Source organism: Rhinolophus sinicus, linkage group LG03 (genome assembly GCF_036562045.2).
Source record: "Rhinolophus sinicus isolate RSC01 linkage group LG03, ASM3656204v1, whole genome shotgun sequence".
Taxonomy (NCBI): domain Eukaryota; kingdom Metazoa; phylum Chordata; class Mammalia; order Chiroptera; family Rhinolophidae; genus Rhinolophus; species Rhinolophus sinicus.
In genome coordinates, this window is record NC_133753.1 from 98,480,656 (window position 1) to 98,602,551 (window position 121,896).

Genomic DNA, 121,896 nt, shown 5'->3' on the forward strand with positions numbered 1-121,896 from the left:
TTCTGACAGCTCCAGTCCAAGAGTGACAGCAGCCCAAGCACAGAGCACTGGGTCCTCCTCTCCTGCCCCTGCGGCTTCCCTCTGGGCCGGGCTGGGCTGGAGCCCAAATTGGGCAGGGCTCTGGCAGACCTAGACCCCTGCTAGAGATTCTCAGGGCTGAGGCCTGCCTATCAGCAATGGGCGAAGCAGGAGATCCTGGGACAGGATGAGGGACAGAAGCGTGACTGAAGGCCACCCCACAGCAGGTGAGGGCTCTGAGGTCGGGCTCCAATCTCTGGAGCGGGCATATGCCTTCTAACCACCAAGGCCCTCTGGATCAAGAACAACTTTACAGAGAAGGCTCCGTCAAGAACTGAAGATCAGACAAAGGACTCCCTGCACAGCAGACAGGCAAGACGAAGAGGCCCACTACCGACTGAAATCACCTACAGGTGGGAGATTCGCGCGCGCGAGCGGGGGGAGGAGGAAAGTGAGAAGCGCGCGGAGACGCAGCTCCGGGGGCGCAGGACTCAGACCCAGCTCAGTGCGCCGAGCTCGCTGCTTCCCGGAACTACCGCAGCTGCGGGAGATCGGACTGCTAGGGCTCCGCCAGGGCTCCACAGGGCTGAGGGGACAGCATATAACACGGCTGAACCCAACGCTCACGGCAGAGACCTCGGAGAAAAGACTGAGGGAAAAAGGCTGAAAACGGTGGTTTAAGCCCGCACTGCCGAGCAGAGAACGGAGCCTTAGGCACTGAGACTAGCCGCCCCCTCCCTCCCCTCCCAGAGCTCGCCCCGCCCCCACCTGCCCGGTGCTAGAAGCGAAACAGTAGCAGTGTCAGATCAAAACAACAGAAAATTTGCTATATTTGAGAACTGTGGCCCACAAACACAAATCCACAGCCCAACTAGTTCCGGCAAAGGGAAGAGAGCTGTGGAAGCAGGACCGGCTGTGGTGGTGGTCGCTGCCATTGCTCTGGGCCACCTCTCACAGCTCACCCCGCCCCTGGCCCCACCTATCTGGGCGGATCCCTGCAGGAGTAAACAGAACTGCTGAACAAAAGAAAGACCTCTTCCTATCAACTTGTTGCAGAAGTCACTCCTGTAGATGTCTAGGAAGAGAAATAGTAAACCAGTAATCGCCATGAGTAACCAAGGCAACAAGATAGCTCAGAAAGAAAGTGAAAAATCTCCAGAAAAGGCACTTAAAGATACAGAAATATGTGACTTAAATGACAGAGAATTCAAGGCTGCAGTTCTGAAAAACTCAACGAGATACAAGAAAACACAGATAGGCAGTTAAATGAACTCAGAAACTCAATTAAAGAACAGTATGAGCATTTTACGAAAGAGATTGAAATTTTAAAAAAGAACCAAATAGAATTTCTGGAGATTAAGAACTCAATAGAAGAAATTAAGAATGAAATAACCAGCTTAGGTAGTAGAGTTGACCAGATGGAGGAAAGAATCAGTGACATCGAAGATAGAAACCTGGAAATGACACAGATAGAAGAAGAAAGAGACTTGAGACTTAAAAGAAATGAAAGAACTCTACAAGAACTTTCTGACTCCATCAGAAAGAGCAATATAAGAATAATGGGCATACCAGAAGGAGAAGAAAGAGAGAAGACGACAGAGAATATATTCAAACAAATGTCGATGAGAACTTCCCAAATTTGTGGACAGAACTGGACCCTCGAATCCAAGAAGCAAATAGAACACCTAGTTACCTCAATCCCAACAGGCCTTCTCCAAGGCACATTGTACTGAAGCTGTCTAAAATCAACGACAAAGAAAGAATCCTCAAGGCAGCCAGGGAAAAGAAGACGGTAACTTACAAAGGAAAGCCCATTAGATTATCATCAGATTTTTCAGCAGAAACTCTACAAGCCAGGAGGAGTGGAACCAAATATTCAAACTATTGAAAGAGAGAAATCATGAGCCAAGAATAATATATCCAGCAAAGATATCCTTTAGATATGAAGGAGGAATAAAGACCTTTCCAGACATACAGAAGCTGAGGGAATTTTCTAATACACGACCTGCACTACAAGAAATACTAAAGGAGGCTATTCGACCACCATCAACAGGGACAATTTGTGGCAACCAAAACTCAAAAAGGGGAGAATAAAGGCCTGAACCGAATATGGGAATGGAGAAAGTAAGCGTGCTGAAGAAAATGGAATACTCTAAATATCAAACTTACTTTTACATAAACTTAAGGGTAACCACTCAAAAAAATCCAGAACTGAAATATATACTGAAATAAAAGAAGAAACAGAGGAAACATCATAGAATACCACCACACAGAAATAATAGACAACAACAAAAAGGCAAAGAAACAATGGAGACACAGCCTTACCAGAAAACTAAAGATAGAATGACAGGAAATCCTCACATATCAATAATCACCCTAAATGTAAATAGAATGACCTCACCAATAAAAAGGCACAGAGTAGAAGATTGGGTCAAAAACTAAACCCAACCATATGCTGCCTCCAACAGACACATCTCAGCTACAAGGACAAGCATAGACTCAAAGTGAAAGGGTGGAAATTGACACTCCAAGCAAATGGTGCCCAGAGAAAATCAGGTGTAGCCATAATGATATCAGATGAAACAGACTTCAAGGTGAAAAAGATAACAAGAGACAAAGATGGACATTTCATAATGGTGAAGGGACTGTAAAACAAGAAGACATAACAGTCATCAATATTTATGCCCCCATTCAGGGAGCACCGCAATACACCAAGCAACTACTAACAGAACTAAAGGGAGAAATTGACCAAAACACAATTATACTAGGGGACTTAAATACATCATTGACAGCTATGGATAGATCATCCAAACAGAAAATAAATAACGAAATAGTAGCCCTAAATGACACATTAGATGAAATGGACATAATTGACATTTATAGAGCACTTCATCCTAAAACATCAGACTACACATTCTTTTCTAGTGTACATGGAACATTCTCAAGGATAGACCATATATTGGGACATAAAATCAGTCTCAACAAATTTAAAAAGATTGAAATCATACCATGCATATTCTCTGATCACAAGGCTTTGAAATTGATATCAACTGTAAAAAGAAAGCGGGAAAAAACACAAATACATGGAGACTAATGAACATACTTTTAAAGAAGGACTGTGTCAAAGAAGAAATTAGAGGAGAGATCAAAAGATACATAGAAACAAATGACAATGAAAATACATCCTACCAAAATTTTTGGGATGCAGCGAAAGCAGTTTTAAGAGGGAATTTTATCTCATTACAGGCCTATCTCAAGAAACAAGAAAATTCCCAAATAAATAACCTCATGTTACACCTTAAAGAACTAGAAAAAGAAGAACAGGTAAAACCCAAGGTCAGCAGAAGAAAGGAAATAACAAAAATTAGAGCAGAAATAAATGAAATAGAGAACAGAAAGACAATAGAAAAAATTAATGTGACAAAGAGCTGGTTCTTTGAGAAGATTAACAAAATTGACAAACCCTTGGCTAGACTTACTAAGATAAAAAGAGAGAAGACACTGATTAACAAAATCAGAAACGTAAAAGGGAAGTTATCACGGACACCACAGAAATACAAAGGATCATCCAAGAATACTATGAAGGACTATATGCCACCAAATTCAACAACCTAGAAGAAATGGATAAGTTCTTAGAAACATATAGCCTTCCAAGGCTGAACCATGAAGAACTGGAAAATCTAAACAGACCGATCACCAGTAACGAAATTGAATCAGTCATCCAAAACCTTCCCAAAAGCAAAAGTCCGGGACCAGATGGCTTCACTAGTGAATTCTACCAAACCTTCAAAGAGGATCTAATACCAATTCTGCACAAACTCTTCCAAAAAATTGAAGAAGAAACAGTACTCCCTAACTCATTTTATGAGGCCAACATTACCCTGATACCAAAACCTGGTAAAGACAGCACAAAAAAAGAAAACTACAGACCAATATCTCTGATGAATACCGATGCAAAAATCCTAAATAAAATTCTAGCAAATCGAATACAACAATGCATTAAAAAGATTATTCATCACGACCAAGTGGGGTTCATCCCCGGGGCACAAGGATGGTTCAACATACGCAAATCCATCAATGTGATACATCATATAAACAAAATAAAGGACAAAAATCATATGATTATATCAATTGATGCAGAAAAAGCATTTGACAAGATACAACATCCATTTATGATTAAAACACTTAATAAAATAGGTATAGAAGGAAAATACCTTAACATAATAAAAGCCATATATGACAAGCCCTCTGCTAATCTCATAATTAATGGAGAAAGACTGAAGCCCTTTGCTCTACGTTCAGGAACACGACAGGGATGTCCCCTATCACCTCTGCTTTTCAACATCGTGTTGGAAGTCCTTGCCAGAGCAATCAGGCAAGAGAAAGAAATCAAAGGCATCCAAATTGGGAATGAAGAAGTTAAAAAAAAAAAAAAAAAAGAACTGAAGATCAGGATTCAGCCTGTGTCTGGGGTGAGGGCCCAGGGTTTGCCCAGGATTGGGGCTCAGTCTGGGATAGGGATAGGGTTGGTACTGGAATTGGCATTTGAGCTGGGCTAGACCTGGGCTCTCTCACTGCTCTTCTCCTGCACTTGAAACAGCCTCTCAACACTTGAAACAGCCCATCCTAATACCTAAAATAAATCAAGTGGGAATTCTAGCCTAAGATCAACAAGGTTTCAATAAAAGAACATTTCGAAGCTCCATAACCTCCAGGACAGGATGGGGATCCAGCACGGAGAGTTGGCTAATACTCCTCTTCTCATGGACCCGCCCCAACCCCTCAGCCAGGGCCATCCCTGGCATGCCAGCCCGGGCAGTGCCTCCCTCCTCCCCTGACAGTACCACCGTCTAGCTCTTCTATGTTGAGTTCTGCCCCCCTGTGTGACCCCTCCGTAACACAGCTGAGTACAGACAGGAGCCCTCTCTCACTCTGTGATAGCTGAGGGCTTGCTTGACTCTCGAGGACAGGAAGAGGGGGCTGCACTGGAGGTCGTCCTGTGTCCCTAGTCCAGCACCAGAAGAGAGGGTGCGTGGAGACCCAAAGGGTCCTGGAGAGCTGGACAGCAGCGGGCAAGGTGGAACCCCAAGGGGAGGACCGGACAGACCAGTCATCTCAGGGCTGACCAGGCAGAGCTTTGCCTAGACACACCTGTAGTGGGGTCAGTGGGAGCTCAGCTTTGCCTGTGTGCCCAGCAGAGGTAAGGCCTCTCCAGCCACAGAGATGGGTACAAATCTGGGCCTGCCCTTCCTGGCACTCTCCTCTGGCTCCCAAATCCCCTGTGGAGAAGGGGTGGGACCAGCATCTCTTGGCAAATGCCTGCCAGATCCAACCTTTAATCCCTGTTACCTTGCTTCTCAGAAAGGGGTTGCTGTGATGGTCTGAGGGCTCCAACCACTTGGCCAGGACAGAACAGGGGCTCGCAGGAGAGACAGGAGAAGAGTGTGGGAGCCAAGGACCCTCCCGTCCTCTGCCAAGTTCTGAGTCCCCACGGCTCCAGCCTGCCTTACTGACCTCATCCTGGCCCCTCCCCACACTAGCTCCTGCAGGAGCCCCTCCGTTCTCCCCCACCTGCCACTCTTGCCCAGGTGGCCACATGCTGGCTCTGAGGGACAGCAGAGGCAGTATGAGAAAGGAAACAGCACCTTCCAGACTCTCTGCGCTTCCAGGGAGGGTGTTGCCGGCAGACAGAACAGCATTAGCAAAAATGTCCAGGTGAGTCAGCTGAGAGGAGGAGGGAGGGCAGAACCTTCCCCCTCTCCAGCCACATTCCAGAGCCTCCGGCTTCCAGCATCAGGGTACTCAGCCAAGGCTCCCTCAGGGTCTGGGAAGGGTCCCTGCCTACTTCCTCATCACCCAGGTATCCAGGATGTCACCCCACATCTTCCAAGCAGGCTGACAGGGTCAGTATCATTCTGTGAGCCCTTGCCTGGGCCAAGGACAAGTAGATCGATGCCCCTGCTGAGTGAGACTTTCTGTCTCCCTTCTGCACTTTAGCACTGCCTCTCCTCTGCCCACCTTTGCCCTGTCTGTGGCCTCTCTCTCTCTCTCTCCTGGAAATAATGGTGCCCCAAGAAGGAAACCTGGCCCCAGACTCCCCGGTCAGAGGCCCGACATCCAATGCCACTCCTTCCTGAGCCTTCTGCCCAGGCTGGTACCTCTCCTGCTGGAATCTCTGGCTGGATTTCCCCCTTACCAAGTCAGCTGGTGTGTGGAGTTGAAAAATAATTTTAAAAAAGGAAATGATGGCTCTCATATAAGGATGAGCACATGTTAAAGGTTGTGCTTAATTCACTATTAATCAGGGAACCAAGCAGATACTACAACCAGTTCAAAGGAGAAGTCAAAGAAGCATAAATTAAATGGAGTAAAGGAATGTTAAAAAAAATTATAAATGTAAAACTGGGTTTTCCATTGGTAGGTAGTCAACTGACTCTCCAGCAGGCGATTTATTTGCATGATTGTCAACAAGAATTATTTTGCATCGCCATCTGTCATCTACAATGTATAGAGTGGTTAAAAAGTGGTAAATTCTGTTCCACTTCATAGTGATAAAGTTAATTTATATATCAGGACCCACAAAATGGAGGCCATCGCAGTGGCCCAGCCCATGTCACAAATCTAAATCTGCCTAAGTCGCCTACACTTATGGAAAACACCTCTGTCAAGGAATCCTCACAGATACTGACCACAATCCTCCGACTCAGCTGTAGGTAACTTACTTTATCCTAGAAAATAGAACCTGCGAGCCACTCTCCCAGCAATCGTGCCCTATTTCCAGGTTGCCTCTTCTAAGGATGTATAAAACTCAGCCCTGACGAAAATCTCTAGGAAAGAGCTCCCCACTACTTGTGTGGTCTTGTACTCCCCCAATCCACAGATTGTTTTTCCTTAAATAAAAGACATTAAAAAAAAAAAAAAAAAAAAAAAAGGTTACAATGGTAAATGTTATGTTATGTGTATTTTTGCACAATAACAAATAATTTTCCTTCATGGTAACCCTAAAGTATAGATTGTATAAGAACAGCAGAAAAAAATACTCATTTCTTTCCCGTTACTAACCAGCTTTTAAAATACAAGTTGGTTCTCTAGCATTTTCCAAAGGTGATTAACTTATTTTCTTCTAAATAAATAGAATGACAGACAGGCTTGACTCAGCCAACTATCAACTCAGAGCCTCCTAGGTTGTTAGCATATTTGATGCGTGTCATTTCTTTGCAGTTCTTTTTGATGCTTGAAATGTCCTATCTTTGGTCAGCAGCAACAGGCTCTTCAAAGCCAAAGACAGGATTTAAAGAAACTCTCTTCTCCTGTTCCTGAAATCAGACACAGAATCAAATCACAAAGTTGGCAGAATTGCAAAGGAGATTGAATGTAATGGGTCTCTTATCCTCAATGCAGAGCTCCTGAATAGGGTCTCTGTACCCGTATGGGAAATGTGAGTGGGTACACCTGAGAACCTTGAACCTCCAGTTCCCCTGAATGCTGTGGCTAGGACCAGTGAACCACCCACCCTCTGCCTCCTTACTGGAGGCCTACCTCTGCCTGGAGACGATGCACAGAACTTCTCAGAGGCAGACGCCTTACAGAGTGATTACATGTGTCCTCCTTATTGCCACCAGACCAATAACTAGGGTCAGTCCCGCTCTGGGTGAAATGATTTATTCACCAAAAGTTTGCAAGAGCTTTCTGATGTGTACTGGGAGACTCTGTGAGAGGAGGTGTAGGAGAAAATGAGGGTGGTGGACCAAGGGTAGAATAAAAAGTTGTATACATGAGAACGTATGGAGCTGGGAGCCCTCAGCTGTGACTAAGGATTTAATGTCCTGGCAAGGACACCTGCAGCTCTAACACACTGTTGGCACGGCTCCTTGAAGCACAGGCATGGTGGCTGCATAGGTGGAAATTGTGTAGCTGCTTTCCCAAAGCACGCCAAGGTTCAGGGAGGTAAGAGTGTTAGAAGGATTTCATTACGTGCAAGCAGAGAATCCACCATTCGGCTCAGAGAAATGCCCCTAAGTTAACAAGGAGGGCTCCAGTGAGGGGGCACCTGCCTCTCTGTAGGCCAGGCTTGCCAGCAGGTTATGCTGCCATGAAACCACCTTCTCAGTGTCAGTGAGGATGGTGGGATGCCAGCACAGCACAGGCAAGGCGGCTGCCATAATTGAGTCTCTGCTATTCTTTTGTCACATCCTGGCAATTGGAGACCTAACCCCACCCAACTTTTTGGCACGCCCAGGCTGCTTCCGTGCAGACCGCCTGCCTTAGCTCAACTGCAGACTTTCCTAGGGTTGCTCAAAGGTTCACGGAACCCAGTAAAGCAGCATCCGGCTTGAGCATGTCCTGTACCTCTGGCTGAGCAGCCCTAAGTGCAGCAGCACGAGTGGCAGCTGGCCTTGGTTTTAGGCTTGGCCTCTCAAGGTGATTCCAAGCACAGCACAGGTACCAGCCATCTGTGGATTTCTTTGTGGCTCCTGCTGGGTGGGACACAGCCTGTGGCTGAACTTGACCTACGGCGGATCCTCCAAGGTGGTCCTGGGGATGGCGCCCCCATTAGCCAGCTTCAAAATGAGCTGGAGTATTACCCAGCCACCTCAAAGTACGACACACCCAAGGGGCAGATTGGGCAGGCACCAGAGTCCTGCTGAGGCAGCTCCTGCTCTATAGGATCAGCCCCTGCACAAAAACTCTTCCACTGTAGTCAAGGCCAGTCCTCAAAACCAGTGAGGACACAACAAGTCCCTCCCACTGATGTGCAATTATCAACCAAGGCTCAACTACAAGGGGAGGGCACACACAACCCACACAAGGGACACACCTGGAGCACGTGGCTCAGGTGAACAGAAAGAGTGTGCCACTGAACCCCACAGCACACCTACTACATTAGGCCATTCTACTAAGACCGGAAGACATAGTAGCCCTACCTTGTCGCATCCCATGTGACGAGAGTTGTGGGGAGCGAGGAGGGCGGCGCAGGGTTAAGAAAAGACAGTAGCCATGAATAGATTATAAACAGGGCCAAGGGACCCCCAGTCTCAAGGACTGGACACCCCAAATCGGGCCTATGCATTAGTTTTTATTAGTTAGGTGGGGAAGTAAAAGAGATAAAGCTTGTCAATCTCAAGATCTGTGAATCCCACACATCATAATAGGAAACTGATTCAAGCCAATCACCCTTGCCTGCAGGCAGCAGAACCATAAGTCTCAGGATGTATGTACTTCCCCAAGGGGCAAAACCATATGAATAGATGGAGAGCACATCATTGAATCTCTTCCCTTGCAGGTTGTGGGAAGGAATGCAGCCACAGAGGCAGAGGCTCTCCTTAGCCTGAGGAAGGTGGGGGGCTGTGCCCACCTCTATGAACTCCGTGGGTTCTCCTGTTGGTCCCCACTCGACTGCGCCTGGCTTGAGTTGTCCCCCCTGCCCCCCGTGGGGAATCTTACTCATCATTGGCTGACCAACCATCTTTTTGGGGCCAAACAGGGAGACATAAGGTGCAAACACAAAGGTGAAGCAATGTCCCTGAAAGGATCCGTCTCACAGACTCTCCTTTCTTTAGGGTCAGGTACAAGGAGACAGACGAGTAGGCTGCTGTGTGGCCACACTACCTAATACATAGAAACAAACAGGGAGGCTGCCAAAATGAGGCGACAAAGAAACAGGTCCCAAATAAAAGAACAGAACAAAGCTTCAGAAAAAGAACTAAGTGAAATGGAGATAAGCAATCTATCAGACGCAGAGTTCCAAACACTGGTTATAAGTATGCTCAGTGATCTCAGGGAGAACTTAAACAGAGAGATAAGCATAAAAATGGAGATGGAAACCATGAAAAAGTCAGAAATAAAGGATTAAATAATGGAAATGGAGAATATATTACAGGGAATCAACAGTAGATTAGATGAAGCAGAGGATCCAACCAGCGATGTAGAAGATAAGGTAGCAGAAAACACCCAACCAGAACAGCAAAAAGAAAAAAGAATCCAAAAAATTGAGGAGAGTTTAAGGGGCCTCCAGGACAATATCAAGTGTACCAACATTATAGGGGTACCAGAAGGAGAAGAGAAAGCCTATTTGAAGAAATAATGACAGAAAACTTCCATAACCTGGTGAAAGAAATAGACATACAAGCCCAGGAAGAACAGAGTCCAAAACAAGATAAACCGAAAGAGGCCAACACCAAGACACATCATAATTAAAATGCCAAAGGTTAAAGACAAAGAGATAATTTTAAAAGCAGCAAGAGAAAAGCAGTTAGTTACCTACAAGGGAGCCCCCATAAGACTGGCAGCTGATTTCTCAACAGAAACTTTGCAGACAAAAAGGGAGTGGCAGGAAATAGTCCAAGTGATGAAAAGCAATAACATACAACCAAGATTACTCTACCCGGCAAAGCTACCATTTAGAATTGAAGGACAGATAAAGAGCTTCCCAGACAAGAAAAAGCTGAAGGAATTCATCACCACCAAACCAGTATTACAAGACACATAATCTTAGAGGGACTTCTTTAAGATGGGAGGGGGGTTAATGGTGGGTGAAAGGGGAAGGGATTAAGAAGTACAAATTGGGGGGTGGCCAGATGGCTCAGTTGGTTAGAACATGAGCTCTGAACAACAGGGTTGCTGGTATGATTCCCTCATGGGCCAGTGAGCTGTGCCCTCCACAACTAGATTAAAGACAATGAGTTGCCGCTGAGCTACCGGAGGGGCGCCTGATTCCCGCATGGGATGGTGGGCTGTGCCTCCTGCAATTAAAAATTGAAAATAACAACTGGACTTGAAGCTGAGCTATGCCCTCCACAACTAGATTGAAGGACAATGACTTGGAGTTGATGGGCCCTGGAGAAACACACTGTTCCGCAATATTCCCCCAATAAAATAAAATAAAAATAGTACAGATTGGCTGTTATACAGTAGTCATGGGGATGTAGGGTATAGCATAAGGAATATCGTCAATAATATTGTAATAACTAGGTATGGTGCCAGATAGGTACTAGATCTATCAGAGTGAATGGGGTTGGGGGCAGGGTGAAAAAGGTGAAGGTATTAAGAAATACATATTGACAGTTAATACAGTATGGGGAATATAATCAACAATGCTGTAAAGATCATGTAAGGTAACATATGGGCACTGGACTTATCAGGGGGATCACTTCATAGACTGTGTCCAATGCACTGTACACCTGAAGCTGAAGTAGAATAATATTGAATGCCAACTATAACTAAATATATAGGTATATATAATCACAGGATGTGGAGTATAACACTGGGAAGATAGTCGATGGTATTGTAACAGCTACATAAGATGTCAGAGGGGTAGTGGCTTTGGGGGTGGGTTATCACTTTATGAGGGGTTCAAATGTCTAACTATTATGTTGCTTTGTACACCTGAAATTAATGAAAAATAAAATTTAAAAAATGCAACCAATTTCTGAATATTAATTTTGTATCCTGCTACTTAATTCACTTAGCAGTTCTAATACATTTTTGGTGGATTTTTTGGGATTCTCTATATATAGTATCATGTCATCTGCAAATAATGACAATTTTACTTCCTACTTTCCAATTTGGATGCCTTTTATTTCTTTATTTTGTCTGATTGTTATGGCTAGGACTTCCAATACTATGTAGTGAAAGTGGGCAACCTTGTCTTGTTCTTGATCTTAAGGGGAATGCTTTCAGCTTTTCCCCATTGAATACAATGTTAGCTATGAGTTTGTCATGTAAGACCTGTATTATGTTGAGATATGTTTTCTCTATTCCCATTTTGTTGAGAGTTTTTATCATAAATGGATGCTGAATTTTTTCAGATGCTTTTGCTGCATCCATTGATATAACCGTATGATTTTTATTTTTTATTTTATTGATGTATCACAATCATTAATTTGTGGCTATTGAACCAACTTTGCATACCAGGAACGAATCCCACTTGATCATGGTGTATTATCTTTTTAGTGTATTGCTGAATTCAATTTGCTATTTTTTTTGGGGGGGGGGAGATAGTGTGTACTTCCAGGACTTTTTTCCAAGTCAAGTTGTTGTCCTTTCAATCTTAGTTGTGGAGGGTGCCGTTCAGCTTCAAGTTGTTGTCCTTTCAGTCTTAGTTGTGGAGGGCGCAGCTCAGCTCCAGGTCCAGTTGCTGTTGCTAGTTGCAGGGGGCGCTGCCCACCATCCCTTGCGGGACTTGAAGAGTTGAACCGGCAACCTTGTGGTTGAGAGCCCACTGGCCCATGTGGGAATCGAACCAGCAGCCTTCGGAGTTTGGAGCACAGAGCTCCAACCGCCTGAGCCACCGGGCTGGCCCCTCAATTTGCTAATATTTTGTTGAGAATTTTTACATCTATGTTCATTAGGGATATCAGCCTATAATTTTCTTTTTTTTGTAATGTCTTTGTCTGGTTTGGGGATCAGGGAAATGGTGGCCTCGCAAAATCAGCATGGGAGACTTCCCTCCTGGATTTTTTGGAATAGTTTGAGGAGAACAGGTGTTATGTGTCAAAAAGTCTTTATTTTGCCTTCATTTATAAAAGTTTTTTTCTGAATATAGAATTCTAGAAGGATAACTTTTTTTCTTTCAGCACATTAGAGATAACAATCAATTATTTTTTAGTTTACATAGTTGCTAAGGAGAGTGGCCATCTTCATTCCTCTATGAATAATGGGCCTTTATTCTCTACCTTCTTTGAAGAGATATTTTTCTTTATTACTTTTTTTTTTCTACAAATGTTATTGGCGAATATTGGGGAACAGTGTTCCCCAGTGTTCTCCAGGGCCCATCAACTCCAAGTCGTCCTTCAATCTAGTTGTGGAGGGCGCAGCTCAGCTCCAAGTCCAATTGCCGTTTTCAATCTTTAGTTGCAGGGGTCGCAGCCCACCATCCCACGCAGGAATTGAACCAGCAACCCTGTTGTTCAGAGCTTGCGCTCTAACCAACTGAGCCATCCCGCTGCCCCTCTTTATCACTTTTTTAAATGCAATTTTTTATGATACGTCTTGGTGTGGTTTTCTTCTCCTTGGAGTTAACTGAGGATCTTAGTTCTCTGGGATTACAGTTTTCATCAAATTTGGAAATTTTTTGGCCATGATTTCTTCAAATATTTTTGCCTCCTCTCTCTTCTCTCTTTCTGGGATTTCAATTACATGTATGTTAGACAACTTGATATTGTCTCACAAATCACTGATGCTCTCTTCTCTTTTTTTCAGTCTTTTTTTCTCTTTATCTTTCACTTTTGATGGCTTCTATTCAAGTCCATTGCCTTCAAGGTCACGTTTTTTTTTTCCTGTGGTGACTAATCTGTTGTTAATCTCATGCACTGCTGACATTTTTATCTCTAGAGATTCCATATTATATTATATCATCCATTTATCTCTTCTCATCATGTTCAGGTTTTTCCCTACTTTCTTGAACTTCTGGAGCATACTTATAACAATTGTTTTTAAATATCCCTATATGCTAATTACATCATGGGGGATACGTTCTAAGATCCCCGCCCGCCGCACTGGATGCCTGAAACCTGGATAATACTCAATCCTATATATATGATTAATAGGAAACTATTACATATCAATAATAAAGTTTAATTTATAAATCAGGCACAGTAAGAGATTAACAATAACTAATAATAAAATAGAATAATTATACTAAGAATATACTGTAATAAGATATGTCAATGTGGTCTTTCTGTCTTTCTAAATCTTATTATATTGTACTCACCTTTTCACTTAAAGGCAGCACTTTACGCCTTCTCTCTGGCATATCTGAATTGCCAGCATCACTACTCTTGCGCTTTGGAGCTCTTATTAAGTAAATAACGGTGACTTGAACACAAACACTGGGGTACTACGGCAATCAATCCAATAAGCAAGACCAGCTATAAGTGATTAATGGGCGGGGAGCGTACACAATGTGGATACACTAGACAAAGGGATGATTCATGACCACGCATAACTGAAACCACCAAAAGTGAAACTATAGTGAAGGGGGACTATTGTATAGCGAAGGGGGGAGTATTGTATAGCGAAGGGGGGACTATTGTATAGCGAAGGGGGACTATTGTATAGCGAAGGGGGGACTATTGTATAGCGAAGGGGACTATTGTATAGCGAAGGGGGGCGTATTGTATAGCGAAGGGGGGACTATTGTATAGCGAAGGGGGGCGTATTGTATAGCGAAGGGGGGCGTATTGTATAGCGAAGGGGGGACTATTGTATAGCGAAGGGGGACTATTGTATAGCGAAGGGGGGACTATTGTATAGCGAAGGGGGGACTATTGTATAGCGAAGGGGGACTATTGTATAGCGAAGGGGGGACTATTGTATAGCGAAGGGGGGACTATATATCATCTGTCATTCAGGGTCTATTTCCATTGATTGATTTTTCTCCTGGTTATAGGTCCTAGTTTCTTCCTTCTTTATATTCCTGAGTGAATGTAAAGAATGCTGGAGAGACACTGGAGTTCTGAGCCAGCCGGAGTGGAGGGTCCTTGGTGAACATCTCAGACATTCACATGAGAGCCTAGAAGGCTATGCTTTGGGAGTAAGGAGGACTCCCTAGGAAAAAAGGCAAAATGGAAAAAGACATGCACCAAAAACCTAAAATCAATCCTTGATGTGCATGACCAAGTTAATCCATCAGTAATTTAATTGCCTGCCAAAATAAAACTCAACACAATTTAGAGTAAAATAACATAATCCAAATCTCTACAATGTGTGTTCACAATGTTCAACCTATCAAAAAATATTTACTTGGTGGCCGGTTTGCTCAGTGGTTAGAGCACAGTGCTCATAACATCCAGGTCGCCGGTTCGATTCCCACATGGGCCAGTGGGCTGCGTCCTCCACAACTAGAATGAAAACAACAACTTGACTTGGAGCTGAGCTGTGCCCTCCACAACTAGATTGAAAAAAAACAACAACAATGATTTGACTTGGAGCTGATGGATCCTGGAAAAACACACTGTTCCTTAATAGTCCCCAATTATATTGTATATATATATATACATTGTATATATATATTGCATATATATATTGCATATATATATATATATATATATTAGATATTCTAAAATTAAGAAAAAAACCAGTTGATACAAGCACACCCATAAATGGCCTAGATATTAGAATTAGCAGACAAGAACTTAAAAAATGACTACATTAAATACATTAAAAGATTTAGAGAACTAATCTTTTTTTTTTTTTTTTTAGTATAAGCATTCCCAAATAATGCATGGGACATACTTATACTAAAAAAAAAATTATTCCTGTTTATCAGAAACTTAAATTTTACTGGGCATCTTGTATTTTATCTGGAAAGCCTACCCCAATGCCAAGGAGGAAAAAGAGTGCAAAGTCCAAGTCTTCTGCAGGTGGCCTGGCCTAGACCAGGGCCTGGTGGGGACAACTGCTCATTGAACAGATTAGAGATTTGCAGTTCAGTTATTTGCAATGTCAAAATTTTTGCCAGATTTGCATACTATTAAGTATTATTTTTCACTTAATACTTTTATTTAAATCAATTATTTTTCATTTTTATTTAACTTTTAACTTGAAATCATTATAGATTCCGAGATTTCAAAGATAACGCAGAGAGGTTCAATGTGCCTTTCACTCCATATCCTCGAACGGTGACATCTGACGTAAGTACAGTACAATATCAAAACAATGAAAAATGTATAGTTCTGCATCATTATATTACATATGCAGATTCGTATAACCACCTGTAATCAAAATACAGAACTGTTCCATCACCACGAAGAGTTCCTTCTGCTACTCCTTTGTAGTCACACCTGCCTCCTCGCTTCCACGGTGTCTTTCCCCTGGCAACCACTGATGTGCTTTGCGTTTCTATAATTTTGTCATTTCAAGACTGTTACATATAATGGAGTCATATACTATGATCTTTTGAGATTGGCTTTTGTTGTCACACAGCAGCCTAGCCGCTTGTCCCTACCATCCTTTCCTTAGGGAAAGAGGGTTGCGGGTTGTCCCTCTTAGGGGTTGAGTTTTATAGGTCTCCTCTCTTGGTCCCAGTATGCTGGGTCTGCGGTCAAAGACGAGTAAGTTTCCTCAAGGGAGGGACGACTTAAGCCAGACGGGACCCCAGGGACCCCCATGAGTTAGCCTTTGAAACTAGGAGGGATGCCCCTCCTCCAATGTTTCCTGGGAGCTGCTGACTCCTGCTTCAAGTGACCAGCACCCTATTGTGCTAAGGAATGATTAATTGAGTGAAACCATCTCACTCCCCGCTTGGCTCATGGGATGATTGCCATGAGAGACCTGCTCCCCCAGGGATTGTATACACCGCACCTTGTTCACATGGGGACAGCATGCACAGGTTGCTTTGGGACAATATGATTGGATATTGGGAACATGCTAATTGTATTAGTGGTGTAAGAGTTTTACAGACCCTGCCCAGAATCATGTGATGCCTATTGTAAAAAAGCAATAAATACCCACGACGACCCGATTCGGGGCTCCAGTCTCTTGAGGCTGTGAGTCCCTTGGTCCTCTGTGGTTTCTCTGCATTCAGTGTCTCTGGTCTCTTTATTTCTATAATAGAATTTAGCCCTTGCCGCCTCCCTCGCTTTCCCACTGCTTGTGTTGTGCAGGTCGCAACAGGCTTTTTGTTTTCCACCCAGGATAAAACCCTTGAGACCCATCCAAGTTGTTGCATGTATCAGTAGCTTGTTCCTCTTTGTTGCTAAGTAGTATTTTATAGCGTGGTTATAAAAAACTTTGCTTAACCGTTCACCATTTGAAGATCATTTGATTGTTTCCAGGTTGGGGCTATGACAAATAAGTATGCCATGAATAATCATGTACAGGTTTTTGTGGAAAATATAAGTTTTCATTTTTCTTGGACAAATGCCCAGGAGTACAATTAGATCATATAGAAGACATATGTTTAGCTTTTAAAGACTGCCAAACTATTTTCCAGAATGTCTGTACCATTTTATATTCCCATCAGCAATGTATGACAGATCCAGTTTACCTACGTCTTTGCCAGGAGTTGATATTGTCACTTTTTTGGGGTTCAGCTGTCCTAATAAGTATGTACTGATCTCTTACTATGGTCTTTATTTGCATTTCCCTAGTGGTTAGTGATGTGGAATATCTATTCACATGTTTTAAATCAACTCATTGTTAAAAACTAAACAAACATATTTTAAAAGGCTACTTGATTAGTGGATCTCAAAGTGTGGTCCCTGAACCAGAAGCATTAGCATCACCTGGGAACTTGTTAGGAATGCAAATTCTCAGGCTCCACTCCAGACCTACTGAATCAGACACTCTGGGGAGTGGGGCTCAGCAATCCGTGGTTTAACAAACGCTTCAGGGGATTCTGATATACCAAAGGTGGAAAATCAGGATCATGTACTGTAAATAGAAAGGACAGTAACCATAAAAATAAATGTGTCTGCATACCACCTAACACCACCTTGTGTACCACCAGGCTCACACACCACCTTCTGGGCAGGGCCCATTTGCTGCCCAGCTCTGTTCTCACAGATTATGACAAGAGTACCGCTCTGCTTGGGGTTGTGCAATGCACAACCTACACAGCTTTAGGTGGTATTTCTGACTTTGGGAAACTGATCTAGTCCTAGCCACACCCCTGCCTGACCTTAATTTGACTAAGAACAGGGAGGCTCTGAGGAGGGTAGAGACTTGCCCAAGGTCACCCAGCATCATGGGTAGACTCCTCTTCCAGTGCTCTCATCCCTGCTGGGACCCAGGGCAGGCTGCACAGAATTTTTAGTCTGTTCAAAGCCTGCCCCTAGTCACTGCTCAGTGAAAAACTAGGTTTTGATACAGAATATAGACTAGGGTAGCATTTTATGAAATTCGTATTTATGCTGGCCAAAAGGAAAAACTCTGCTCCTCTACATAATGAATACTCTGACATCAAATGTGTGGGTTTTCCCCCCACACCAACCAGCTCTCCAACACCAGCTGACCACACAGGTTAAGGGCTCAGTCTCACACGACAGCTCCCATTTCAATGACAATTGCAAGTAGTGGGCCCACTGGTTACTCACGCATCTGCCTGACTTGGCTAGAAATCAGGGCCTCACGACCCCTCCTCACATTCGACAATTTGCAAGAATGGCTCACAGAACTCAGGGAAACACTTACACTCCCCGGTTTACTATACGGGCGTGATAAAGGACATGATAAAGGATCCAGATGAGCAGCCCGATGAAGAGATACATAGGGAGAGATCTGGGAGGGTCCTGAGAGCAGTAGCTTCTGTCTCTGTACAGGTAGAGTGCATCACCCTCCCAACATGGGGGTGTGTTCAGCAACCTGGAATCTTTGTGGCTCAGGGATTCTATAGAGGCTTCATCACACAGGCATGACCGACTGCTAACTCATGTCCAGCCCCTCTGCGAGCTTCTCATCAAGGCTTGGTATTCCTGGTACCAGCCGCATCCTGAAGCTATCCAAGAGCCCACCAAGAGTTGCCTCATCAGGCCACAAAATGCTCAATCACCCAGGAAATTCTGAGGGATTTAGGAGCTCTCTGTCAGGAACCAAGGGCAGAGACCAAATATATATTTCTTATTATACCATGGTTGTATACACATGGAAAAAGAAAGTACTGTTAGAGCAGTTATTGGAGAGAGAGGGTTACCGATTTGGAGACGGGGTTTGTTAACTTTTTCTGATTTTTATACAACAATCATGTTTTTTTATATAATTAAATGTATTAAATATCATTTAAAAAATTAACATGAAGCCTTTACCTGTGACCCAGACCGGGCCTACCACTGGTAAGGTCAGAAAGCCTTCCAGATAGAACAGGCCCTGCTTCCACCCCAGTTTTGCAGGCTGGGCCCTCTGCCTGGACACCCCCACCTCCCTTCACATTCACACTCAGCACCACCCCACCCTCCAGGCCTGGGCACACACCTGACCAGAGGACATCGTGGTCTGAGAGTCTGTCTGTCTCTAAAAAGAAAGGGGGGCTCCTTGGACTGGGCACTCGATTTCACCTATCACCCCGGGGCCTGGGAGAGAAGCGGACAATGGGTATTTGGTGAGTAAGTGAATGAATGAATGAATGAATGAATGAATGAATGAATGAAGAACTAATCCTGAAAAGACGATTTCATAAGACCTTTCTCCAGCAGGTAGGACCAGCTCCCCTTTAACAACCCCCTGAGCAGGGAACCAAGTGTGAAGAGAGGAGTGGGTATGAAGCCCAGTGTTCTGCAACCTGAGGAGGCAGAGCGGATGGACATGGGGCTTGCGGCAGGTCTGGAGGTGTGAGTGATGCAGTGGGAGCCGCAAGGACATGGCCAGTCTCAGGGAGGGCTCATCCCTGGATTCCCCCTCCGTACCCCTTAGCGTCCCACAGCTCCCTTGCCCCATGCCATGGCTGCACAGTGCAGGAAGGCCCAGCTGACGGTGAAGTTGTACAGGGCCACCTGCTCCAGCCTGAGGCCTGTGCCCCCAGCCCTTCAAACCCCTTCAGGGAGACACTCATCTTTAATGTGGGGCTGCACAAATGTGGCTGCAAACTGCAGGTGAGAGGAAGTAAGGCCCTTGGCTTTAGAAGCCAAAAATTCACATCCTGACCAGAGGCTGGACTGAACTCCCACTTCGATCTGCGGGACGAAATGATGGGTCTTCAGGCCGCAGGGTTTCTGGATTGTGGTTAGGGCCCTTCCGTTATGGGCTCAGTGACTTGGGCTGACCCTGCCTCTCCCTGGGTCTCACCTCCATAGGTGCAGGCAGGGCTGGGCCAGGGCTTTCAAGACTCCCAGCTCTGCATGCTGGCTTTCTCTCAGGCTGGTAGGAGGTAAGACAGATGCGGCCTGGGCTCCCCTGCTTGCCTCCAACTCCTTGTGACGCTCCTTCTCTTCACCTGTGAGGTGGCTGAGGCTGGAGCGAACGGGGTCTCTGACTCCTTCCCCAGGTGGGCCTGGGGAACCTGCTTTACATGCCATGCTCCACTACACCCCACAGGCCACCTGGCATTCTGTGGCTTCTAATCGTTCTTCGTTTTCTTAGATAGACTTTCATCTGCAAATACTAGTGTGATGGACGGAAAAGGGGCCACAGGTTAAACCTGACAAGCTCAGGAAACTGAAAATAGCCACATAGGATGGTGTGAATGTTAAAAATTCCTAACTAAGGTGGGCCAAGGCAGGAAGTCACATCCTTAGCCTGTGGTTTCCTTGACAAAGGTCAATCTTTATCTTAAGTGAGTCTGTCTATTGTCTTTTGCATCAAGGATAACATACCCTTAGAATGGCAGTAATCCCTTTTTCCGGACCAGAACAGGGAACTATAGAATCCCTCATTATTACTCTTGTCACCTGACTACCATCTCTATGTGCTGTAAAAAGTAAACTATTAACTATCCTGTACTCACTGATAAAAGTGAACAGGCATCCTATGATGCTTACCGATAGAGCTGGGAGGACTGTGGGTGGAGCTGGGCCCCTTGTTGGCTCTCTGGTGCTGACTGCCTGTTGGACTTTGCGGTAACTACCTGGGGAGGGACGCGGAGAGATAGAATAACCATCTTGGAACCGGGGTTATTCTTCTTCACGTGGGCACCCGGTTGGAGTCCCCGGTTGGAGGTGTGTGTTCCCGCACTGCAGTGGTGCTTTTTGTTTCTTTTTTATTTTCCCGAATAAACCGCTCTTTTGGTGGATTTTCTGGACAGTTATTTTTGGCAGTCGAGACCACCTATGTAAAATAAGTACCTGTCTCTCCAATTTACTTTTATCCAATCCCAGAGATTTCCCCTCTTTGCTCTCCCACCCCCTTAATCTACCACCAATGGATTTCATGTAACCCTCCTCCTTTGATTCTACATATAAAATAAGCTGCTGAGGATGGAAAAGGGGCTACAGGTTAAACATGACAAGCTCAGGAAACTGAAAATGACCACATAAGATGGCATGAACATAAAAAATAAAAATTCATAACTAAGGTGGGCCATGGCGGGAAGTCACATGTTTGGCCTGAAGCTTCCTTCATAAAGTCAATCTTCACCTTAAGTGGGCCTGTCTATTGTCTTTTTGCACCTAAGACGACATCCTTGGAATGTCAGTAATCATTTTTTCCGGAAGAACAGGGAACTATAGAATCCCTCATTATTACTCTTGTCACCTGACTACCATCTCTATGTGCTGTAAAAAGTAAACTATTAACTATCCTGTACTCACTGATAAAAGTGAACAGGCATCCTATGATGCTTACCGATAGAGCTGGGAGGACTGTGGGTGGAGCTGGGCCCCTTGTTGGCTCTCTGGTGCTGACTGCCTGTTGGACTTTGCGGTAACTACCTGGGGAGGGACGCGGAGAGATAGAATAACCATCTTGGAACCGGGGTTATTCTTCTTCACGTGGGCACCCGGTTGGAGTCCCCGGTTGGAGGTGTGTGTTCCCGCACTGCAGTGGTGCTTTTTGTTTCTTTTTTATTTTCCCGAATAAACCGCTCTTTTGGTGGATTTTCTGGACAGTTATTTTTGGCAGTCGAGACCACCTATGTAAAATAAGTACCTGTCTCTCCAATTTACTTTTATCCAATCCCAGAGATTTCCCCTCTTTGCTCTCCCACCCCCTTAATCTACCACCAATGGATTTCATGTAACCCTCCTCCTTTGATTCTACATATAAAATAAGCTGCTGAGGATGGAAAAGGGGCTACAGGTTAAACATGACAAGCTCAGGAAACTGAAAATGACCACATAAGATGGCATGAACATAAAAAATAAAAATTCATAACTAAGGTGGGCCATGGCGGGAAGTCACATGTTTGGCCTGAAGCTTCCTTCATAAAGTCAATCTTCACCTTAAGTGGGCCTGTCTATTGTCTTTTTGCACCTAAGACGACATCCTTGGAATGTCAGTAATCATTTTTTCCGGACCAGAGCAGGAAAGTACAGAATCCCTCATTACTATTCTTGTCCCTTGATTAACATCTCTGTGAACTATTAGCTATCCTGTACCCACCTGTGTGAAAGAAGTACCTGTCTCTCCAATTTACTTTTATCCAATCCCAGAGACATCCCCGCTTTGCTTTCTGCCACGCTCTTAATCCACCACCAATGGGTTTCCTGTAACCCTCCTCTGATTCTATGTATAAAATAAGCTGCAAAACCACCATTTTGCGGAGCATTTTCTCAATCCGTTGAGATTTTGCTTCCCAGCAATTGTCAGTTTGGCTCAAATAAACTCTTCCAAGCTGTCTCTGAGACTGGATATTTTTTCGTAACATTAGTTTATTCTTTTGCAACATTTATGCTAACGATGCTTATCTGTTTAGAATAGAGCTCTGTTTAGAACTGAGTTTCTCAATAGTAGCACTATTGACATTTTTGGCTGGATAATTAGTTGTTATGGAAACCGTCCTGTGCACTTTGGAGGTTTAGCAGCATCCCTGGCCTCTGCCCTCTAGATCCCAGCAGTTCTCCCAAGCTGTGACAACCAGAGATATTGCCCAATATCCCCTGGGAGGCAGTATCACCCCCAGTTGAGAATTCCTGGCCTAAGAATCTCTAGAACAACGCTGGATCATAGCAATGATAGCACATTACTGCTGTTGACCTTAATGGGAATAACCCTAGTGATAAAACATACTAGTGTCTGTACACTGCTGTCCAGGGCTACTATACTCGTGTAAAAAACAATAAACGGAGCCACTTTAAAATGAAACGAGAGCTGTCATCTCAGAGGAACTGCCTTTCACGTCTTATGCCTCAAAACTTTGGAAAGTTAAAACAAGGGAACCAAAAATTTTCCACCCTGAAGCTGCTTCTTTGGGATATTGATTTTAAGCTGTTTATTAGGAAACAAGGTTCAGAAAGACCCTTTGACCCTCCCCCCTTTCCTGCCCCAGAGACTCAGACAGAAAAGCTGTCGGCAAGGAGCCTGGGCTTAGTCACCTTAAGAATCTTCACCCTCGCACTCGTCAGGAAGACGCCAAGCCTGTTAGCTAGATACCCCTGGGTCCCACTCTTTCTGAGGTGCAGCAAGAATTTTCCTGCCGTGTGTGTTCCCCTCTTCCTCAACTACCTGTAAATCGCCCATTCTCACTTCTGAAATCTAATACCCATCCCCCTCCTTCTCCTTTATCCAAAAATGTCGTGTTTGCCCAGTGTTGCCTCACTGCCTTTTGAATTTTCATGCTTATGTGAATTCCCTGTGCGCATATATTAACACTTTGATTTTCTCCTGTTAATTTGCCTCTGTTAATTTGATCATTAGCCTAGGTAAAAGAACTTAGAAAGTGGGAGGACAAGTAATAATTTTTTTAGCCCCCACAAGGGCAAAGTAGTAACCTTTGGAATGGGCCTAAAGCAACATGGCATCTCAAAGAAGTGTGTGCAGGGATTACAGGAAGCAAATGTGACTGCCAGGCTGATGATTCTGGGGATGGAAATGAAAAACGTTGTTTAGATTAGCATGTCAGCTTCTCTGCACTAATAGAAATTCCATCCTTCTGTTGATGTCATTGTTCCCCTTCTCTTTCTCATAAATACCCCTTGCCTTTGTCTCCTAATCGCAACACTATATGGAATTCTGCCTGAATCAGTGATTCTGGAATAGCTATCCTGTTTTTTTTAATCTCATATAAATGTTGCCTCTCACTTTGGCTTCTTGCAAAAAGTGAAAAACATGACTTTCACACAAAATATGAAGGAATGTGTGTCAAATAATTAATGAGGGAACAACAAGGTGGTAAAGCTGGTTCAAGGAACTTTTTGAGAAAAAGTATTTATATTATGCTTGGCAAGGCATTTGAAATATGTGCTGAGTTACAGACAAAACTCGTTCAAGTTCTATAGAGCAACAGAACAATGATCTTTGGGATTATCTTTTCTACTGAACAGAAATCTGTACGTTAACATTTCCTTCCATTAGTGGTTTTCAAAGTATCGTCCCCAAACTGGAAGCCTAAGCATCACTTGGGGAACACGCTGGAAATGCAAATTTTCAGGTCTCCCCACCGACCTATTTAAGAGATACTGTGGGGGTGGGGCCCAGTGCTCTGTTTTAACAAGCCTACCAATGACTCTGATGCACTATAATGTTTGAGAACCACTGATCTAAGTAGTCAAGTAATCTTTATTTGCAAAACAAATATCAGACAACACTCCAGTATGACACTAAAAGAATAAGCCATCCATCTTTTTGTCTTATTTCCAAATTTAAATCATTGGACTATCAGATGTTAAAGTTTGCTGTTTTGTTTTTCAAATATTCTATCAACTTAAGGAAGTTTTCATCTATTCCTAATTTTTCTTTTTTCTCTTTTTCAATAAAAAATGATTTTCCAATTATATCACCTGTTTTCTTCTTTAACCTACTGATATGATAAAATAGAAGTTGAACCTTTCTTTTTTTTTTTTTAACTTTTATTTATTTAAGTGTCTTTTTCCAGGACCCATCAGCTCCAAGTCAAGTAGTTGTTTCAATCTAGTTGTGGAGGGCGCAGCTCACTGACCCAGGTAGGGACCGAATCGGCAACCTTGTTGTTAAGAGCACTGCGCTCTAACCAACTGAGCTAACCAGCAGTCCCTGAACTATTCTTATATTCTTAAAATAAAATTTTCTTTGACGGTGTAGTATTTTAACACACTGTTGACTTCAGCATGATAATGTTTACGAGTTTTAAAAAGCTCTTTATAAATGAGATCAATTTTAGCATGAATTGGGAAACTTTCCACATCTTTCTGTTTATGGAGTTGAATTGTCATGGGCTTTATCTGTCCTTTGTAACTTTGTAAGGCTCCAACAATAAAACCAGCTGGGCCTGGTGTACGGAGGGGTGGGACATGGCATTGAAGAGAGACCTCAAACTGTTGGATTTCTTGTTTATTAATCCATTCTCTCGTGTACTTGTGTTGTTGCTTTTTTTTTGTTGTTTTTTCCTCTTCAAGTGAATATTGGAAATAGTTTTCCTAGACCACCTATTTCCTCAAGCTCACCAGTAAGCAAACTAAGCAATTTATAACGTATGTTTCTCCCATTAGATTGGGAAAAATTAAGATAAAACATCTAATGTTGGTGAGGCAGTAGTGAAAGAATGCTCCTGAGCATGGCAATCCTTACCATCCTCTTTGCTAGGCAACCAAGGGAGGTCATCAAAACGAAACAAAATACCCAGGCACTTTGAAGACGTTTCCTTTCATGGGTGCCGGTGACATGGGGTGTACAGTTCATGAAAATTCACTAAGGTTTGTACTTACAATATGTACAATTTTCTGTACGTGTATCGTATTTCAATAGCGTTTTAAAAATATGGCTTTTATCAGAGCTCTATACATGGGTTTCGCTTAGCGGTGGAGACCGTGGAAATGACCCGAGTGACCCTCCTAAGGGCATTACTCTTAAGTGCCAGACCCGGCTCCGGGGCTCCTGCTCTCTTAACTAGAACAGATTAAATGGCTTCCGCTCCCTGTTTTCTACTGCTTTGGGTCCCTCGGTTAAACGGGTTGTTGCCGGTCATTTCCGGGGAGGGTTTCTGGGGAGACCGAGAAGGGCCTCTGGCATTTCGCCCCGTGGCAGCTCCGGGAAGCACGACCAGATCCCGCCCCGCGGAGGAGGCCCCGCCCCGCCCGAGGAGGCCACGCCTTAGCGTCACGTGACCGCCGTCTCAGCTGACCCCGAGCGACAGGAAGGAGAAAGTCCCAGGCCGGGCTTTCTGGCGCGATGGTGAGGGCTGAGGAAGGGGATGCGAGGCTGGGGGTGCTGGGCGGGCAGGGCAGGAGCCCCCAGATCTCGTCGCTGCCCCTGCGGCAGGGTGGGGCGCGGGTGCGAGCAGAGGGGACGCCTCCCTGGCCGCTTGGCAAACAGCGTTGGTGCAGTCGCGCGGGCCCAGGGGCTGGGACAGAAAAGGCCCCGCCACCCACCTCGCAGCCGGGTAGGCAGGGCAGGCGGCGGCCTGGGAGTCCGGGAGCTTCCTTGGCAGGAAGGAAGGGCCCCCTGCCCCGCCGGGCAGAAACGGGCTCGTCCGGAGCGGCAGTCCTGTCAGGGCTTGCCTGGCCCCGAGAGGACCCCTCAAAGGTGCCCACTTCCCAACCCTCCTGTGGGACTTGGACAAGAACTTGCTTAGAATTAGGCGTAGTCTCACTTTTCACTGTTAAGAAGCCCCTTCTCTCTGGCTCCCAGAGCCAGAGGAGTAGGTTTTGGGTTGGAAACTCATCCATCCATTCATTCCTTCAACAGCTTTTGAGTACCCACTGTACACCGTGCCCTGTTCCAGCACTGGGACTTCGGCTGCAGGAGGGAAGGGCAAAGTGGGAGGCTTCGTTTGGCATTCCTAGTTAAGACTTGAGGGGAAGGGATCTAAGTGCCTTTGAGCTAGTGTTTTAGGAAGGCTTCCTGAGGGCCGGGGGCAGGGAAGAAAGCTGGCTCTGCAGTGCGGTTTGTGTAGCAGGGGTTGGGAGGGACGGAGGGTGGGGACTATAGCTTCAGATGGAATAGCATGATCAAAGATGTCAGGGGATAGAGAGCATGGCCCCTAGAAATGGATGCATTTCCCCTAGCTGGAAGAATATAGCTGGAGGTTAGTGAAATATGAGCCTGGACGGGTAAGCAAAGACCAAAGCTTGCTTGGTCTTGAGAGCCACGTAAGGGAGTTTGGACTTTGAGACGAGGGCACTGGGAAACATCCTTTTGGCCGACTTGTGGAGGGAACAAGAGAGAGCAGAGAGCCCAGGCTGGGGCAGCAGACTCCCAGAAGATGGTGGTGACCTGAGTTAGGGTGGAGAGAGTGCAGAAAGAATTGGGGAGAGTCAGCAGGGTTCAGGAACTAAATGCATGAAGGAAAAGGAGAGGGAGGTGTCTGGGTTTGGTTCCCAGATGATGGTGGTCGGTGGGGTGGGAAGGGCATCAGTTACTTTGATGCACGTGGAGTGAGGTGTCTGTGGGCCACCAGATGCACCTGGCTAGGTCCAGATTTAAGGCTCTGGAGCTCAGGAGAGAATCTACAATGGCAATGATAAGTTTGGGAGTCATCAGCACAAAGGTGATCGTCAGATCCTAAAAAATATGTAACCTGTCTCAACGGAAATCTGAATTGGGAAGAGACAGCCTAGGACAGAGCCTAGAGAAATGCCAGCATTTTAAGAAATTATACAAGGAACACATTCTTGTGATAAAGAATGTAAATAATGCAGAGGTAGCAGAAGTCAGGGGACCATGAACGTAGGAAAAACTATATATTTTAATTTTCACTAAATTTCAAACTGAAGTGTAGTATTTCTTTTAATTATGAATGCCAGCAACAAACCCCAGGATTATTAGCAGCACCTCTGGCTTTGCCACTAATAGACATCAGATACTGTCATCTCACATCACAGCTGTTGGCATTGCTATGTAGTGTGTGTGTGCTCATCATTTCTAATTACTATGGCTGTTAGACTTGAAACATAGCATATCACCAATTTGTTTTGAAGATTTTGATAACTTAGTTTCCTTTGTAATCCTGTGTATTTTGTGCATGTAAAATCATTGAGAAAGGCCTAGAGACTCCACCAGATGCATCCATGGCACACAAAGGTTAAAAACCCTTGAAATAGAGAAAGAAGTACAAGGCTGTCCTGAACACTCTGTCACCTTCCCAGCAGTCCTAGTCCACTGTCCCAAAGTAGTGACAGCAGGCTGTCTGCAGAGATCATCCCTGGGGTCTGGGAAAGGCAGGTGAGCCAGCCAATGAGACCGAGGCCAGGCCTGGGGGAGCAGTCTGGAAGAGTATGCTACTTCAGGAAGGATGGGTGCGTGTCAGATGCCGCCGAGTTAAGGAAGGGGACCCTGGATTTAGTGATGAGTCATTTGTGACCGTGGCTAGAGGACTTCACTGGAGGCCCACGTAGAAGCCCCAGCAGTGGGATCAGGTGTGGTCGGGGGATAGAAAGGAGCAGGAGGGCTGGAGGTGGAAGGGCGGTGGGGCAGGTCTAGTGGCGGATAAGGTGAACGGTGAGGCCAGGTAGAGGACACGGAGTTGCCAGGCTCCACTGAGGGGCCAGTCGATTCAGGAGGACATGGATTTGCCATACCCTCTGTTTGCAGCATTTGTGCCCAGCAACTGGAAGCAGTCCAGGTAGAGGTGTAGAAAAGTGGACATGTGCATTACTGTGGGTTAGTCTTGCCAGGCAAACAGGACAAAGACAGTTGATCAGGGCAATGCAGGATATTGGCAAGAAATGATTGACAGGGTGGGTCTGCATTCTGATAGAGAAGACAGAACTCACATAAATAACAAAATGTGACATATGTGGTGATAATTGCTGTGGAGATCAAGAAAGAAGGGACTAGAGTATGATGGTAAAGAGCGATTTCATTTTTTTAACCATTTTATTGAGAACAACACATATGTAAATGTTCAATAATGTTGACATGTATGTGCTCATGAGAACATTCCCAGGATCAAGATGAGGAACATATCCACTGGCCCCAAAAGTTCCTTGTGCAAGGGGCAGAGAAGGCCCCTCGGAAGAGGTGTTGTTTGAGCAGAGACCTGAGTGAGCTGAGAGAGAGCAAGCAAGCCACAGGGACGTGGCGGAGTGTGCCTGGTGTCACTGAGGAAAAGCAGGGAGGCCATGGTGGCTGGAGCCGGCCGGGAAAGGAGGAGGGGCGAGAGGTCCCTGGCAGCGAGGCCGCGGCCTTTGCTTTGTTCTGTGCTGAACCCCAGCACTTCCAGTGGGATCTGTCATAGAAAGGCAGCCAGTCGATGTTTGCTGAGCAGATCAATGCCTGGGGCAGCGGTCAGACAGAAAGGCTGGGTGCGGCAGGGTGGGTGAGGGAGAGAGGGTTCTCTACAGAGCTCAGTGGTCAGGGAGAACAAGTGGCTAGAGGGCATCCATCCTGGACAGAGCAGGGTCCTTGAGGAGCGGTAATGTGGGGGACCCCTGGCCCACCTCAGCCCCTCTCGCCTGACTGCCTGCCTCACTCCCATGCAGAGGTTCCGGTTCTGTGGAGATCTGGACTGTCCCGACTGGGTCCTGGCGGAGATCAGCACACTTGCCAAGATTGTTGAGTGCACAGGGTCCTCTTGGGGGCAGGGGGTGGAGGCTCTGGGAATGGAGGGTGGAGAGGTCACTGGAGGGTGAGAGGTCAGTCTCTCAGCCCATCCTCGCATGCTGTGTGATGGTCATGTGGCTGGCCCTCTCTGAGCCAGCCCCCCAGCATGGAGGGGTGTGGTGGGCCAGTCTGGCTGATGTAAGGCCTTCCCCTCCAGTCCTCTGTGAAGCTGAGGCTGCTGTGCAGCCAGGTGCTGAAGGAGCTTCTGGGACAGGGGATTGATGTGAGTGCCTGGCCCAGCACCCCACTGTCCCCCGACTCTTTGAACCTCCCCCCCTGCCCTGAAAGTGCACCAGCCCCAGGGAGGTGGGTGATGAGCCTCCAGCCCTGCCTGGGTATCTCCCATCCCAACCACAGGGTCCAGGCTGAGGGGATGGGGGGCGGCTAGCGAGTGGGGTCTAGTAGCCCCTGAGGGCCGCCTTTCCCCACAGTACGAGAAGATCCTGAAGCTCACAGCTGACGCCAGGTTTGGTGAGTACCCCACCGAGTCTGCAGACCTTTGGACAACTCTGGGTCCTCGGCCTGGGGCCGGCACAGAGGCCCCTCCTCCCAGCAGCCCGCCCTGATCCACCTGCCTCGGCAGAGAAACCTGAGGAGGAGAAAGGTGTTGGCAGTCCTGTCCCCAGGGTCCTGCCGGCAGTAGCAGCGCTCGTGGCTCAGGGAGGCCTGGGGACAGTAGGGCAACAAGGACACGGCTCGGTCCAGTGACACCCCTGCCCCGCCATGGGTCCCCCCAGAGTCTGGCGACGTGAAGGCCACGGTGGCAGTGCTGAACTTCATCCTGTCCAGTGCGGCCAAGCACAGCGTGGACGGCGAGTCCTTGTCCAGTGAACTACAGCAGCTGGGGCTGCCTAAAGGTAGGGACGCGGGCAGGCCGGTGGGTGAGCCCTCCCTGGGCCAGGAGCCTGAGGCCTGCCCTCTGAGCGGCCCAGCCCCCACTTTCACTCTGCCCCAGAGCACGCGGCCAGCCTGTGTCGCTGTTACGAGGAGAAGCAAAGCCCTCTGCAGGAGCATCTGCGAGCCGGCAGCCTGCGCGGTGAGGGTGGCGCGCCTGTGCGGTGAGGGTGGTGAGGGTGGCGCGCACCAGAGGGAATCTGGGCTCCGTTCTTCAAGGGAATGTAGATGGGGAGCACTTGTCCTCAGAAGTTACCCATGATCACACACCACAGAGCCGGGCCTGCGGACTCCAGCTAGGCTTCTTTCCTCTGGGGTCCGCTGTGGATAATTTGAGCTCCCAGTTAATGAGCACCTGCCCTGGGTCAGAGGTGAAAGGGAGAAGAGCTTCCAAAGGTCACACAGCCTGGAAGGCTTGAGGGCTGTCTGGCCTGACTCCCTGGTCCTGAGAGCCCCACCCCATGTCGCAGTGAACAGGCTGGCCGGCGTGGGCTGGCGGGTAGACTACACCCTGAGCTCCAGCCTGCTGCGCTCCGTGGAAGAGCCCTTAGTACACCTGCGGCTGGAGGTGGCAGCTGCCCCGGGTGCCCCAGCCCAGCCTGTTGCCATGTCCCTTTCAGCAGACAAGTTCCAGGTCCTCCTGACAGGTAAGGCTCATATATCTGGAGGGGTCCGGGGCCCTCCCAGGTCCCACCTGACTGCTGCCCACCTGCCTACCTCTTCCCCTGCAGAACTCAAGCAGGCCCAGACCCTGATGAGCTCCCTGGGCTGAGGAGAAGAGTCTGGGGCCGCGTGGAGCTGCCCTACCTATGTTGAGTCGCTGCCCTTTGAATCTCTCTTCAGGACCCTGGGGGCCTGTCTCCTGTATCTCCGGGTTCCCACCTGAGAATTCAGCATAGGGGCCCTCAGGACTTTCCCAGTATTGCCTTCCTTCCCCCATGAAAGACACTTGTCAGTGGTTTTCTCGAGCAAGAAGAATAAACAGAAGTGTAAAGGAGTGTGTGCTAGGTTTCTTTTAGGTTCAGATCAAAGCTTTTGTGAGAGACATCAAGTAACATACGGACTTTCCTGGCCATCACTCGTTTTCTCTTTTCAACTGCTGACTGAGGCAGGTCAGGGGTGAGGCAGATGGAGGACCAAAATGTAACAGCCTGTCTGTAAATGGGAAAGTCAGGGTTCTCTTGGCTCACCCAGTCCTGTGATGCTCTTGGCTCTGCCCTGAGTGGCCTTGTCCTTACAGCAAGCGGTGGCCCCAAAGCCAGATGCCCCAAGTAGAGAAAGAAGAGAGCCCTTGTCTTCCTGCCATCTTTAGGAAGAGAGAAGGGCCCATGCCAGAACCACTTGTTGGCAAGAGAAATGGGGCTATGGAAGGAATATGCCCCCCCCACTCCAAATTTCATATGTTGAAGCCCTAACTCCCAATGAGATGGTTTTAGGAGGTGGGGCCTTTGGGAGGTGATTGGGGGACCCTCGTGATGGGATTGGTGCCCGTAAAAGAAGAGGAAGAGAGACTCTCTACAAGCGTGTACACATGAGAACACAGCAAGAAAACAGCTGTCTACAGGGCAGGAGATGACTAAATTTCCCAGCTGCTTGATCTTGTACTTCCAAGAATCATGGAACCATGCCAAATAGATGTCTGTTGTTGAAGCCCCCAGTCTAGGGTATTTTGTTATAGCAGCCTGAGCTGACTAAGGCAGATGGCTTCCCACGACTGGCTTAGACCAACCCGGGCTCCTTGTAGAAGAGATGGAGTCCAGGGCTGGGGTGGGCAGAATACAAGCTGAGCTAGTGGGGGTGCAGAGAAGCAATCAGAGAATAGTGAGTTATGTCAGAGGGAGACATCTTGTTCCCCTGGCCAAAGACTGGACAATTTAAACATCAAAAAAGATAAGAACTGACTCTATTTGTGACTTCTGCTTCTGGAAAAATGGAGCAGATGTGCTTTTCCCTATGCCTCCACTAAGCACAGCTAAAATCCTAGGACATTGCATTGAAGAAGAAGAAGACTGAAAGGAAGAAGAGAAGACAGACTAGGATCCTCAGGACGTGAAGAACAACATAGCAAAGTATTCCTTAGATTTTCTGCTTTCTGTATGTGTCCTGGGCTGGAGAAGCCAGCCCCTTGGAAACACTGACACGGACAAAGCCCCCAAGGCCCAGGAAAGGGGCAGTCCGGCAAGACACCGTGACGGCTGTGCTTCAGCCATGCACATCGAGTGCAGCCCCTCTTCCACCTGCCCCAGAGGTCTGGCTCCCATCGGGCAGTAAGAAGGTGGTACCCCCACTCCCTCTGGCACTGTGACAGAGGAGACCTACCAAAAGAGACGGTTAAGACCCAAAGCCTCATAATACGCAAAATGTCCAGGATTCAACAAAAAAATTATACCAAGAACCAAGAAAAACTCAACTTGAATGAGAGACAACCGACACCAACACCAAAATGACTCATATGTTAGAATTCAATGCCAAGGATTTTAAAGCAGCCATCATAAAAATCCTTCAAGTCTCAGCAAAGAAATAGAAGATATAAAGAAACAGATAGAAATTTTAGAAGTAAAGCTACAATAACCAAAGTGAAAATCTCAGTGGATGGACTTAACAGCAGAAGAAAGGTCAATAGAAATTACCAATCTGAAAAACAGAGAGAAAACAGCTTGGAAAACAAACAAACAAGACAAACACACAATGAAACAGAACGCTGGGGACCTATAGGACTATAACAAAAGATTAATATTTGTGTCACCACAGAGATCAAAAGATGAAGAAAAGAAGGTGGGACAGAAAAAGTATTGAAAGAAATAATGGCTAAAAAACTCCCAAATATGGCAAAAGACATAAACTTGTAGAGTCAAGAAGCAGAATGGACCCCACACAGGTTAAACCCAAAGAAATCCATGCCACGATATATCAATCAGACTTTTGAAAACTAAAGAAAAAGTCTTGAGAACAGCAAGCTAGAAACGACACCTTGCTGAGAAGGGGGAAACAATTCGAATAACAGTGGCTTTCTCATCAGAAACTGCAGAGGCCAGAAGAAAGAGGCATGGCATTTTTCAGGCCCTGAAAGAAAAGAAGTGTCAACCCAGAATTCCGTGGCTAGGGAAAATGACCTCTGGAATAAATGGGGACATTAAGACATTCTCAGATGAAAGAGAGAATGTACTTTGTACATAACTAATATGTACAAAAAATATGTATTAGTACATAACTAGTATACTTTGTTACCAGCAGACCTAACCCCCAAATACAAAGGCTAAAGGAGGATCTCTGAACAGAAAGGAAATGATAAAAGAAGGACTCTTGGAAAGAGTAAAAATATGGATACAGTCGACTTTGCTTCTCTTGTATATTTTAAAGTATGTTCAACAGTTGAAGCAAAACTTACAACACTGTTGGATGTGGTTCTCAAGATATGTAGAGAAAATATTTAAGGTTATTATAAACAGGAGAGGGTTAAAGGGAGTTAAGGTTTATACACTTCACTCAAGTTGACAAAGTGTCGACACCAGTGAACTGTGCATACATGTATAATGTAATATAGTAAGTCCTCAATGTTGATAGGTTGTATGACTTGAACTGAAATGACATATAATTAATCCAATTTTACTATAGGCTAATTTATACAAACAAGAATTAAGTTCCTATAGCATCTCATCAGTGTTATAACGACATTGTACAAAATGTTTATTTGAGGACCCTGCTGTATGTAGAGTGACCACTTCAAAGGTTATACAATGTAACACACTCAAAACAATTTAGATTAAGTCAAACTGGAATTCTGAAAAATGTTCAGGTAGCCCAAAGGAGGGCAAGAAAAACAAAAGTGAAAAACAAAATAAAACAAGTGGCAGATAAGAGTCACAAGGAAAGCTCTAGGTCTCATCAAACATGTAACATGAGCTTTGCCTCTTGTGGCATTGCCAGGGCGCATTGATTGCCTCTTCTGAGTTAGCACAGAATCCCGTGGACACTTCTCTCATTGCTATTGTAACATTGCATTGTAACTTTGTATTTACTCATTTGCCTTTTTTACCAGCCTGAGTTTAAGGATGAAGATTGTGTTTCCATGTGTGTATTAATATATCCTCAATGCCCAGTAAATGAAGCCGGTGGGGTGGAGAGATAAGAGCTGCAACAGATTGAAAGATGTTGAATGTAAAAAATCCTTGAATCCATAAAAAAGTCTCTGCCCCCCCCCATAACCCCAAGTCAATCCTAATTTGTCACCATTGGATGTTGTTATTGAACCAAATTCTTAGTCTGAAAATTGATCATTAAAAGGAAGGAATTTAGACTTTATCCTGTCCTTTTAGTATTTCAGGATAATCAAATAGCCCTAGTCAATGCGGTAAAATTATTCTTCACAGAAAAATTCCAGCTAATGTATTAATAGAAGGAATGACAGAATTAGAAAATAACCATTTTGTGACTCCCAGTGAAACTGGGTATTTGTGTGATGCTAAATAATCACTTCACATACAGAACCAAGGCCCCTCAGCCCGTAAGAGGGTAAGCACACTTGTGCGTCCACATAGTGGAACACTACTCATCAGTAAGAAGGAACGAACTGATAAGCATAACAGCCTGGACGGATCTCACATGCATTATGCTAAGAGAAAAACACCAGACTCAAAAGGCTACATACTAAGGATTCCATTTATATATTATGGAGAAGGCAAAACTGGAGGGACAGAAACCTAGTAACCACTGGTTACCCGGAGGTAGGGTGGAAGTGTTGATTACGAAGTGCGTGGGCAAATTTGGGGGGGGGTATGGAAATGTGATCATTTGATTGTGGTGATGTATATGTGTCAAAATCATACTCCAGGGCCTGCCGGTGGCTCAGGTGGTTGGAGTGCTGTGCTCCTAATGCTGAGGTCGCTAGTTTGATTCCCACATGGACCAGTGAGCTGCGCCCTCTACAGCTAAGATTGTGAACAATGGCTCTCCCTGGAGCTGGGCTGCCGTGAGTAGCCGGAGGTTGGTGTGAGCTGTGGTGAGCTGCCGTGAGTGGCCAGCAGCCAGCGTGAGTGGCTGGTAGCCTCTGTGAGCGGCTGACCGACGACCGACTGCCTCAGCCCCGGGGGAGCGTAAGGCTCATAATATCACATGGACCAGGGAGCTGTGCCCTATACAACTAGACAGAAACAATGGGCTTGAACCAGAGTGTGTGTGTGTGTGGGGGGGGGGAGAAGGTGGAAGAAGGGGGAAAAAACAAAACAAACAAAAAAACTCGTACTCCAAAAAGGGTGAATTTCCTGTATGTAAATTTTACCTTAATTTAAACAAAAAAGTAACAAAACAAATCACCCCACAGATTAGTTAAGGCTCAGCAGGTGTGAAACATTCCTTTACAACACAGGTCTTGCTGTCACAACCTCACCTGTGATCAGTCTCAGCGTCACTGCTGTGGGACAACCAGATGTTGAGCACCTCCTATTGGGATGCAATTTGCAGTGCAGGGCAGCCTCTGGGAGACACCCTTGAATCTATGTAGCCAGTCCTTTAGCTCTGACTCCCAGTGTGCATGAAAAACTAGACAGCAACAAGCTAAGGACACATGAGAAAACATTCAGCCAAATTCAGAATGTGATGGGGCATCTCAGAGCGCAGCTGCCTTGGTCTCTTCAGAAAGGTCAGTATGGTGGAAACCAAAAAAGGAGATGAGGTGGGTGGGCAGTGGGGAGGGTGATTCCATCTACATTAAAAATGATTAGAAAGAGACATACAATCCTTGATTGGACTCTGCCTTGAAAAAACAGCTATAAATGACATTTTGGGGACAATTAGGGAAATCTGAATGTGGACTATGTGTTAGATGATATTAAGAAGTTACTGTTGGGCCAGGGAGCTGTGCTCAGTTGGTTAGAGCGCGGTGCTCATAACACCAAGGTCACCGGTTCAATCCCCACATGGGCCCCTGTGAGCTGCGTCCTCCACAACTAGATTGAATTACTTGACTTGGAGCTGAGGGTCCTGGAAAAACACAAAGTTGTTTTTAAAGTTACTGTTTACACCTGAAACTAATATAAAATAATTTGAATGTCAGCTATAATAGTCACAGGGATATAAAGTACAGGAATGTAGTCAATAATATTGTAATAACTGCAGTGTCAGATGGGTGACAGACTTACTGGAGTTATGATTGTGAGATATATAAATGTCTAAACACTATGTTTTGTACACCTGAAACTAATAAAAAAAGTTATTGTTTACCAGATGTAATAAAGGTATTGTGGCTTTGTAGGAAGTTGCTTTTTAGAGATGCATGCTGAAGTATTAGGAATGAAATCGTTGTTTACCTGAAATACATCAAACTAAATGAATTAATAGATGAGGGGGGAGGAAGCACAAGTGCTAGTACAAAGGGGGCAAATCAGGGCTACACGTCAGACTCAGGTAGGATAAAATGCAAACTCGTCACAGAGGCCTCCTGAGACCGACTTAACCCGTGTGTCTCTGCCTGTCATCGCCTCCCAGCACTCCCAGCTACAGACCTTTTACTGGCCAATTGCTTTCCTTCCCCCTTTGCACTGGTCGTCCCTCCCACCTGGCACGTTATCTTATCCCCACTCTGCTGGCTCCTTCTCAGGTCTCAGCCTATGTACAACCGCAGACAGACCATCCCCCACAAAACCATCTGATGTGGGTTCTACCTCTGGGCCCCTGTTTTTTGTTGCTTGGCTGCGCTTCCCACCCGCAGGTGGTGATGATGTTTCTGTTTATATGCCATGTCTGACTGTGCGTTGATACTAAGGGCCACCACCAGGTCCCCAGGGCCTGCATCTGTCACCCACCTGCCGTTCCCTGCGCACTTCTGCAGGCGCCTCTGACAGTAGAAACAGACAGTAGCTGCTGTTTCTGCTGGGAGTGCCGACCCTGTCACTAGCCTGGTGACTTCCGCAGCCATAGACATCCGCGACGCGGGACCTCGGACCTGACCCCAGATCCCGCCGGCGCCACCTCCTAGCCAAAGGCTTTCTCACACGCCTGAACCCCGAGCTTGGGAACCCCACCCCGAAGGCCTCTGCCCCCCTGCCGGAGGAACTACACTTCCCAGCAGACGCTGGAGCAGCGACCGCAGCTCCCGGCGTGCTCTTTGGCGCGGCTCCGCCGGCGACATTAACCCTTTAGTGGCTGCAGGTTGGCGGGGAGCCGCGTGTGGAGTAGGTGCCCCGGGGGCGGGGGACGCACCTGGGGGGTGTGCGGCAGTGCTGAGGAGGATGGGATCTGGGGGCCTTGGGGAAGAAGGGAGCCAGGGTGTGCCGAGGACAGGCAGCAGGGCGCGTTACGAGGGCTGGGGAAGCCGGCCACAGAGCGCTCGCCCCTCGCGGACTTAGGAAGCTGGACCGCCCTTTTCCCTGCGAGCGAATCTGTCGAGCGGGGCGGCCTGCGGGGTCTCTGCTCCCGCTCCCCCCATAAGAACGCAGGATATGGTGAGGCCAAAAAGGAACACCCACGGAGCCATAGGTAGGGGAGCCATACCACTATATTCTCTCTGGCGGCTCTATACTCTCACTGGAGGCTGGATCCACACCGTCCGCAAACCGCCATCCACGCTTGCCAGCCCAGCGCCATCTTCTTGCTAGCCCCCATCTGTTCTCTCTTTCCTCTTCTCCTCTCTCCTCCGTAGCCGCAGCAGTTATATCAGCGGCTAATTGGCTAACTGGCTACAGCTGACGGCCAATCAGCCACAGCTGACGGCCATCTACTACCCGAGCCAGCACTCCTCCACGTGAGGCCGAGAGCCTGTAAACTACTTTCTGGGGCTCTGTCCCCACAGAATCCTTTCGGGTGCCTGGTCCCCGGCGGCGCGGAAGTGGGGGAGAGGAAAGGAGTCTGTATCGGCCAAACTCCCCCTCTGCCCGACCTTCGATTCCGCCGCGTCGAGGAGGAGGGGAAAGGGAAGCGGGTGCGCAGGGGCAGGGAGAGGAGGTGGAGTCGGTTCTTTTCCGACCTTGGCGCTGACCTGGGCGTTCCTGTTCCACCCTAGACCTTGGCCTGGGGCTCCTAAAGACCTTCCCGGCTCCCCTGCCCTCCTTGCAGCCGCGGGTACCTTGCTCCTGCGCAGATGCACCTGGAGACACCTGCATCCCCTCCTCCTGACCTCGCTTGGGTTTTAACTCGGCCTCACTGCCAACTGACACCCTGAGCGTTAGTTTTCCCGGCTCCCTCCTCCCAGGCGGGCCCGGCTCATTCCTTCAGTGGTGTGGCAACAGTTGAGGTCGGTTCTGAGCCATGGGGTGATGAGCAAGCTGAGCTTCCACTGGGATGGGAGTAGAGGTGGAGGCAGACGACAATAAGACGATTTGGGATTTGGGAGTGCCAGGAGGGAAAGAACGTGAGTCTGGGGGAGTGCAGATGCTACCTCAGAAGAGTGTTCAGGGAGGGCAGCTCAAGTGCTCCAAGACTGAGGGGCTAGCAGGGGCAGTGTGCTAGGAGCAAGTGAGGGGGAGCCTGGGACGAAATGACATGACAGTGTGGGCCCGGGAAGGATCTGGACTTTATTCTAAAGGTAGCAACGTTCCTGGAAGGCTGAGGAAGGTGTTAACGAGCAAGGCAGTCACCCTTTCCCAGCCTGCACTCCCGCAGTGGCCTGGGCTGTCCCAGCATTTTCAAGTGGGGGCCGAGAGCTGTGGCCAGGCCAGCAAACTTTCCTGCCTGCCCCAGCTGTCCTGATCCCCTCTGATCCTCAGGCTCCGTCTCGGTAAATTCCTACCTCACAAGGTGCACACCTGGCCCAATTTGCTGTCCTCCTCTCGCACAGAATGCCCGAGGGCCCCGAGCTGCACCTGGCCAGCCGCTTTGTGAACGAGGCATGCAGAGGGCTGGTGTTCGGCGGGTGTGTGGAGAAGTCACCCATCAGCCGCAACCCTGAGGTGCCCTTTGAGAGCAGCGCCTACCACATCTCAGCGTCAGCCCGAGGCAAGGAGCTGCGCCTGACACTGAGCCCCCTGCCGGGGGCCCAGCCCTCACGGGAGCCACTGGCCCTCGTCTTCCGCTTCGGCATGTCCGGCTCCTTCCAGCTGGCGCCGGGCGATGCGCTGCCCGCCCACGCTCACCTGCGCTTTTACACAGCTCCACCCCCGCCCCGGCTCGCCCTCTGCTTCGTGGACATCCGCCGCTTCGGCCGCTGGGACATCGGGGGCGAGTGGCAGCCAGGCCGCGGGCCCTGTGTCTTGCGAGAGTACGAGCAGTTCAGGTGGGACCAGCAGCTGGTGTGATGCCCAGCTCTGGGCTCTGGGCCTGGCTCTGTCAGTGCCTGGTAGGCCCATGAGGGGCAAGTCCCAGCCCCTTCTGAGCCTCAGTCCCCTCCTCTGAGACCAAGGCAGTGTCCTTCCCTGGGGACAGCTCCCTGAGCTAATGGGTGTGAAACCCCAAAACTGATGTGGTAGGAGGTGGGGGCAAGAGGTGGGTGGGTAGGCATGCCGAGGCCCCTCACACTGCTTCCTGGGCCCTCAGGGGCTAAGAAGAAAGGTGGAGGGCTGTCACCTGGCGAAGGGAGGCTGAGCAGGAAGGAAGGGTTTCAAGGTGGTGGGGAGGGGACTGCCTAATGACATGGTTTCTGAGTCAGCTTTTGTGGTCTCCCACATTCTGCCTGCCCACTGGTCTGTCTCTCACCGTCTCTGTGACTGTCTCCTGCCCGCGGGAGGGGTTAACAGCCCTACCTGGGATGTGATACAGTCACATAAGATGGCAGTGTCAGCCACTTCCCTTCCTCTGAAGAGGAAACGTGTGTCTCTGCTTCATGCCAGGCCCTATTCTAGGTGACAGGGTACAGCAGTGATGAGGCCGGATGTGTTCCTTGCTCTCATAGAGCCCATGTTCACGCAGGGCAGGGGAAACAAGGAAACAAACTAGATAAATTCAAATAGACACATGCCTGAAGGAAAAATCTAAGAGGGAAAGAATTGAGTTTTGGCCCAGGAGGTGGGGGCATTAGGAAAGGCCACACTAGGAGGTGATATTTGAGCTGAGGCCTGGCTGAGAGCCAGCCCTGCAATGCTCTGGAGGAAAAGTATTCAAACTGGAGATCTGGCAGGTCCTCCTTTACTCGGAGCAGCTTACCTTCATGGGCCCCGAGGAGTGGCTCAGGGTGTCTCTGGTGCCACAGAAGCCACCTGACCTTCCCAGGCGTGACCCCAAGTGAAGCCCCAGGGAGACATCTGTGGTCCTGGATTCTCCTCCTGTCAGGCCACAATGTAGCTTGGCCAACTGGCTCTGAAGTTGCTTATGCATGGCGAGCATTTCAGTTGTTTCCTCGGTCCTACAGCTGGGAGTCTATAGGGATCTCCCCTCAGGGAGCTGGCCACCCAGGCTAACCTTCCACTCTTCCTTTCCCCCCAATACTCTGTCTTTGGGCCCCCTATTTCAGATGCTCTTCAGGTCCATCACTGAGTCAATCTTGTCATGACACAGTGAAGAGAGACCCATGACCCTTGAAGGTGGGGTGGAGGCTGCTGGGGTCCTCGCTTGCCAGGGTTGCCCCCCCCCCACACACACACAACCTGCTGCACAGAGCTAGTACCAGCCTCCTTGGAATCTGCAGATCTTGAGAAGAATTGACGCCACCAATGTTAATTCCCCATCTCTAACTAACCAGAAGTTCTAGAAAGGGAGCTCCAGACCACAGGCACGCCTGAGGTCCTGTGATTACCTTGCTTTCAAAAATGTCTGGAGCCTGAGGCACTCTGGTGATATACACACAACAGATACAGACTCACGTGTGTTCTCTTGAACTTGTAGCTTTTGCTTGGTATGTTTTACCTTTCATAATGAATTAAAATCCTATGTTGTTCCCATTTAACAGATAGGAAAACTGAGGTTCCCACTGTCAAAACAGCACAGAGGCTGGGGGAAGGGGAACTGGGACTCCCAATTTCCTTCCCCTGGCACTCAGGAACAGGTTCCCCCAGCTCCTCTTCCCATCCCATGGCGAGGTGGGGAATGGGAGCAGAATGGGTCTCACGTGCCCAGGCTGTGTCCCACCAGGGAGAATGTGTTACGAAACCTAGCGGACAAGGCCTTTGACCGGCCCATCTGCGAGGCTCTCTTGGACCAGAGGTTCTTCAATGGCATTGGCAACTACCTGCGGGCAGAGATTCTGTACCGGTCAGCAGGCAGGCCACGGGCACGAGGGAGGCCTGGGGTGGGCTGGTGTGCCCTGCATTCCCCACTGCTTAGCATGGCCCCCCTCCACCCACTCAGGCTGAGGATACCCCCCTTCGAGAAGGCCCGCACGGTTCTGGAGGCCCTGCAGCAGCACAAGCCGGTGAGCACGTAGCGAGGCCGGCGCACACGTGTTAGTGAGGGCTGCAGGTGGGCTGGGCCAGGTGTCTCCAGTGTGGCTCATGTAGGTCCTTTCTGGGCTTCAGGCCTCAGTTTCCCCTTCTCTACAATGTGTGCGAATGGGTTGGGGCTGAGGATAAGTCCCACCAAGCTCAGAGATGGTCTGCTCCCTGGCGTTGGCCAGCTGCCTCATGCTGACAGCCAGGCCCCGCCCCTGCCGCTTCTCCAGAGCCCGGAGCTGACCCTGAGCCAGAAGATCAGGGCCAAGCTGCAGAACCCGGACCTGCTGGAGCTGTGCCACTCAGTGCCCAAGGAAGTGGTCCAGCTGGGTGAGTCCCGGGAGGCAGAGACGCCCAACTACCTCTGCTTTGGAATACTGTAACCCCGGGACAGCTGCTGTGCCCCTCTGGGCCCGGTTCCCTGCCTGGGAAATGGAAGTTTGTAGACCCAGTTGTTGCTAAGTGGACTAGGCCTCCTCCTCATCAGGTGTCTATGTCCTCCAAGCTGCTCACAGGCAAGCGGGGCAGGATTCTTAACCCTCCTCTAGGATGGGCAAGCCATGGCCCAGAGTGGGGAAGACACCAGGCTGAGGCCACACAGCTGGAGAAGGGAGCCTTGCCTTTGCTCGGGGCCTGCTCCAAACCCTTTGGAGTGTACTTTTTCTTTTAATAATGATCCTTTGAGCCATTCTCTACTGCTCGGGTCTGCTCCTGTTCCTTTGGAGTGTACTGTCTTTTCTAATAAACTACTCTTTCACCACTTTAAAAAAAAAAAAAAAAGAAGGGAGCCTTGGCCCCTGCTCAGTCATCAGGCTCCCCCTCCTGCTTCCGCCTGAGTCTGACCTCTGACCTCTGCCTGGCTCGTCTGTCCACAGGGGGCAAGGGCTATGGTCAGGAGAGTGGGGAGGAGGACTTCGCGGCCTTTCGAGCCTGGCTGCAGTGCTATGGCATGGCGGGCATGAGCTCCCTTCGGGACCGGCACGGCCGTACCATCTGGTTCCAGGTTTGGGCCCTAATGTTCACATAGGCAGACAGAGACCCCCAAGGAGGCGGGTATGGTGGAGAGACCTGGGGTCACAGCATGGCAGGAGCTGGGGTCTCTGTCTAGGTCCCCAAGGGTCACTGTCCCTGAGAGGCTAAACCTTCCCTGTGGTATCCCCCTCCCATTCTCTGAGTCCCAGGGTCCCAGCTAGTGAAGCAGCCCAAGGCAGGGTGGCTTTGATGCTGGTTCTAACCCGGCAGGGAGTGGGGGGGATCAGAGGCTTCCAAGGGGAGGAGGTACACGGATATGGAAGGATCAGTGAGTCCTGCCTCTCCAAGGAAAAACAGCGCCCGTGCCAATCAGGCTGACCCCTGAATTCTCCCTGTCCCACTTTAGGGGGATCCTGGACCTCTGGCACCCAAAGGTGAGCTACTCCTACTCTAGGGAGCTAAGAGAGCAGAAAGGACGAGTTGCCTGCAAAGGCTACAGCAGTCCCTGGTCCCCACGCCACCCCTGGGAGTTACCCCGGAGTGGGAGGGTGGGAATCTGGAGAAAGGGCCCAAGGCGACAGGACGTGCAACCCCAGCGTCAGTATTGTGCAGGGGGCAAGTCCCGCAAGAAGAAACCCAAGGGAGCATCGCGGGATCCTGAGGACAGAATGGAGGTAGCTCCCACTGCCAACGCCTCCCTGCACTCTCCCCTGCCCTGGCCGACCTCCCACACCAGCCTTTTGGGCAGCTGGCTTCTGTTGACAATGGGGGGCAGTGGGGGGTCCTAACCCACCTCTGAACTGCTCTCTCTGAGCCCCTCAGGAACCTGTGTCTCTCCCACCCAGGACCCTCCACCTCCAAGCAAGGCCCCTTCCAGGACACGAAGGGCACGGAGAGGACATCCTGAGCAAACTACAGCCCAGCAGCCCGAGGGGACGAGCCTCCAGCAGGGCCCAGAAGTCCCCCCAGTTGCTGAGAAAGGGAAGAGGAGGGGGCAACAGGCAACATCAGGTGGGCCTTCCTCAGCACCCTCCTTTGGGGACAGAGAGGCACCACCCACAGGGGTTCTCCAGGGAATTCGGTGTGGACAAAGGAGGGAGGGGGGCTGTCAAGGCCTGGGGGCTGAGCTGCCACCTCACCTGTCCTCCCCCCCAGCCTGCCACAAACCCCAAAGCATCAAGGCTGACACCATGTCTCTGGAGCCCGAGGGCACCGTGTCGCCTTAGCAGGAGGCTCGCCCAGCTTGCACCCTCCTTCCCGCTGCCTGGCCCTGGGTCTCCGCCTGTGCCTCCCTAGGAGCAGGTGATGGCTGAAGGGGGCTGTGGCTGTTCCCTACACAACTGCGATGTTTTCCACTGTATCCCACCTCCCCCATTTTTAAACCCATGTGAAAAATGCTGTATTTTAAAAAAAAATAAGTTAATAAACTTGGAACTTCTTGGGTTGGCTGCAGAAGTCTGGGATGGCCAAGTTAGGAGGGCCTATTGCCTGGCCCTGAGGATGGGGTCCACCTCCTCAGCAAGGCAAACTGAGCCCCCTCCTGGTCGGTAAGGCCCTGGCTCTCAGAGGACAGTCTGCCTCTACAGGGACAACCCCTCAGGGTACAGAGACCCTCGCCCCAGGCAGCCCAGGGCTCCCGGGCCTGCAGCTGCCCTGGACTAGGCAGAGTTCCCCTGCTGGTAGGGGCCAGGCAGAGCCCAGCAACCGCAGGCCCTCTGCCTATTCAGGGGCTTCTTATCTCATGTTTAGTCAATTTGGGGTCACTGATATCCCCACTCTCTCATGGGACTGCAACCCAGCCCCTGCACACAGATCACCTCAGACTTTGTCCCTGTCCCCCAATGCCCAGGGGAAAGCCTGAGGATGGGCCCTAAGGGGAGAGAGCAAGGGCCACCAGCAGGGTTCCTAAAGGCAAGGATTTATTGTTCCAGAGACAACTCGTCCTTGCTTCAGACTGGGGAGGCAAAAAGGAGGAGCCCCCAGAGCCTTCCACAAACAAACCCCACCCTCAGGGACTCAGTTCAGTGGGGGCTGCAGTGTTAGCAACAGGGATCGCACTTGGAAGGGAGAAAAGGTGAGCTTCAGGCGGGCCTCCCGAAGGGGCAAGTGGCCAGCAGGGTCACGCTGTTCCAGGAGGTCGCAGCTGGAGAACAAGAGGGACCATGAGGGCCCTGCGAGGGCAGGACACCCACTCCCACCCCGCACCCCACTCACAGGACGGCCTCTTGAACCGGCAGCGATGTGTGCAGCCAGCAGTCCACGTGGCTGCCATGGGCCTCGTACAGCCTGAGGACCAGCGTGCGACCCTGGGGACTAGTCTCAGCCTGCGGAGGGAGGTGGGAGGTGGGCGGTGGGCGGCAGGTGGGGCCCGGGCGCACCCAGCTCAGGTCCGGCCCCGCCCCACCCTGCCCCTTGCCTGCTTGACGGTCTCCAGCACGACCGCTGGCGAGGACACCGAGAAGGCACTCCAGGCCGCGGCAGGCGCCGGGCCCGGGGCCGGCAGCGCCAACAGTGGGAAATTGAGGCTGTAGGCAGCGCGAATAACGCCAGCGTCCTGGAAGGAGCCTAGGCGCGGGCCGGAAAGGGATACATGGTGGAAATGGGGGTCGGGGCGAGGGGCCGTTTTCCCCACCGACAACTGGACAAAGCGAGGCTCAGAGAAGGAGCGCGGTGGCACACTCACCCTCGTGCGGCATCAGCGCATAGGTGAACTCGTGGCGCCCCATGTCAGCAGTGGCGTCGGGGGCCTTGGACGCCCGCAAGCTGGGGGGAGGGGGATGGGCTGGGCTGCAATTCTGGCCAGAAGACCCGCGGTCCCACCCGGCCCCCAGGCCTGGCGGGGGCACCGCACTCACAGCGACAGGCTGAGGACGCTGCCGCGCACTGACACTCCGTACTTGCAGTCGTTGAGCAGGGCCAGCCCGAAGCCGTGCTCTGACAGATCTATCCAGCGGTGCGCCCACACCTGCAGGGCAGACGCCAGGCGTACTTAGGGGCCGCGCCTCCTCCCGTCATTCGAGTGAGCGCACGGTCTGGGAGCCCAGGACTGATTCCGGCTCTCAACCACCGGAGGCCTAGTATCCAACTACACAGTGGCACAAGCAGCCAGCTACACAGGAAGTACTCAGCGCACGTTAGGCAGCTGCGCGCGCATCCTCCTCACCCCACACAGCCAGGCTCTCCCCAGCCCGTCACACCTCGTATCGCGCCCAGTCCCAAGACGTGTTATAGTGGGTGGGCCGCTGCAGGTGTCCGAACTGGACCTCATAGGTGGCCTGGGGGCTCCGCACACGAGCAGGGAACTCCACCTTCAGGAACTTGTGGGCCTCGTGCCAGTGCACCTGGAGTGGAGGGAAGGGGTGAGGGAGGGCAGACACAGCTGGGGAGGACAGCCACCGCCCGCGCCTGCTACCTCAGTGCGGAAGCAGACATAGGGGCAGCCCATGTCCAGGACGACCTCCTGGCTCAGCCGACTGTTGGGGCTGATCTGCAGCTGGAAGCAGGCACTGCCCCGCACACCGCCCTCAGTGCCCACTGCCAGGGTCCCTGCCTGGCCCAGCACTGGCTTCCTGTGGGGTAGGGGTGGGAGGCACTGAGGCCGGGCCTGCTGATGGGTAGGCGGAGCCATAGGCCTGTATACCCCTCCCCCACCCCCTCCACCCTGCCTGCAGCACCGTGTCTCCAGGTGGTAGTCCATGACGTCCCACGCGTCCCAGTAGAGGGGGACATCATCAAACAGCACAAACTGGTTCCCCAAGGCACCCTCAGCAATGGCCTCCCTGGAAGGAAATGACGTTTGGTCCTTTACATCTGTATGCTTGTGGTTTCTCCAGCTGCTTGACCTAGAGTGGGGACAGGGTGACTAGGCCCAGGGGGATGGGTCTCCCAGCCCTGCCTGCCCTGCTCCATGAGTGGGTCCCAACCCAGAGCCACTGGTGAGCTGCTGTGGGCAGTGCTGGGGCAGGGAACGGAACTGGGTCTAGGATCCACCTGCCAGACAAGGAGAGAGGGCAGTGAGGGGTTGGTACCTGCCAGAGGCCACCAGCAGCAGGGATGTCAGGCGGCCGGTCGGCTCCAACCTCACCCGGATGATGCCATTGTCCAGAGTCACAGAACCATCAGTCTTGGCAGGAGGGGGCCTTGAAGTTGAGTGGCAGGGGCTTCCCACAAACAATAGCCCCCCACCCCAGCCGCAGCCCTGCCTCCCCACGTGCTCCACACTAGGGGGCTCAGAAGCACATGTTGAGGAGGGCCCAGGACAGCCCCCGCCCCACCCGGATGTGCCAGCACTCACCTCTTGCAGGACAAACACAGGCTGCTGGGGCAGGAGGGGCTGCAGTGAGTTGGGGGCAGGCGCAGGAGCATAGCCCATGCTGGGCACTGTCACCAGGGCTGGGGACGAGGCCTGGGCATCAGCGCAGCCTCATGGGGGGTGAAGGGCTGGGGGGAGATGCCCCTCCTATCGTGCTACTCTCCAGCCTGGGGCACCCAGGCAGGGAGCCCTGGGGAGTGTGGCCGGCCTCCATCCCTCCTGCTGCATAGCAGCTTCTCTCCAGCTCATACCTAGGCTGTGGGCCCCACCAGGCCTGGGCAGGGCCAGCACTTCAGTGCGGTTCCAGGGCAGCGTGTTGACAATGAGGAGACCCTCAGGACCTGGCTCCCCAGCACATAGAGCTGCAGCTGCTGTGCTGAGCAGTGTGTTGCCATGGGAACGGATGTCTGAGGAAAGACTGGTTGGTCACGGGTGGGCAGTGGGTCTGGGGTGACCTGAGTGTCCCATACGGGACACTGGGCTCAGTCCTGGGTGTGGAGAGGGCAGCCTAACCTTCGTAGTGGGACATGGCCTCCTCTGCTACGAGCTGAATGCAACTTCCCGTCACTACATCATGGAACTGGTTCAGCAGCAGGAGCCTGGAGGAGCCAAGTGCAGGGATAGGGAAGACTAGGCAGGCGGGCGGAGGAAGGAGGGCTGGGAGGGGCAGCGCACAGGTGCCTGGGTGAGGGCAGGCGCGGGGGGGGGGGGGGGGGGCAGAGCAGGGCCGACCTCCAGAGGTCCTGCAGCTGGGCTGCCGGGTACAGGAAGTGGACACTGCGGGCTAGGGCCAGACTGCTGAGCAGCTCCACGTCGTGCAGAATGCGCTCACACTCCCGGTTCCCTTTCTTGATCTGAGCCAGGACAGCAGGGGTGGGGGGACGAGTGGCAGTGTTGTCTGCTCAAGCATCCCAGGAACCTGCCCAAGCCCTCCCTGGCTCAGAACCCGATGGCTCTGCAAGTCCTGCTGGATAAAGACCCCTGTGGGTGACGCAGCCTCCCTCCCTCAGCTCAAGCTTCCTCCAGGCTCCTGACCCAGCAGGCTCTTGCACTTCTCTCCTCAGCTCCTCCTTGGAACATAAGCCTCCACCCCAGGTCTGGGAGGGCTCTGTCTCCTGCTTCCTCACTGACCCTCTACAGATCAAGAGCACACTCTCCCTGCTCAGCTGAGCTGCCAGCTTCTGACCTGAGCGTGGGTGGTGTAGGTGCCATTATGCAGCTCCAGGAAGAGCTCCCCAACCCAGGTGCACAGCTGCCCCGAGTCACTTTCCAGCGCCGAGAAGAGTCGCCCAGGAGAAGACAGCTGCACCCTGAGGGAGACCACAAGCCTGGCTCACTGTTCTTCCACACCACAATGGACAAGAGGTGCAGCCCCCAAAGAAAGGAGCCGCCCCCAGAACGCTCCCAGTCCACACAGAGCCGGCTCTGGACACTCCACGAGAGCTCTCTCTGGTGAGTTTAAGCCCCTTTCCACTCTCAGCTTCCCCCCCCCACCACCCCCAAGGTGGAAGGTGGGAGGAGCCCGAGGTCCAGGATTGGGGCAGGACAGGCCCAGTGGAGGGTGGAGCCACATGTTTGAGCAGAAAGAAGGGCTCAAGCCAAGGGCTCTGGACAGGGCTGTGAGCAGCTCAGTGAGGGCTGCAGGTGGGCCAGGCCTGACCTGGGCAGCCCATCTGTATTGCACAGTCGCTTCAAGCGGTCCACCATGGTCTGGGTAGGGCCACCGCCCCCATCCCCAAAGCCAAAGAGGAAGGCACTGTGGTTGGTCCTCCCTTTGTCCCGGTTTTTGGCCACTGTCTTCAGCACCTGAACAGGCAGGGGCAGGTCAGGTCAGCATGGGTCAGCCTAGGAGAAGACACCCAGCCCTCTTCAGCCTTCCCCACCCCCCAGACCCCCATCTCAGCCACTAGGTACCCTCTCACCTCCTCCACACTGCCCTGCATTCCGTATGAGTCACCGGGTGGGAAGTGGGTCAGCACACGGGAGCCATCCAGCCCCTCCCAGAAAAAGGTATGGTGCTTCAGGTAGGGAGACAGAGGCAGAGGAGGGCGGCCAGCGTCAGGGCCCAGGCGGGCTTGGGCCTTCCAGACCTGCCCTGCCCGTGTGACTATGCAGGAGGCACGCCCTCTCTGTGTGGGGGGTGGGTGGTCTGTCCAGGACCCCTGAATAAGCCTGGGAAGAGATGAATGGCCCAGGTGGGGCTCAGGCCCACTCTAAAGCGACCTCCTGGGGTCTGCTCACCGGGAAGGAGTTCACCAAGTTCCAGCTCAGTTTCTGGGTCAGGAAGTGCCTGATGCCACAGCCGCGCATGATCTGGGGGAGCTGAGCTGAGTAGCCAAATGTGTCCGGCAGCCAGAACTGTGCGGGAGAAGGGGCCCTGGGACGTGGGAACCAGGGCTGTTGGTGCAGCAGCCCCCGCCTCAGCCCTCACTCAAGGTCCAGGTCCAGCCCCCTGCGCCTGTAGGCACAGCAACTCCTAGCCTACCTCGGAACATATCTTCCCAAACTCCTGCAGGAAGAAGCTCTGGCCCTGGAGGAACTGCCTCACCATGGCTTCTCCACTGGGCAGGTTCCCATCCTAGCAGAGGGAAGAGTGAGGCAGCCGAGTCACGCTAGATGGGGACAGGCAGGAGCGCAGGCCGCACACCCCGTCAGGATGAGCCAGGGCTCTGACCCGGGGCTAGAGCCAGCAGCCAGCTGTCCACCTGTCTGCGGCCGGGGGAGCTTCTGGGCTGGGTCCTGCAGTCACAGTGCTTGAGGCCTCCCTCCGCCTTAGAATTCCAGGGACTAATGAGCACTGCACAGAAGGGTTGTGAAGGGCCTGCAGGAGGCCACAAAGCCCAGGCAGGAAGCCCATGACCCTGGCCCGAGGCTGAGGGTATGCAGACCACTTACCATCTCCACCCAGGTGCCCCCCACAGGCACGAACTGCCCACGGCAGGCGAACTCCTGGAGCTGGGCGTGCAGGCCAGGGTAGTGGGTCTTCACCCACTCCAGCTGCTGCGCCTGTGAGGCAGATGGGGAGGGAGCTGCACAGGGAGTGACAAGGACCCCACCCAGGGCTGAGTATCTGGGGCCCAGTGTGCAGCTGAGGGTGAGAAGAGCCCTGCCCCTCAGGCCAGAGAAGCCCCCGGAAGTTCCATTTTAGACCTACTGGGCTCCTGGTGCCCCACATGGCTGTCCCTCTGACCTGAGAGCAGGCAAAGATGAACTCAGGGTTCCGCTCCATGAGCCGCACGGCTGTCACCCAACTCCGGGCACATTTCCGCACAGTCTCCTTGAAGGGCCAAAGCCAGGCTAGATGGGAAGGGGGCGGAGGGTGGAAGGGAGCGGCAAGGCCCAGCTGCACATGGGTCTGCAGCCTCACGCGTCCGCCCTACCCTGACCAGGCCCAGCCTGGACCTCGAGGGCTGTCCTTGCTTTCCTCCCACCCAGGTCCTTCCTTTTGCAGCCTGTGGCACCCCTCCTGAGCTGTCACTTCAATCACCTCTGCAAGGTGGGAGGAAGGGTTGGGGAAAGGAGGCCACCAGGGCTATCAGGTCAATTTTACAGGTCAGGAAATGGAGGCCCTACACCCTAGAATAGCCTCTCTGAGGTTTAGACACCTCCAGAGAGGATCCTATGAGAAGCGGGTTAACCCTCGGTCAACTCTTTCTCTAACACACACTGATGGATATCTCAGAACAGAGGGCACAGCTCCCCAAGATGGACCGTGCTGGGCAGCCTTCCTGCGTGAAGCTCTCCAGCCTCTCTGGAGCACTATGCCTCAGTCCTTACCAGCCAGAGCCCCACCCCCCACCCCCTACCTTGGCATATCAGAGGAAGCCCTTGTTCTGGTCCTGAAACTTTAGTTGTATCAGATCCAATACTTTGGGAAGCTTGTTAAAAATGTGGACTTCCCATAAGCCTCACAAACACTGCCAACTCATCAGGTTAAAAACTGAACCCCTGATCCTCCCTAGGAAACCTCCCCGGCATTTGAACCCCCACCTCAATTACTTCCACATCACTCCTCTCTGATGACATGGGCACCTTCTCAAATTCTTATTCATTCTCCCTCAGTTCAGTCACTTCCTCCTGAAAAGCTCTCTTGAATCCCCCCAACCCAGCTGGGTTAAGTGCCTCTTCTGGGCTCCCCAGCCCCCCGATACTTCCCTCCGTCATGGCACTAACTGTCTGCCCATTTTGTGATCATCAGTCTATAATTCTACCCAGCACCTCGCCTGGGGTCACAGGAGGCATCAGATTTTGTTAAAATGAATAAATGAAGTCATACCCAGCAAAGCCCACGGTCCAAACCCCTTGCTCCATTTTACAGATGGGAGAAAATCAAGGCCCAAGAGAGGCAAGAATTTGCTGAGAATCACATAGCGCTCCCAGGGCATTTCTGTCCCCTCAGCCAACCCAGCCAGCTGCCCCCTACCTGTATCAATGTGGCAGTGCCCTGTGGCATGGATGGTATGTTGGCTTTCACCTCCACGCTGGCCAAAGAACCTGGAGGCCAGGTCCTGGGCCATCGGGAAGGTCTGGGGCTGGGTAGGATCGCACACGTTCACGATCTGGTTGGCTGTGTACAGCGCCTGGAAGCTGCGCTGGCTGTCCTCCCCGAGGCCCTGCAGCAGGGTTCTCTCCTTAATCCCATCTCCAAGGGTTCTCAGCAGAGCTCTGCCCTACCTCCAGCCCTCTGCCCTGCTGGTCTCCCTCCTCCCCCCTTTAAGAGAAATCCTCAGCACCGGGCTAGGCAGAAACACTCTCCCTGTTTGGGATTCCCAGAGTCCCAACTATCCAACCCAAGAAACTGCCGGCCTCAAGTTCTCTAGAGAGTGGCCAAGTGGGGCGGGGTGTCAAGTACCTTGGCTATGCCCAGCAGCAGCTCCAGGTCCACCAGGAGCTTATGGACGTCCCGGCGGAAGACGGCCAGCTCGGCCCGGCTCACGTGGAACATCTTCCCTGGGTCAGGGGCTGCGATCATGGTGCCCTTGCCAGCCCCCAGGAGCCCATTGCAGGCTACTTCCACATAGAGGGTCAGGCTACAAACGTGGGGAGGCAGCCTCAGGCCAAGGGACTGGCAGAGGCCTCTGGGGGCCTGGGGGGGGGAGGTCTGAGGAGGCATCCAGATGACCCCTCCCCACTCACCTCCAGGACCCACCACCCAGAGGACCCCCCCAGTACGTCAGGGCCACAGTACAAGCACCAGGCTGCACGCACCCTGTGATGGTGAGAGCCTGGCCATAGTCAGCAAGAGCAAGCAGCCCAGCCTGGAACTGTGTGACTCATGCTGCTCTTTAGACTTTTGTTCCCCAAGCTGTCTTTACAGAGCACTGCCTTGGTCTCAGAACCCTCTCTGCATATTAAAAACATGTTTGGATCTCCCAGAGCAAAGACCCATCAGCCAACACGGGGTGGGCCATTCTTTGGAGCAGCACGGCAGGCTGTGGTGCTGTTCTGCTCGGTGTTCAGAGAGCAAACACGACTTCCTTAGGGCAGCCATCCCTGACCTTCCTCCCACCCCTCTCCTAAGTCTGGAACCGCGTTCTCACACTGAGCTCCCAGCATTGTCTCTGAGTCCTCAGAGGTTTGTAATTGCGTAAGTGTGTGAGGCCCCTGGCTGTGGAGGACCACACCACTCACCATCAGTCCCAGCATCCAGAAGCACCAGACACACCGTGTTCAACAAATATTATAACATACAATCGTATGTCTGAGAAAGAGTTTTTAATGATCTCATAAAATGCTTGTGTTGTAAAACGGAATGAAAAAAATCAGGATGCAAAATATCAAAGAAATACAACCTCAACTAGTGCAAACTATGCGTGGAAGAATTCTGAGATGAACGCCTAGATAAGAATAATGGTCATCTCCAGGTGGTGGGACAATGGGATGTATTTACTTCTTTGTGCTTTTCTGTGTTTACCGTAACAAAGCAAGCATTATTTTTATAGCCAGAAAAAAACAACCTGCTTTTAAAAAACAAAATGAGATTTGAGGATGGCTGTGTTGGAGGCAGGTGTGTTTCCAAGATCATTCTGGGCCTCAGCTCCTCCTCCCCCACTGTTGTCCCCTCCCCCATAGCCCTGGTCAACCAGGGCACAGGGACTCACTCACCTCCGGGGGTCTCCTGCCCCCAGCCTGTCAGTCAGGACATAGCTGGTCTTCTCTCCCTCTTTGGTCAAACCCTGGTGGAAGTGGAGTGACAGAGACCGGCCTGAGGTTTTTGGACAGTTCAGGTGAAGTACAAACTGAGGGAGGCCAGGCCCCTCCACCTGGTCCCCAGCTCTGCCTTCTCTCCCCTAGCAAGGCCAAGATTGATAAATCAGGGACCCCTGGTAGCGGGTGCCCCAATCCTCATGGCAGCCAGTGTCATGACCACCAAATGGCACCAGCAGAAAAGACCCCGGTCTTATGGGAAGGGTCTTGGGCAGGCATCAGGAGACCTGGGTGTGGCTTCTGGTGGCCTCTGTATTCCTGAGGAAGTATCTAAAAGGAAACTCTTGAAATCAGGGACAGGTCTGCCTCATTCCCTGCTTTATCCCCAGTGCTTAGCCTAGGGCCCTGCCTAGACAGGGCATTCAGGAGACACCTGCTGAGCCAACGGAGGCAGGGGACAGGTCTTTGCCATCCTTCCATACAGGAAGGACAACAGTCCTACCCTGAGACTGAGAGTCCAGCTGGAATGGAAACTCTGTATGTAGAGTATCCCTATAGAAACTCTATGTGTAAGAGTGAAATAACCTCCATCTACATCAGCTTGTTAATCTGGGAACGGGCATAAAGACCCACCACATAGGATTATAAAGATTAGATGTGATGTGGTTGGATGCATAAACAAGACACTTAATCAGTCTTTATATCTGGGGAACTGGGATGGGATGGTAGGGAGAGATCCATTACTTCAGAGGAAGAGGAGTTAATTTTTACTTTACACTGTCCAGAACTGTTTGAAAGATTTCCCCCATGTGTGTACATTACAGATAAAAAAAACTAGTTCACTAAAAACTAAACAGTGATGTGGTCTGCAAAACCACTGATCTGGTGCCTGGCATCTAGCAGAGGGTTAATAAATGATTCTGCTATACTTATTATTGTATTATACTTGATTAGGAACTACTTTCAGCCCAGAATGAGAAGGGGGCCAGGGAGTGGTAGTGTTGGTTTAGCACTAATTACGTTGCAACCCATAAGCCATCCATTTAACTTCCCAGTATAAGAGTGGCCAATAAAACAGGGGCACAAGCAGCAACCTCCCCAGTCCTGATCACCCTGTAGGGAGAACCACTCAGCTGTGGCTTCTCCAGAGACCAGAACTAAAATGTGGCCAGGCTTGTCCTTAGGGCAAGGCTCCTTACCTGTACAGGTTCTCCATCATGCCACACCAGGCCTTCTCCATCACTTTCCCAGCAAAGGTGAACTTCCTGACCCACCCATGCCTCCGGGATGGTCAGCTCCACCCGGAACCAACAGGTCCACCATCTGCAAGAGAGCCACTGAGATGGACCTCAGGGTTGATTACGCCCTTTTGAAACAGTACTTCCTTGAATTAAGGGTCAGTAGGGGCTTGAGACTTTCCCTAAGTATCTGTAGCATCACAAGATATACAATTTTGATCGACAAGAAAGAAGCCACGGGGTGTGCAGCATGGTGAAGAACAGAGGCAGAACAGACAGAGGTCTGTGATCCATCCGAGTGCCTTTCTTATGGGGTGTCCAGCGACTGGGTAAAAGGGGGAAATGAACTCTTTCACGGTCTGAGGGACCAGGGAGCTGTTCCTAGCAGAGGGTGCTGGTCTGCCCCAAGTAGCTGTCTAGGACAGAGGGTCGGCAATGTAGGTGTGGGTGGCCCCTCCAGGTGGTGAGCTAGCCAGGAAGGGGGGCCTTCCCTTTGGCCCGCTGGCCCCACGCTCCCGCTGGGAGTTACCCACGTGGGTCCGAAGCTGTCGCCGACCTGCGCGGGGCGGAAGTCCTGCTGGACTGCCTCCTGGTAGGGAAGCCTCTCGGGCGTCAGGAAGCTGGAGAGCGCGGACACCGGGCAGCTGTCCCCGAAGAGCCTAGCCGGGAGGGACCAGTGGGCGCGCGCTCGAGGCCCGCTTTCTGCCCGTGGACCGACCAGCCGGCGGGAGGGACGCGTTCCCTCGACCCGCCGCCGAGAGGGCTGCCCCACAGCACTGCCTCCCCGTCCCCTCCTCCTGGCTCCTGCCTGTCCGCGGCGGGCGGGCACTGTCCCTCAGCTCGGGTGGCCGCAGTTTGGATATCCCCCGGAAAGGGAAGGCTGAGGCGCACGGACGCGCCGGCCAGCGCCCTGAACGAAGGGGCCACACCTGCCGCGGAGGTTACAGTCGGTGAAATAGAGCGGCGACACGAACTTCTCCACCCGCTCCAGCGTAGTGCGCCAGTGCTTCAGAGCGGGGGCCACCACTGCCGCCATCGCCACGCGCCGTCCTCTCGGGAAGCCCCGGGCGCTGCCAGCGCGGCTGGAACCAAAGGTTCCGGCGTCCCGAGGTGCCTTCCAGCGCGGGCCGTTGTTCTTGCAACACCGCAGCTCTGAACTTTGAGCCGGGCGCTAAAAACTGAAAGCAGTGCTTCCGGGGTTCTCTTCTATCTCGCCCGGGCTAGTGGGCGGGCCACCTGGCAAATCCCTAAATGGGAAGTTTGACTCTGTCCGGGAACCTAATGAGGCACGACAGACGCAGATCACGCAGCCTCAGCAGTAGCAAGCAGCAACCCTCTGGCCCTCCAGTCCCAGCCCCACCTCTGGCTCTGGCTGTCTCAAAAACCCTCGTCTGCTTAACGTGGAAAGAACTGGGGCTCCAGGGTGTTCAATAGGGAGGGTAGCACCCCAGTAAGCCCAGTAAGCCCAGTAACCGCTGCTTCCTCTACTGTTTATAAATGACTGTCAGTCATCGCCAGAAACTCTAGCAAGATTGTAACTTGCGGTGCATATTAGTCATAGCACTGAAGACCCTCATAGAATATTATGTTTCACACCACAGGACTGACGAATTCAGAGAAACCGTAATGCCAGAAACACCTCAATTTTCACATTACCCTAGTAGTCCACTGGCAGCTTTTACCCCCCTCCTCTGATTACCAGGGAGTTATCTATAAAACCATTAATAAGAAAAATATGTACACAGCATTAGCCCTGATATTTTAATGAAAATACTGACCAAGTCAAATTTACAACATTTCAAATGCAAATTACACGGAAAGGTGACTGAGTACAGAATATCAAACATGATTTAAAATAAAGATAACCTGCTATAATACAGGCTGGGTTCAGAGCTTGGAGCTCAGGCATCAGAAGGCAGGAGGGTTAAAAACGCTGCTTGTGAAAACCCTGGTTGTAGGTGAAGCCCCCCCCCCCCCCCCTTTTAGTTGCACTAGTAGACTGGGATTTTCTCCTGAACTGGCCCTGAAACCCTATCCTGACCTGCAAGCAGGTGCTCTGGACATAACTGTGCAGAGACAGCAACAGCTGGGGCCCCATCAGTTTCCCCTGTAATCCAAGTCAAGATGATCTTTTAGTTTTTAAAGGAGGGCACAGCTCACAGTGGCCCATGCAGGGATCAAACCGGCAACCTTGGTGTTATGTATTAGCACCATGCTCTAACCAACTGAGCTAATTGGCCACCCCACATGATCTTTTTCTTGAGTGAGCAGAGGGGAATAGGTGAGTTATTGCTGAGAAAACCTGAAGATTTCCCCCTTCCCAATCAGTCTGTATCACTCTATCCCAAAGTTAAGACATTGCCCCAGCTTCACCCTAGACTCTCCTCCCAAAAGGCTCTTGTGCCACTCTACATTTCTGGGTTCACGGTCTCTTGTGTCATCTTCCCCCCCACCCCACCTCCAACACACAAACAAACAAACAAAAAATCTAAAATCATTAGTTTACCATGTATTTTGAAAGTCCAGAAACCAAAACTTTGTGGGGTTTTAGTGGTAGTGGTGGTGATTTTTAATTAAAAAGCAAAAACCACACAACACTTGGTTACTTACAACTATGACTAGGGTCATGGTTGCTAAAGGAAAATCCAGAAGTCCAGGCTGACCACACGTAAAAATCCTAATCACTCATGTCTGCCAGTTTAAATTTATGTAATTAAAAAAATATATATTCCATTTTCACTTGCTAATGAAATGTACCAAATCTGCTCCCTCCCAACCCCATTTATACCACACGCCTTATACACACTTCTTTGAAATACTGGTTTGGTATTTAAGTTGTTCACCCCCATTTCCAATAAGGGTAAGAAAAAATATAGAGAAATACAAACTATATAGCTGGACAACTTACACAAATATAAAGTATTTCCAAACAGTTGAAATAAGGGGTGGGGGGGAAACCATGTACTAAAAGAATGAAAATTTGGGATATTTTGACTTGAGACAAATACAAGTGACTGCTAACTATTTAAAGCAAAATCCTGTTGGTACCGTGGATAAGGAACTAAGACCAAATCCCTGCTTCACAACAGTTCTCCTCTGAGGACAAGGGACTTGGGTTGCAAGTTTATTCCTTAAGTAAGAACCAAGCTTTATTTATTTACAAAAAAAAAAAAAAAAAAAAAAGTTGGGGCAAGGGGGAAGACAAGTTTTACACAAAAGTACTACAACGGTAACTCCCTTTGGTAAAAAGTGTAATAAATGTCTTGTACATCTGTTCATAGGTACTAAATCTGAAGCCACATAGAACTATGGTACACAAGAAGCTAGAGCAGTTATGCTAGCACATCAAAGCATATTTCTTTTAATAAAAAATTGACAGTATGTACATTATTTACAAAAAAAAAGAAAAAATGAAGTTAAAAGTGTGTGTGTGTGAGAGAGAGAGAGAGGCTGGTGGATGGCACTAAGGTAGACTAGTAAAGAAGCAGGTACAAAACAGTTCCACGGGAGCTAAAAAGGATGACTGATTTGAACTTGTTGAGGCTGAAAACCAGAGGAGAGAGTAAAGGGAAGGTGGCAAGGGATTCGCCAGGAATCAGATCCACGAGATGATCAATTCTCAAGCCAAACCGCAGGTCCTGTATCAAATCTAGATGTGCTCGAGTGAGTGACCAGGAAAAGAATCAAATCCAGTTTTTTCCCCCTTTTGGGGGGAGAGGAGTAGTGACCATCAGTTACCACCCATCTAGGTGTTGAGTCCTCCCCCAGTCTGTTTGTCGATGCACGCCCATCAGTCAAGGTATGACCAGCACCTGGTTCCCTCAGCAAAGGTCAGGCCCCAGGAAACTCCAGTCTTAGCTCTGCTGGTGTGTGCACGCAAGCTGAGTGTCTCTGTGCTTGCATGGATTTCCTTCCCGTTCGGGCAGGATACTACCCAAAACCCCATGAGGAAAGTTTCAGCTCCAGCCGTGTAAGGTACCCATGTTTCTTACACATAGCCCACTTGATGCCAGGTTGCACCAGCCACATACAGGTCAGGTGGCCATGTCCCAGAGAGGCCCAGTGAGGCTTGAAAGGCATCTTCCTCATTTCTTCAGTGCATGTGAGGGCCCATGAACCCACCCCCACCCCACACACACCTCCCTCCAGTTATGTGCTCTGGCTCTGCAGTTACGGGGCTTTGAACACAGTGCCGTACTTGACACGGTACTTGTTAATGCTGACAAAGTGCAGGGTCTCTGTGTCACAGGTGGTGGTACAGGGCACCAGGCCCTCCAGCCCCTCACCCATGAGCCACTTGCTGGTCTCTGCTGCCATTTCACGGGGCACATGCTCCTTGGTCCATTTATCTACCCAGGCCTGGAACCTCTGATGGAGCCTCTTGCTTACACGCTCATGGGACTGCAAAATAGAACGAGGAAAAAACAATGAACTAGGACCAAAAACTCCCTTCAAATACAAAGCCCAATTTTCTCCTAAAGTAGCAAAGATGTGGGCTCAAGTCTCTGATACCACTGGTTAAAAACAAACGAACGAACAAACGATTGAATGAAAGAAAGAGAGACAGGAAGAAAGCAAGCAAGCAGGCAGACAATAAGAGATGTTCAAGAAGAGAACTGAAAGGTTAAGAACAGAACATGTAAGGAGTTAGAATCCATTAAGCCCCCAAAGAAATGCCAACTCAGGGTCTGGGCAGAAGTAGCTCAGCACTTCTGTTTCAGCATTCATTAGCATCACCTGGGCAACCTGAGAAACTACAGACTGCCTTCCATCTACCTACCTTTTAAAATCAGCATCCCAGCTGATTCTAATGTACCCCAAGTATGACCTAAGTTGCGGTACATTAGGTCGCACTTGGGGTACTGTTGGTCATTTCTATCAGCAGGGCACGCGCCACTAAGGAAGGCAGCGCACCACAGAAGGCTTCAGACCCACTCTCCCTTCAGAGCACCCCCACCCCACCTGGCACAGCACATCTCCAATGCAGGTTCACGTTCCTACCTATGCCACCATAAATATGTACTGGTGCCCACATGCAAGGCAGAGTAGGGGATAAGGATGGATGAGGGGCTGCCCAGTTCCCCAAACAATTTGAATCAGAAACATACAAACAACGCATAGCACCAGGAGAGAAGTACATTAAAGCGCCCCCCCAGCGTCTCCCAATGTTCTGTCGTCCTTGCACACACATCCAATTCAAAGCAGTGCTTGATCGGCCCCTCAAACCTGGCAACCCCTTTCTATTCACAGCTGTGCCCCCAAACTTCCCACTGACTCAAGCAAAACAAACAAAACCAAACTGCGAAGACCGCCAGGCATCGTCCTTGCCGCTCTCCTTCCTCTTCCCTCGGGTGCTGACCTAATCATTACCACATCCTGACAACTGCGCATCCGAATCACATCTCCAGTCTGTCTGATTCTCACAACTCCACTGCCACCCTTCTGCTAGCCCGTCAGCAGCACGTCTCACTTGGACAAAAGTAGTCCAACTCTGTGCTCACACTCAGTCCCATTCTCCTCAGAGTCCAAACCATGTCCCCCATGTACCTCAAACAAAATCCAAACCATGGCCTGTAAGACTAAGTACGTGGCCTCTGCCCACCCTTCCAACGTCACGCCTCCCACATTCCTATGGCTCCAGCCACACTGAGGGTTTTAGTTCCTCACACGTGCCAAGTCCTTTCCTCCCTCCCTTGCCTTGCACTTGCTTGTTTCCTCTGCCTAGAAAATACCAACCACCAACTCTTTACCAGGCTGGATCCTTGTCACTGTTCAGGCCTTCAGTGTCACCTCCTTAGAGAGGTCTCCCCCAATAAACGCTGGGCCTGCGTACTGGTTTCCCTTGGTCACTTCACCTAGTTTCTCTGTTGGTAGTGCGGATCACACTACCTTCTCTGCTCTATTTCATGACTGTCGTCCAGGGCCTGGCACAATCTCTGGTGCCTAAGTGCATCAGGAAGCCCTCACAATTGGGATAACGTGTGCGAGCAGGGCGGCCTCATGCAAGCAATACCACCTGCAAGTAAATGCTAGAAGGTGCCATCAGCCGTTATGGGTTCAACTGTGCTCCCCGCTCTCCAATTCACATGGTGACATCCTAACCCCCAGCACCTCAGAATGGGACCTTATTTGGAAGTAAGTCTGTTGAAGATATAATTAGTTTCGAGGAGGTCGTAGCTTGTAGGGTGAACCCATAATGCAGTATGACTGGCATCCTTTAAAAGGGGGAAATTGTGGACAGACAGGCACACAGGGAGAGCACTATGTGAGAAGGCGGCAGATATTCACAAGCCGCAGAATTCCAAAGGCCAGCACAGCGCCCGAGCCCAGGAGAGGCGGAAGATTCTCCCGGACAGCCCTTGGCAGGTCTGAACCCCTCTGCAACACCCCATCTCGGACTTCTGGCTTCCAGAACTCTGAGACAATACACTTTTGATTGTGTAGATCATGCACCTGTGGTACTGTGTCGCGGCATCAACAGACTAATACTCCTGCTTACTCAACAGTTCTCAAACGAAGTGGAGGTTTTCATAAAGGAAGAGCAAAGCCCTGAAGCCTTGGGGCCGCTGGGCCTCACCTGATGGGCCCGGAGCAGGGCAGTCCTCCGATACATGTAGTCCTCAGACTTGATCACATACACCATCTTGTAGGAGTTCAGCTTGAACCTACACTCCAGCTTATCCAGGCTATCCACATTCTCCATGCTCTTCTTGCTGTTGCCTTCCTTCCCTTCCTTTTCCTGCTGTTCTCGACCACGCTGGCACTTCCGGATCCTCCGAAGGTTCCTGCAAAGCAAAAAGCCCCGCAGGATGACAGCTCATCCACACAGACTCACACGACTCCTCCAGAAGAGTTTTCCTTATTGTGCGTTCATAGCACTCATCACAAATTTATTTACATACATATAAAAAGTGCCCAGTGGTGTCATTGTAACAAAATATTCAACTGCAGAGATACACAGAATAAAAAGTAGAAATCTTCAACCATGCCCTACCCCAATTTTTCAAACCCTACGTGCCTTGGCAGAGGTAGCGATTGTTAGCAGTCTTAAAACCTTCTAGGCCTCCCAAAATTAAATAAGCAGTCACTTGCTGTAGTTCTGCTTTTGGGATTTAAGAGACAAAATCAGATCACACTATAAATATTAACCTACTCTTCTCCACTTTTCACTGACTCTCATGCAGATGTTTTCATTTCACCGCACATAGATTTGTCTCCCTCTCTTTAATGGCTGCAGAGGAATGTGACGTAATTTAACCATTCCTTAACAGGAATCAATCAGGGCTCCTCCTCTGAACCACAGAGCACAGAAAATTATTTTAATACCTATTTTTTCAACTCTTCCATAGATGGTTCATTAACTAATGTTATTCTACATACACAGGAAAGAAGATAATTCACATCAGTGGATGCCTTGGTGCGTATTTAGAGCTTAATTCTCTCCAACAATGACCAGAGAAAGCTTAGATAGACAATTACATTGTTTCCAATACTTTGCCCTTAGAAACGTGCTGCTTCTATACATGTATTTCTGTAGGACAGCAGTTCTTTGGTCCAAGGACCCCTGGCAGTCCCAAGACCCTTTTCAGGTGGTTTGTGAAATCACAAATACTTTTATCATAGTACTAAAACATTATTTGCCTTCCCTTTTTATTTCATTAACATACACACTCGCAGTGCGAAAGTAGTGGAGAATAAAAATGCTGGTGGCAGCACCAAGCTGTCCTCAGAAACCGTGGTATCCTTCTTTCCAGGTACTGGCAATGAAAAAGAAAGCTGGGGGCTGGCCCGGTGGCTCAGGCGGTTAGAGCTCCATGCTCCTAACTCCGAAGGCTGCCGGTTCGATTCCCACATGGGTCAGTGCGGTCTCAACCACAAGGCTGCCGGTTCAACTCTTCTAGTCCCGCAAGGGATGGTGGGCTCCGCCCCCTGCAACTAAGATTGAACACGGCACCTTGACCTGAGCTGCCTCCCAGATGGCTCAGGTGGTTGGAGCGCGGGCTCTCAACCACAAGGTTGCCAGTTCGATTCGACTCCTGCAAGGGTTGGTGGGCAGCGCCCCCTGCAACTAAAATTGAACATGGCACCTTGAGCTGAGCTGCTGCTGAGCTCCTGGATGGCTCAGTTGGTTGGAGTGCATCCTCTCAACCACGAGGTTGCCGGTTCGACTCCCGCAAGGGATGGTGGGCTGTGCCCCCTGCAACTAGAAACAGGAAATGGCAACTGGACCTAGAGCTGATCAGCACCCTCCACAACTAAGACTGAAAAGACAACAACTTGACTTGGAAAAAAGTCCTGGAAGTACACACTATTCCTCAATAAATTCCTGTTCCCCTTCCCCAATAAAATCTTTAAAAAAAAAAGAAAGAAAGAAAGCTGGTTTCGAGGAAGAATGTCCTGGATGAAACTAAATTTTAAATGGGACCCCAATCCCTTAGTTCGCATGGTTTTAGTATGCTATGTGGTGAAATGGGAACCACACTGAAATACAGGACCCCTGAAGAAAGGCACTGAGTTTGCCTGAGCTGCAGACGGAGCACCAATTTTACCTGAAAGACAACTGACTAGACAGCTTGGGGTATCTGGTACACATTTGCCCAAAACTGAACAAGGGAGACTGGCACTTCAAGGGAAACAACTGCACACATCGTTGCCCATAGTAAGATTTAAGCTTTCAAGTAAAACTTTGGATTTTGGTACACCGGTACTTGCCGCAGTAAGCTAACAGCTTCCCACTATTTAAACATGTGTCTGATGAGGTCAATGGCAATACTAATAAATGTGATTTTTTTGGATATTGTAAAATGAAAATGTGTAAACATATGGTAGGTCTGCATAACTTAGTGAGTTACCATTTTCCGAAAAAACAATTGCATGAAGTTATACAGTCACGCGTGGAAAAAATTCATTCCAAGTACAAGATAAACAAATGGATTTTGATATTAACTATATGAAAAGCTCACTGATGTTTCACTGATACTGCAACTAACCTTTAAGAAACTACCACTCGAAGAGTTTTATTGTCCTATCAAAGAATATCCCCAATTATTTGAAAGAATATGAAAATAATTATTTTTCTAGCTACATATTTGAGGAAGGCCAGATTTTCTTCACATATTTCAACCAAATAACATAGTGGTAAATACTACCAGACATAATTCATATAAACAAAAGCTCAATCTCTAAGAGTGAAGGAATCTCAAGGCTAAAAAGACTGAGAACCGCAGCTCTGAGGCAATTAGAAGCCAAAGTGCCGTGGTGAAGGCCGCACACATTAACGCCCACTCCAGAGTGACCGCATCAATTCCTGGATTTCCCTAGCGCACATCAAAGTGCTCCCTTCTCTGTATTCTCTGAACACAGATTACAAAGCTTTTAAAACCTTGTGCCAACCTAGTGAGAAACACACGTATTTTTATTATACCGTTTCATAAACACGGAGACTAAGTCTGTTCTGTTTTGGGGCCTGGCAGAGCAGCTGCCCAAAGTCTGTGCCAGACATCAGTGACTGCAGGAGCCTAGAAGAGCCCTTCTGCTCACACCCCTTTACAAGTTCCCACTGGGGCGGAGTCTAATGATCCTGGGATAATACCGTGTTTCCCCGAAAATAAGACCTAGCTGGACAATCACGTCCAATGCGTCTTTTGGAGCAAAAATTAATGTAAGACCTGGTCTTACACTATAGTGTATTATATTTATTTTATATTATATTATATATTATAGAAGACCTGATCTTATAGTAAAATAATACCGGGTCATTAGAGGTGATTGTTCAGCTAGGTCTTATTTTGGGGGAAACATGGTACCTTTCTGGAAACATAAGGCATGAGATTCAATTCCAAACTTTTGGGAGGGAAGAAAGCCATTCTACTACAGCAAGACCTGTTTCCTACTTCTGAAACTCTTTTTCAACCTCAGAAAACCAGCATTTACAATCTGCCCTTATGTGGGAGTGGTGGGGAATTGAAAAGATGATCCCATAAAGAGTTAATAGAGTGGATGGCTGGTTGGCTTAGTGGTTGGAGAGCAGCGCTCATAACACCAAGGTCACCGGTTTTATTCCCACATGGTCCAGTGAGCTGTGCCCCCCCCCCCAACTAGATTGAAAACAATGACTTGACATGGAACTGATGGGTCCTGGAAAAACACACTGTTCCCCAATATTTCCCCCCCAAAAATAAATAAATAAATAAATAAATAAATAAATAAATAAATAAATAAATAAAAAATAAAAAGTTAGCAAAGTAGGCCTAAGACTGCTATCCTTTGAAAGGCCTGCTTATTAGGTTGTGTCCTTTGGCTGGGTGTTTGGATCTTGGATTTGGGGAGAGTCTCCATGTTCCCTAAATGGTAAGAGTTAGCTCACTGTATGTAAACGGTTTGTACAAAATAATATGGTTCATGCTGAAAATGTGCTTTCCTTCTGGAAGTCTGGAATTTGGGTACATGCTGGGCAGAGGTGCCCACATGACTAGCACCCAATAAAAAACCCTGGCAGACAGCATTTGAGATATGTAGTAGTAGTTTGCTGCTGGGGGAACCCTGAGTACTCTGCGTGACTCCACAGGAAGAGGGCTCTGGAACCGTGCGCCTGTTCCCGACTGGCTTGGCTTTGTGTCCTGTCACACATCCCTAGCCAACACACGGACAGTCACTGCGGGTTCTCTACAACGCTCACTTCCCTGATGCTTTGGCGTGGGCTCCAGGTAAGCTCCTGGTGTTAACAGCAACACAAGTAGCCTTGACTAGTGTCCAAAGCAGACAGAACAATGAATGGAGTACGTGACAAGCAAGAACCTGGAAGAAGTTTAAGGCTCTCGCAGCCTGCTCAGGTGCACAAGGATAGGTGACGTGGGCCACTCACCGTGGGAGAAACACTGGTTTCCGAGTGAGATGCTCACGAAGCTCAGGAGAGGTGGTGTCGGAATTCACGTACCGCTCCACGTAGTCTGACCAGCGCTAGGAGACGCGGGGAGAGCACAAACACTGAACTCCATCCTCATCAGGCAGCCTAGCAAATGCTACTGACTAAAATGTCTGAAACCCCGAAAATTTCAAGATCGAAAAAATTTCTTTCCATAATGACATGTTCGTTACTTGGTATTGGAACACAGCTTAAAAATTCTGTTAGACAGCAAAACCCAAAGTTTCTCTGAGATATTTAAGTGTTACCAAAAGTCATAAATGTGTACAAGCTGGCTCACTGACAAGTTTTAATTCCCCAAAGAGTGTTTTGTTAAAGAATACAATGATAGTGGCAAATGTATGAAAGTCAGTGTCTTTCACATTCAAATCTGGATTCTGGCATCTCTTTAAAAAATTGTAAAGATCTGGCAACCATTAGCCAGTCTTCCCACAAAAACAGTCTCCCCTCCATATACCCCAACACCACACATGGGGCTTGCCTCTCTCATTGACATTACCAGCCAGACCCAGCTGTGATAACCAGCTCACTCTGTCTGCTCTGTGGGGTTGTGAACTCCTGGCTTCATCTATCCCAATAAAAAGTAAACAAGACACAAAGAGTCCAGATGATACCAGGCAGACGGCAGCTCATTTGTTGTTTCTTATATTTCAGGATAAAAATAAGAACTGTGCCAGTCACGACACTGCCTCAGAGGAGATAGCTTTACCGAGAGCTAGATGAGACTGCCATCAACTGAATGTGTACCACCAGGCAGCCCTTCTATTGAGCTTAAGACATGGCAGGAAAGAGCTGTACTCTAAGCATCAGGCCCTGACGCTTACACAGGCCCGCGGCTGTCTTGGCCTTTGACAGCTCTAGGAGCAATTTCTGCAATATACTTGTCCATACCTCTGCTTCTACTGGGTCATCCGAGTTCTCCTCTTCTGTGTCCAATAGCTCAATGGTCAGTTGAACCTGGCCTTGGCTCTGAATGAACATAAGCTGCAAAAAGAAACTTGAGTGTAAACAAAAGACCATCTCCAAAGCTATACCCTACCTAGCTTCTCAAGGGGCGGGAGGTGGGGAGGCAATAAAGTTGTAAAGCTCTGCTCCAAAGGAAGAGATGAGGAAGGCACTCCAAAGCTCAGGAGGCTGCTGATCACAAAGGGAAAAGTTTAATGTTGCTACCAGCAAAATGAAGTGTTAGAGCAAAAAGCACCATGTTATGTTTCATATGTCTTCAATTAGCTAAAACAATAATCAATGTCAGTAAGAGTGCATTAAAAGCAGTTTGTTCATTAGGAAGAAATATGGTAAAGAAGAACTATAAAATGACAATGCCATTTCACTTGATAATTCCATTTCTAGGACTTAATACAAAGATTCAAACAAGTCCACAGTGGTTTAAAAAAAAAGAGAAAGAAAAAAAGGAGTAAGAAAGAAAAAAGGAACCCTCTCACACCAAGGTGAAGTGGAAAACATCAACATGACAGAGCAGCAACCGTATTTCCATGGCAAAGGAGTCACACCGCCTGGGGCAAGGAACACAAACACTGCCATAGGAAGTGATTGATATGCTATAGTGGTATCAGTCACTGGAAGTTCTGGAAATTCTCAGTTCTACTAATACTATTTGTGCGATTTTTTAAAAAGTCCACATTTAAAAGCAATACCGTGATAGAGGTAAAAAGCAAGTCATGTTGTGCACACAAAAAACTATCAAACGGTGATAGCACATGGAAGTCCCCTTTCAGAGCCCCTGGATACCCAAAGCCCTCATCCTCAGGGCTTGCTGCGGACAAGATCACTACTCAAATCACATAGGAAGATACTAGAAGGAAGCTTGAGAACCATTTATTTCTACTTCTTAGGTTTACACAGGGAAAAACCTAAAATTCAGAGTTCTGATTTCTCAAGGGCACACAGCCAGTCAGTAAGCAAACAGGACCAGAAGCCAGTTATGGTTCCTAGTGCTCTTCTGGAGAAGCTTTAAAAATTCCTATCTGTTAGTAAAATTTAAAACATGGCAAGAACATCTCTCTGTCTCTGTCTCTCTCCCAAAATCGATTTGGAAAAAACTGCCCCTAGGAGTTTGCTAACTGCCCTACACCTAGGACGACCTATAGTACAGACTGGTCCTACCGTTCTAAGGAAATCTCCCTTCAAAGTGACATTAAACAGATATGCTTAAAACCGAACTCAATTTCACCGCAGCAGGCTCGCTCCTTCTCCTGCTGCTGGTCTCGTCAGGCCCTGCCCACGTGTGCGCCCAGCACTCTCACCTCTGGAACGGCTGTCCAAGTCTCGACTAGCCGCAGTATTACACTGCCCACACCCATCACCCAAGTTTGGTAACTGCCTCCAGTGGTGCACGCCCCTCTGGCCCCTCCACTACTCCTTCCTCCGTGCTACCAAACTGACCTTCCTGAAAGCTCAAATCCAGGGGGACAGTTGGCCCTTACTAATGCCTCACTGCTCACCCACCACAAGAAACCCAAACCATGTCCTCAGTGTGGCTGTAAAGCTCCTCTACCATTTGGAGTCCCCTTCTACACAGCCCCTCGGCCAGCACCTGTACTTCATTCACTCAACACAGTCACTGGATGTCTACTATTTATCAGGCAGGGGCACACTCAGAAAAGAACATGGTTTCTGTTTTGGAGCAGCTCAATTTAGTACTGGAAACAGGAATATAAACAACTGTATTTACACTAGAACTAAGTAACTACAAAGGTACTGTATTTTAGACATGAAGAATATGCTGTGAGAACAAACATTTCCTCCTCAGTGAGCTGAAAAAGATTTCACTTCACTGAAGTGACACTCAGCTGGACACTGAAGATCTAGAGGAAGACTAATGAGTTTTAGACAAATTATGACAGAGAGAAACATTTTAGTAAGCACATAAAAAGAACCCCACCCCCACCCCAAGAGGTGAAAGACATGACTAAGCAATACACAGAAGAGGGTGAAAAAAAGGGCAACAGTAGGAAATGGGGAAATGTGAATTTAAATAACATAATTTTCTAACCATCTAACTGGCGAAAATAAAGAAGTTTGATAATACCGAGTGACTAAGGATGATGCGATAAATGCTCTTATGAAAGTATACACTGGTATGTGTAGCCTAACAGTTTGAAGAGTGAAATGGTAATATCCATTAAAATTAAAAATTTAAAATATGCATACCCTTTTAACCACTTAATTTCACTTGTTTGTCTCTACCCTAGACAAATACTAACAAGCACACAAAAACACAAGTATAAGAAAATGCATTCAATGTAGCGCTATTTGCGGTAGTAGGAAAATGGGAATAGTTTAAATGTTTATACATAAGGGAATGATTTTTTAAAATACATGGTACATTCATACTATTATGACACAGCAGTTGAAAAAAATAAACTGGATCTACATAAACCAAAATAGAGCAATTCTAAGACATATTAGGTGAAAAAAGCACGATGTAGAATATACACGGTCTAATATCATTTATTTCTAAATATACACACATATGTATGTATATATAATAAATGCACAGAAAAGGGTCTGAATGGACAGAGAGAACTAAACATGCCTGATTTTTTCAAAGCAGTACAGAATGTGCACAGGAGAAATAAAGGGCGAGGAGGCTGGAGTCTGGGGCGGGGGTGGCAGGGGCTCTGAAGGGCTGCTTACTCTGAGCTTAGTGGTCACACTATTAACGTTTACTCTGAGGAAACACTTTCAAGACAAGGATCACTTGGTGACACAACTGTCCTGCTTACTAAACAAGCCTTTGCTCCTGCTATTCTCTCTGCCACTCTGACAACTGTTCTTACCTACTATAGGGTCTGTCCATTTCTTCACAGGCCCTCACCAACAGTTTCATATGCTGTTAACTCACTGTGGGTAGGGATGGTAATTCTGTTCACCATTGAAAGTAAACACGCAGTAAACTCAAAATAAACACATACATTAAATCTTTCTACTAGGCCAAGTATAAACCTGAACCTGTCTTCCTAAATACATACAAGCTTTGTTTACCTATACACATTTATTACACAGCTACAATCATAGTATTTTATTTGCGTCAGTATTCTTATAATTTATAATTAACTTTAAAGGACTGCAAAATATGCCATCCAGTATTCACACAATACCACCCCCATAGTGGGAAGAACGTCTAGATTGTTTCCACACATGCTTTTCAAATTAGCGATTACAATGGTGGAAAACTGGAAACAACCTAGATGTCAAACCAGAGAGGTATAATTCTCTACAAAATGAAATATCAGAGTCACAAAAAGATGCTGAAGGCTGAGGTGTTGTTAATTGAGCAAAATAAGTTACACAACACTGTCTAGTATAATATAATCTCTTTCAAAATATTTACAAGCATAGAAAAGTCTAATAATGTCATCAGTGATTATTTCTGAGAAGAATTGTAGGTAACTTTTTTTCTGCATTTCCTATTTTTTCTACTGTGATAAAGGATTACATTTATAAACATTTTAAGACAATATACTTACAAAGTTCTATCCTATGAAAAAATGTTCAAAGAAATAAAGCAGGACAGAAAATTGTAAAAATCATATATAACTAATTTTTTTCAAAGGAAAAGTAACAGACTGTGCTTGGGAGACTTTACTTCTACTTTTCTGTATTCGTGTATTTCCTCAGTGAGCTCACAGGAACTCGGAGGTGTTCCGGGAGTGGCATCACTGGGCAAAGCACCCATATGGTATGGCTTTGACTGCTGGTGGAGACGGTCCCAACTACGCACACTGTCACCACCAGTCCTTCACTGCACAAGTGACTCTCACCTTAAAGCAGTTCTCATCCGACATGAGCTGCTCTGCCTTCCGCTGATACGCTGACTCCAGGAGATTCCTCGAGGTCTGCGTGTTCAGCTGGCCTCCAGTGGCCCCGTTGTTATTTTCTGCCAGGTATAGGTCAGTCACCTGTACACAGATCTCATCACTCACGATGTGCTGCAGCTGGAATCAAGCAAAGGCAAAGTGCCAGTGAACCAAGAAGACTCTTGTCCCTGTCACACAGTTAACCTTCCTCTAACAGGTCCTGTCACTCAGCTCAGAAAGGTTTTTTGGGTTGGTCATTTAAAAAAATCAATCACACAAGACCACTATTTTATTTTCTTGGAGAATAACCAAGCCAGAATATTCAACCATATCACTGGTCCATGAGTAAAACTTTCATACCTATTTAAGGGCAAAACCACAGGCAAGTCAGGGAAACGTGCTGCTTATTTAAAGTTCTAAAGAACTTGAAAAATATTTTTACGTGACATGGCTTCCTATTTTTATGGCACTTATTTACCATTTACAATTTCCTTTCATACATACTCTCTTTTGATCCAGACAACTGTACTGGGATGAGATTGCAGAGGAGTGACCTATTACACACGAGATAAATTTACACATTAGATGAGAAAACTCGGTGTGTGTCAAGGAGCCTTAGAAACCAGTCTGTATTTTCAGCCCTTGTACAAAGTCTGAAACTCAAGAGGTATTTAAGAAGCTGTTCCTGAATTAACTGTCCCGGGGCACTCAGCTGAAGGAGCAGAGTTAGGACTAATATTCGAGCTCCATGATGCCAGGCCGATATTCTTTCTAACACCCCATCTATTTTCCTACATCTGATATGTAGGAAACGATCAGATTAGATAGATTTACAACTATCTTATCAAACTATCTGGTAACTAGAAAGTCGAATCAGAGTTTCTTTCCATGGTCATGGATATTTCTATTGTGAAATAAAAACTCCCTCAAATGAAATTATCCATCAAAATGCCAGAGCATGTAAAAAACAAGATACAAGAAGCAAGCAAAAATTTCAATGCAATATCAATTTGTCTATTTTCCGTTAAAATTCTCATAACCATTAAGCCATTCTAGTTTTAGGAAGACACAATCTTTTTGAAGTACTATTAACTACGAAAATTATTTATTTTTAATATTTAAAAAAGTCTTAAATGACAAATATTTGTAGATAAACGGACACAGTGAGAGGTCAGAAGGTAAGTGATTTGACGGTGGCAGGAAAGCCAACAACTGGAGATGGCTGAATAAATTACAATCAGTCCAGACAATGGATACTAATGGACAATTAAAATCATGCTTATAAAGTGGTAACACAAAGAAAAGCTTAAGATACGGTGTTTCAGGGAGAGAAAAAGTAGTGTTAACAAAGTATATCCAAAGCCTGGTATCCACCATGTAGACCAGGTCACTGACTCTCCACCCACGTCCTCTTTCTTGGGACATGTGGGCCCTTCTAGTCTTTGGAAAGGGCAGCACTGTAACTATCCCAGCGACAACTAGACAACTGCAACCTGAAGCTGGCAGATTCTTGCTACTACCAATGTGAAATGTCACAACGAGTGTGCCTAGCAGACAGAGGAGCGTCTGGATGGGAGGTCAGGTAGCGCTGGGACCAGAGGCACTGCCGAGGTAAGCCGAAGCCTCAGGGGCAGAGAAAAGCATGAGAATGAGCAGACATCCAGAAGGCAGGCATGCAGGCAAGGGAAAAAAACATCCCAATGCAATCCCTACGTGGTTGGGCATATTTTGAGTTCTGTACTAGAGGTGAGACCACCTACAGTAATCTTAAGACAAATCCCTCTTAAACTCGTTTGGAAATGGTAAGATAAATGAGTGGCTTGACCTTGAATTGTATATTCTATCTCTAGTCAGCAATGAACTCTGGGAGAACACCAAACGAACTGAGAGAAGATAAGTCACCAACTGAGGGGTTAAGATGAAAACCATGAACATATGTTTTAAAAACACTGAATTTGGGTTTCTGGATAAAACCCGTTTCCATAAAAAGACTAGACATGATGTATTATTGACTCAAAATCATAACCAGGTGCTCCTAGTAAATGGACTAATTATATCTATTGTTTCAAAAACCAACCTCAGCTTATAAAAAGTTCCTTTTAGGGCGGCCGGATGGCTCAGTTGGTTAGAGCGCGAACTCTGAACAAGGCTGCCGGGTCAATTCCCGCATGGGAATGGTGGGCTGCGCCCCCTGCAACTAAAGATTGAAAACGGCAACTGGACTTGGAGCTGAGCAGCCCTGGAGAAGCACACTGTCCCCCAATATTCCCCAACGGGAAAAAAAAAAGTTCCTTTTATTGAATTCATAGTAGTTGTGCTGGAAGTATGAAAGACAACTTCTAGCTATAGCAGCAGCAAACTTATAAGCAGAAACATAAGCACATGGCAACTTTCAGAGGATGTTAACTGAGATTAGTCTCTCAAAAACTATAACCAGAACTAACTGCATCCATCCAGTGATTTCTGTCAGTCACCATACAGACCGCTTAAGGGAAGCCCTAAAAATTCTTCAACTTTCAAGTTTAACAAAACTGCCTGACAACTTCTGTGAAGATGCGAAAATTCAGTCACGTGAAGTGTTCTTACTTGACTCAGCAGATCCTGTGAGAGAGATGCAGAGCCATGCGTCCTTTCAGATTCGAGGCAAAAGCATGGGCACTCTGCAAATGATTCCACATTTTACACCAAGGAAGCACTGAGCAACAACAAGCTTTCTTTATACCATGGCAATGTACACTCTAGAAGTAGAATTTTTTTTTCAGGTTTTCACTTTAAAGAAAGTAATGCACAGGTGTGGTCTCTTTGGGGGCCGACTGGGAGAAAGACAAATCAATAATGCAAGTGTCTTGATACTGAACATTGACAGGTGACCTTTTCCAAATAAAGAAGCCGTCCCTCAAAAATCAATCAATCAATCAATCAATACAATTAAAAACATTTTTTAAAAAGCAGTGCATCAACAACAGGCTGCCTTCAGGAGTTCAGAACTCAAGGCAACGGAGCAGAGGAGCGGAAACCTGACTGACTATTCATGCTCTCTGCTATGAAGTTATTGCTGTTGTAGAGAACATGTTTACAGGCTCCCAGGGTGCCCCAGGAAAACACCACAAACCTAACTCAGAGGGAACCTCAGATAGTAAGGTGGGCAATGTATTGTAAAAGATGGTATGTGAAACCTTCCTATAAAAAGAACTTCAAATATTAAACAAGGGAAGTATGACAATTACCAGCATCTACAGAAGCTGAAAGCTCTCCCCACACCCAGAAGACAAGGGAAGGGCCAGGCCAGTGTGGGCTCCACAGGTGGCCAGCACACAGGGGCAGAGCGCCAGGCCTGGGGGCTCAGAGCTGGGAGGGGGCGCACTCTGAGCAAAGCCGGGGTCAGTGCTGTGGCAGAAGTACTGCCCTATGGTTGCCAGTGGAAACGACAGCCCATCATCTCCCCCCCACCCAAGCACTCGTCACCCACAGGGCTATGAACCTGCCATCGGGCCTGCTCCCTCGGGCAGGAAGGCGTCCTGCCTGCCGGCGCTCACCTGCCGGACGATGCTCTGGATGAGCTTGTCCATGGTGAAGGCGATGTAGGCGTGGATGGTGAACATCTCCCGCAGCGAGTCCTCGTACTGGGACGAGTCGATGTTGCCGTCCAGCAGGCTACGCACCATGTCCAGGAAAGCCGGGTAATAGTCCTCCACATCCACGTCCACTGCGGGAGAGGGCAAAGCTGAGGCTCCGCTGCTGGGCGGCGCAGGGAGCAGGCCGGGCGGGCCGCAGCGCGCTCAGCAGCACCGGGAGGACCAGCCCTCGGGGATTGCACATCCCCCCTCAACCAGCTGCGTAGACGAAACCCGACCGGTGGCCGCAGCCCCCAGCGCAGCCCCCCGGAGTGACTGCGCCATGACCAGCGGCTTCTCCCTGACAAGCCACAAAGACACTTACTGCCAGCTTGACTGGCTCTGCGTAGGAGCACAAACTATCCCGGGGAACAGGTCTCCTCCGAAGGCTGGTGGCCCGTCTGCTAAGAGCATTCCTGACATGGGTCACAGCCCACAAAGCTCTTCCAGTGACGCACAGAGTGCAGACAGGGTGACTGTTACACTGGGCCACCTGTCGGGAACTGAACAACCAGTGCTAGAATAATGACACCATCTCCATCTGTCCAAGTCCTGCGTAACGACCGATTGCGACGCTCACTCCACAACTACATGGAACAGTCTGTACTCAATGCCCAGGAACCACTCTGCCACCAGCGAGAACCTTACCGGCTGTTCCTGAGACACGGGAAACTGGCAGGGGCACAGGACTGGTGAAAGGACTGCCTTTGGCACACTAAAGGAAAAGCAACTACATGAGGCTCAAAGCTGGGCACATCTGGTCTCGGGCTGGGCTGGCAAGCAAGGCAGTGGCAGGAGGGGCTGCTGGGGTTGGTTACGCTGCTTCTTGATCTAGGTACTGGGACCACTCCAGAGGTGTGTTTACTTTGTAAAAGTTCACTGAGCCATACAATTTGGAGCTGTGTACTTTCCGATGCATGTGTCAGTTTCAATAAAAAGTTCACTAAAATTAAAAAAGTTACAAAAGGGACTCTATCACTGACATTTGGCTCCCCGCTTCTAAAGTCTATACAGGGGCCAAGGCTGAGGGTAACAGCCTGCTTAGCTGCAGTGGGACAGACCCCGCGAAGGCGGCTACACAGGACGGCCACTGTTCCAAAGTGGCAGCTGCTTGTGTTGCATCACAGACTGTCACCTCGTTCAGAGCTACACACAGCACCAGCTGTGCAGGTGCCGTGAAAAGGTGTGGTCAGGCCAGAATAAAGCTCCAAGTGCATAGCACGGACTCCGGCACACGAGCTGAGACCAATGTGAAGTGCCATTACCACTCAAGACCACACTGTGTAAGCTCACACCAAGGGAGGTCGGTGGTCATGCCAGGGTGAGGCCATTTCTCTCATTCCTACCCATGCAGGTGGAACCACCACACTAAGGTCCAAAAGCCGTCTCTCTCAAGCTTGAGTTAATATAGATAAAGGCTTTTAGACTTAATTCCCAGTGTCATTAGCTCTTCAACAGATAGAAGGCTGGGGCTACACATGGTCTTCTTACAACAGCAACAGTTAAAAAAACAAACATAATAATAATGATTTGCTCCACAGCTTGGCTGTTTCCTTAAGAGCACAGAAAAAAGGCTTCATGAAAAAGTTTTTGGCCCACAACTCAAATACTGAACAGTTACTTAGAAGTAGGTGGCCCATAATTACTTAGCGCACAAGGTGGCTTCCTCAACCCTTATTCCTTTTCCTTTTCCCGAGTTCTCTATCTTCATCACTGATTTGCCGGTTCTGCAGTCTCATACTACCTCGAGTTCCAATCTCCTCTCCATAACCTATCTCTGTTTATTAGGCACTAGTCACAAACCCCTCTGGTTAAAGAGAAGTTCTACCTAAACACATCAGAAAATTCACACCAGTCTTAGGCATGAACCACCAGGAATTTGCGTCCTGTCATGGAGTGGAAACATTGCCCTTCAGTCCCTCTTCGCCTTTAAAACCCTCTGCAATAACCCAGGGACCCGCCTCTGGGAAACTGACAGCGCTGACACCCCACCCCGTCACTTCCCCGGAGTCCGAAGGATCAGCCACTGAGTGTCCAGAATCCAAGCACCGCACAGGGCGCTGCGCATCTTTTCTCCCCTTCTCCCAACCACCCCGCAGGGCAGCAGGCAGCACCCCCACTTAGTCCATAGGTTCAGAGCGTTTAAGTAAGAGCACACGACTGGTAAGTCGCAGAGCTAGGATGTGACCCCCTGAGGCCTGTCTGTGCCCCACGTATAAAGGAAGCAGTCAAGAGTCTAATAGGCCCTGAGGTCCTCAACTCCTCACTCCCTCTGGAAACAACAGCCCAGGCACTCACTAGGTTCTTTGAGACGAAGCTGGATGGCAGGGCTGTCGCTTTTGTCTCGCTTTATGCCCAGCACTTCCCGTTCCCACTCTCGCTCTCGGTTTTCCTCTTCGATCTGCCGTTCTGCTTGGGAACAAATCCGCAGGAGCCTGAGGCAGAGAATCTGGTGCAGCCGCATGAAGATATACCAGTTGTTGTTCACATAGAAGAGATTGTACACTTCATCCATCCCTCTGAGCTTCTGCGCTGCTGTGTTACTAAACAGCAGCTTGGACTTTGGGGGGCTGCCTCCAACGCCGTTGTGCTTCTTAGCTGCTCCTGTGGCTTCGTCCACATCCATCTCCTCTTCTTCCTCTTCTTCCACATCTGAGAGATCACCCCTCTGAGCAAAGAGCAGGTCTGGAATGAAATGGTGCATGATTTGCTTGATTTTGTACTTGTCCTCCTTCTGAATGCCTGTCTGCCTCTTCACGTGGTGGATGATCAGAGCCGCGGCGTCCTCCAGGATCTGTTTGTCTTCATAGGCCAGCGAGAGGTGCGGGCCAACCGGCACACCAGCATTCTCCTCCGTGGCCTGCTCTTGCCGCTACCAGGAGACAGACACAAAGGGTTAAGTGCCGTATGGACAGCAACAACAGCGTGAGACCACACCAACAGTCCAGTCCTTTAGTAACCACAGCAGCTAGGATTCCAATCCCAAACCTCCAGAAACAATAAGGTAATATGGAAGATGTGGTTTGATACCAAAATGGTACCTGCTAGACTTTAAAGACTTATAGGGGACAATGGGACAGAATTGGGACCATATTTTAAAACTGTGGATTAGCATTTATGGAGGATACACTATGAGATCTGGGATTTACTTTAAAGTATTTCTGGGTGGGAGTGCAGAGGTGTAAGATGTAATAGCAGTGGCAAACAGGAGTCAATGTTTAAGTTTACATAAGAACTAATTTTACTATTCTCTCCCCTTGTCTATATTTGACATTTCCACAATAAAGTTTTTTAAGAAGTGAAGATCAAACTACTTCTAGGAACTTTTCTTTTTTTTAAAAGATTTTATTGGGGTAGGGGAACAGGACTTTATTGGGGAACAGTGTGTACTTCCAGGACTTTTCCAAGTCAAGTTGTTGACCTTTCAATCTTAGTGGTGGAGGGTGCAGCTCAGCTCTAGGTCCAGTTGCCGTTGTTAGTTGCAGGGTGCAGAGCCCACCATCCCTTGCGGGAGTCGAACAGGCAACCTTGTGGTTGAGAGCCCGCACTTCAACCGAGCCATCTGGCCACCCAGGAGCTGAGCGGCAGCTCATTGACTTCATTCTAGTTGTGGAGGGCGCAGCTCGCTGGCCCATGTGGGAATCAAACCGGCAGCTCCGTTGCCTAGAGTTCGCGCTCTAACGAACTGAGCCACCCGTCTGCTCCCGGAACTTTTCAATCACAGCGCATTTATGTTTTTATCCACCACCTAATTCTATGAACTCAAAGAAAGCAGGATTAATTTCTTATTCATCTCTGTATCCTAGCTCCCGTACTATATACATAAACCTTGCAAGTGTGCTGAATAAACAAGGATTAGAAAGAATTTAAGGATCAGTGATAAGGGTTTAAGCTGTGGGAAGTTCAGATGGGTTATACAAATGAACACAAGGTATTGTGTCAGGGAAACAGATGGGAAGAGGAGTTGGAGAGGGAGGCGGTGGAGTAAACTAACACCATGGTGTTAAATTGGGAAACCAGTAAAACAGCTTAGGGATAAAGGAGAGGTTTAGATTTAAAATGGGAGAATCAGGAACAGAAGTCTCCGCCAGTCACGAAGCAAAAATTGAAAGTCTTAGAGGGTCTCACTTTCACTTAACAGGTCATTTCCAGGAATCAGAGCTATGCTGAACCCAAAGACGGTAGTCTCGCCCAGCCTAGAAACCTCCCACTCACCTCGTCATAGATGCTCTCAATCTCATTGAGTAAGCTCTTAGACCTCAGCACCTTGGTGTCGTTCTGTTTAAAGTTGATGCCCTGGTGGTCCAGAGACTTCAAATAGTATTTCTCATTTTGCTCTCTCCACACCTTGTTAAAGCCCCTCTGAGCTTCTCGCCATTCTTCCTCTTTCATCTTCAACCTAGAGGGGTGGGGGCAGAAACAAGATGTGAGAATTCAGATGTGGGGCGTCACAATCCCTGGGTGGGATCCTGGCTCTGCCATGACAGCCACACAGAAATGTCTCCTGACCAGTGAAGTGGGGTAACAGCATCTTCTCTTAATCATTAAAAGTTCAGAAATGAGAAACATGTTATACTTACTTGATTTCAAAAGTCAAAAGATATAAAAAGGCCTGTCAAAATTATTGGCAACTTGGGATAAATGTTATCCAAACCAGTCGTGAACTCTGTTATATGAGGGATTATTCATTCAGGACTGATTTTAGGGAAGTAACTTGTCCCAAAGTCAGAGATCCTACTTAGAATAGTGATTTCTCAAACAGCATCCCCAGAATACCCCTGAAAAGGGGGTTCTCTTCCTTGGCCAGCTAATGCAAAGTTAAACAAGTGTCTTTGCTACAGCACTTCTAAGAATGTTTACTCTGCTAATATAAATGCAGAAGTCCAAGGGCAGAGAACCTGCACAGTAATGTTCCTTTGGACACAGTTTGGAAACTTCTGATGAGAACAACTGATCCTAACCCTCCAGAAGAGAGGAGAGTAAAATCAAAACCAGCATGGAGACTGCAGAATACCCTTGTATCTCAAAGCCAAGTGAAATGCTACCGGCCAAAAGAGGAACCACCTGTGCCAGCACCGAGGGCAGAACAATAAAATAGGGGCATCTATGAACTGTGCAGCATGCAGGAATTCTTCCATCAGGTGACCCTGACTGAGGACCCAGGTCCTGGCTGACAGTCAGTGTAGTCCAGAGTGCCCTGGCTCTGGCCCACTTCCTGATGGCTGGCCATAGGTGGGCATGAAATCCCTCTACGCCACAGACTGAAAAAGGAGACATTCTTGGTAGAAATGGCAATCCAAGTCTCTTTAAATAATACATATCAATTTTACACAGACAAGGAGTGAGTCTTATTAAAAACCAAAGATGTACAACAGTTAATACTGAACGGCAGGAACGTGGGTGGTGGTTTTCTTCTTTATTCTTTTCTGTATTTTAAAATATGGCCTCAAACACAGAGCATTCCACTAAGGACTTGCAAGGTTTGTCCTCTCCTGGTGGTTACATACAACCCCATCAAGAAGCCCCACTATCATGCTCACTTGAGCAGCACATAGTGGGGGTACCAAAAAAATGTATACACCTGACTTGTACTCATCTTTTGTTATCAGTGTATATTGAGCATTACAATTTTAATGTTTTTTTCCTTTCATGAAATATGTATACATTTTTTTGGCACCCTCTGTATATAATACTGGAATGAAACAAAATCAGCACAGCCCCTGTGCAAGGATGACATACAAATTTGTGAAGCATTCCATTTGTTTTTTAAATTTATGAAGCGTTACATTTTTAATTTTTTTTAAAAGGAAGCTCCACTATCCCATGCTGCACCTGATTTTCAACCCAGATGGGGAGAACTGGCAGTCTCCTGGGATAACCAAGAAAATAAGAGCTTCACTGAACGGACACTGAGCCTGTCGTGAAGCAGACGAGAGCATGAAGGGCGTTTGTGCGGGTACCTTTTAAGGACAATGGGGACGGCGATGGAAGGGTTCTTCCTCAGCCCGTCAATAATGTCAGCTGCTTTGTCAGCGTAGATCCTCTGCAGTGCTTTCCGATGGATGACTTCCGACGTGCCCCCAAGGCTGTTGTCCAAGCGGAATTTGGCTTGTTCCTCAGCAGACAAGCGGGAAAGCTTCTTCTGTATTGCTTCCAGAACCCGGATTGTTGCCAGATTGGTCTCTAAAACTACATCAAGCTAAAGAAGACAAAGTGTGTTCAGGACCCAACCGGAACAGAACAGAGATCAAACGTAGAAGGTGAGGCATCACACTCCCTGGAGGGGATCCTGGCTCTGCCTTCCCAGCCGTAAGAGTGTGTCTTTACCAGTGAAGTAGGACTAATAGATCTCCTCTCATAAAGTTGTTTTCTGGGTTTAACGATACAATCCACATAAAGGAAAGGTCTAGCACAGGGGTGTCCAAACTGCGGCCCATGGGCCGCAGATCCATTTTTTATTGGCCCGCAGCAAATTCCAAAAATATATTTAGTTTACTTAAATAAACCAGGTGAGGCAATACGTACTTCACCTCCAGTGAGTGGCCTGGCTGTTTGTGTATTTTACCGCATATGGCCCTTGGTGAAAAACGTTGAAAAAAGTCTGGACACCCCTGGTCTAGCACATTGCCTGGCACACAACAAACATCAACAAATGATGGACAAGCGGGAGAATGTCAAAGTTGTGTATGTAGGGACCCATTTCAATTCTTACTGAATTCCTGGCAAGGGCCTGCCTGGCCTGACGTGGTCAAGGATATGACTGGCAGCCTTTGAGGTAACTTTTTTCCCTAGGCTTAACACAAAATTCTCTAGATGAGAAACAGAAAATGAAGTAAACAAGCAGTCTCAAAGGCCTACGACCAAATGTCTGTAGAAGCTTCCCTAAGTTTTCTAGTTTGGGGACTGTAATAGTCATTTTGTCAAATATTTCTGGTCTCCTTCTCCCCAATTTTGGAACAAGATGGACTGAACTTCCTGGCTCCTTGTGATTGGATGGGACAATGTAACTAGTACTAGCAAGTGAGTTGTAAATAGGTGAGTCAAAGTAATGTTTGTTACTTCTAGGCTAGAGCTTTTAACAGTGCAAGACCCTTCTTCTGTAGGGTAGATGTTGAGGAAAATTTGCCTTCATTGGTTGATGAGCTTCTGTCTATTAGCTTTTATCTGTTCCTGCATGTGAGGTGATTTCTGTGCTGCGATCAAGGGTTGAGTAAATCCCCTCTTTGGTCTCATTTTCCCAAGCAGGGGTGATATGAGATGATATTTGCTGTTCTGTCTGTGCTGTGAGGTGCTGGTTAGCTTAGGATTAAAGAAATTCTTGATCAGGGGTTGAGAGAATTCCCTCTTTGTTCTGTTTGTTTCACCCACATCAACAGATAAAGTGAAGAAGTAGCTAAGTTATATCAGGACGACGTGACAGGCACGTTGCCAGGCTTTGGGAAGACCTTGGGCTGAAGGTCCCAAGCAAGAACAGTAGATATTGCTTGTCCGGATGAACTAGCCCTTCGGCCGGATAAGTAATACATTTTCTTTTTTTTTTTTTTATCATTGACTGCCGGACCCTCCCAGAACTGGCCATTCCCGGAGGGGGAGGCAAGAACAAGAAACTTGTCTCAAAGGTACATCTGAGAAAATATATGACAGACCTCAGTTGGCAGTTTAATTATTATTTCGTCATTTGGTCATTTGTCATTGGTGATTTTTTTTTTTCATTGGTGATTTTTCATCATGCTAACATTTTGAAGACTTCCAGCAACATGCAGCTTACGACACCAGGGGATGTCCTAACTTCCAGCCGCGAACCTGGTGAGGGCTGGCTGGTTCCCGGCCTCCCCAGTGCTGTTCCCCACGGTTAGCCTTGAGAACTTGTTAGCATCTAGAAAACCTGTATGCAGCTTGCAGCTTACAGCATCAGAAGGCGTCCTAACTTCTAACAACGACGACGACAGCAGCAGCAGCATTCTTGGAAACTAACAAGCAGCGGTGTGGGAGACGCCTGAGTTTCTCTCAGCTACAGACCTGGCAAGGTTTTGATTTATGACTTTTCAGTGTTGTTCTCCCCCAGTGTGGTGAGCTTTTGACATCTACTGTAATAGTTACTATCCTATAGAGCTTATTACTGCTTTTGGATACTCCTTACTGATGTTAGTTGTGTCTTTAGCCAAGTGATTTTTGATCAATAGTAAACATATGTTGGGATCTCTTAAACTTACATGTATGTGTACTCCTTTGACATGGCATTGTTATCAGTGTATATATAGTTTAGTCTGAACCACCTTTACTTTCTAAGATTAGCACATTCTATTAATTGCCTGTCTTTTGCTATTGCATATTGCTAAATAAATTACATATTAAAATTAATTAATTAGCCCCATACTAGCGTGTATCCCTCCTCCTTCTTTTTCCCTGTTCATTATACCTTCTAAGCTCTCTTTTTCCCTCCAGTAACTGGCAATGTTCAAGATGGTGGCAACGTATCAGACGGGGTCCCCAAGTAATTCTGATGAGCACAATCCCCTAATAACATCAATGCACATGCAGCAAGAGTAAGAAATAAATCTGTTTCTTCAGGCCACTGAGATTTGGGGGATCACTAAATTATCCTGATGTATAAAGGAACGTTCCTTCAAACTAGTCCACCTCACCCAATCCTAAGCGCACATGCGCACACACACTTCCATTATCTTCACTCCTATAATCACCAATGGGAAATGAAGATGCTGCCTCTCATTTGCAGACATACCAGTTGCGAACAGAAACTTCTTACCAAAAACAGATGACAATCTCCTCTTTCTAACTCAGATGACCTTACTAAACATAGGTAACAAAGAAATGCTTTCTTTAGCCTGATAAAACTGTCCATGGAAGTTAACATCTGTCATGATTTAGTTTTCTGCAAGTGGTTGAAACTCCTCATATACCCTGCCAGTGGCCAAGGAACACGTGGCTCTTCATTCAAAACACGCCCGGTGATCCGATGGACACTTGTCTCATTAGGGAGACCACCTCAGGGAAGATGTAGATGCCTGATCACTGCACTGTACACCTGAAGCTGAGGCTGAACGATAATGAATGTCAATTACAAGTTTATATATATATATGTATGTAAGTATGTATGTATGTATGTATATAGTTACAAGAAGCGGAGTACAGCATTAGGAACAGAGAAAGTGGATATGTAATGGCTCTGTGCGATGTTAGAGGGATAGTGGATAGGGGGAGGGGGGTTGACACAGTGTGTGAGGGATATAAATGGTAAATGTCTGTTACATTGTTTTGTGCACCTGAAACTAAAAAACAAAACAAAACAAAACAAAAACCAGAAAGAGTCTGGGTCCCACATGATCATGGAGCCTCCACGCCAGCCCTGGACTGGCAACCTGAAATTTCTTTAACGTGAGAGTGTAATAAAATTCCATCTTAGTTTAAAAAAAAACATGCCGGAAGCAGCCAGAGCAGGTGTGAGGGGTAACTGCCAGAGCGCTATATCAGTATGGATTTAAAAAAGAGCAAGACAGCACCACCCAGAGAATAAGCAGGGCCAGTCAGTTTTCTATAATATGTTAAACAGGATACATGTAATTTTACCTCTTTAGATCCATTCATAGTAACATTCCCTTTTTTGTTGATGGTATCAGTGAGCTGAACATTTAAGCACACCAGGGATTCTGAACTCACTTTTAGTACTCCCATCTCCTGGTATAGGGCTCTACCAGCTCATCCCTTCTCACCTACTTTATTAAAATAAAGTCCCTAATTTAACAGTTTCAAAAGGAGCCAAATCAACATAAAAAATATGAGAATTCCAGTTCTCACAGGAGAGCTGGTTTGCTAACCACCTAAGAACAATACACACTTTAAATAATTTCAAACAGCTTCAAGATAGCCTTATGATGCTAAGTTTATATACCATGTAAAATACAGTAACCTTTACAATGCCGTTAAAAATTCAAAGCATTATTATTCAGCCATCAATGGATAATTTCAGTTAGGAGGATTAAAGTGGCCTAGATAAATCACATTTGCCATAAAAATATTACAAGCTCATAAAGCATGATAAGCACAACAAACATTTACCACAAAAGAATGTGAGCCTCTGGATCTTCAGTCTTAAAAGCCAACCCTCACAGATACGTACTTAACTTTAATTGATAAAGGAGCTTGTACCTCAAAGCGTTCGTCTTCACAACGATAGATATGTTCTTCATACTGAGTTTTTTTGGAACTAACAAAGGTGGAGTCCTCAGACCAGGAAGGGAAGGAAACCCAGGTATCATTTAAAACCTTTGGGTAAAAGAAGAGAAACAGAAGTCTGACAAAGCATCCTGGTGATTAGCATCCTCAATAAAAAGATAAAAACCCTAGGGGAAGGAAAAAACATTTACTATTACAAGTTTACAAAATATTAGTAAGGAAAAGGTTCTGAATAAGTGTAAAACATTTTTTTTTAAAGACAGAGACGGTCTTGATTTCCTCACTCATACAAATTCTTCATCCCTAGGAACACGGCCTTCTAGAGAAAGTGGAAAATTCGGGGTTGATCCTCTGGGGAAAGACTTACCTCTTTACAGAGAGGAGTCCGTCCTGTACACTTGGGCTGCTGGTAACTCTTTGGGAGGGCTCGGTAGCTGGAACCCAACCGTTTACAAGAGGCATAATCTATCTCCATGGCAATGCCCTCTGTGGCTCGTTCCTTTGGAAAGGTTTCCAGATGTACAGACTCCTTATAGCCCAGAAAGTTTTTAAACCAGTTAAACAGTTCAGGGAATTTCCTGAAGAATCAAACCAAACACTGATGAGCAATCAGAAGCATGATGCAGTTATCCTGAAGTACTGCTACTACTGTTTGATGCTGGGTCAGAACGCTGCTACGAGGGACCAATTCCAAGGACAACGATTATTTCCTGCCTCAGAAGCACTGCTTCTGAGCATTTGGCTTCTCCTGGTCTTACAGAGTGCTCTGAGTTAAGGTGGTGAAGGAAGAGCTGCCCTGAAACTAGACAATGACCAGCCACTCTTCTGATCAAGAATATTGCATCAATATTCAGATAATTCTTATGTTGTCAAATACAGTCAAGGTTCTAGAACCCTGAGAGAGACTGGTCACTATAAACATCCAACACCGGGCAGAGGACCAGGAGACCACTAATCTTGGCCGATGCCCTCTCTAGTTTTTCGTCTCTAGAGGTGAATTACAAGACTTCTCGGAAGACTCTTTTGACAGAAGTTTTATAAACCAACCGACTCAGCACAATCAAATGAATTTTGCCTATCACATACTCTCACAAACTAAGTTTTATTTCACTCTCATGTCATGTATCAGGGCTAAGCCCCTCAACTCCACTTACCCCAGGAAAGGAGAGACTAACTGCACAAGCTCAGCCCGAGAGATCACCTCTTGGTTAAAGATGACGAGACAGCGCAGGAAGTTCTCGTAGGCCTCCGTGCTCCGCAGCGCCTTGCGGACCTTAGGGGACAACCGAGGACAGACCGTTCAGTGGGGAATCCAGAGATCCCGGATCGCTTTTAAATGACTGGGGAAATCTGAAGTTATGTGATGAGACTAAGGAATTAATACTAGTTTTCTAGATGTGATACTGGACTGTGTGAAAAATAGTATTATTTTAAAGGGAAATTTAGTAAAACGCTTATGAATAAAATAATATTTGCGATCTGTCTCCAAAAAACCTGGGGTGGGTGAGAGTGCATATGAAAGAAGTATACTGGCTAGCCGCTGGGAACTGCTGAAGCTGGATGATGGGCACGAGGAGTCATTTTACTATTCTCTTTTAATTTCACGTTTAAAATTTTCCATAATAAAAAATTTTTCAAAATGAGATCCTGGAGTAAAGAAGATATTTACCTTCCCATATGCTTGCCTTTCCAGACCAAAATCAGAGTTACCCAAGCTTCTGTTTCCTCTAACATGTTATACAGCAAGAATCTTTGTCAACACTGTTTTCAAACTCTGGTAAATCTTTAATAATGATATTTTCTTTTTCTTTCTTTCTTTCTTTTTTAAAGGAGGGCACAGCTCACTGTGGCCCATGCGGGGATCAAACTGGCAACGTTGGTGCTACCAGCACCATGCTTTAACCAACTGGGTTAACTGGCCACCCCGAATGATAAGATACTTCTGTCCTCTGACCTGATCCTTTTCCTTCTTCCGTTTATAATACTGAGCATTTAAATATCCAAAAATCTTAAAATGTTGATTGGCATAGACAAAGTAAAACTAGCCTGGCTAGATGAGCCACCCGGAGTTTCAGTATCAAAAGTAACTATTTAGCACTGTGGTCCTTTAGTGGGGACTGCAGACCCTCACACCAAACCAAACTGTTTTATCAGCCCCTTCTCTAGGCAACCATATACTTTCTGTAACTGTCAATCAGTAGAAAGTATATGGAATATGTACTTTCAAAGCCAAAGATGAAAGAGCACTGCCCTTTTTGTGCTACCGTGTTTCCCTGAAAATAAGACCTAGCTGGACAATCAGCTCTAATGGCTCTTTTGGAGCAAAAATATAAGACCTGGTATTATTATATTGTATTATAATTATATTATATAAGACCCGGTCTTACAGTAAACTAAGACCGGGTCTTATATTAATTTTTGTTCCAAAAGACGCATTAGAGCAGATTGCCCGGCTAGGTCTTAATTTCGGGAAAACACAGTAGATACATACATGTATGTATGTATGTATGTATATGCATGTATGTATATATACACATATGCACCATTACTCTTTAAAAAATGAACTTGTTCAGTCGCCCCACTCTTTTCTTGCCATTTGTTGGTTGTCACCTGGACTTCTACATTTGCCCTAAAAGCATCCAAATGACCGGGCAGCCCTCAGAAATGACTCAAGTCAGAGCCAGAGACTCTTGACTGTTGGGCCAAAGAGCTGGCGTAAGCACAGCCAGCTGGAGAGCGATGAGGAGGCACCAGCATGGAGATGCTAAATCATTCCCCTTCTGCAGGGACCCGGAGGTGCAAGACAAGGGGGGAACCACCCGCAGGCTGAGCCACGCTGGCTCCTGCCAGTGAGAAGCCTGACGGTTACCAGCTGCTAATCACCCACTTGCCTCCAAGGAGGAAGTCAGACACAGGAGAAGTCAAACATCCCCACAACACCCACCACTGACACGAGTGAGCGCAACGCAGGCTGCTCATTAGAATCCCCTGGGGAGCTGTGACAACATACAATTAAATCAGAATCCCCAGGAACCCCAGGGGCAACACTGCGAACAAAGATCACAAGCAATTACAAGTGGCAAGTCATCTTAAGTCCTCAACAACTGGTGCACTGACACCCCCCACTATACAGACCTGGACACCTGCAACTGGGCACCCCAAACATCTTTGGAGAGTATTTATAGCATGCTTGTTGTTAAAGCTGTCTTTTATGAGGGAAAATGTTGTATTTCCCGCAAACAATTTCACAAAACCAAAGCAGACAAAATACCATTTCTCTGGTTGTGCTAATAGTTCTAGTAGACTGAAAGGACCTACAACCTGGAAACTGTGTTAAGTACTGGAACATCCTAATCAGCTTGACGCTGCTGAAGCAAAATCTTCTTGGGGATGGGGTAATTTTCTTTTGGCATTGACAGTAGATATTAAATCTAACTCATTCATTTACTCACCTTATCAAAAAATAATGATTCGGTTCCTACACCATGCTTGCTGGCATCTGCCATAGAAGAATCCTTCAGGTTAAGCAGTTTGGGTTTCTTCTGCAAAAAAACGAACAAAAAACCCACAAATGTGTAAGATTCAAATGGTGGGCTCCTCTGAATTATATTTTCAGCTGTGTTCACTGCGTTCTTCATTGATCATTGCTGATTAACAATTTGCAACAAATGAGAGAATTCAAGTCCCTACCGAACTCGCTTTGCGCCCTACAAGACTTCCACACGTCTTCTCTATTGCAGTTTGCCTGTTTTTCCCCAAAGAGTCACAAATGTCCACTCCCCAAAGATTCTCTCTGCAAATGGTCCCAGCATTACGGTATTACACTTAACATCCTTATTTATTCCATGCGCCCAAAGTAACTTTATTTTGATCCTAATGCCACTGCCTAATGCCACTCCTCTCTTCCTAGCTGAGGAGGCAAGAGAGGCTGTTTGTAAAAACAGCTGGAGTATACAGCCTAGAGTGGATAGAAATCAATCTTTAACCTTTATCTTTCAATTTAAAAATTCATGGGGGAAAAAAAGCAGTTAATTTTTCTAACAGAAGAAATACCTGTCTTGTCAGCAATATGCACTCAGACCAATTTAAGACTGCTCTTTCAAAGGAAAAGGACAGGCCATGACATACTGTCAGGCGATAATTTACTCTTAAAATGCCACCTCTCAAGGATCCGTGAAGAAATGCACAGACTTTGGGAGACGCAACATTCACCTTTGCAGCCAGAGTTCCCCGGCCGAGGAGCCACTGCTTCCACTGCCCAAGGAAAAAGCAGGCAGAGAATTCTAACCCCCAATATAGTGTTTCCACCTGTGGGGATCAAGTGCAGGAGGAGACCAACTCATGAAGGGAGAAGATCTACTGACCTGATTCTTGCTACTCACATAAATAATATCCTTTACCGAAGTGAAGAAATAGAAACTATTACTACATTCAACTTGCTTTGAAAGGAGAAACCATTACAAGCACTAAAAAAAGAGACCTTCTAAAGTGTCAGCAACACCTAACACGTCAGTCTATGACTTATCTGCCTGTTCACCTGTCACCTCTCACTGTTAGTAATTCCACTGGGTTTTGTTAATTAAATTCTGCAGACGTGCCTCTCCTCTCTTCCATGTTGTATACTGCTTTAGAATGAACTGAAGCATGTCCGGTACCAACATTAGCCCTTCCCAGGCCCACTGCACCACCAACGCGGATGGGACCAGCCTGGCTTTCTGCAGGCGGATGAGCAGTGTTTGCTGTAACAAGGGGCATCATACGACAGGTCCCTAAAAGGAGTTTAAGACCTCCTTCTGTTATAGCCCGAAGGTCCGACCTTGGAGATTAAGATGATACAGATAAGGTCTGGCAACCCAACAACAGGATGGGACCTGGGCAGGACAGGCCTCTAACCTATCTCACAAGAGCACTTGCACTTTCCTCACAGAAGGACTTCAAAGACCATTGACTTATTTCTGAAACAATTATCAGACATAATAATCTTATTTCTTAGAACAAGGCAGGTTTATGGCATCAAATCAGAAGGGAAAAAATAAGTCTCAGAAACCCTTGGCAAAAAACAAAACAAAAAAAATAGATGACGGGTAACAGCAGAGAGAAAAAATATAGAGAAAACCAATAAAAACTCAAAAAGCACAGTGATCTGCGTAATTACTAGTATTCCAACATTCTTGCAAAGCCCCGTAAGACTTTGCGCTGAGTTTCTGTGACCTGCACCAACCTCCTCTGAGCATCTAGGATCCAACCGTCAGCAGGCTCAGGACAGAGCACAGGCCCAATCCCGAGAACCTGCGCACTAGAAAGGCTCCTGGAAGTCAAGGCCAGCTGTGGCTGCCCGTTCTCACCTTCACCGGGGGGGTGGTCCCCGTGCCAGAGTGCCTACGGATCTGGCAGCCGTTCTGGCTGGGCCTCTGTGGCTTGTTGTTCAGTTGGGGCTTCTTCACAGTGCCTCCGTGATCATTTCTCACAGAATCAACCTTCTCAGCAGTTGTTTTGCTTAAAAGCTAATTAAGACACATGAAAGAGATTAATGCGCTCATCAAAGCAAGTAAGTATCATTTAGAAAAAGCCCCCCCCATTCCAGCTTCCTAACTTATCTAATAATTCTAAACAGTGTATAGTTCTTATCAATACAACTTACCACTGAGCTGTTGGCATCTGGTAAGAACTGTCCAAACTCTGACAACAGATCTTCCTGATTTTTAAACAGACGAGCCACCTGGGCATAAACCTCCTGCTCAGTCAATGCTGGAGTGTAGTTTCCTCCAGCTTCCTTGGCATTCCGCTGCTCTTTCTGATAAATTGCAAATGGGAAGAGATCATACTGGAGGAGCACTGTTTGGAATGACTCACTTCTGCTCTCTGAGATGTCTGACAGGAGCTCTGTATGTTACCTACTCGGAGTGCACTTACGAAGAAAGTCTGTGTTCTCAAGAAACTGTTTTGACTGCAAGCTTGTAAGTTGAAGGAGTGGAAGATGGACCTGGCAATTCCTTTTAAAACTAGGGAAGTTAATGTGTGAATGCTCAGGGGACTACTACCAATTAATGAAACAAAAAACAGACAATTTCTCCTCCTTCTACCGAAAATTAACTATATACTACACAAGTCATCCTCTGAACTTCCCACATAAATAAGCATTCGTTTCCCAGGGCTAACTTTAAAAATCCTGACTGCCTGCTACAAGGCAATTAAAGCCGAGCAATCACACGTATTATAAACATGTATCATGGTTTCTAACTCATTTTCAGTAAGAATTAGTGAGCACAAAAACAGTTATTCAACTTCTTCTCGGACTAGATACCCTCAGAAGTTGATCTGGTAACAACAGTTCGAAAAGGCAACTCTCTTACCTGATACGTGTGCAAAATCTCCAGGAATGCTTTGTAGATGTCTGGTTGGCCCTGGAACCTGTTCTTGATCTTATTAACATAGTTGATGGCATGATTAAACTCCACAGGCTGATTGTTCTGCAAGGATGGGGCCGTTCCCAATGAGACTGTCACTGGTGTGTGAGGTTGGACAGGTGGAGAACGTGGGGATGCATATGGTGGGAGTGGGGGAGTCTGCTGACTGGCTGCAGTATGTGCTTGTAGTTGGGAAGGCTAAAAAGAAAAAAGTTTTTATTCTCCTCCGGAACACAGATGATTAGACATAGGAAAGAAATTCAAACTAAAGAGAAACAAGGTATCTGATCAACTTATATCCTTTATTTCCTCTGGCCAGGCCATTTTAGCCCAACTCAAATCACACTGGGCAGGGGTGGGAGGTGAGGAGGGTTCACACATTCTAATACAAATATTTCAGTCTCCAAGTTTCTAAATACAACCTTAAAAGTAGATACAAGGAAGAATTTTTCATATGCAATTTTAAGCTCACTAGCTCAACAGGTACAAATAGAATAGAAAAAGACCTCATTCTACATTGATCTTTAACGTCAAAACAATTCAATTATTGCAGTAACTGCACATAAAAATCTTCTAAAAACCAGCTCTGCCCAACAGAATTCTGAGATGACAGAGAAAAGTTCTTTATTTACTGTCCTGTGTGACATACACCAGACACACGAGGCTCCTGAGCACGTGAAACACTAGTGCAACTGAAAAGCAGAATTTATCTTAAATAAGTTAAATTTAAATATAGCCCCACATGGCTGGTGGCTGCTGTATCACAGTGCAGTTCTAGGCCAAGAACACCTCATCCTCATCATCAGAACATCGTCATCAGCAGGACCTTTCGCTCAGCTTGGTGTGAGCTACTCTGTCAATGGAGTGACTTCTGTAAAACGATGACCGTGCAGGCAGCAGCAGCAGCTGACCATTCCTGCCTTTGTTGTCAAAGTGCTACTATACGAAGCCGCCGCCTGTGGGACGCTCGTGGGCTCAATAAGCAGAAGTTGGGGGCAAGACAGTCCTTGAAGGCTGCTGATGTCTTGATTTAAACAGATCTCTAAGTATGTGGTATGTAAATGTGAACCATTGTATAGGGATGTGACTGTTGCATCCTCTCTAATGAAACCACTGTAACATGTGTATCTAAGTCTTGTATAAAGGGGAAATGCGAAAGGAGGGTGTTTTCTAGGGATGCATTTCATGTGACAGTTTTCCAAGTGCTCACCTTGCTGACTTTGGCAGGTGGGGGCTGAGGAGCTGGCTGGACAGGAGCTGGGGCTGACTGGGCTGAAGGCTGGGAAGGATGCTGGGGTGCTGGCTGAGGCGGGGGCTGGAGGCCGTGGGTGGGGATCTGGTGCACCTGGCCTGGAGTCGTTACGTTCACCATGTCATTGGTCTGCACCTCGATCTTGTAGCCGGGGGGCAGGAAGGTATTGAAGCCCATGATGAGGTCAGGGTGGCCTTTGAACAGCTGGGACACACGACTTATCACTCCTGGAGTGTCAATGCTGATGAGAAATCGAAAATTAAAGTGGCAAGCTCAACAAACACCTAGTAAGAAGATTCATATTCCACTAGGTTCTCTAAACTGGAGAATAGATAAAAATCAAGCTGCATATTATACATAAAGAACACAAAGAACTCTGAAATTCCAAAGCTATTTAGCTTCACAAAGAGATGTGGTCACAATTCTCAACAGTCCTACCGAGGAGATACTCAGTAACTCTAAAGCTGCAATTCCCACGCCAAGGTCCAGCCCGCGGCCCACCAGATGAATCGTCACGGATCTACATGTTCAGAGGTGAGTGACTCTCCTATAAGTGAGCCATGACAGAACTGCAGCATGTCTTCACTCAAACAGCAAATAGCCTAATCATGAGCAGTCCACTCCCTTGATTAAGTTCTAAGAAAAATTTTAGTTAAGAAACATTTACCAGTAGAGAGAAAACAAAGATCGAGGGCTTATACTTTTCATCAATAAAACAACACATAAAATAAAAAGACCCTGAAAATTAACCCCCGAAACGGGGGCATCCTTTGTCTTTCAGGAGATGAGAATAAACTATATCCTCCCCCCAAAAATCAACATTCCAAGCACAAAGCTTGAGTATAACCACATACATCTTTTACCTCTGAGATTTAAATTCCTTCATGATGTCGAGGAAATCATTGTAGACCTGAGGCTGACTACCAAATTGCAGCTTCACCTGGTCAAGATAGGACAGCGCATCCTCCACCTGAGGCAGGTTATAAAAAGAAAATAAGCCAAATTATAAAAAAAATGATTTATGCCCAAATAAAATTAACATAGTGAAATAGAAATATATAATAAATATACATGAAAGTATTAAAAATCAGTATGAACCAGGCATGGTGTCCAAGCAAGTGGTAAGGCGTCGGTGTCGTAAACCAAAAAAGTAGTATGGATGCCAATAATAAAACTCAAACCTCAAATAAAAATCAACTCAAAATCTATAGCCTTGCCTTGGATAATCTTGGAGAAAATGATTAGTGAAGAATAATCACATTAATATATCACTCATTCGTTCATTTATTCATTTCGCAAAATCTATTAAAGCCATAACATGCTCCACCAGGGCCAACGTGAGGAACTAAGGATCAGTGACAAACAAGCCACAGTCCCTACTCTATGTTAGTTCATTCACATCTAGCTGGGAATCCTCACACAGTGGATAAGTGGATAATCACTGAAAACCCAGAGAGCACATGAGAAGGGTACACAGGCTTTCTTTCCAAGGAAGCGATGTCTAAACTGAGTACTAAGCATGAGTACAAATGAGCAAAAATGAAGACCTATGAAGAAAATCAGAGGAAGCAGCATGGGCAAAATCCTAGACAGGACACCACCTTCTGGTACATGGGGAAACATGAGAACAGTTTAGTTTGGCTGGAGGATTTGGGATGGAGAGGAGGAACGGTGGAGGAAGAGCAATGAGAAATGTACAAGAGAGGAAGCAGGCCTTGTAAATCCTGTTAGAAAGCAATTGAGATTTTTATCGTCTGCATCTCAGTGCACTCAGCTGGGCCACAGTGCTGAGAACCAATTGGTGCAAAGGGAGGAAAGACTGAAGGTGCCAGGAAAACCAGTTATGCTCTACGGCTAACTCACATGTGAACAATAGTGGATTGAATTCTAGTACTGTCCAAACTTTTTTCAACGTTTTTCACCAAGGGCCATATTCGGTAAAATACACAAATAGCCGGGCCACTCTCTCGAGGTGAAGTACGTATTGCCTTACCTGGTTTATTTAAGTAAACTAAATGTATTTTTGGAATTTGCTGTGGGCCAATTAATGGATCATGGGCCGCAGTTTGGACACCCCTGGACTAAAGGAACAGGGAGAAACTGGACAGATTGAAAAGCTTTTTAGGAGGTAGAAGTGACAGTTTGGGGACTGACTAATATGGGAGATAAGGGAAGTGCATTCACTAAATTATAAATTATTTGGGCATTCACAAAAATGAAGTTTGAAAAATAAACACCAAAAAATTAAACAAGAGCACACATGGTATGTTATTACTACAGAGAGAGAAAAAGTGCAGAAACCTGGAAAGAAATATGTGATGTGTGTATGTCTGGAAGAACAGGTATGGGTCATAGTGAACCACTGTTTAAAAATTAGTTATAAAACAGCACTATGCTTTAAAAACACCAGCTTGACATCCATATTATAAATGAGACACCTGCATGTAAGAACAGTGAGAAAATTCTCTCACTACCTAAAATATAGTTCAAAGGCATGTATACAGTTCTAGGAACCGCAGCTACCATGTTTCCCCAAAAATATGACCTAGCTGGACCATCAGCTCTAATGCGTCTTTTGGAGCAAAAATTAATATATATGGTATTATATTATATTATACCCGGTATTGTATTGTACTATATTATATTATATATTGTATTATATTACATAAGACTGGGTCTTATATTATAGTAAAATAAGACCAGGTGTTATATTAATTTTGTTCCAAAAGACGCATTAGAGCTGATTGTCTATCTAGGTCTTATTTTTGGGGAAACAGGGTAGAAGAAAACCCCTTGGAACTACACATTTTAAGGAGGTACTAGGGTAGACCCCTCAATTCTGCTGATGCATTTTCCTGGCTCACTTCAACAGGCATTTATTAAAGTACCTAACCTCCTGAAACTCATAATCTTGGTGGGGAGACAAACACAAACAACTGTGAAGAGAACTTGCTAAATATGTGCCAGATATTTATGCTGCTTGCATTCAACAAATAACTAAATCACACTAAATAAGCCTCATTATTCAAATTTTCCTTGTCATCAGTCTGCCAAAGACAAAAAAGTATAGACAATATTGATGCTTGAAATAACCTACACGTTCTCACTGGACACTTCCTTACTATAGAATTAAATGGTTTATGGAAGTTGATTCAAATGCTTGTAAAGCATTTTAAGACTGATCCAAACATGGCAGGCAGTGTGGGAACACTGAATGAAATTGCATGGAGGCACAGGAAAGCATTTTACCTCTCCTCATGAGAAAGGAAATGCAACAAGTTACCGTGTTCAGGAGTCGCACAGAGCTTGTAACTACAAGAACAGAGCAAGAAGTCCTAACTCCACCAATGACTCATTCTATAACCCCAACTCCAAAGCCCTTTCTCGCTTCCTTGACAGTTTCTCTAACACAAAAAAAGCACAATCTACCTACTTATAACAGAGTGAGGAAGGTGAGTAAAACAGGAGCTATGCTTTGATGGAGATGGCTGACAAAAGCTATAAACACATTTTTGTTAATTAATAGCAAGTTTTAAGCTCTTTTGCAACATTAAGGTATTAAATGCTGAATACTATATTAATATGAAATGAAATCACAACAAACCAAGTTTTAAACAATATTTTTCAGGGCTTGGTGAAGTGCTAAGTCTATAGCAATACTACACTTTGGTACACAGACATCACTCCACAAGCAGAAAATAAAAATGTCATGAGGAAAACATCAATATAGCTTATATACCTTTTCCCCAGGACGGAGCCCAGAGTGAAATTTCAGGCTCAAATAATCTGTACTCTGAAGACTATGCTTAAATACAGTCAACTTTTAATTACTTAAGCTAATATAGACAAAGTAAATTTTACAAAATCCCTCTATATCACTTAGCTTTGGTATGCTTTATATTTATGTAGCATTTAACTTTCCTTAGACCAAAATTAAACAAGTTCCTGAGAACCCAAACTAAGGAGGACAGGGTGAGGGAGAACTAGACTAAGTACCAAGGAGAACAGAAGGCTGAGATATTTGTTCACTCCTACCTGCAAGCTGCTTGATATAATTAGGCTGACCGGACCAAATAAAGATTCAACATCTTATCTCTATAGTTCTTTAATTTTGTATTTCCTGCACTTGAGTTTAAATTTTACATAAATGTAAAATTAGAAAAACTGAAATCTAAAACTCTTGCTGCATCACACTTTAAAAAAAAATAGCACTCAAGTAAGCACAGAAAAAAGGTTAGCTGGGAAAACAAGCTTCACTTCTCCACAGATGCCTCATGAATTTCAAAGCACTGAAAACCTACAGCACATACTCAGCAGAACAGATTAAAACACTAACGCTTCATTCACAATTAGAATCTTCCTCTATCTTTATAAAGGTTCCCCAAAAAGGAGTGTGTGTTTTACTAAGGATGGACTCGAAGATGCTAGCCAATTCCACTATTCATAAACAGGAATTTAAGAGAATTAACCCAAAAGATAATAAATACTGGGCCCATTTACTGTACTGGACTGTAGCCAACCATGTGCATGCTCCATAAAACCTTATACCATCCTGAGAATTAAGAACTACAAGTTCAAAAGGAGGCATTTCTGGACTTTGCTAATTTCGTATGAAAATAGCTCCTCAATCCTGATACATCTGAGTGCCATGCATTCATCCATTCCCAATAATGTTTCTTGGAGTTATTCTCTCAATCAGGCACTGGTGCTATGATGGGGAATCTAAGTGGGTTTCAAAACAAAAACAAAGTGAAACTTCCTGTGACTCAGCAGCCCCTACTGGTGTGCTAAAAGCTGTACCACTGGGTGGCCAGAAGTCTCAGCTGGTTAGAACATGAGCTCTGAACAACAGGGTTGCTGGTTCGATGCCCACATGGGCCAGTGAGCTGCGCCCTCCACTAGACTGAAGACAATGAGCTGCCACTGAGCTGCCGGAGGGGCAGCCAGATGGCTCAGCTGGTTAGAGTATGAGCTCTCAACAGGGTTACCGGTTCAATTCCTGCATGGGATGGTGGGCTGTACCCCCTGAAACAAGACTGAAAATGGCAACTGGACTTGGAGCTGAGCTGCGCCCTCCACAACTAGATTGAAGGACAACTTGGAGCTGATGGGCCCTGGAGAAACACACAGTTCTCCAATATAATTTATATTTCTATACATAAAAAAAAAGTTAAAAAGAAAGCTGCACCACCACTGTTAACAAACTGAAGCCCATGCTGCTGCTAGAAGACAAACTTCGTAACAGAAGAAAAGGAGATGAATACCACCTTGAGCCTCTGAAACTGCTGCTGTCCCTGCACTGGTGCGACAGGCGGGGCTGGGTGAGCGTGACTCTGGACCACCTGGCCTCCGTGAGGCTGCACGGCTGCTGGGTGATGATGGCTGCTGTGCACTGCTGCTATGGTGGGCCCATGGCTGCCACTGGAGCCCTGCGGCACAGCTGAAACCTGCAGTGGACAAAGTACACACAGGAAGTTCAAGACTGTGCATTCAAGATCACGCATGCGTACCTTTACATACACAAAGATAATTAATTAGAAATCCAAATTTCCCACAAGATGGAATCGGTGAAATGAATTAGAGCCCACCAAAATTGTAACAGCATTCTTTGCATTGTTATATATTATATAGTTCCATACTTCTTAAACTATCTGTGGTTGAGAACCAGTTTTTATTTTTTCTAAATTCCAATCCATTTTATTGTGTAAAATACAATAAAAATGAATTACTAGAAAAGTGAAATAAAAAATACCTAGCCCGTAATTTTCATTGGATTTTACAGATATAAAATTACAATGTCCAGTCACTGTGAAAGTTTCTAAACACTCAATTTCTATACTCATTACAGGATAGCAAGAAACTATGCATATCAGCCATCTGTGGACCATCTTTTGAATAGCACTAATATAGATGCACACATTTTAACATTAAAAAATGTTCACAATCCATAAGTTGAATGTATTCATTCATGTATTGCATATGAATTTAAACTTTTAAATAATTTTTAAAAGCACAAACTTTTAAATAATTTTTAAAAGCACGTATATGTAATACAATAAAAAATTTTAAACTCTAGACAATAAATATACAATATATCAAAATGTTAGCATTTTATCTTCTGGTGGTGGGGTTAGAGAAGATTTTTTACCTTTGTTTATTTTGCTTATCCTAATTTGCTACTTCTAAAGTAAAATAAAAATTTCTTCCAAATAGTTGGTTTGACCTCAAACATTTCTTTTCTATTCTCGCATTCATAATCATTCTCTCTCTCTTCTTTCTCTCGCTCTCTCTCTCTGTGTGTCTCTCACATCCTCTTACAAGTTTAGGGGTGGCATAAAAGTATAAGTCCCTTTCCTCCCATTTCTATTGCAAGAAATGCTATATATGAGGTGATTAAACAATACAGCGAACGTTTAAATTTAAAAAATGTATCACAGTAAAAGACACATTGCCATTAATCCCCCTCAAAATACTCCCCCTCGCTTCGAACACACTCATTCCATTGTTTTTGCCACTTTCTGAAGCAGTTCTGGAAGTCCTCTTTCGTGAATGTCTTTAGTTGCGCTGTCATGGCTGCCTCAATGTCCTGAATCAATTTAGTATGTTTACCTTTCGTGGTCATTTTGACTTTGGGGAAGAGCCAGAAGTCGCACAGTGCCAGATCCAGCGAATAACAACACATTGCAATGTTTTTATTGGACGGAAATTGCCGTATACTAAAAGTGATGTGTGACACAGAGCGCTGTCATGATGGAGGATGATTTACGGCACACTTTGAAACACACCTTCTCTCAACCATAGCTCACACCTGACTGACTGCACCAAACAAGTTGAAACTTGTCACACACTGTTACTAAGGTTTGACACACCGCTTCCTGTATTGAAGATCCTTCTTGCCTTTCTGTTGAATGGCACTCCACAGCAGCACTCACCATATTTTGTGATCACAATGGAAAGGCTCTGTGTCACACATCGCTTGTGGTTCAGCAATTTCTGTCAAATAAAAACACTATCGTGTGTCCTCATCCACCTTATTCACCAGATTTGGCACCATGTGCCTTCTGGCTCTTCCCCAAAGTCAAAATGATTCAGGACATCGAGGCACCCACAACAGCACAGCTAAAGACACTCACAAAAGAGGACTTCCAGAACTGCTTCAGAAAATGGCAAGAATGATGTGGTAAGTGTGTTTGATGAGAGGGGGAATATTCTGAGGGGGATTAATGGCAATGTGTCTTCTACTGTAACAATTTTTTTAATTTAAACAATGACCGTATTGTTTGATCACATGTCGTAAAACTTCTAGAGCTTTTTTAAAAATTTTCCTATTTCTGAACTGTTAATCACTACAGAAGACAACTAAGGACAAGTATACTTGATTTGCCACATCTCCAAAACAAGGAGAATAAATAACATGAAACTTCCTCCAAACAATGTAAGTTGTGTACTACAACACAAGAGAAGATAAGTTTTTTTCAAGTCCCCACAAATTTGTAAGGATTACCCTGGGTAGACCCCTGGGCAAGGGGGAAATAAAACGACTACTTACAAATCTACAGAAATAATACAATACACATTAGAGGTAAAAAGAAATTTAGACAATTCCAAAAGCTCTAATGTATCTCTCACAAGAAGTGCTATTATTCTGAGCTTCTAATTCTAACATGCATATACTGGACAGGTTTTTACAAGACTTAGTTGGAGTTTTAATTATTTGCGATGGCTGGTTTGTTTGAACCAGTTTCTAGTATAGGAACAGATGTAACTTACCCTCAGTGTAGGAAATAATCACGAACCTGTTCAGATAAAATAACCAAGGAAAACAAGCAAGTTTTCCTTCTTCCAAGCCCTGACTTAAAGATGTGACCGGGAGCAGTCCTGACTGCTGCCCCAGCCCCACATGAAGGCATTACCCTGCTTCAAAAGTGACAATTCCTGAGGAAGAGGGACACCTAAGGAATCACTTTATCCTACTTCTTTGATTGTTTTCTCTTATAATAACTAAAGAACCAGACACAAACTGTAAAGCTGCTCTCAAGAAAAATTATACCAATCTATATTCCCAGTACCAGTGATACCTTTTTAAAGTCATTAACAAGTTAGGTTGCCGCACTTTTTAAAAAATTACTTGTCTCTCTCTATATATATATATATTCAAGTGGAAAGCTGTCTACTATATATTAAGTGAAAAGTGCAAACAACAGTATATACTGTATGACCCAAATTGTGTAAAAAGAGAAGTGTATCTAGTTAGGCAGGTAAATACAGAAATACTGTATATGCATAAAAATTTTGGATACCCAGGGAATGTACCAGTGGGATAGTCTGAGGGGGTCAAAGGAAAAAGTAATCATATCATTTTTTGAAAATGGTGACATTTACTTTCATAATTAAAAAGGGCAAAAAATTTAAATTTCTTCCTTTTTTACAAAACAGAGTGAACAGACAAGAGATCAGTGACCAGCGTTGGTCAGGATGTGGAATGATAGGAACATACAATACTGGTGGAAATGCAAGCTGGCCCAACTTTGAAAAGCATCTGACATCACCTGTAAGGTGAAGATGCGCACGCCCTGCACACCAGCAGTCCCTCTAGGACTCGAGCTACTCTTCTTCATGTGCCTTCAAACCTGCCAAGGGGTCTGGCAAGAAGATAAGGAGTTTGCACCAGAACGTACCGCAACCACTTTACTAATAAGCTACTCTTTAATTCAGCTGCCATTTTCCCCAGTCAAGCGTCTCTTGATAAAAGCAGTGCGCCCCATTTAGATTCTGGTGCAAGCTTATTTTGTCATGGATTGTCACTGCGAGTGCCACTGCACTAGGAGAACCACCTACCATTGTTCAGAGTAGACCTTTATAACATCGTAAGCCTGGACTATTCACCAACACAAGAATAAATAAATTTGATATACTCATATAATTCATAACAGAGTGAAAATGACTCAGTTACACACAAAAATATGGCTAAATCTTGGGAACCACACTGAGTGGGGAAAAAAGTGAGTAAAGAAAAAAAATATACGTTTTAATTTATATAATAACGTTCAAAAGTACCCAAACTAACCAATTCTATTGTCGAGAGATATAAACAAAATGAATTAAAAAAATAAAGTCCATCAGGGAAATGATAAACACAAAATTCAAATTAGCAGCTACCTCTGAAGTAAGGGAAAAGGAAATGGGACCAGGAAGGAGGAATCCAGTGAATGTCAAAGGTCGTGACAACATTCTTCTTTTAAAAAAACTTCGATGTTGAGTACACAAGTGCACACAGTTTTCCTTATTTTTCACACCTTACACATATTTCCTAGATACCTTTTACATCTCACCGAATGCTTAATAAAACATGTTCCCGTTGGAGGAAACCACCAGCCACGAGGCGCGGCCGCCCTCACGCGAGTGGCCCGGTGGCTCCAGCGTTACCTGATAGCTGGGAGTGACAGAGTACTGGATCCCAGCGGCTGACTGCATGGTGTCGGACACGGCCTCATACACAGGAGGGGCGGGGGCCAGCACCCGGTGCTGGTGAGGAAAGGCCTCTGTGCTGCCAGGGAGCCGACGCTGCTGGGCTGCGTACACCGGTGACTCCTGGTCATCCAAACGGCGCTTCATTCTGCGCTCATGCTCAGGGATGCACTGCACAACCTGCAGAAACCACAAGCAACAACATGCAAACCCAGTCGTGCTCCAGGACGACGTGTGCAACTTAGGACCCGTCACCCAAATTTAGTATGAGCTCAACTCCTGGAACCGACAGCCTGCTTCCCCCTAGAGGCGACCGCGGGGCAGTGTAAGTGCTTGTGTGCGCACCCCGACCCCAATGGGCAGGTTCTCATCATTGAAAGACATTTAAATAACACATTTAATTAATCTGTACTTCAGTAGAACTGAAACATAACCCCCTGTTAAAAAACACACAAATAACACCTGTCTTTATTCTCTACTTTTCTCCTCAAATGCCATCATTCCTACCATTAATTAGATAGCCACATGTTACAAAAACATTTAAGTGCTTCTTCCTGACTCCTCTCAAAATCTGTACTCTAATTGTGGTCTAATTTAAAATATCCACTGCTTCAACAATTAAATGGCATCACTGAAAGAGCACGGGGCCAGGAGTAGGAGGACAATGATTCTAGACTTGCCAACTTAAGAAGCCATGTACATTTCCAAAAGTTCCTCAAGCCATGTGAGTCTGTTTCTCCAACTATAAAATAAAAAGGTTGGAGTAGGTAGTTTTTTAAAAATAGTTTTTGATTTTTAACCACAGTTGACATACAATTATTATATCAGCTTCAGGTGTACAACACAGTGATTAGATGTTTATATAACCTAGGATGCAACAGATCATTTCTAAGGTTTCTTCTGATGCTAACATTCTTGGATACTAAGGTGATTCCAGTATCCCTCAGGTAGCTAATCACTCTGTGGGGACACATTCTTTCCTGTAGGACACAAAAAGTGTCCCAGCTACACACTGGCTGGGAAGCTGGCTGCGTCTCTTCAGAGCTATTGCAACACCAGCACCAGCACTAATGCAAGCATATCAATAAAAAAGCTCCAACCATCCAAAGACAAAATGGGGCCAAACCCGACCACTTTTTCAGTCACAAAAAATATCTTAAAAAGACACCACTCCTGTGGTAAGAAGATAAAAAACACAGTAATAGTAGGAGATCTCACAAGTCATTACCCCGCCATCTGAAGCAAAGCTCTTTCTGTAAATGGAAAACAAAAATGCCTTTACCTAATTTCTAAGTTACCCACCCCTCTTTTCTTCCTTCCTGAAGGTGAAGCAGTTCTCACAAGCCCCCCAAGGCCGCGTACCTCTTGTTCTCCCCCCACCATTCCTGCCCTGCTTGTCGCACTAATCCTCAGCCTTCAAGTAGGCTCTTGGATTTTTCTCACACCTCCGTTTACCTTGACTCGGCAGGACAGATGCTTCCTGTGCAAGCTGGTCATCTCTAATACTTCTTGTAAATCTCAAACCACAAATAGTCTCTTGCTGTTGGCCCTAACTTTGTTATCAAAAGACTACGTCTCCCAAATTCATGTGTGATATATGTTGAACTCAGCTAACTGGAGCTGAAAACAGTGCTGACAGCTGCTGAGGGGAAATACTGTGTTTCCCCGGAAATAAGACCTAACCAGACCATCAGACCGGGTCTTATATTAATTTTTGCCCCAAAAGGCGCATTAGAGTTGATGGTCTGGTTAAGTCTCATTTTCAGGGAAACATGTAATTTAAATGTCTCAATTTGTTTTCCTAGACTTCTGCAGTATAAAAACCTTTTGGCTGCCACTTCTCCGTACACTGATGATCCAGACCATAGTTTGGTCTTGGGCTCTGTTTGTTTGAAACCTAGATCCTTCAACTCACCTGAGATTAATCTCTGTAACCAAAAGCAAAGTCAATACTTCATAAATGAAAAACCAAATTTAGCTCAAAAAAGCCCAGCATAGGACTATGGGAAAAAAGACCCGAGTACCTGACAAGACCTAGATTCTAGCCCAAACTCTTGACTCAAAGACTTTGGTCCTGTTTCCTGACCTCAAAAAGGAGGTGATTAGATTACATTAGTGATTCCCAAACGCTGGTTTATGGACCAGTCTATAGGAAAATGGAAAAGAAAGAGATGGGGAGGACTATGGTTAAGTTTTTCGTGGGTTAAGTAGTAAAGTACTGAGTCTGAGATCATGTCCTACTGTTTTGCTGTTGAAATTTCTTTATAAAATGATTGTGATTTTATAAAGTATTTAATTTCATTTGCCTCTAAAGAGTTTGCCTTCCAGACCATCTCTAAGACACTGAAGAGGCAGCCCAGGGTCTACTTTCTCTGAGCCACACTTTACTCCTTTAACAATCATCACTCTTAATTCTATTTCCTAAATGGTTCTCAAATCAACTGCTGCTTCTCCAGCCATACAGTCACTGCCTTATTTCAGGACCTCATCACCCCTTACCCCAATTGGTGCCAACACCCTTCAGCCTCTCTCCAGTCTAGTCTACCTTCCAGGCTGCTTTCCAAATGGTCAGCCTCAAATGCAAATACACTCTAGTCGTAAATTCATCAGTGGCTTCCTTCCAATTACTTCAAACAGCAATTCAAATTCCTTAGTTTTGCCTACAAAATTTTCCCTTACTGACTGGGGGATAATTTAACTTACCAATTATCCCCTTCTAGTCTCCACCCTATTCTCCAGTCCTGTCAAATGTCTTCCCACTTCCCTAATAAGCCTCAGGTCTGTAAGTATCTTCAAGGTACAGTCCTTTCCAAATCTGTCTGCATCTCCACCGTCCTCAAACGTCACAGACACTCAAGTACTGTGTACACAGAAGGGAAAGAACACATAATAGTTAGCCTGACAATATAGTTAGCAATATTGAGTGCCAAGTACCATTCTATACAATCTACAAATCTTAATTTAATCCCCCACAACAATGTGCTGTTCTTCTCTATTTTATAAATGAGGAAACTGCAACACAAACATTAAGTGAACTGCCCAAGGTTGTACAGCTAACAGGCAAAGCTGGGATAGAATCCAGGAAATCTACCTCCGGAACCTGGATTCTTAACCTCCTCACTATCCTACCTCCTCACAGAAGAAATGAAGGCAGAAGGAAGAGTTCCTTCACTTTTTGAAGGCATATACGCTCAAGCAACTGCAGCTTTACCCTCTCACGCACTCAGCTCACTCATCCTTCTGCAGCCTCAAGCCAATGAAGCAGGAATGCTTTGGCTGCATTCATTCGCTCAACAAATGTTCAGTGAGCAGATATGAGGGTGGGAGATGACCTTGGTCCTTGCCCAATAAAAGCTTAGAAACTAGTTGAGAAGACCCCATACAGCCTTACTACTAATCAAAGAAATACAAAGTAAAATGATACCCAAAGCAACTGGCTAACAGAGAATGATGACATTCAGTGTGGGTGAGGGTAGGGTTTCCAGGTGGGAATTCCCGCCCGTTCTTAGGAATTTTTTTCACTTCCCCATTCCCGAACACCAAGATATAAACTGTTTCCTGTTCTCCTCAATGAATCGTTCCCACAAAGTGACGGCCAATACTACTAAACACCTGGGTTCAAGGAGCAGACTTTCCCGATTTCCCGACCAATTTTTCTCGGGATTCGGGAATGAGGAAAGCGGGGGGATTCCCAAGAATGGGTGGGAATTCCCACCAGGAAACCCTACCAATAAATAGGAAAAATGTCTAAGAGATACACTGTGAGTAGTATGTTTATTTTCCAATGTGGGTATTACTGGTTTCAAGGAGCCGATTTTCCCGACTTCCTGACCAACTTTTTTTGGGATTCGGTAACGAGAAAACGAAAAAAATCCCTGAGAATGGGCGGGAATTCCCGCCTGGAAACCCTAGGTGTGTGTGTAGGGAAACACTGTCGGTGGAAGTTTTAATTGGTGTAGACTATTTGGTTGGCAACTTGCAGGAATGTATTAAAATTTTAAATTACATTCAAAATGTGCATGCCCTTTAACCCAGCAATTCTACTTCTAGGTCTCTATCCCACATATCTGCCAAATATGTTTCTTGCAGAAAAGTGCATAAATGTCCATAGATAGCTAAATAAACTCAATACAGCCATATCAGAAAAACCATGTAGCAATTAGAAAGACTAGGGTTCATCTACAAGGAAAGTGCTCCTTAGTGAAAAGAACAAGCTACAATGTGATAAACACTCAATGGACTCTCAAGATTTGTGCATTTCATTTTATGTAAATTTTGCATCAACAGGAAAAAGCTATAAACAAATAATGAACTCTAGATAAGGATATGCATGCTTAAATACTCAGGTAAAAGTGTACTAATGCCTGAAATTCACTTTGAAATACATGAAGAAATTAGTTTGGATTAATAGATGGAGGAATAGGTAAGTAATGTAAAAATGGTAATGGAAAAATCTAGGTGGTGTATATGGGTGCCCACTATAAAATTCTATCAACTCTTCTGTATATTTGAAGATTTTCTTAAAATCTTGGGAGGAAAGCTAACAATATAAATCAGTTCATGAGTGGTACAAGTAAGTATTACAAATTTGGAAAGGAGCAGAAATGTGTACGTTGGGGAAAACTCTAGAGAAGGTAAATGTTTAGCTGTATCTTGAAAATTAGGGATGAGTTGGGGCATGGGGGTATACAGGATGAAATTAAAATATTACAGTAACTGCAGATTTTCAGGTGATAGCTATTTACAATCTTTGCCCATTCATCTGTCCCACATACTAATTCCCCAGTGTCTCCAAGTGCCAGGCTCTGTGCTTGGAGTGGGCGCTCTAGCACTGACCAGGACCAATATCCTGCTCCACAACAACCACGTCTTCCAAACAGGTCTGTTAGCAGCAGGTGTGCCCCTCACAACTGTCCTGTCAGATGGGCCCACCCTCCTATTTAGAGGGCAACTGATACGCAAAGATATTAAGTCACTTCTTTAAGGTCACATAGCTAGCTAAAGGATCAAGAGACTAGATTCTTTCTCCCTGGAGGACATGACCAATCTGGAGTAGAAATATTGGACAGACTATAGCATCCTGCTTGCAGAGGTACAGTGTTAATTCTTGACTATATTCCAATACCAGATGATGGAGCCGCAAGTCAGACACAAAGCTACTTCCAAGCTCTGCTTCAGCTGAAATGATTTTCACATCCCCCTATAGTCTCCAACTGTTTCAGATTTGGAGCTTACACTGCTATCAGAACTGTTGTCTGTGAAGACAGAATTAGAAAAAAAAAAAAAAAAAAAAAAAGCACTTTGAGGGATTTGGAGGGATGGAAACTAGTGAGAAAGACTAATGTGAACAATGTCGGCAGAACACTAAAAAAGTCACCTGGCCATGTGTGATAACAAAAAGGTGGGAACAGCTTCCAATCATCATGCAAAGGCATCAAAATGCCCAAATAAAGCAAGCAGAGCAGGGCAATTCTGAAACTGCAGGGGAATCTTCCAGGGCAGAGCTGGGGAGTGAATGTGAAAGCTTTCAGACAAATGTTGGAAGGGCAGGGGTAAAAGATAACCCTTTCAGAATAAAAAAAAAAAAAAAACCAATTTGCTAGTTCTACAACCTAAAATGTCTTTAATAAAAAGTTTCCCTCCTGGAAATCCAGACATTTCCCCATGATTATTAAAATCCAAACAGAAAATTGAACTTTAAAGAATCTTATCTTTTCACTTAAATTGCACAAATTGGCTTAAATGGAGACAACAGAATTATTTTAGTCAAGATAAGCTCAGAGTAATACAGTGTACGAAACAAACTACTCTATTCTGGATGCTTTTAAGTATGCAATACTGTACTTTCTTTTTTTTATTGGGGAATATTGGGGAACAGTGTTTTTCCAGGGCCCACCAGCTCCAAGTCAAGTCCTTGTCCTTCAATCTAGTTGCAGGGGGCGCAGCCCACCATCCCATGCAGGAATTGAACTGGCAACCTTGTTGTTGAGAGCTCGCCCTCTAAACAACTCAGCCATCCGGTCGCCCCTCTGGAAGCTCAGCGGCAGCTTGTTGTTTTCAATCTAGTAGTGGAGGGCGCAGGTCACTGGCACATGTGGGAATTGAACTGGCGACCCTGTTAAGAGCTTGTGCTCTAATCAACTGAAACATCCAGTGGCCCTCTGCACTCTTTTTGAAATGTATTTAATTTATGGTTGACCCTTTAGTGCCTCTTAATTATGTATCGAGATCATCCTGAATTAGACACATTTTTAAATTCCTTTATATAATAAAAAAATCCTCTGAAACTATTCTCTTACTGGTGGTGGTCAGCATCACCTAAGATGTGTCCTGTTTAGTTTACTTCAATGAATACTCTCGAAAAATTGGAAAACTTCTCTTCAGAAGCTAAGAAAATCTGTCAAAGTATGAAGTGAATGCTATTACTTCAGCCCAGTGCAACTGCCCACCATAATCTACTTCAAAACCTGTCCCAAACGCCACTTCTGGATTTAACTCTGCTCGAAAATGAAAACTATTCCAAAATAAATTAAAAAGTCAATCTATTTACATTTCCCATATTACTTAGAATAACAGATCAACAAAATTAACAAAGCTTTCGTCTCAAAACACCACAAGATCTAATACCCAAGCCTCCCCTGAACTCAGTTTTGCATCCTTTCAATGAGATGGTCCTTTACCAGGGAGATTTTGCCCCACTGAGGCACATGTGGCAATGTCAGAACACACTTTTGGTTATCACAATTGGGGGGAGGGGTGCTACTGGCAGTTTATGAATAGATAACTTCCTATAATACACAGGACAGCCACCTACAACGAAGTATTCAGCCCAAAATACTGAATAGTGCCAAGGATGAGAAACCTCGATATAATATGATAACCCCATTTGGAATGTACCTTTTGTGAGCTTTGGCGGTTATTTCATAGTGTGTGACAATTTTTACCAAGGTGGCTCAGGAGAATCATCTTGGTTGTGTAAAAGACATCACCGCTTTCTTTATGACATGATTCACCTTTAACCCTCAGCATACCAAAAAAACTTACTATCATTTACCACTTGGGTGAAAAACAACTTTATAAAAATGTGAGTAACAGGGAGTGGCCAGTTAGCTCAGTTGGTTAGAGTGCAGTGCTCTTAACAACAAGGTTGCGTGTTTAATCCCCCCATGGGCCTGTGTGAGCTGCACCCTCCACAACTAGATGGAAACAACTACTTGACTTGGAGCTGATGGGTCCTGGAAAAACACACTTAAATAAATAAAGTTTAAAAAAAATGTTAGTAACAATTTAAACAGCAAATCCGAATTATTTTTCCATGTTTTCCTGGTTTTGAAAATATAAATACCCAATATAGGCAATATTCATTAAAATGCAACTGACTAGTCATCAACTGTGATGCATGAACTTGGAACACAGCCATTTTGTAAATTCTGATTCCAGATTTCAGGTACATCTCTATAAAAGTTCCAGTTTATCATCACTGTGGTGTCTTTTTCTCCCCCCTTGCATCATCAAACACAACACTTTAAAAACTCAGTTCTTAATTTGGTAAAAGAGAGGACAATCCTTTTCCTTGCTCTGTAACTGCAAGTGTTCTAAGTTTCAGACTAGTAAATACCAACTGGAACAATCAATCCAATGACTTTTCATTTCTACACCATGTTTCCTTCCAATAACCTTGGTACACACAGCAGTGTCCATTTAAAACCACACCAAGTAAGTTGTGGTACACAAACATCTTAAAAGACAAAAAAATACTACTGTACATCCTTTTAGTAAATTGGAATGTTTTTTGATTTTCGGTGGAAGTATTACATTCTGAAGTCCTTCCCATTAAATGACTACCTGGATGAGTGATTCATGAAGAAACATGAGAACACCATTTTTCCTTTTTCCCTCAAATACGCTGTGCACTCCTAAGTTCTTCAGTTTAAGAAAATTCATCTAAGATATTGTCATCTGAAGACTCAAAATCTGCAACTTGGCTTACGCAGTCACTTGTACCAGCATCATTACAGTCTAGAGTACAGCTGTCTGCGGCACTGCATTCATCTACTAGTTCCTCTAATAATTGTGAAGTGCATTCCTGTTAGTTTTCTTCTCTTTGCTATTATAGGAGGAAAATAAATACTATGGATTACCAAATATGCTCAATGTAAAGCTTTAAAAGTTATGATAGTATAAAGAACTGCCACATAATCTTCATCCAGATGTTAAATGTTAACATCTTACATAATGTTTAAGATGGTTATCTCCCAACTTCTTTTATACTTTCTTGAAAGATGCTATAATGCTTTGGGCAAGGCAGTAAGAAAACCGAAGAGTAACAGTGATGATTTATTTTACTGCTGCACCATACTCATAGGCAATTCCATCATTCTTCCATTTTATTATTATTTTAGTTGTTTTTAGCATGGTTGGGAATAATTGATGAGCAACGATGAAATAATTCCTAGGATGATGAAATACCAAAATGTTTCAAGATACTGGAAAACTCAGATCATTAAGATCCCATAATATAGCTCAGATGTACAAATAACAACTAAAATGAGTTTATTCCATTAAAAAGAAAAGTAAATTTTCTGTTCTTTCGAAGACCTACAATAAAGAATAAGAATCACGAAATATAAATCTTTACAAGTAGTACTGCTCAAAAAGAAACTCAAAAACTAAAATTGGGTCCAATTGACATTGATGTCACAAGTAGAAAATGAACAGGAAACTGTTTGGTTCAATTCAAAGGGTATTAATTGTATTAATGTTAACATTATGATTTAGATCATTGTATTATATAGTTTTTTAAAATGCATTTGGGAAACCTTTTTTGAAGTCTAAAATAATTTCAAAATGAAAAGTTAAAAAATATTTAAGAATCACAGAATATAAAAGAAGGAAATCATTGTGCATCGCTATTCTGAAGGACACTTAACATTTAGTTTGTACGATGTCTATAAATTAACTGAGAATGGTATAAAGCAACAGATTAAGTACAACAGAAGATATGCTAGCTAAAGCTACAAAGAAAGCATTATAAAGAATAGGACTCGAGAAGTAAAGGATATGGAGATGTGTCACTCACCTCATACTGCCTTTGTCCTATGAGCTGTATTTCTGCCCCTACACCGACACGGGCACACACACCTTTAACCATCTTTGTATCCTCCACTGTGCTTAGCACACTGCCTTGTCTGTGGTGGAAACCAAATCATTCATTCCCGCATGCATGCATCTTCTAATATTTACTGAGCACATACAGTGTTTCCCCGAAAATAAGACCTAGCCAGACCATCAGCTCTAATGCGTCTTTTGGAGCAAAAATTAATATAAGACCCGGTTTTATTTTACTATAAGACGGGGTCTATAATATAATATAATACCAGGTCTTATGTTAATTTTTGCTCCAAAAGATGCATTAGAACTGACTGTCCGGCCAGGTCTTATTTTCGGGGAAACACGGTACACTAGGTGCCAGGCATTGTTCCAGGAGCTGGGGCTACAGTAGTAAACAAAACTAAAACCTCCTCCTTCACGAAGTTTACATTTTAGTGGGAGAAACAGACAATAAGATGATAAAGCAGTCAGACAAGTGTTAAGGAAAAAGCAGAGAACGTTTTTGAAATTTTAGATAAGAGTGACCAAAGAATACCTCATTGACAAGGTAATTTCTGAGTAAAGGAAGTAAAGAGCTAGCCACATGGAAAACAGCAGTGGAAGCATTACAGGCAGAGGGGCAGCCAACGCAGTGACCTGCGCACACATGAGCTGCGTATTTCCCAAGGACAGCAGGAAGGTTGGGTAGCTACAGCAGAATGGAGGAAAGAGGGGCGACTAGGAAATGAAGTCAGAGAGGTAATGGGGTTGTGGATAGTGGCTTGTTCTCATCAGTCATAATAAGGACTCTGCCTTAATACTCAGACGGAAACAGAAAGCCACTGGGAAGTGACGTGGTCTTTGAATACAGAGTAAATAGGATTTGCCAACAGACCACATATGAAAAAGACAGAAAGTCCGATGTCCAAGATGCCGAGCAGGTATCTGAGAGGAAATAAGATGCCCCCCCCCCGCTATGTTAGCCTATAGTACACGAGAGAGAGGTCTCAGACACAGAAATTTGAGAGTCATCAGCGGTTTGGATTTTAGGAAATCCAAAATCCTAGTGGCTAGGGTAGCTCTCCAAAATCAAGTGCATTCACATTTTTGTACAAACAGGGACAGGCCTAGACCAGGTTGCGTCCCTAAATTAGCTGTGAAACCAAACTTACCAACCAACCAACAAAAATTCTTGCATTTCAGAGTTGCAGGAAAGGGGCTGTGGACCTGTCTATGCTTCCACACCCTGCGAGTGGCCAGCCGAGCCTTGGAGCGTACCAGCAGGACTGAGCAGTGTCTACTGCCAAGACGCTGGTAAATACGAATGACATGCAGACATACACACCAGATGGGGATGGGGAGTAGAAGAGCAAAAAAAGGGAGGGGCAAAAAAAGAGATGGGTAAGTTAGAAATCGCTCCCAATAAATGCCTAACTAACTTTGAAGCCAATTGCAACTAAACAGAGGTAGGCTCTAGTTAGCAAACTTTATAATGTCATTAGATTCACGTTGTAAAGTATTTATCACCTACTGTGTCCCAGCACTGTCACTATCAAGACAAGTTAAGTCTCGGTCCAGAAAGACTGTGCGCCACCGGGGAGCACTCCTGGAGAAAAACCAGCGTCAGGCAGCTGTCCTGCCAGTGTGAGCACAAAACCTCCATGCGTTTGGTCGTAACTGACAACAATTTTCAGTGGGGATGGCTTTTAAATAGAGACTCAAAAAGAAAGTTACATAATTAAAAAAGGCAAGGTTTTGCTTTTTTTAAATGTGTCGTTAAAAGACTGTTAGATAATCGTCTAATGACAATTAGAATTCACACTTTAAAAAAACTGTCAGTCAGGAAAACAAAATTCCTTGAAATATTTGGAAAGCATATAATTTAATAATGACAGAATCCTGATTCACAGACTACCCAAGTATGAGGGGTTTCATTATTTGACCTTAACCTCAACAAAAAACAAACATCCAGAATTATTTACTTAAACTGTAACAAGAAAAAGATAAAAATCCTAAGATATTACTTCTACTATTCACTTGTTAAAGCAGCAGAAACATAAACCCACGTGAAGGAAAAGAGGTACTAGAAAGTAGTTGACCATATTAATAATACATCTTGAGCTTGACAGGGTAACAGTAACTATACAGTGGTACCTCGGTTTTCAAACGTAGAAGACCGTTCGAGTTCCGAAACGTTCAAAAACAGCCTGAAACATTCGAAAACAGCCGACAGCTTGGCCTCAGGATCTTGTACTCAGCAGAAGCCGTGGGACATGTTTGACTTCTGAGGCGTGTTTGAAAACCAAAGCATTTACTTCCAGGTTTACAGTGTATGTAAACCGAAATGTTCGTCAATGGAGATGTTAAAAAACCAAGGTACTATTGTATATGCCAATTCCATAATTTCTTCATTGTGATTCTAACTTCCAAAGCAGTAGAAGCAGGATTCACAAACTCTGGAAGAGAGACTACAATCCACTTGCCAATTTCAACATGATGCCATCCCTTTTCACATTTCAAAGCATGGAGGGTACCTTGAATGAGATGTCCGAAGTCATTTAACAACTCGCTTCAACTGGATCTATGATTTCAGACTTCGCGTTGCTCACTCCATGTCCCCTCCTCCTCCACCCAAAGGTGGGCTCTCCCTTCTCTGAATTCCTCACAGCTATTTGTACTTGACTCTTAATGGCATTCAACCAACACTGTGTAGTAAAACCATCAATGTGTATACTGCCTTTCCTTCTAACAATGTAAAATTCTAGAGGACAAAGATTCTTCCTGTGTCAGCGCAGAGCTATACAAGAAAGTAGTCAATAAATGGGTGTTGATTCAATTCACCTTAAGAATTTGAGTCCCAATCGTTTCCCTCAAAGCTGCTTTCAAAAATCATACTGCTGGTTCCTCAAAAAAGTTAAAGAAAGAATTACCATATGATCCAGTAATTCCACTTCTGGGTATATACCCAGAAGAAAGCAGGTACTTGAAGAGATATTTATACACCCACGTTCATTATTAAATTCACAAAAACAGCATTATTCACAATAGCCAAGAGGTGGAAACAACCCAAATATCCACCAACATATGACTAAATAATCAAAATGTGGTATATACATACAATGGAACATTACTGACCATTTAAAAGGTAATTCTGACACATACGACAACATGGATAAATCTTGAAGACATTGTTCTAAGTGAAATAAGCCAGACACAACTGACAATTATTGTATGATTCCATTTCCATGATGTAATCACACTCACAGAGACAGAAAGTAGAATAGTGGTTGCCAGGGGCTGGGGGTGATTTGGTATTGTTTAGTTGGTATAGTTTAGGAAGATGAAAAAGTTCTGGAGATGGATGGCAGTGCACAGCTATGTGAATGTCCTTAAAGCCACTGAACTGTACATTTAAAAGTGGTATAGATGGTAAATTTTATGGTGTGTGTGTATCTTTTTACCACAAATTTTAAAAAGCACACTGTTCCTTCTGTTTAGCATCCTTAGACCAGAGGCAGCCGAAGTGTAGAGTTAAGAGCATACAGACTCTGGGAGCAGAATGCCTGGCTTCAGGTCCTGGCTTGGCCACTTACTGTATGTCTAACCTCTCTGTGCCATTCATCTTTGAAACGTGGATTTCATAGTCCCCACTATATAGGATTGTCATGAAAATTAAATGGATTAACAAATGTACAGTGCCTACCTCAGTGCTTGGGACATAGTAAGGGCTCAATAAATCTTGAGTTATTATTAAAGGAGACAGACGGTGTACTTTGAAAAAACATGTAGCTATCATGCTTTTTTTCATGTGTTACATAGAAAGTAACGCTTAACAAACTCTTTGTTGGTAGAGTTACCCAGAAGAATGAGAAAGCTTTTTAAAGCCCTGCACTAAATTACTGAATGTCATGAACATAATCTTTTCAGCCCAACTAAAACTGACAGCCATTAACATCCGCCTTACACAGCTCCCCAGTATCCTGTCTGTTTGCACTGACGATGTGAACAGGACTATGCTTTGCTAGGAATCTTATCAAATCACCACACACCTCCTTCCTTAAAAAAGAAAAAAAATCTTACTCTTCAGGTGAAACCTTAATTACAAAATGCCTTTAATCCTGACAAAACTATATAGTATATAATACTAATATTTGGACAGATAAGAAGCATTTATGAAAACTTTCCTAAGACAGTATATCCAGATTCTTACTTGAATTCTTAAAGCCTGTGTGGGACTTGTGATGCTGCCGCACCAATAGGCAATACTCTTTAAGGGCAAGAATTCCATTTCTCAGCATACAGCACTGCAAATGGTGGGAACAATTATGTGTTGACAAAACTTTCCTCAGTGGTAAATTCTCTGCTATCTTTGTCAGTTTATAACATCAGGAAAAATACCCAGTTTTTCAGTCTCCACACCAATTCTATTACAGCCACCATTAATCAAACTAAAAAGCTACTGTTGCCACTCCTACTTCCCTAGCTGAGAAGGTGGGACTTACTCTCTCCACAAGTGTCTTGCTTGCACAGGGCACCGAGCTCAGTCCCAACTGAGCAAAGTACAAATCTAGAATTTACTTCAGTTCAGACAAGTAGCCAGAGGACTTGCTCAGATGTTACTGAACAAAGAAACATACTCATTCAATGTTTATTTTCTCATGAAAACTATCAAAAACACTTAATTTCTCTTTAGAGAATGTATCAAGTCTGAGCAAAATTTTCAATTAAAACGGTTCATTAAACCTGAAATGCCCTAAGGCAACTCCCCACTGCACACTGGTTGGAGAACACTCGTACACAGACACAGGCTACACTAGTGCTCGACTTCAACCTACTCTCTGCAATAAAACAGGGCAGGACACTAGATTTCATCAAATCGAAAGTGGTCTAGATGTTCTAACAATTACAGAAAACCAGAAAACTTTTCAGGAACGCCTATAGTTACCTAACTTACAACTTATTTCTCTGCGAAATTAAGCTCATACAGCAGAACCACCTATATAATGAAAGCATTCAGAAAAGCAAAGGTAAAAGGAATTAGAGCATTTTGTACAGTTATTTTTATGTCACCATCTTTTAAAAACAAATCATTTGTAATTTACATTTAAAATGTAAATCCGATCCTCCCTTTTCTACATCTGAGCCTTGTGAAGAACAGAAGCTTCCACAGCCTTTTTCATGGCTAACTGGATTTGAAGTTCTAAGTCACCAAAACAGTGGCCAAGTCTTAACTACCCACCACCCCATTGGCTCAAAGGAAGCCCCGCCCCGTACAGCCACGGTAATTTAACATCCAAAGAACTCCAGGAAGGACAGTCCCCGGCCACATTTCCAGTCTCTGATCATTCTCCGTCCCTCCCCCCATCATCACCGCTGTAGAAGCATGGTCACAGCACAAGCTGCGTTCGACCACAGACTTCAACGAAAGGACCTTGGGCAGTTCGCCCCAATAATTACAACGAAGAGAGGAATGGTGGTGACCATACTCCCACTGTCCAAGCTGCGCGGTGCGATCCCCACTGCAAGCACCAAGGAAGAGACAACAGCTCCAGCACCGGGCCCGTGCCCCAGGCAAAAAGCAATGCCGGCGCCACAACTGTTAAGTCCTGACACCTCCACAGCTCTGGTCGGCAAGGGCCCCTCCCACCCCTGGAGACGTAGGGCGGGGCAAATCTAGGCGCCGAGACTCTCAAGCCAGATCCAACAGCGGGCTTTCCCGAGCCCCGCCTCACTTGCCGAGGAGGCGGAAACCGGGGGGAGGGGAGGACGGCCCGGGGGCGTGGCATCGCCGCTCCGTACGTCCCCTCCGGCCAACCGGATCCCGAGGAGGAGGAAGCCAGACTTCACGCCCCCTCCCTGCCTCGCCCCGCAGCCACACGCGGAAGACCCCCCTGCCCGTCCCCCAACCCAACAGGCCGGTGCGCGGATGGCCAGCCGCGGCCCCGCCCACCCCGGGAGGACAGGAGGGGGTCGACCGCAGAAAGCACTCAGCGCAGGGCCGGTCCCGCCCCTTTCTCCACAATCGCACGCGCGCGCCGACCCCGCCCCTGAGCGGCGGCGCGAGAGCCCGCCCCCTCCGCGCGCACCGGGACTACGCTCTCCTCCCCCTCCCGCACGGAGCTACCCTGCTCCGCCCCCCCCCCACCGCACATATCCACACACCTCCCGCCCGGCTGCTCTACGGGAAGCCGAGGAGGTCAGCCCCCCCCCCCCGTAAAAATACACACCCTCGAGTCCCGCGTTACTCGCCACCAGGCTCCCCGCCCCGACCCCGGCCCGGCGTGTTCTCACCGCAAAGCTGCTTCGGCCGCTCCTTACTGCGTGTCCCTCTCGGCGTGAGCCTCGGGCTCAGCAGGGAGGCCCGAGAACGGCGCGGAGCATAGGCCCGCCGAAGGGAACTGGCAGTCTCCTCTCCGCTAAAGAAGCGGTCACAGGCTCCGGTGCCCAGACTGGGAAGGAGGGAGGGAGGGAGGGAAACTCCGAGGGGGGAAGGGGAGGGGGGGAAGATGGAGAAACCGTCTCCGCCGCCTCTACCGCCGCGGCCGCTTCTCTGTTACCCGGGAAATCCCGCCCACTCCGCCGGCCCGCCCCGCAGAGGAAAGACTCAACTTCGCTCCACCACAGGCTATATTATCCGCCTGTCAAAGGCTTAGCCAATCATTGTGCCTTGCCCGCCGACTGCCCGCCCTTTCCCCCTTGCTGGATGGGGAGGGGGAGCCGCTCGCCTCCTCCACGCCCCTATTGGCGGGGAGCGTCCCTAACTCAACCCCGCCTATTGGAGACGAATTGCTGAATCCCACCCCCAAGCCGCAACACTATTGGGTGAAGGAGGGAAGCTCTTCAAGTCTCATTGGAGGACTCCACATATCCCGCCCTGTGCCGTCTCAGCTACAGGCCCAACAAGTCAGCTCCCGCCCTCGCCGGTCATCGCATTGGAAGGCTACCCCGGCTCTCCCGCTGCCCTAGGAAGGTAAGTAACCGATGTGGGGTAAAATGTCGGTAAGTGAGACAAGGCTCCTCCTACCACACTGCCGGGCCAGGCCCCGCCCCCAACCATCGGATTGGAGATCTCGCGGCCGGTAGAAGCCTCCATTGGCTAGGACGCCCATCTAGAAGGGGCTGACTCCGCCCTGCGCGAGGAGGCTGAACCTTAGCAGTCCTTTTGTGGAATGTTTACACTAGAGACTGAGCGCAGAGTTCCAGGGCCCGAAACAAGAGGTGCTGCGAAGCTCAGCAGCCAAGATCCGGTCCCTGGGATTTTAAGGGGAAAGGTAGCAGCATTACCACCCTTGGATGACCCCCTTACAGAAAAAGAAAAGGAGAACCTCATCCTTCCTATCAGTTCTCTCTTCACAATTTACATTTCCACACGCTGCCTCCTCGTAAACACAAATATCCGGAGCAGCCGACAACTCCCATCAGTAAGTAGAGTGCAGAATTAAGGACTGGAAACCAAAACCGAGAGTAGCCCCAGGGGTTGCCAACCTTCTGCACACTTCTAACACCGACATTCCCTAAACCTGAATGAGCAGTCTTAAAAGGGCGGAGATAACCAAAATGAAGGCAGGTCCCTCACAGCCACCGCCCTGGCAAGCCTCCGGAAGGCGGAGCGTGAAGCGTAAGGCACTTGCGATTTCCAGGGAGGCATCTTCAGACTCGAAGAACTGAGGAAGGAGATCAAACAGGCCATGGTATACATAAACCTTCACCACACACTTCAGAGTAAGGATAACAATTCGAGCTGGGGACAAAAAATAGTAAGAACGGCTGTTCACCTTCTCCTCGGCCGAGTATTAATGGCAGAACATAGACCCTCTTTGTATAGGTTTTAGTGCCTCGAACACACAAAGTGGTTGCAGTGCCTAGGTTGCTTTTATTTATTCACCAGATAGAGCGAACTGACCCTGTCCTTGCTTTGGAGGGCGCTCACAGAGCGCCAGGAGAGGAGGGGGCGGGACTAGAGTTTCCCGCTCTCCAGCAAAAAGGCCCAGTCCACAAGTGGCAGGCCACAGGGAATCTCGGTCCTCCTATCTTGTCCTCCCTACGCAAAGCGGAGACGGCAGAAGCGAGCGCTGGCAACAGGTGGGCCTGACTGCAAGGGTGGCTTCCAGCCGCAAGGACAAGGCAGCTAACTGTGAACCCCACGAGCAGCCGACAAATGGGAGCAGCCTTGCCGGGAGCCAAGCCCTGCCCTAGGACAGAACTCTAAAAATAAGTAATACCGACTAAAGCGAACCCCGGGCCAAATCCCCCGGAGGTTTCGAAGGAGTGGCACTTCTGCAGAACTCACCAGGGGCTACCTTTAACTCTCGGTCGTCTCCACTCCCTGGACTGGGTGCACCACGGCGCTCCCACCTCATATCAAGAACCACTCCGAACCCAAGCAGGATTCGGCCACCGAGCCTCCTCCCCCCGCCTCCTGACTTCTCTGTCAACAAGGGATAACTGCCCTGGATCCAGCCTAAGGCATCCAGGCCAATCCTAGATTGCTTAGTTTTAGATAAAGCCAACTAAGGACAGCGGCTGCCTTACTCTGGTAAGAAAACACACTGTCAGCGTCCGTATCGTTCTCAAGCTTGAGCTCAGGGCGATCTTTGGGAAGTCAAGGGGCGCAGGAATAGCCAGGCCACAGAGTCAGAACTTTAGTACTTGGCCCGGCAGGACAGATACCACCCGCTGCAGAACCCAAAGCTCTGAGCCCCTAAATGCACTCCACACCCTCAACCCCTAATTTCATCGCAAAGGCTACTAGATCTCGAGCCTTGGAGGGTCATTGTGTTATTCTCGGCTCGCCCCGCCCCGCCAAAGGCTCCAAGTCCGGTACTTCCGGGCGGGAGGACAGTTCGAAGGAGCAAGGCGGGTCTCACACGTGTGCCTACAGCGCACGCAACCCGGGAAGGGGGCGGGAGGCAGGGGTGGACTTCCCCCTCTAAGCTCGCTACGCCGCAGGCGGGACGACATCCCACCAATCACAAGTAGGGGCGGAACCTTGCGCCTCTCGTAAGCCGCAGGAATCCTCCCTCCGCCCTTCACGGAAAAAAATCCTAGCAACTTAAACTCCAGCCCGGCTTCGATAGGCGGAGCTCGGGAGAATGTCATCCAATCCATAACCGAGAAGAATAAAAGGGAGTCGCGCCCAACCAGTGGAAGACAAGAGAAGGCGGGCCCTCTAGAAGAGTCCGAAGAGGGTGGAAGACAGAGGAAAAGCTCCGCCCCCCCAGTTCTCCGCGCCAGTTGCACAAGCCGTCGTCGGAGTAGATACGTAGTAAACAGGATAGGCCAAGCAGTGGATGCTGGAGCGGCCGGGCGCTCTGGGGGCTCGGGCCCCTACTCCTCGCCCGGAGGCGTTCCGACTGACGGCAGCGGTTCGCGCCGGAGCCCCACCTCCCAGCCCGCGGCCGCCATCCCTGCTGACAGGCGCGCCCCTCCCCTCCCGCTGATGCATTTCCTTTTCCCGAGTCCGAGCGTGGAGACTATTTTCCCAGTTTCCGACCTTCACTGCCCCTTTCAAGCCACCCCCTCGTGGGCGCGCTCGCACGCCCGCGCCCCCGCCCCCGCCGCCTTGGGGTGGGCGGGGAGGGAAGCAGCTCCTTGTTTGCGGGATCAGCTGTAGCAAGGGTCGAAGCCGCCGAGTTCCTGGAGCTTTCCACACCGCCGGGCCGAGTTCCGCGCGGGCTCGCGGCCTGGCTGGTTCAATGGCCGAAGGCCGGCTCTACCGCCACGGCCCACGAGTTCGGAACGCCTAGACCTACCTACGCGAGGGGCTCTTTCCGGTGGCCTCCCCGCCCCCGGCCGCCCCTCCTGCTAGGCCTGCGTTTCCCCGCCCCCAGAGTCCATAACAACCGCGGGCCCGCGGCGCCCGCGCCTCCCCGGAGCGCGCCCACCGCCCCTTCCGACAAGTTTGCGGATAGAAACGAAACCCTCGGGGCGGCTGCCGCACTCGCCCGGCGTGGTTAGCGGAGAAACCTGCGGGCCTCAGCTCGCTCGCGAACTCAAGCTCTCGACCCACTCAGCTTTGGAGGGCCCAGGCCGCTGCCCCCTGCCGAGCCCGCGCGCCGCAGCTCCGGTCCGGTTCCAGTCGGTGTGCGGAGTCTCTTTTTTTCCCCTTTACAATTTTTTTAAGGCGTTTCAGAAGCATAGGGAGATCCTCTCCTGCCCGCCCCCTTACCCAGTCCGCCACCGCAACCTACCGAAACTGACTGCTCGGTGAAATAAACTAGGTAGCACGGCCAGCGTACTGGCTACCCCGGGCCGGGCCGACCCCCTCCCCACGGAGCCCCCTCGGCTGGGAAACACTGGCGAGCGGGCGGCGCCAAGAGCTCTCCTTCCTGGCCTGCCCCTTGCCTTCCTCGGACTCCGAGCCTGCCCAAGCTCCGTCTCGGGGCCCGCAGCGCCCGCACTGTGTCGCACCGGCCAAAGCGACCGCCCGGCGAACTAGCCCCCCAAACGCCGGAGATTGGGGAGACCAAATTAAAAGCAGCTGTTTAACATACCTTGCGAGCCAGGCGAGGAGTCCTGAATGGGGGGAACGCCCCCCACGGACCATTGGCTCCCAAGCGCTCGCGTCAGTCACCATCGGCCCGCCTCCTCCCCTCGCCCCACCTCTTTCCTTCATTGAACTCCCCCTCCCTCCAACAAATATATAGAGAGATAAATTAGCCGCGCGTGGGAGGTGCATCTGTGGCAGAGGAACCTATCTCTCCGGCACCGCTGCCTCGAGTTTCTTGAGGCTCTTGGACTGGAGGGAGACCTTCTAGGACTTGATCCACAGGGTGGGCTGGGAGGAGGAGCCAGTGAGGGTACCCCGCCCCCACTTCCTACACACACACGCACGCACGCACGCACGCACGCACGCGCGGTACGAGGGTAGAAGGAGGTTATAGAGACACCCTAGCGACTGGCTGGAATGTCTCAACTCCTCTGGCTGTGTAACCCAACCGTGTATGGCCCATTCTGTTAGGCGCCTGCCTTAAAAATGAACTGTGTAAGCGGTAAGTCCCGCGTTAAGGGCAACAGGCACTTGTCTGAGCACCTGCCGTGGGTGAGGCAGACACATTCATGTGGCACCCGCTGCTGGGTGCGATTACAGAGACTAGATGGGATGCTCACGATGTACCTTACAAGGGCTCCAGACCTAGCTGCGGAGATGCTACAGAAAAGAGCTACAGCAAGGCAGAAATGTATGTATAGATATCCATAGAAGCTCAGAGCAGGGAGATTTTTTTTCTAGCTGGAGAAAACTGGGAAAGTCTCATGGAAGAGGTGGCATTCAAGTTGGGTCTTAACGATTTCATCAGGCAGAAATGGAGGGGCGAGTCATTTGCAACAACAGGCACCAAGGAGTAAATGCAAGACACTGTTAAAGGCCTTCCAGTGTGGCTGTAGTCATGAAAGTCAGGGTTGGAAAGATGGAACCAAATGACAGAAGACTTTAATATCTGGTTAAAATTCTTGGACTTGCACAGTAGAATGTGCAAGCAGCATGGTCACATGACTACAGGCTCAGAACTGTGGTGTAAGATGCTCAGCATCCCAGCAGCTGAGGGTGGGTTGAGTGAGGGGGGCCTACAGGCAGCAAGGTAAGGCACGAAGGCTGTTGTAATACTGGGTTTGGAGATTGCAGAGGTACATCTTCTGGTGGGAGAGGTAAATGGGGGGAGTCAAGAGGTTTCTTTTGTCTCTCCCAGCCACCCAATCCAGAAAGCCTTCAGTAGACCTCAAGTCAAAGCTCTGATTCAGATTCTTCCTTGAATCATTTGCAGTGTTTGTCTTAACTTCCAAAAGGAGTTTCTGGGGGGCAAAGCTCAACAGAGCTGAGCCTGAGACACACAATGAGTGCAGACCTGTTGACTGAAGTGTCCAGGAAAGGAAGTGTAGGTGAGTCGGTGTGTGCAGCATGAGAGCCTTAGCGTCCTGTGGTCAAAATGGGGGCTGCTGCCCGTTAGGCCGTCCCAACATTTCAGGTGAGCGGTAATATGGACTTGACCAGGACAGTGGCAATCGGTAAACAAGGCTGTTTCAGTGTGGGTAGTGGAGGGAAAGGGGTCAGCGTCCTGGTGCGTGAAGAGGGAGAAGAGCTTGAGGCTACTGGTTAGGTAATCTGGGTTCTAGATTTAGCGTGGTCAGTAACTGGTGATACATCCTGCGGCAAGTCCCTTCCTCCCTCTGGGCCTGTTTACCCAACTCGGAAAATGGGGATGGAAAATGGAGTT

At 46.9% G+C, this 121,896-nt stretch overlaps 4 protein-coding genes, 1 long non-coding RNA gene and 1 other non-coding gene across 21 annotated transcripts; 3 read left to right on the plus strand and 3 right to left on the minus strand.

Annotated features, from left to right (window-relative positions):
- The first annotated feature begins 25,545 nt into the window (after window positions 1-25,545).
- COMMD4 (COMM domain containing 4) lies at window positions 25,546-30,952 on the plus strand. The gene is made up of 8 exons (XM_019750978.2): window positions 25,546-25,692; window positions 28,941-29,012; window positions 29,219-29,284; window positions 29,493-29,532; window positions 29,799-29,918; window positions 30,017-30,097; window positions 30,426-30,602; window positions 30,687-30,952. The coding sequence occupies exons 1-8, from the start codon at window positions 25,690-25,692 to the stop codon at window positions 30,725-30,727; spliced, it is 600 nt and encodes a 199-aa protein (XP_019606537.1). The 5' UTR covers window positions 25,546-25,689; the 3' UTR covers window positions 30,728-30,952.
- Window positions 28,317-36,165, minus strand: LOC141570641 (uncharacterized). Its single transcript, XR_012494879.1, has 2 exons — window positions 35,342-36,165; window positions 28,317-34,087 (listed from the first exon to the last, which is right to left on the minus strand). It is a non-coding gene; the product is annotated as an uncharacterized LOC141570641 (long non-coding RNA).
- A 497-nt stretch (window positions 36,166-36,662) lies between these two features.
- NEIL1 (nei like DNA glycosylase 1) lies at window positions 36,663-43,657 on the plus strand. Of its 11 annotated transcripts, XM_074328304.1 has the most exons (11): window positions 37,168-37,428; window positions 38,726-38,883; window positions 39,037-39,160; window positions 40,951-41,070; window positions 41,167-41,230; window positions 41,477-41,576; window positions 42,122-42,249; window positions 42,625-42,652; window positions 42,831-42,892; window positions 43,064-43,229; window positions 43,374-43,657. In XM_074328304.1, the coding sequence occupies exons 2-11, from the start codon at window positions 38,727-38,729 to the stop codon at window positions 43,442-43,444; spliced, it is 1,020 nt and encodes a 339-aa protein (XP_074184405.1). In that variant the 5' UTR covers window positions 37,168-37,428; window position 38,726; the 3' UTR covers window positions 43,445-43,657. The 11 variants fall into 11 exon arrangements, with proteins under 11 accessions (XP_019606528.2, XP_019606529.2, XP_019606527.2 ...); XM_019750969.2 differs by lacking the exon at window positions 37,168-37,428 and adding an exon at window positions 36,663-37,124 and having other exon boundaries at window positions 38,726-39,160; XM_019750970.2 differs by lacking the exon at window positions 37,168-37,428 and adding an exon at window positions 36,663-37,101 and having other exon boundaries at window positions 38,726-39,160.
- Window positions 43,658-44,120: 463 nt separating this feature from the next.
- MAN2C1 (mannosidase alpha class 2C member 1) lies at window positions 44,121-55,089 on the minus strand. Of its 4 annotated transcripts, none has more exons than XM_019751009.2 (26): window positions 54,845-55,089; window positions 54,449-54,574; window positions 53,877-54,000; window positions 52,636-52,706; window positions 51,383-51,560; window positions 50,954-51,143; window positions 49,721-49,827; window positions 49,426-49,536; window positions 49,016-49,108; window positions 48,772-48,888; window positions 48,453-48,548; window positions 48,191-48,336; window positions 47,717-47,840; window positions 47,263-47,384; window positions 47,044-47,129; window positions 46,782-46,937; window positions 46,509-46,623; window positions 46,247-46,378; window positions 45,893-45,997; window positions 45,631-45,787; window positions 45,416-45,559; window positions 45,074-45,183; window positions 44,902-44,981; window positions 44,635-44,783; window positions 44,433-44,542; window positions 44,121-44,361 (listed from the first exon to the last, which is right to left on the minus strand). In XM_019751009.2, the coding sequence occupies exons 1-26, from the start codon at window positions 54,949-54,951 to the stop codon at window positions 44,235-44,237; spliced, it is 3,183 nt and encodes a 1,060-aa protein (XP_019606568.2). In that variant the 5' UTR covers window positions 54,952-55,089; the 3' UTR covers window positions 44,121-44,234. The 4 variants fall into 4 exon arrangements, with proteins under 4 accessions (XP_019606568.2, XP_019606567.2, XP_074184400.1 ...); XM_019751008.2 differs by having other exon boundaries at window positions 46,247-46,341; window positions 46,513-46,610; window positions 54,845-55,087; XM_074328299.1 differs by lacking the exon at window positions 54,449-54,574 and having other exon boundaries at window positions 46,247-46,341; window positions 46,513-46,610; window positions 54,845-55,088.
- A 1,315-nt stretch (window positions 55,090-56,404) lies between these two features.
- Window positions 56,405-120,284, minus strand: SIN3A (SIN3 transcription regulator family member A). Of its 3 annotated transcripts, none has more exons than XM_019750986.2 (21): window positions 120,178-120,284; window positions 100,553-100,774; window positions 96,394-96,573; window positions 91,990-92,096; window positions 91,085-91,367; window positions 89,821-90,072; window positions 89,109-89,261; window positions 88,813-88,971; window positions 86,920-87,009; window positions 84,622-84,740; window positions 83,835-84,045; window positions 83,441-83,557; window positions 79,234-79,472; window positions 77,489-77,672; window positions 75,572-76,145; window positions 73,196-73,365; window positions 69,624-69,797; window positions 65,731-65,823; window positions 64,780-64,874; window positions 60,493-60,700; window positions 56,405-58,316 (listed from the first exon to the last, which is right to left on the minus strand). In XM_019750986.2, exons 2-21 carry the CDS (start codon window positions 100,739-100,741, stop codon window positions 58,086-58,088), a joined length of 3,828 nt encoding a protein of 1,275 aa, XP_019606545.1. In that variant the 5' UTR covers window positions 100,742-100,774; window positions 120,178-120,284; the 3' UTR covers window positions 56,405-58,085. The 3 variants fall into 3 exon arrangements, with proteins under 3 accessions (XP_019606545.1, XP_074184399.1, XP_019606544.1); XM_074328298.1 differs by lacking the exon at window positions 120,178-120,284 and adding an exon at window positions 115,976-116,238; XM_019750985.2 differs by lacking the exon at window positions 120,178-120,284 and adding an exon at window positions 103,298-103,322.
- On the plus strand, window positions 78,934-79,038 carry LOC141570851 (U6 spliceosomal RNA). The gene has a single exon (XR_012495297.1). It is a non-coding gene; the product is annotated as a U6 spliceosomal RNA (small nuclear RNA).
- Window positions 120,285-121,896: the final 1,612 nt, after the last annotated feature.

Excerpts from the sequence above, each read along its gene's own strand:
- MAN2C1 (XM_019751009.2), bottom strand. The coding sequence starts at position 54,951 with ATGGCGGCAGTGGTGGCCCCCGCTCTGAAGCACTGGCGCACTACGCTG. Across the intron at positions 54,575-54,844 it reads GACTGTAACCTCCGCGGCAG|GCTCTTCGGGGACAGCTGCC; the intron begins GTGTGGCCCCTT and ends CCTCCCGGCTAG. Across the intron at positions 44,362-44,432 it reads CCGGTTCAAGAGGCCGTCCT|CTGCGACCTCCTGGAACAGC; the intron begins GTGAGTGGGGTG and ends CTTGTTCTCCAG.
- COMMD4 (XM_019750978.2), top strand. Across the intron at positions 29,013-29,218 it reads TCAGCACACTTGCCAAGATT|TCCTCTGTGAAGCTGAGGCT; the intron begins GTTGAGTGCACA and ends CTTCCCCTCCAG. Across the intron at positions 29,285-29,492 it reads TTCTGGGACAGGGGATTGAT|TACGAGAAGATCCTGAAGCT; the intron begins GTGAGTGCCTGG and ends CTTTCCCCACAG.
- SIN3A (XM_019750986.2), bottom strand. The coding sequence starts at position 100,741 with ATGAAGCGCCGTTTGGATGACCAGGAGTCACCGGTGTACGCAGCCCAG. Across the intron at positions 91,368-91,989 it reads AAGGAATTTAAATCTCAGAG|CATTGACACTCCAGGAGTGA; the intron begins GTAAAAGATGTA and ends ATTTCTCATCAG. Across the intron at positions 69,798-73,195 it reads TCCAGAGCATCGTCCGGCAG|CTGCAGCACATCGTGAGTGA; the intron begins GTGAGCGCCGGC and ends GCTTGATTCCAG.
- NEIL1 (XM_019750969.2), top strand. The coding sequence starts at position 38,727 with ATGCCCGAGGGCCCCGAGCTGCACCTGGCCAGCCGCTTTGTGAACGAG. Across the intron at positions 41,231-41,476 it reads CCCTGCAGCAGCACAAGCCG|AGCCCGGAGCTGACCCTGAG; the intron begins GTGAGCACGTAG and ends CCGCTTCTCCAG. Across the intron at positions 42,250-42,624 it reads GCCGTACCATCTGGTTCCAG|GGGGATCCTGGACCTCTGGC; the intron begins GTTTGGGCCCTA and ends GTCCCACTTTAG.